Source organism: Trifolium pratense, linkage group LG4 (assembly GCF_020283565.1).
Source record: "Trifolium pratense cultivar HEN17-A07 linkage group LG4, ARS_RC_1.1, whole genome shotgun sequence".
Classification (NCBI taxonomy): domain Eukaryota; kingdom Viridiplantae; phylum Streptophyta; class Magnoliopsida; order Fabales; family Fabaceae; genus Trifolium; species Trifolium pratense.
Window position 1 is genome coordinate 43,976,117 of NC_060062.1, and position 144,179 is coordinate 44,120,295.

The 144,179-nt window shown below is 34.6% G+C and overlaps 10 protein-coding genes and 1 pseudogene across 13 annotated transcripts; 2 read left to right on the forward strand and 9 right to left on the reverse strand.

Annotated features, from left to right (window-relative positions):
• Positions 1 to 2,458: 2,458 nt before the first annotated feature.
• LOC123922728 lies at positions 2,459 to 5,301 on the reverse strand. Its single transcript, XM_045975422.1, has 3 exons — positions 3,617 to 5,301; positions 2,569 to 3,532; positions 2,459 to 2,521 (listed from the first exon to the last, which is right to left on the reverse strand). Exons 1-3 carry the CDS (start codon positions 5,299 to 5,301, stop codon positions 2,459 to 2,461), a joined length of 2,712 nt encoding a protein of 903 aa, XP_045831378.1.
• Positions 5,302 to 6,851: 1,550 nt separating this feature from the next.
• Positions 6,852 to 38,556, reverse strand: LOC123923837. Its single transcript, XM_045976580.1, has 17 exons — positions 38,491 to 38,556; positions 37,233 to 37,300; positions 36,804 to 36,996; positions 36,397 to 36,478; positions 31,516 to 32,245; positions 30,325 to 31,408; positions 29,857 to 30,132; positions 29,374 to 29,724; positions 28,789 to 29,231; positions 19,651 to 19,698; positions 18,519 to 19,522; positions 10,817 to 12,670; positions 9,410 to 9,494; positions 8,858 to 9,218; positions 8,686 to 8,760; positions 7,619 to 7,694; positions 6,852 to 7,352 (listed from the first exon to the last, which is right to left on the reverse strand). The coding sequence occupies exons 3-12, from the start codon at positions 36,945 to 36,947 to the stop codon at positions 10,821 to 10,823; spliced, it is 6,012 nt and encodes a 2,003-aa protein (XP_045832536.1). The 5' UTR covers positions 36,948 to 36,996; positions 37,233 to 37,300; positions 38,491 to 38,556; the 3' UTR covers positions 6,852 to 7,352; positions 7,619 to 7,694; positions 8,686 to 8,760; positions 8,858 to 9,218; positions 9,410 to 9,494; positions 10,817 to 10,820.
• LOC123923854 (mitogen-activated protein kinase 20) lies at positions 20,504 to 23,741 on the reverse strand. Its single transcript, XM_045976603.1, has 8 exons — positions 23,605 to 23,741; positions 22,922 to 23,330; positions 22,301 to 22,428; positions 22,125 to 22,184; positions 21,474 to 21,623; positions 21,236 to 21,391; positions 20,735 to 20,931; positions 20,504 to 20,624 (listed from the first exon to the last, which is right to left on the reverse strand). Exons 1-8 carry the CDS (start codon positions 23,629 to 23,631, stop codon positions 20,519 to 20,521), a joined length of 1,233 nt encoding a protein of 410 aa, XP_045832559.1. The 5' UTR covers positions 23,632 to 23,741; the 3' UTR covers positions 20,504 to 20,518.
• Positions 38,557 to 40,291: 1,735 nt separating the features above from the next.
• Positions 40,292 to 41,423, reverse strand: LOC123922729 (annotated as a pseudogene).
• Positions 41,424 to 43,585: 2,162 nt separating this feature from the next.
• LOC123923840 (disease resistance protein RUN1-like) lies at positions 43,586 to 48,614 on the reverse strand. 3 transcript variants are annotated; one of them, XM_045976586.1, is made up of 5 exons: positions 48,023 to 48,614; positions 46,542 to 47,643; positions 46,156 to 46,431; positions 45,286 to 46,062; positions 43,586 to 44,448 (listed from the first exon to the last, which is right to left on the reverse strand). In XM_045976586.1, exons 1-5 carry the CDS (start codon positions 48,496 to 48,498, stop codon positions 43,771 to 43,773), a joined length of 3,309 nt encoding a protein of 1,102 aa, XP_045832542.1. In that variant the 5' UTR covers positions 48,499 to 48,614; the 3' UTR covers positions 43,586 to 43,770. The 3 variants fall into 3 exon arrangements, with proteins under 3 accessions (XP_045832542.1, XP_045832543.1, XP_045832544.1); XM_045976587.1 differs by having other exon boundaries at positions 46,542 to 47,640; positions 48,023 to 48,577; XM_045976588.1 differs by having other exon boundaries at positions 46,542 to 47,621; positions 48,023 to 48,566.
• Positions 48,615 to 48,840: 226 nt separating this feature from the next.
• On the reverse strand, positions 48,841 to 63,241 carry LOC123922730. Its single transcript, XM_045975424.1, has 17 exons — positions 62,538 to 63,241; positions 60,156 to 61,257; positions 59,661 to 59,936; positions 58,775 to 59,554; positions 58,383 to 58,472; positions 58,236 to 58,298; positions 57,952 to 58,149; positions 57,789 to 57,881; positions 56,624 to 57,682; positions 55,232 to 55,755; positions 53,814 to 54,915; positions 53,138 to 53,413; positions 52,250 to 53,014; positions 50,952 to 51,824; positions 50,296 to 50,367; positions 50,114 to 50,194; positions 48,841 to 50,021 (listed from the first exon to the last, which is right to left on the reverse strand). Exons 1-17 carry the CDS (start codon positions 63,038 to 63,040, stop codon positions 48,975 to 48,977), a joined length of 8,904 nt encoding a protein of 2,967 aa, XP_045831380.1. The 5' UTR covers positions 63,041 to 63,241; the 3' UTR covers positions 48,841 to 48,974.
• A 6,317-nt stretch (positions 63,242 to 69,558) lies between these two features.
• On the forward strand, positions 69,559 to 74,348 carry LOC123923842 (disease resistance protein RPV1-like). The gene is made up of 5 exons (XM_045976589.1): positions 69,559 to 70,345; positions 70,465 to 71,572; positions 71,988 to 72,263; positions 72,378 to 73,163; positions 73,668 to 74,348. Exons 1-5 carry the CDS (start codon positions 69,879 to 69,881, stop codon positions 74,256 to 74,258), a joined length of 3,228 nt encoding a protein of 1,075 aa, XP_045832545.1. The 5' UTR covers positions 69,559 to 69,878; the 3' UTR covers positions 74,259 to 74,348.
• Positions 74,349 to 74,650: 302 nt separating this feature from the next.
• LOC123923857 (disease resistance protein RUN1-like) lies at positions 74,651 to 88,240 on the reverse strand. The gene is made up of 5 exons (XM_045976605.1): positions 87,495 to 88,240; positions 77,879 to 78,970; positions 77,141 to 77,426; positions 76,241 to 77,020; positions 74,651 to 75,412 (listed from the first exon to the last, which is right to left on the reverse strand). Exons 1-5 carry the CDS (start codon positions 87,968 to 87,970, stop codon positions 74,759 to 74,761), a joined length of 3,288 nt encoding a protein of 1,095 aa, XP_045832561.1. The 5' UTR covers positions 87,971 to 88,240; the 3' UTR covers positions 74,651 to 74,758.
• A 3,469-nt stretch (positions 88,241 to 91,709) lies between these two features.
• On the reverse strand, positions 91,710 to 109,375 carry LOC123923848 (disease resistance protein RUN1-like). Its single transcript, XM_045976594.1, has 5 exons — positions 108,826 to 109,375; positions 99,191 to 100,295; positions 93,829 to 94,104; positions 92,965 to 93,744; positions 91,710 to 92,391 (listed from the first exon to the last, which is right to left on the reverse strand). Exons 1-5 carry the CDS (start codon positions 109,299 to 109,301, stop codon positions 91,924 to 91,926), a joined length of 3,105 nt encoding a protein of 1,034 aa, XP_045832550.1. The 5' UTR covers positions 109,302 to 109,375; the 3' UTR covers positions 91,710 to 91,923.
• Positions 109,376 to 111,195: 1,820 nt separating this feature from the next.
• Positions 111,196 to 121,062, reverse strand: LOC123923853 (disease resistance protein RUN1-like). Of its 2 annotated transcripts, XM_045976602.1 has the most exons (6): positions 120,487 to 121,062; positions 119,290 to 119,380; positions 113,662 to 114,703; positions 113,142 to 113,417; positions 112,251 to 113,027; positions 111,196 to 112,038 (listed from the first exon to the last, which is right to left on the reverse strand). In XM_045976602.1, exons 1-6 carry the CDS (start codon positions 120,956 to 120,958, stop codon positions 111,466 to 111,468), a joined length of 3,231 nt encoding a protein of 1,076 aa, XP_045832558.1. In that variant the 5' UTR covers positions 120,959 to 121,062; the 3' UTR covers positions 111,196 to 111,465. The 2 variants fall into 2 exon arrangements, with proteins under 2 accessions (XP_045832558.1, XP_045832557.1); XM_045976601.1 differs by lacking the exon at positions 120,487 to 121,062 and having other exon boundaries at positions 111,196 to 112,041; positions 119,290 to 119,980.
• Positions 121,063 to 133,595: 12,533 nt separating this feature from the next.
• Positions 133,596 to 135,929, forward strand: LOC123922731 (serpin-ZX-like). Its single transcript, XM_045975425.1, has 2 exons — positions 133,596 to 134,084; positions 135,138 to 135,929. The coding sequence occupies exons 1-2, from the start codon at positions 133,596 to 133,598 to the stop codon at positions 135,927 to 135,929; spliced, it is 1,281 nt and encodes a 426-aa protein (XP_045831381.1).
• Positions 135,930 to 144,179: the final 8,250 nt, after the last annotated feature.

Here is a 144,179-nt window from a genome sequence, read left to right on the forward strand (position 1 = left end):
ACCACCAAAATAGAGTTTCAACCTTTGACCATTCACAGTCCAGGTTGCATTTGTTGCTGGATCTTCTAACACGACTGCACCATAAGGCTTCACCTCATGTATTTTGAACGGACCGGACCATTTTGATTTCAACTTCCCCGGAAATAGTTTCAACCTTGAATTGAAAAGTAAAACCATTTGACCTGGCCTGAAATTTTTGTTCAAAAGCCGCTTATCATGGTAGCTCTTCACCTTTTCTTTATACAGCTTTGATGATTCATATGCTTGGTGCCGCATTTCTTCCAACTGTTGCATCTGAATTTTTCTTTTCTCTCCGGATTGGTTCTCATCAAAGTTTAGAAATTTTAAAGCCCAATAGGCTTTATGCTCTAGTTCCACCGGAAGATGACATGACTTACCATAAACCATCTGAAAAGGTGTTAGGCCTATCGGTGATTTGAAAGCTGTCCGATATGCCCATAGTGCTTCATCTAGCTTCAGTGACCAATCTTTTCTTGAAGCGGACACTGTTTTCTCAAGAATCTTTTTTATTTCTCGGTTTGAGACTTCAGCTTGTCCATTGGTCTGTGGATGGTAAGGTGATGCAACTTTGTGCCTGACTCCATAATGTTCATGTGCTTTTGCTAATTGTGAATTGCAAAAATGCGAGCCTCCATCACTAATGAGTACACGGGGAGTTCCAAAACGAGTGAAAATGTTTTTCTTTAAAAATTTGATCACCGTTTTACCATCGGCTTTTGGTGATGCAACTGCTTCTACCCATTTTGACACATAATCAACTGCTACCAAGATATATTCATTTGAAAATGATGAAGGAAATGGCCCGACAAAGTCAATGCCCCAACAATCAAATACTTCAACAACATGCATGTTTTGAAGTGGCATTTCATTGCGCCTTGAAATTCCACCAATTCTTTGACAGTTATCACAACTCCGAGCATGTTCATAAGTGTCTTTGAACAAACTCGGCCAAAAGAACCCTGACTGCAAAACTTTTGCAGCAGTTCTTTCTCCATTATAGTGTCCTCCATATGGTGAATTATGGCAATGCCACATGATGCTTATGGCTTCCTCTTTGGTAACACATCTTCTCAACAAGTTGTCTGCTCCAATTTTAAACAAATAAGGATCATCCCAAACATATTGATTTGCTTCACGGAGGAACTTTTTCTTTTGGTGCCAATTGAGATCATCCGGTATTAATCCGGATACTTTGAAATTAGCCATATCAGCAAACCATGGCCTTTCTTGCACCATAAGCAGTTTTTCATCGGGGAATTCTTCAAGAACCTCACGTTCATGTTTGGTTACCTCAGTGTTTACAAGTCTTGATAAGTGATCAGCTACCAAGTTTTCTGTTCCCTTTTTATCTTTTATCTCAAGATCAAACTCTTGTAGTAAGAGCATCCACCGAATGAGTCTCGGCTTAGAATCAGCTTTTGTAATCAGATACTTGATAGCTGCATGGTCAGTATACACAACAATTTTTGAACCAATCAAATAAGAACGAAATTTCTCAAATGCATACACTATAGCAAGCAATTCTTTCTCGGTTGTTGCATAGTTAACTTGTGCATCATTTAATACTTTGCTTGCATAGTGTATAGCATGAAAAATTTTGTTCTTTCTTTGTCCAAGGACTGCACCAACTGCATAATCACTAGCATCACACATCAATTCAAATTCAAGTTTCCAATCGGGTGCTATGATTATGGGTGCAGTCACCAATCTTTTTTTCAATTCAGTAAAAGCAATTAAACATTCATCATCAAATGTAAAAGACGTACCTTTATTAAGCAAATTGCTTAATGGTTTGGCAATTTTTGAGAAATCCTTGATGAATCTTCGGTAGAAACCGGCATGACCTAGAAAACTTCTGATTCCTTTGACATTTACCGGAGGAGGAAGCTTTTCAATGACCTCCACCTTTGCTCTATCCACCTCAATACCTTTGGAAGAGATCTTGTGACCAAGAACAATGCCTTCGGTCACCATAAAATGACACTTCTCCCAATTAAGAACCAGGTTTGTTTCAACACACCGCTTCAGTACGGTGTCCAAATTCTTCAAGCAATGTTGGAATGATGGACCGAACACGGAGAAATCATCCATGAACACTTCGATGCATTTCTCTATCAAGTCAGAAAAAATTGCTTGCATACACCGTTGAAATGTTGCCGGTGCATTGCACAATCCGAAAGGCATTCTTCTATAAGCAAAAACACCGAAAGGACATGTGAAAGCTGTTTTTTCATGATCCTCGGGGTTGACTGAAATCTGATTGTACCCCGAATAACCATCCAAAAAGCAATAGAATTCTTGACCTGACAATCTTTCTAACATTTGATCCATGAATGGTAATGGAAAATGATCTTTTCTGGTTGCTTTGTTGAGTCTCCGGTAGTCTATACACATCCGCCAACCTGTGACTGTTCTTGACGGTATCAACTCATTTTTGTCATTTGTGATTACTGTCATCCCACCTTTCTTCGGGACCACCTGGACCGGACTCACCCAAGTACTGTCAGAAATAGGGTAAATCATGCCAGCTTCAAGCAACTTCACTACCTCCTTTCGCACCACCTCTTTCATTGTTGGATTTAATCGACGTTGAGGTTGAGCAACAGGTTTGTAATCATCTTCCATCATAATATTATGCATACAATAAGATGGACTAATACCTTTGAGATCGGATAAAGACCACCCGATTGCTTCTTTGTTTTCTTTCAGAATTTGAATCAAGCTTTTTTCTTCATCAGCTGACAATGAGTTGCTAATGATCACCGGCTTTTTTTCTTCTTCTTCAAGGAATGCATACTTGAGATGAGATGGTAATGTTTTCAACTCAAGCTTCACTTCACCCGGTCTTTCATCATTCTTAAGCTCCTCAATCTTTGCTTCTAAAGGAGTTACTTCCTTCAAAGCATCCAGCTGCTTCAGAAAACTCTCAACTTCTTCTTCTTTCTCAGGATCAAGTGCTTCAAAACTTTCAGTTAGGGCTTGTTCGAGTGATGAAGGTTGATGTGCTTGTTTCCTTACATCTAAGATGGCTTCATCAGTTGCATCTAACTTAAAACATATATCCTTCTCATTTGGATGCTTAATAGCTTCCCACAGATTGAAGCTAACTTCCTCATCTTGTACTCGAACTTTCATCACCCCGTCATCAATATCTATCATCATACGAGCTGTCTTCATAAAAGGCCTTCCAAGAATCAACGGAACATCATCATCCTCTTCAATATCCATCACCACAAAGTCAATTGGAAACATGAACTTATCAACCTTTACAAGAACATCTTCCGCCATTCCCGAAGGACGTGTGATTGATTTGTCGGCTAGCTGTAGTGTCATTCTTGTTCGGGTCACATCAAGACCACCAATCCGTTTAATTACTGATAACGGAATGAGGTTAATGCTTGACCCTAGATCAATGAGAGCTTTTCCAACATTCACATTACCAATGGTAACCGGCAACGTGACTCTTCCCGGATCTTTTTCTTTTGTCGGAAGAGTGCGTTGAATGATAGCACTGCAGCTTGCATCTAACTGGATAACTTCATCATCATCAAACTTTCTCTTTTTTGTAAGAATCTCTTTCATAAACTTTGCATACGTCGGCATCTGCTCTAAGGCCTCGGCAAATGGAATGTTTATTTGCAATCTTTTGAATATGTCGAGAAACCTTGCATATTGCCTTTCCTTGTCTTTCTTTGATGGAGCATGAGGATATGGTAAGTGTTGAACAGGTGGATTTTTCTGAATACTTTTCTCTTCTCTTGCCTTTTGTTTCTTTTTCCTCTTCTCCTCACTTACTTCTCCCTCAAACTCTTCTTTTTTTTCATTTTTTTCATTTTTTTGATTTTCAACTAAATCTCCCTCATTATTTTCTTCTACTTCCTTCTCACTTACTTCTACTCCCTCTTTTTCTTTTCTTGTCAAAACCTCCTCTTCTGTTTTGTCACCGATTCCCTTTCCTACCTCCTTACCACTTCGAGTTGTGACAGACTTACATTGCTCTTTTGGATTTGGTTCGGTATTTGCTGCAAATGATCCTCCTGGATTTTTGTTATTGGCCATTTCTTTTGCTATTTGACCAATCTGAGTTTCAAGATTTCTTAACACCGCATCATTGCCTCTTTGGTAGACTTGAGTTTCTTGCACAAACTGATTTTGTTGTTGATTCATCACATTTTGTTGTTGATTCTGTTTGGTCTGCATCTCTATGAATGATCTCAAAGCTTCTTCCAAATTTGAATTTTGAGTTTGTTGTACCGGTGGTTGACTGTAGCTTTCATATTGTCTTTGCCTATTTGCTGAGCCACCATCTTGTTTCCAACCTTGACCATAGTTTGAGTTATTTCCCCTTTGATAGCCAGCATTATTCGGATACTGACTTTGTCTTTGTTGATTTGCCATGAAGTTCACCTCTTCATGAGATGGAGGACAATGACCAGTTGGATGATTTCCGGTGCATAATTCACATGATGCTACTTGCTTTGCTTTCCCCGATCCTTCTTGAAGAGTCATCAATTTTGACATTTGTTTGGATAACTCCTCCACTGTGTTGGTAAGAAGTTTATTTTGAGCCAATACAGCATCTGACGGATCAAGTTCAAGAATCCCAGGCTTCCTTTGAGTTTTGCTGCGTTCACTTTGTCGATCACTAAGTGACATTTTCTCAATGATAGTCGTAGCATCTGCAGCACTCAATGATAAGAGAGAACCACCTGCTGTTGCATCTAAAAGGAGCTTTGAATCCTGCAAAAGACCATTTCTAAAAATATGAATTTGGGTTAGTTCATCAAATCCATGATTAGGGCATTTACGCAGCATTGCTTTGTATCGATCCCATGCTTCACATAGAGTCTCATTGGAGCCTTGAGAAAACACCGCAATTGATGTCTTTGACTCCATGAATTTATGATGTGGAAAGAACCGATCAAGAAACTTCTCTTCCAAAGTATTCCAATTTGTCATGACTTGAGCTGGTAAATCAAGGTACCAATCTTTGGCCTTTCCTATCAATGAATGTGGAAACATTCTCATGAACACCGCTTCCTCCTCCGCTTCAGGAGCACCAAGTGAACCGGCTATTTCATAGAACTTCACCAAATGATTGTATGGATCTTCATGTGATAAACCTGTAAAAGGGTTAGCATATAACAGTTGCAAGAGACCGGTTTTCATCTCCGTCTGTCTTGCACCTCTGGGAGGTCTTGCAAGATGAGCAAGCCTTCGTGGACTGTTGTGACATGGCCTCATACCGGCACCTTCGTTACGTGGCGGATCTTCAGCCATCTCTTCGGCTATTGAGGATGTTGAAGAAATAGAAGCAGAATTTTCTTCTTGCAGCCTCTTTTGTTTGGCTAATTGTTTCCTTTTCTTTCTTTGACTGTTATTCCTCCGAGCTGTTCTTTCGATTTCTGGATCAAACAGTAAATTCTCTGCAGAAATCTTTCCTCGCATAAACAGGACAACAACCTAACCAGACAAGTTAGCGTGCACAAAAGGTAACGAATAGTAACTGAAATTTAAAAAGTACAAAATTGCTTAAAACGATAGAAATTGCGATTAAACAACTAATATCAAACGCCAGTCCCCGGCAACGGCGCCATTTGATGAAAGTACAAAAGCAAGTATTTTCGTTATATCGTATCCACAGGGACTAGTGTGATATCAATTGCACATACACATATTCCATGATTCTAAGTGCGGGTTTGTTTTGATTTGGTTTCGTAACATAAAATTGCGATAAAAGTGCGTGATAAACTTTCGGATAATAAAAGGTTGTCGGAACTAGATTCATTATCTCGTTAGCATGTATCAATCAACCTCACTATATATATTTCATTTACCAATCATTATTATCACATATCACACATCGAACGTATCCGTATCCGGATTACGCCGTGAAATCTATTATATCTACCAACGTTCGATGCCTCGAATCATTAATCGACATAATAGCATTAAGATCTGATATTTGACGTGATTACTAAACTCAACATCTATGTCTAAATATTGAAGTTTAATAAGTGATTATCTTTTACTCTTGATTCAAACAATATATGTCTATGTTGTTCAAATCTTTTTAGAAATAGACAATTAAAACAAGATAACACTTATAATGATTGATAAAGAAAACACATATATTAAGATTAAATTGACTACATGTTCACAAAATAACTACATCTAATCCCAACAACAAAGGAATTTAGCTAGACATGATCAAAGTAAACTTACATGAAAAAAGGATGAAGAACATCTCTTGATTTCTCAAGTATAATGATGAATCCACCTTCAAGAACTCTTAAAACTAATATTACTTGTATCTTTTAACTATTACAAAAAACTATCTATCAGAAAATGGCTTCTGAGCTCTATTTATAGACTTTCAGGACAGAGGAGTTCGCTAAGCGAAATGACGTTCGCTGAGCGAACTAGTTACTTAAGCAAGGGGTTTCTTGACACGTAGCAAAAGGCTTGACTCATCACTTTGTTCGCCGATGCTCGCTATCTCTCGCTAACAGACCCTTCCTCCCGGGTTGTGCTCGCCATCTCTCGCTATGTTTCGCTGAGCGAACGTTGAGTTTGCTGTCCTGTTCGCTGAATCTCGCTGAAGCTCGCCATGGACCCTTTGTCCACTGGTTTAGTTCGCTGTAGCTCGCTATGGCTTCGCTGAGCGAAGGCTTCAAAACCTGCTTTTCTAGCCATTCCTAACAAAAATGCCTTGGGATCAATTCCTTTTAGATTTAATGTTTATATTTACACAAAAAGGGGTTTTAATCAAAATTTCTTCATAAAAGTATTGGTAAGTGCTCAAATTTATCAAACATTATAACTAAAATTGGGCACTTATCAGTCGGTCTCTTACATAGTGTTTCTTCAAGTACTTTGTCAAATATTTCAAATATGGCTTGGAAAAGTTACTGTCAAAGGTAACAGTATTCTTGGATTTGACAAGGGTAACAGTAGCAAAATCACCAAGAGCAAGGGCCTTAAGACTGACCTTAATCCTCTCTTGAAGAAACTTCTAAGAGAAGAAATGTCCGCAAACTAGTCTTCCACTGGCTTAGCACAATCAACTACTCATGTTGAACCCTTCCTTTTTTACCTTAGTTCTGTCTACACCACCTCGACTAATTTTTTCTCCTGTTTTGTGAATCTTATTCGAAAGACGCTAAGAGAACCTACAGCGAGGTCTGCGAATAGACAAGTCAGATTTCTGACATTGAGGAACTAAAGAATTCCATGGCACACTCAATTTTGAAAGAAGCTTCACACCTTTGAAAAATATATCTAACTTGACTACTTCATCAACCAACAGCAATTGAGACGTTATTACATGCCTGTATATGCATTGAAATGGTAAAAAACAAAGGTTAAGAAACCAAGACATTCATTCTTTTTGGATTTTTTTTTTTGACACATTCTTTAATTGGTATAAATTTCCAATATTCAATTGTCATAAATCATAAATAGTATTAAAACCAAAATCAGTATAAAAAACATCAGAAAACATAACAGTTTGTAGACAACTAACTAACTAAAACAAAACACAATAAAAATAATAGTACGTGTCTATATAGTATTTCAAAAAAGATGTGCATCTTACAAAGAGATGCAATAACAAATTATTCTTTGAGATTCCTGTAAGCAGATTCCACCGGTGAGCACAATTCATCTCCAAACTACAATTTAAAAGGAAAAGTATATTAAGATATCAAGTCAAGAACATAAATGAATGACTATTAACTACTTATTTGGTCTTTATACACAACAATTGAACAGTATATACAATTGTCAGTTCAATAACAATATTAATTGTCAGTTCAATATTAACAGAATATACAATTGGAGAAAACCAGAGGCATGGTCTAGGAAAGAATTCAATAACAATATTAACAATTGTCAGTTCATAAAAAGGACTTTTTTGTTTTACATATACCATAAGTGGATACAACCCAATGTGCTCACTACTTTGCAGGGGAACATTTGGATAGTGCACAGAACAATTCAAATTAGAAAACGAAATTTTGAAACATTGTACTTAAATTTATAATCACTATATAACTGGACTTGAGTCAAATGAAGTACCAAAATTTAGAGAAAATGCAGATATAGTGGCTGTGAGTGGAATTGTGAGACATGCAACAAAGGTAGGCAAAGCTAAGGAAAATCTCAGACCATTTTAAAGTAAGTAAAAATCATGATACAAAGTTTGGACAAAGAACACAACTTTAGCAAATATGCAGTACCATAGTATACTAACTGTATGTGAAAGATACAAACAATAGAAATGGTAAGGTAGAAAAGAGCCCCTCAAAAGAATTATCAATAATATTGACAGAGGAGGGAAAACATGCATACCTATGGAAAATGGTAAACAATCCTAATTAATTTTGTTTGACATGATCAAGGATTAAATCTATATATTTGTATTAACTAAAGTAAAAATGGAATATAAATTGGAAGAACAAAGCAGGCAGAAAATGAAACAGATGTGAAACCAAAAAATAACAACAGCCAAAAAATAAAAAGTATATGAAACTAACAAAGACGGTAGAAAATGGATGAGAAAGTAAACAAACCATGAAATGGATGAGAAAGTATACAATTTATATCTCATGAAGAACAAAATTTAACACCCACATGAAAAGTGTAGGAAAAGAGCAAACCTACAAAATTGATAAGAGATTACAACCACACAAACTCCAAAGTAAAGAGAAAAGAGCACATGACCCAAGATTGTTTACCCTGCGAACAAAAGGAACATAAACTATTGAAGAGTATATACACAAGTAGTTTTTTTAGGACCAAGTAATATCAATCAATTTTTGTTGCAGTGAAATACCTTTTAGTAGTTTTCCACCAAAATAGAGATTGCTTGTTGAGATCCTAATTAGCTTCTCGCACGAAGGGATTCTCCAGCAGCAGCTTAGATCCCACACTATTCAAAGCATATAATATCAACCCAACTGTAATCCCCAAATCAGCAGAGGCCGGATACCAAGTTTTCAAAAAAAAAAAATCCCCAAATCAGCAAAGCAACCGACAGTACTATGAAAGTCTCAATGAGCAACCACTGTTGGATTTCTGATTCATCCTTGTAAAGAAGCAATGCATTTAATTAGAGAAGTTGAAGACGGGAAACAGATGGAATTGCCGGGAAATAGTTAGTGAAGGCAGAGGAGAAGACGAAGCGAACAGGGAACCTAAATGAAGATTGAGTGGAACATATATTAACTGAGGAAACTAAAAGGGCAAAATTCACTTTCTCTCAATATAACTCTTATAAATTCCTTCTTTCTGTTGTTACATTACAATTTACGATACTATCTTTCAGGAAAATAAAAATGAATAAAAAAATCATATTCTTGTAGTTGTAGTGCAATAGAAACCTTACATCAAGAATCATGTAGAAAGCTCTGATGTACTGCTTTGTTCCGACAAAAGAATAAAAAGTGTCTCCCGCCTATGCTAACAAATAACTGCAACAAGATGATAAATCAAATCAGCAGGATAGCCCATTTAATTCCAATACTGGAGTGGATTAAGAAGAAAATCGTGTAATAAAAACTGCATAAAAATATCATTGCAGGAATGAGAAATAGAAAGGGGATAAAGAAGCCAAAAATAATCTAATTGTGATAGTAAAATGGATTTTAAAGGATTAACCAAGAAATTTCCTAATGAAAATCAGGGAACTCAAAGATTGAATGAACTCCAGTGATGAAGAGTAAATATAGTGTTAAGAAATCCCACATCGGTTGTGAGATGACATGAATATGTGTTTATCAGTGAGAGGGAAATCTTCACCTTACAAGCCGGTTTTGTAGGATTGAGTTGAGCCTAACTCTCAATTATAAGATATAGAAATATTAGAGAGTTTTCATAGGGAAAAAATAATTTTCTGAAATGTGAGTTACCTTCATTCAAGATGATTAGCCTAGCTTAGGTAGTTACAAAGTGATCCATTGGAATATTCTACAACCCTTTGCACTCACAAATGACACACATAGCAAATTACTGCAACACTAGTGTATGTACCATGGATCCATCTCCTATTCATTACAAAATTAATTAATCTAAATCAACCCAGTTTATTGGTAGAACGAGCATACATAGTCCTGAAACAGGAATGCTTGAATTATGATTGGATCTAAACTCTCAGGAGACCAGTTTGATGGTTATTTATTTTTGCATATTTAAATCTATATAATTATTTATACCCAATAGTATTAGTTCAAGTTTAAATTTCTGTCTAAAGTTTTATCAAAAAACAAGTGAATATAAAGACTAAACCCAAAGTACCTAAATAAGTGATGCGTAAAAATATGGAAATACGGAAATTTCAGAAAATCTTTAGTATCTCAATATTTCAAAAATAGATAGTTGAAATTGAAAGATGCAACAGATATACAGCAGATGAATTCTTGATTCATTCCATTGTCATTGGCCAAATCAGAAGTTCTGTTTTTTCTTTATCTTCCAGTTACACAGTTAACATAAACTGCTAATACAGAAATTTAAAAATTCACCTTCAACTCAAAAATGCAAACGAGAAAGCCTGAATAAGTGAAGGGTTAGGCAAATAAATGGTTTCATTAGCTAAAAAGGTTTCATTAGTTAAGCAAATAAATGCAATAAGCAGTAATTACTGAAGAGCCAAGGGAATCAGGTGAAGAACAGGAAAAAAAAAGAAAGTAAAATAGTGTTTCAAGGTTACAATATTGAAAGTCATTTACTTTTGAAAATTCGAAAAATAAAACAACAGAAACCAAAGAAAATCAGTTCTGTAGAGGTTATGTACCTTTCTAATGAAGAGATGATAAGATTATCATTGGCACATGACGAATTTTGGGCCAAGTTTCATCTGTTTTTGCCTGGCATTCTTCATCTAAGAGGGGACACCCAATGATTTCTAGGGTCTGTAAGTTGGTTAGACAGGGCATTCCTTCAGGCAGGGATACCAAATTTATGCAATCATACACCCTAAGATGCTGAAGCGATGAGAAGTTGCATATCCAATCTGGCAATGCCTCTAGGTCTTCGCAATTATGAAAGGTAATTGTTTGTAGAGAAGGAAGACACTTGAGGTCATCCTTAAACCAAGTTTCGATTTCCTGAAATGCTTCACAAGAAAACCAATTAATTTGAAGAAGCTGGAGAGAAGTAAGATTTTGCATCCAATCCGCTGGGATTCTTTTCACATCCAGGTTCACTCCGTCAATGTGCAAGGATTTGAGCATGGAGAGAGGAGGGAAGTCATTCAAACTTTCTAATGCTACTGTGCTCAGTGTTGCTACCAAGGTTTCAACACTACTATTGTACAATTCCAATCTGTTCTCAAGATTTGGAAAGGCAGGCATGAAAGTCAAGATCCGACATCCTATGATTGATAATTGAGAGAGACGAGGAAAGGGAGGCAAGGAGAGATTTAGTGAACAGGTAGTATTATTGAAATCGTCTCCCATCCTCCACCATCCCCTCAACTTGTCACAAAACTGCAAAGTGAGGCTCTCTAAAGATGGAAAGAATGCTGAAGTAAAATCTTGTTGTTCATAATATATGTACTCCAGTTCTTCAAGGAAACTTATATGAAGGGACTTAAGAAATGGGAGATGTTCCAACGGTGGGAGATGCTGGAGACTTCCACACAAAAAGAAAGATATTTCAACAATATTTGTGAGTGGAGAAAGCCATTTTGAAAAAACCATACCCTCATATTTCCAAATGCTTAATTTTACAAATTCAGATGGTCTCTCGTCTCTGGAGGCTTCCCAATTAGAGATGTGAAGGTGTCTTAAATTGATTAATTTTGATACAACCTCCGTAGAAAACTCAAATTTTTCCTTAGGTGTCAATATCAGTGTTTGTAACAAAACAAGACTGCTAATGGATTTGTAAAGACTTCCTAGTCCTCTACAGTGTGATAAGTTAAGATATCTTAAATGTTTCAATTTTCCAATTGAAGTAGACAACTTGCTTAAAGAACAATGTGACAGCTTCAAGACACGTAAGTGTTTGAATTTAGAAATAACCAACAATTCATCCCCATTCAATTCCTCCTCCTCGTTGGAAGACAGCAAAATCAAAGTTCGCAGTCTGCTTGCATCTAATGAGTCCAACAAATGGACTGCATTGGGCTCCAACGATACGTGTATGGGTCTTTGTACCCATATCTTTGTCTCCCTATCCAAATAACAACAATCATTTCCAACTACTTGTGTTGCAAGATCATGCATTAGATCATGCATTTTAAAACTAACTATATCACCATCTTCTCCCACTTTTGCATCTTGGAAAAATGACTTCATCAAGAAAATCTTCACAAATTCGTTACCGACATCTTCCATGAGTGTTTTTTCATCTGTGTAGTCAAGATAGCCCTGTGCCATCCAAAGTTGAATCAACAAATCCTTCTTGATTTCCCAATCCTTAGGATATAAAGCGCAATAAGCAAAACATTGTCTCAACCGAAGCGACAAACTCTGGTAACTCAATTTCAGAATTGGCATGATGCATTCTTTGTCTTCACATAATTTCCAGAAGTCGCCTTGTAAGACATTGATCCATTCCCTTTCTTCACTTTTACTCTGTAATAGGCCTCCCAGTGCTCTAATTGCTAGTGGAACTCCCCTGCACTTATTTGCAATTCTTTTACCAATTGATTCAAATTTTTTATTCACTACACTGGTATCTTTCCCAATTGTAATTTTCTTTAACATATTCCAAGATACATCTAGAGTCAAACCATTCAAAACCCAGAGGTTGCTTGCTTTTGGTATCTCTGACAAATTTTTACTGCGAGTTGTCATTAAAACCTTACTATCTTTAGAACCACACATTAGATAAGTTCTCAATTGAGTCCAATTTTCATGGCTACCATTGCAAATGTCATCCAAGACTAACAAGTACCTTTCACCGGTTAAATTTTCACGAAGTTTATGCTGTATGTATTCAAATGATAACTTAGCATCAATTTTGCTATCGATTAATGACTCCAGCATTTTTTTCACAATAGTCTTGACATCAAAGTGATTTGATGCACATACCCACATTCGCTTTTCAAAATGATTTTGCACTTCCACATCATTAAATACAAGTTGAGCAAGAGTTGTCTTGTGTTAGGACTCAAAGCCCAAATCCTAATGCTGAGTCATCATTAGCTAATGATTATAATGTGGGGGCCAGGAATTGGATAGTTTATTCTAGAAGGAGGAGAGCTGGCAAGGAAGGGTAGTTACGATGACGTATGAGAGAGAAGTTGGTGAAGAGCTGTGTACCTGCTTTCCGAAATATAAGGAGGAAGTTTGTATGGAGAGAACGGCTTTTGATTTACTGCTAAGTTGTTAGAATGGAGGCTCAAGTTTAACTTGGCCTTTAGTGAGCTTAGCTCTCAGATTAGTTATTGCTTGATTCTCATTATCCTGCATAACTTGTAACACTTCATCTTTTTCATTCAATAAAGCTCTTCTATTTTGCCCTGTTTTTGCTTATTTCCATTGTTACTTTGCTGGGTCGTAACAATTTGGTCCGACCTGCCGGATTCGATATCGGGGATCAGTGAATGCCTAAAAATACCACTCAGATTCAGTTGATCAGAGGAATGGATGCTAAGATTGCTTCGTTAGAAGCAGAGATCAGTGGAGTGAAGACTACTTTGGCCAACATGGAACAGAACCAAGCTCGACTCATCGCTTTGTTCGAAAAGAGTCTCGGGAAACCTGTCGCTGATGAAGGAGAAAAGATCGGTGAGGGATCGGTACAGCATATTTCTCGATCGAACAGTAACCACCTTGATGACGACTCGATGGCTGAGTTCCGTCGATCAGTGAAGAAGGTAGAGTTACCCGTTTTCAACGGCGAGGATCCAGCTGGGTGGATTTCGCGAGCAGAGGTATATTTTCGTGTTCAAAATACTCGATCAGAGATTAAGGTGAATCTCGCACAGTTGTGTATGGAAGGCCCAACGATCCATTTTTTCAACTCCTTGATTAATGAAAACGAAAATTTGGATTGGGAGCAACTGAAGCAGGAGTTATTGGAGAGATACGGTGGTCACGGCGATGGTGATGTGTATGAGCAATTGACAGAGCTTCGACAGAAAGGAAACGTTGATGAATATATCAATGATTTCGAATACCTTACTGCTCAGATTCCGAGGCTTCCAGATAAGCAATTTCTGGGATATTTTTTACACGGATTGAAGGAAGAGATTCGTGGTAAGGTTCGTAGCTTATCTGTAATGGGAGACTTATCTAGGTCGAAGGTGTTGCAGGTAGCACGCGCGGTGGAAAGGGAAACGAAGAAAGATGGATTCGGTTTTAATAGAAATAAACCGGGTCATGGATCTAATCGAACCGGAGTTAGCGGTTCACAGAGAGACCGGTCCGATTGGGTTTTTGTGAAGAATGGATCGGGTGATGGGTCCAAGGAAAGTGGTAATGGGCCTAAGCAAACTCGGCCCAATGTTGCTGAAAATCAAAAAAATCATTCACGCGATAGAGGGTATTCTCCGTTATCATACAACGAGATAATGGAGAGAAGGAAGAAGGGACTTTGTTTTCGGTGTGGTGGAACCAACCACCTTAAGAATCAATGCCCTGAACGGCATCTTAAGGTATTGATAGTCGACGATGAAGAAGAAGATTCAGAGGGGAAGTTATTAGCCGTGGAAGTAGAAGATGAGGAGGAAGAGGTACAGGGTGAGATGAGCTTGATGAATTTCTGTCAATTGAGTAATACAGGGAGATCGATGCCACAGGTGATTAAATTACAGGGTACAATTCAGGAGGTACCCGTTGTAATTTTGGTGGATAGTGGAGCATCTCATAATTTTATCTCACAAAATTTGGTACACAAGATGAATTTGACTGTTAACGATGATGCTGCTTTAAACATCAAATTGGGCGATGGATTTTGCTCGAAAACCAAAGGCACTTGCAGTAATCTTGAAATTGACATTAAAGGGCTGAAAGTGACTGTGGATGTGCAGTTGTTTGAGTTAGGTTGTGTGGATGTTATATTGGGAATTGAATGGCTTCGCACGTTGGGGGATATGATAGTAAATTGGAAGAAACACACCATGAGCTTTTGGCTTAACAAGGAATGGGTTACATTGAAAGGAATGGAAAGCTCTCTGAATATGATGGATACTTTGCACAGTGTCCTGTGTAAACCAAAATTGAAGAGAAGTACAGGAGGCGAAGAAGCTAAGGTTAAGGTAAGTTGTGGAGTCCTACATTCTTTAGAGGTGGAGCAGTCAAGGGAATTGGAACACTTGTTGAGTTTATATGCAGATGTGTTCCAAGACCCTAAAGGATTGCCACCAAAAAGAAATAAGGAACATGTTATTACCTTAAGAGAAGGAGCAGGGGCAATAAATGTTAGGCCCTACAGGTATCCACATCATCATAAAGATGAAATTGAAAAGCAAGTGGGTGAAATGCTACAGGCAGGAATAGTACGACCTAGTACTAGTGCTTTTTCTAGCCCTGTGTTATTAGTCAAGAAGAAGGACAATTCATGGAGGCTGTGTGTGGATTATAGAGCTTTGAATAAGGCTACTATTCCTGATAAATTTCCCATACCAGTGATTGAGGAACTGTTAGATGAGCTACATGGTGCCAGCTACTTCTCCAAATTGGACCTTAAATCCGGATACCATCAAGTCAGAGTTAGAGAAGCAGACATCCACAAAACTGCTTTTCGCACTCATGAGGGGCATTATGAGTTCTTAGTTATGCCCTTTGGATTAATGAACGCTCCTTCAACTTTTCAAAGTCTTATGAATGAGGTATTTAGATCATTATTGAGAAAATCTGTCCTTGTGTTTTTCGATGACATATTGGTCTATAGTAGGACTTGGTCTGAACATATGCAAAATCTGAAAACTGTTTTACACATTATGCAAACACATGAGCTAGTGGCTAATAGGAAAAAGTGTCAGTTTGGTAGACAATCTGTGGAGTACTTGGGTCATCTTATTACTAGTCAGGGTGTAGCTGTGGACCCTAGTAAGATAGAAAGTGTTATCCAGTGGCCAATACCCAAGAATGTTAAGGGAGTGAGGGGCTTCTTAGGACTCACAGGCTATTACAGAAAATTTATCAAGGATTATGGAAAAATAGCCAAGCCTTTAACAGACTTAACAAAGAAAGATGCTTTTATGTGGAATGAGAAAGCATTGTATGCTTTTGAAACGTTGAAAAAGTGTCTTACTACTGCTCCTGTCTTAACTTTACCAAATTTTGACAAAGAATTCATGATAGAGTGTGATGCATCAGGAGGGGGAATCGGAGCCATTCTTCTACAAGATAGCAGACCTATAGCTTACTTTAGCAAAGCTCTAGGGGTAAGAAATCTTACCAAGTCTGCCTATGAAAAGGAGTTGATGGCTGTAGTACTTTCTATACAGCATTGGAGACCTTATTTAATTGGAAGAAAATTTGTGGTGTCAACTGACCAAAAGAGTTTGAAACAGTTGTTGCAGCAAAGAATGATCTCTGCAGACCAGCAAAACTGGGCAGCTAAGTTGTTGGGATATAATTTTGATATTGTGTACAAACCCGGTAGACTCAATAGTGGAGCTGATGCTCTATCTCGAGTAAATGAAGGTGGTTTGTGTCAGATTACTAGCAGCTTGCAGTGGGTGGATGAATTGACTTTAAGATATGAGGTTCATCAAGATTCTCAGTTGAAACAAATTTTAGATGAGATTCAGAAGGATGCAGAAGCTAGACCAGGGTATGTGTATAAGAATGGGGTGTTGCTGTATGAAGGAAGATTGGTAATACCTGCCAATTCTTCTATGATTCCTATGTTGTTGACTGAGTTTCATACTACACCTCAAGGAGGTCATTCAGGATTTTACAAAACTTATAGAAGAATTGCTGCAAATGTGTATTGGATTGGTATGAAGAACACTGTACAAGATTTTGTCAAGGCTTGTGACATTTGCCAACGACAGAAGTATTTAACCACTTCCCCTGGTGGGTTATTGCAGCCCTTACCAATTCCAAATCGTATTTGGGAAGATCTTTCCATGGATTTTATAACAGGTTTACCCAAATCTAAAGGGTATGAAGCAATTTTGGTGGTTGTTGACAGATTATCAAAATATGTTCATTTTATACCTCTGAAGCATCCTTACACAGCTAAGATGGTGGCTGAGATCTTTGTGCGGGAGGTGGTGAGATTACATGGAATTCCTTTATCGATTGTTAGTGACAGGGATCCGATTTTTATGAGTAATTTTTGGAGAGAGTTATTCAAACTTCAAGGCACAAAGCTCAAGATGAGTACTGCATACCATCCTGAGACCGATGGTCAAACTGAAGTTGTTAACCGCTGTTTGGAAACTTATCTGCGATGCTTTATCACTGATCAGCCACGCACATGGGCAAACTGGATTTCATGGTCAGAATATTGGTTCAATACTAGTAACCATTCAGCTACAGGACAAACTCCTTATGAAGTGGTTTATGGGAGAACTCCTCCTGCTATTACCCGGTGGGTACAAGGTGAGACTAGAGTAGATGCAGTACAAAAGGAACTTTTAGACAGAGATGAAGCTTTGAGGCAATTAAAACACCATTTGCAGCGAGCCCAAGACAGAATGAAACAAATTGCTGACAAGAAGAGAAGTGATAGGAGTTTTACTGTTGGAGAATGGGTCTTTGTTAAGCTTAGAGCTCATAGGCAACAGTCAGTGGTCTGCAGGATCAATGCCAAGCTAGCTGCCCGATACTATGGGCCATATCCGGTGGTTGAAAGGGTAGGGGCAGTTGCTTACAAGTTAAGATTACCCGATGGTTCAAAGGTACACCCTGTATTTCATGTTTCCTTGTTAAAGAAAGCAGTAGGCAATTACAGTGAAGGCGAAGCATTGCCAGATTTGCAGGGAGAGCAAGGAGTACTCATAGAGCCTGAAACAGTGCTGGCTCATCGGTTTGTATGGGTACAGAATGAGAAAGTGGATCAGGTTCTTGTCCAGTGGAAGGGCCAGAAGTTGGAAGAAGCTACATGGGAAGATGTGATTCTCATGAGGAGCCAATTTCCAAATTTTTGTCTTGAGGACAAGACAAGTCTTTCTGGAGGGAGTATTGTTAGGACTCAAAGCCCAAATCCTAATGCTGAGTCATCATTAGCTAATGATTATAATGTGGGGGCCAGGAATTGGATAGTTTATTCTAGAAGGAGGAGAGCTGGCAAGGAAGGGTAGTTACGATGACGTATGAGAGAGAAGTTGGTGAAGAGCTGTGTACCTGCTTTCCGAAATATAAGGAGGAAGTTTGTATGGAGAGAACGGCTTTTGATTTACTGCTAAGTTGTTAGAATGGAGGCTCAAGTTTAACTTGGCCTTTAGTGAGCTTAGCTCTCAGATTAGTTATTGCTTGATTCTCATTATCCTGCATAACTTGTAACACTTCATCTTTTTCATTCAATAAAGCTCTTCTATTTTGCCCTGTTTTTGCTTATTTCCATTGTTACTTTTGCAATTCTTTTACCAATTGATTCAAATTTTTTATTCACTACACTGGTATCTTTCCCAATTGTAATTTTCTTTAACATATTCCAAGATACATCTAGAGTCAAACCATTCAAAACCCAGAGGTTGCTTGCTTTTGGTATCTCTGACAAATTTTTACTGCGAGTTGTCATTAAAACCTTACTATCTTTAGAACCACACATTAGATAAGTTCTCAATTGAGTCCAATTTTCATGGCTACCATTGCAAATGTCATCCAAGACTAACAAGTACCTTTCACCGGTTAAATTTTCACGAAGTTTATGCTGTATGTATTCAAATGATAACTTAGCATCAATTTTGCTATCGATTAATGACTCCAGCATTTTTTTCACAATAGTCTTGACATCAAAGTGATTTGATGCACATACCCACATTCGCTTTTCAAAATGATTTTGCACTTCCACATCATTAAATACAAGTTGAGCAAGAGTTGTCTTGCCTATACCTCCAATACCTCCAATGGCAATTGACGAGATATTTCCATGTGGTTGCCTCAAGAGATTTATAATCTCCTCTTTGTCATCATCTCTGCCAGTGATATCATTTTCTAACAAAAAAGAAATAGATTTGCTCCTTAAACTGTCAGTTTGCTTAACCACCGTAGCTTTTGGGCTTAATTTCAACCTATCCATTTCTTCTAGCACATCGTCAAACTTTTTTTGTATTTTTTCAATTTCAGGAGCCACTTTTTGGTGTAGAAAATTATGGCTTGATGAATGACCCCATGTCAGTTGGTTCTTATCACTTGCATCCTCTTTGTATCTCATACCTTCAATAATAAATTTATCAAGCAAGTCATCTGCAAGATGAAGCACATCCTTGAGGCTTGTTATCCAATTTTGTACAGCACAATCTTGTTCCTGTTTCTTCTGGGCATCAGGGAGCACAGCTCTTATGGATTCAACATTATTCTTAAATCTTTCCAACTCATCCATAACACTATAAATCCGTCCATGTTCACGAAAAGTTGTAGAAGCCAACCTGTCAAGAAATTTTAGTACACCAACTGTTTTCATTTTGACACTTCTCCTATAATTTAGAAAATAGATAAAATATTTGTATATGCTATATATGATAGGTATACTATTAAGAAAAGAAAATATATTCACCTGTTAAAGAGGCTTTCAGCAACAGCATATGGAATTTGCTCGACCATCCTGAAAGAGATCAAAGAAGAAAATGAGGTGGCGTCTAATATGAGTTAGTGGCAAAGCTTCACTAACGATGGGAAAGGCTTGTTTTCATAGTGTGTATATATATATATATATATAGTGTCAGGATCAAATGACACCAACTAGTTTGACACCAAATATTACATCTCTCAATAACATTTTAACCAATATAAATTTTATAAAATCCACCGTTGGATTGAAAGTTTATATCATATAGATCATATCAATAACATATCAAATGATTTTGGATTTGTCTAAAATTTTACCACAAATGATCTATATGATATAAACTTTCAATCCAACGGTGGATTTTATAAAATTTATATCGGTTAAAACGTTATTGAGAGGTGTAACATTTGGTGTCAAACTCGTTGCTGCATATGCATAATCTTGGATGAGATATGACTTGAAAATGAGTTTATAAGTGGGAGACACCCCTCACCTTATAAGCCGGTTTTGTAAGGGTTAAGTTAGGCTCAATCCAAATTCTAAAATATGATATCACGGCCTATCCAAAATTTGTTGAGCTATCTGCTATCAGATCACTCTACAGATGTCAAATCCTGGAGGGGATGAGGGTGTGTTGATTGAGAGTCCTTTATTGGATGGGATACATCATTTACCATATAAGCTGGTTTTGTAAAGGTTGATTGAGTTAGGCGAAACCCAAATTCTAAGAATTAATAGCGTTCCTATGTAAAATATAATGATAATACAACTAAATTACCCTGCACCCTTTTGTCAACAACAGTAGATCACAACAAATGACAAGTGAAATCCTATGATTTGACACTGTGTTAATAAATTACCTGGGAAGCGATGCATGTTTTCTTTCAAGTGGCACAACAGGATCACTTTTACCACCAGTTTCCTCAAGATGAGTGAACTGCTTGTCAAATTGATCAACAGCACTATAAAGAATGTGACCAATGAAAGTAAGGAGAGAGTAAGACTGCGAAAACATGTGAATAAAAAATATTTAGGGAAAAAAGACAAGTAGATGAAAATAAACCAGAAAAACCTTGGATAAAGAAAATTAGTTCTCTCTGTTCCATTTAGTTGAGGATGGTACTCTAGAATCTCATGGAAAATCAAGTCTCGGATTTCTCCCTTTGTTACTCTTCTCTTTTCAAATTCAAACTCCATTTGTGTAATGGGCTCGCAAGATGGTTCCCTTTCAATTTTCGCAAGTCCCTTGAAGTAAGGATCAGCTAATGCCTGGCAACACCCAATCATTTAAAATTATTGAACAAGATGTTAACATAATTGTATATCAAAATACTTGCTCTAGGATTTATTATACTTTATATTGTCTAAAGGAAAAAAGCATAAGCTATTAATCTCAAGAAGCGGTTAGAGTGTTGTCAATTGCAAATTGCAAAATGTTGCGGTTTGTTCAAATTCCACTAGGCCACAGTGCTATATCACTGCGAAAGCCGCTATTTGACAACACTGATCAGTTAGTTATATGACTAAAACAACTGTTAATACTACACTTAAGGAAAGAGCGCAAATAACAAACCTCTTCAGCAGTAGGCCGGTCTTTGGGATCAAAGGCGAGCAACCTCTCCAGTAGCCGTAGTGATAAAGGATCTGCATTAGGAAATTTTTGTGCAAATGGTATAGGCTGCTTTTTCCTCATACTAGTTAGGTATCTCCTTGCTTTATCATTGCGTACCTGCATACAATTCGAAGAATTTCACCTAAAAAAGCATAAGCAATACAGCTAACATTCTCTCTATAAGAGAAAAATAAATTACCCGACATATAGAATCCATTGAGGGGGTCCCGAGCAGATCTGTGATCAGATCCAACTGATGTACGACACTTTTTCCGGGAAAAAGTGGTTTTCCTATTAATACTTCAGCAAAGATGCATCCTATACTCCAAATATCAATTGCCGGCGTATACTACAGTCAACAACTTAGTGTTAGCTCACCAGCACAGAAATAAATATAACTAGTGGAGTTTTAATCAGCAACTCAGGTCATCGTTTAGCTATTGATGAGAAAGATGACAGAAACCTTGTATTGTGGATTGATATGCAATTCTACACATGAAGCTAATAATCATGTATTAGAGGCAGTTTGAATTGACTTATTTGAGCCTATCTACTGGCATAATAAGCATTTGTGAGACTGTTTGGGATAACTTATAGAAACAACTTATGACATGTTCATAAGTTGTTTTCAGCTTATTTTCATAGGTTGTCTAGCATAGATTATGAAAATTGTCCACGACTATTTTAATCTTTTATTAGAGAAAAATAATGTGCACATAAACACTTATATGATGAGCGTCTATGCTATAAGTGCTTAATTTGTTTATCCAAACAAGGTCTGTGTGTGGTATGCATATTTAAATTCCTACCCACTTATATGATTTCTGAAAGAATCTTGAAGAAACCATACCTTTGAGTAAAATGATCCACAGAGCTCGGGTGCTCTATACCACCTTGTAGCAACATAGTCCTGTAGAAGCATAATTGATAAGCAAGAAAACATCAGAACCTAGTTAGCTAAGCTTTTGCTAGAGTCACACACACAGCCGGGAAAAAAGATAGGATAATAATATTTGAATGGAATACCGTCCAAAATACAGTTGTTGGAGTGTCACTGAAAGCAACTCTAGCTAACCCAAAATCACAGATTTTAAGTTTACAGTTTGCATTGGCCAGTATATTCTTTGGCTTCAAGTCTCGATGATAGACATTTGCTGTAATAAGTATTAGATGAACCATATTCACATCAATGCTAGAAAACTCATGTCGGTAAACATAATAGAATACAAAAGGAAAACTGAACCAGAAAAATATTTTCGCAAAACCCAAAAAAGTACGGCGGAAATTTAAGAAGATCCAGGAACAAAAAAGGGAATGAATGCAACAGTTAGAGAAGATAGTATACAAAATCCTAACATTTTCATGAAGACAAATGCTGACGAACGATGCAGTTTCAAATTCAATTATGATTTATGAAAGCAACAAACATAGCATACAACCACATTAGCAACACGCCGTGGATTCAGATGAAGTGATAAGATGGTTTGGTGGTTTTCGGCAATTAACATAGGAATTTGAGAGATAAGGTGATTTAGGTTTGAATCCCACATAACATTACTAACAACTAATTAATAATATTTTCCAATAAAAAAAGTGCATTCAGATGAAATAATTGTGAATGAGTGGCGATTAGATATTGAAAAATACCAGTGTGAATATACTTCAATGCTCGAAGTAACTGATAAAGAAAAAACTGATAGTGCTCTTTTGTTAAGTCGGCATTGGCTTTAATGACTTGATGCAGATCAGATTCCAAAAGCTCAAAAACAACATAAATATCTTTGAATTCTCTGCTTGAAGGAGGCAACATAATGTGCTTAATTTCAACAATATCCGGATGTCTAAGAAGTCTGAGCAACTTTATCTCACGAAGAATACGTGCAGCGTCGGATATATGCTCAAAGATACCATGAACCTTTTTAATTGCAACTTTTTCACCAGTATGAGTATCAACAGCTGAACAAACAACACCATAACTGCCTTTCCCAATTACTTCTTGAATTTTATACCGGTTGGCATCGCCATAGTCCGAGAAAAAGTCCATCTCCAGTGATTTCTGTACAAAAGAAATTAAAGCGATTTTCACAAAGCAAAATCAGGCATGCCTAAATTTGATTGTCTTAGAATGTAGATAAATCAAGCTAAACCACTAGACAATCATAGACTCAAAGAAAAAGGATAAATTAAATTTGCAGGAACCAAACCATGTGTGTCGGCATAATTGGACTAACACAAGCAAAATAATAAACATAAGAGGCATTGTCACCAAAACATATAAAAATTCTTAAGATAAACCAATCTTCATTTCAATAGCAAAAACAACTTTTTACCTTCTCCAATTCACAGTTCCTTCTCATTCACCAAACAACTCACAAATATGTTTTTGAAATAGTCAACCATGTAGGATGCACCTAACTAATGCTTGTAAAGTACATCTCAGAAGACGTAACTAAGAAAAGAAAGAGAAAAAAACTAGTAAAAAGAATTAAAAGGGTAGATTGAGATGAAGATAAACAACCCTAACAAAAAATGCCACCTAACAAGTCAAAGGAGGAAGCGTGCAAAATTCATCAAATGATAGTATCTATAACCCAAAAAATATGCTGAAAAAAATAAGATCTTGTCAAATGCTGTTATCATCTTTCATAAGTACAAAAACGTGTGACAAACAATTATATCACGTGACAAAACAAAAAACCGACTCATTTCATAGAATTGAACGAATGAATGAATGAAAACACTATGAAGCAACCACCAATAAAAAAACAAAAATAACATTTTTTTTCTATCACAACAATTCAGTTAAATTTAACTTTTTCATAAAAGGGTACCTTGCCAACTTCATAAAATTCATAATTCACTCACAAAAGAAGAAAAAAACAAGGAAGGACTTTTGTCAAACAATTAGAGTGCTTTGAAATAGGGTTTGGAAATGAAATTGAGAACAAAAAAATCTACCTTTACTTTATGCATTTCTTAGGCAACACCAATAACAACAAAATCTTCACACAAGAAAAGTCTTATCAATTTCACACCAAATTCAACCAATCAAAGGTTACCAAATTAACCCTTTAAAGAACAAAGGATCCAAAAGAAACCCCACATGCACTCTTCTTAGAATTCTAACACCAACTGCACCAAACTGCAGAAATAGTCACAACCCACAATTTTGAATGGATAAAGCTCCAATCTTGTGATAAAAGTTCACTCATACTCTTTGTACCAAACAAGCTTATACCAAAAAGCACGTTTGTTAATGTTACAGATTATGAGGCAAAAGTGTACTGATACTGAATGATGAAAAAATTTGAGAGCTTTTTTAGGAATCAGAATGATTGTTTTGTTTGATAGATACTGATATTGGATTCTTTTTCTTTTGTTTTCTTTTTCTGAAGTTGATATGAGATTCTTAGTACTATAGTATATACTGTACACAGTAATGTGTTGTTTTATTTTCTGAAAGGGTAGGGGGCTTTTGGTCATTTCATTTTAGAAACGACAAAAATAAATAATCCAATATCCTACGGTACTATAAAAATGTGGATGTATATGTTGTTCGTTAAAAAATAAAGGATATAGTGAATAGTTTACAAGTTTTTTTTTTATAAGTTAATGTATAGTATTTGTACTGTTTGATAAAATTAGCAATTGACTTATTTTATGAGTATGAAATGACCTAAAAATGATATGTTTAATTACTATTTATTTTTTTTTAAGTATGATGGCATGGATAAAATTGGAAGAAAAAAATGATAAGCTATAAACTTATAAGCTACTTCAAATAACGTTTGAAAAATAAGCTATAAGTTAATAAAATAAGTTATAAGTTCATTAAACTTTTCTTCTATTTCAATAATATTTATTTTAAAAGAAAATAATCATTAAAATAATATTTCAATAATATTTATTTTAATTTAATATACTATTATTTTAATAAGTAAAATATCTTTTTTAAAAAAAGTATTATTGAAATAGAATAAAATTCTAATGACTTTTCTGAGTTATTCTTTTATTTATATTGGATTAATATAAATCATTCACTTTTTTTTTTCTTTTCTTTTAGATATTTTTCTTTTATTTTGTTTTGGTAATTAATCAACTATTAAACTTAAAAAAAAAAAATGAAAAATTGTTGAACCAAAAAGACACGAGAGACATTTCTAAATCTTGTTGGACTTATAAAAAATATATAGAATATAGAAACAGAAAGGAAACGAAATACTAACACCACAACATATCTTGACAATCTTGCAGTCGATTCGATGTAAGACTTCTTAAAATATACCTCGTGCCTAGTGTTATTGCACTTGGAGCGTGAATATAAATGGTGGATGACCTGATCACAAATCTAATAGCAGACGTTTCAGCCAATCGTGAAGGATGTTTACGGGTCTAACCCATCTCTATAAAACCGGTTTGTAAACTGAAAATTACCTCTTTTTTATAAACATATATCCTAACCATTCACAAATGATGTTAAACTTTTTTTAACATATTTTACTATTAAGAATCCACATCTGGTTAAAACTAATATGAACAGAATATATTATTTTTTGTCAATGAAAAAAAAAAAGAATATATATCGATGTGTGTCATCCACAATTAGAATCAACTAAACTATCCATGTGTGTTTTGTTGCATGAAAGGTTGTATATAACCTCTAATATGCAAATTTAATCCATCTCAATCAACAACTTCTAGTCGTGTGTATATATATATATATATATATATATAGGGGGCTGCTAATTTAGACCCAGTTGGGTCTAAATTAGCAAGGTGCACCTTTTGAGTTGGACAAAAATACCCATTTTTTAATTTTTTGGAAGAATAGAGCAACAGGGGCATTTCTGTAATTTTACGCAACAGTACACGCACCCCCACTTCTTTTTCCCCCCCCAGGACACGTGGCAGCGTGTTAGTGGCCAAAAGCAGCGCGCGTGCATCACACGCACCGACAGACGCGCGTGGTAGTTGCTTGATGACGCGGAGAGAGAAATTTCTGAAAAAGGCAGGCCACGTGTCATGATCTGATTGGCTGCGTTAATTTTTTTCCATTTTATACTTTAAAATCGATTATTTCGTCGTAAATTAATTTTTAATTTTTTAATTTTTATACCAAAATTCATAATTTTTTTTTCTCTACAAATAGAGACTTGGTTTGTTTGATTTGGACACCGAAAAAAAAACGCAATTTTTCACTACTTTAAACTCGATTATTTCGTCGTAAATTAATTTTTTATTTTTTATTTTTTATACCAAAATTCATAATTTTTTTTTCTCTACAAATAGAGACTTGGTTCGTTTGATTTGGACACAGAAAAAAAAAACCCAATTTTTCACTACCTTAATCTCATCAAATAACTAATAATCAACTTACTGAAACCATTTTACCAGCAAAATGGTTTCAGTTTACAACTCTCTGAAACCATTCTACCAGATAAATGGTTTCAGAAGCAAACACAATTAATAAATTACTCACTGAAACCATTCTACCAGTAAAATGGTTTCAAAATACAACTATGTGCAACCATTCTACAAGCTAAATGGTTTTAGAAGCAAATAACTAATAATCAACTTACTGAAACCATTTTACCAGGAAAATGGTTTCAGATTACAACTCTCTGAAACCATTGTACCAGATAAATGGTTTCAGAAGCAAACACAATTAATAAATTACTCACTGAAACCATTCTACCAGTAAAATGGTTTCAGAATACAACTATGTGCAACCATTCTACAAGCTAAATGGTTTTAGAAGCAAATAACTAATAATCAACTTACTGAAACCATTTTACCAGGAAAATGGTTTCAGATTACAACTCTCTGAAACCATTCTACCAGATAAATGGTTTCAGAAGCAAACACAATTAATAAATTACTCACTGAAACCATTCTACCAGTAAAATGGTTTCAGAATACAACTATGTGCAACCATTCTACAAGCTAAATGGTTTCAGAAGCAAATAACTAATAATCAACTTACTGAAACCATTCTACCAGCAAAATGGTTTCAGATTACAACTCTCTGAAACCATTCTACCAGATAAATGGTTTCAGAAGGATTTCGGTGTCCAAATCAAACGAACCAAGTCTCTATTTGTAGGAAAAAAAAATTATGAATTTTGGTATAAAAAATAAAAAATAAAAAATTAATTTACGACGAAATAATCGAGTTTAAAGTAGTGAAAAATTGCGTTTTTTTTTCGGTGTCCAAATCAAACGAACCAAGTCTCTATTTGTAGAGAAAAAAAAATTATGAATTTTGGTATAAAAAATAAAAAATAAAAAATTAATTTACGACGAAATAATCGAGTTTAAAGTAGTGAAAAATTGCGTTTTTTTTTCGGTGTCCAAATCAAACGAACCAAGTCTCTATTTGTAGAGAAAAAAAAATTATGAATTTTGGTATAAAAAATAAAAAATAAAAAATTAATTTACGACGAAATAATCGAGTTTAAAGTATAAAATGAAAAAAATCACGCAGACCCATTCATATGCTGACACGTGGCTGCCTTTTTCAAAAGCAAAATTTTCTCTCTCCAGCATATAATCTAGTGTGGCGCAGACAAGATGATCTGATAGATCAGGATGATCTGGGCTGTCTGATTGATCAGACAGTCTTAATGAGATCACATCTTGGCTGTCTGATGGAAATCAACGGTCTGTAACCATGGTCCTTCCGTACGCGCGCGATACTGGATCCACGTCTATTAATTGTTTAAGAAGGTGGGCGCGTGGTGTTATTTTTTTTTTATGTAAAATTATAGAAATGCCCCTGTTGCTCTATTCTTTCAAAAATTAAAAGAATGAGTATTTTGGTCCAACTCAAAAGGTGCACCTTGCTAACTTAGACCTAACTAGGGTCTAAGTTAGAAAACCCCATATATATATATATATATATATATATGTGGGTCATGATCAAATGACACCAACTAGATGGGTAGCTCAACTGGTTAAACTAGTTGAGCTAAGGGTTAAGGAGCAGGAGGTCCAACGTTTAAGTCCTGACAAAGGAGAAAAAAGTTTGACACCAAATGTTACACCTCTCTCAATAACGTGTTGTTAATTTACACCCACCTATAAATTAGCAATGCTCACATTTTTCTATTCGGACTAAAAACTCCATCTTCCACAATTTTAAGTCACTTTAAATTAAAGAATAGCTTTGTAATTTTCTTTTGAAACAATAGTTATCACAAAACTGTTTTTCCTTTTCCGTAAACTATTCAACAGTTCAGTCTATATTGATAGAGTGGCTTTAATAAAGGCCAAATCAGATGGATTTAATTATTGAAAATGAAATATTTTCGTTCAAACAACCAATTCTCCTAAATAAATTTTAAAATACTTTTTTTTGAAGAAGCTAACTTAGCCCACTCAAATTGGCACCAGAGAGAATCGAACCTCAGACCTCAAGAGGTGCACACTCCCAGGTCCCAAGCCAATACCAATGTACCAACCAAGTGGGTTTAAATTTTAAAATACTACTATCAAAGGCAAAACAATTTATTAACCTTCTGTTGACATCAACATTATTCACCAAAGCCCCTTTCTCATCAGATTGATTTAGAATTTCCACATGTCTTTTACATGCTTCATCCACATCCCTTTGATTATCACACCTCGAGGAACCACCTTTGGACTTGGCATCAACATCATTCTTCGAAACGTTTTTCTCATCAGCATGTTTCTCGTCAATCTTCAAACAACCAGAAAGGTTGAGAGTTATCAAAGATTTCTGCTGAAAGATCTTCTCTGAAAGATTGCCAAGACCTGTACAGTCCTTCAAATTTATCAGATGAAGATTATTGAGATCTCCAATTGATGGGTGTATCTCGGACAAACATGGACAATCCTTCATGATGAGCTTTTCAAGATTGGGTAATTTTGAAAAGTCTGGGGAGCTTTTCAAGTATCTTGAATGACTGAGATTGAGAATTTTTAGATTCACCAACACCTGCAAGAAGATAATGTTTAAAATAAAAAATAGAGAAAAATGGAAAATGAAATGGTGGAAACAATTATAATTATGAACAACTTTCATGTGATAATCCTTCGTATCCACATAGGGATACATAACCGATGCTTTTTTATCTTACTATTGAAAAGGGAACTTCTTTAATAGCTGTATTTTTTGCAATCAGTGTTGTCAAGGATTCCATCTGCTTTATGTCTTCTTCCAACTTGTCAATCTTCAAACAACCAGAAAGGATGAGAGTTTTCAAAGATTTCAGTTGATAGATCTTCTTTGGGAGATTGTTAAGACCTGTACAGTCCTTCAAATTTATCAGAAGAAGATTATTGAGATCTCCAATGGATGGGTGTATTTCGGACAAACATGGACAATCCTTCATAATGAGCTTTTCAAGATATGGCAATTTTGAAAAGTCCGGGGTGCTTTTCAAGTATCTTGAATGACTGATATTGAGAATTTTTAGATTCACCAGCACCTGCAAGAAGATAAATGTTTAAAATAAAAATTAGAGAAATGGAAAATGGAATGGTAGCAACAATTATAATTGTGATCAACTTTTAGTTTCGAAAGAAAATGTTAATATTATTCAAAAATGTTAATATTATACCTTGGTTTCATTCCATACTTGTTTAATATTGCTGTGTTTTAATTCAAACACAACTAGATTTTCTTGATGAAAGTCATCAGGTATAAAGTTGCAGGTAAATCCTTGCCAATGGACCCATTTCAGTTCTTTAGAAAGGTTCCCATAATCTCCCGTGAGGTCAACACGGTCGAGTTGTAGAAGTCTGAGTTTCTTCATCTCCTTGAAAGAATTAGTATTGAAGGAAACTCTGCCAGTTCCTTGCGACTTCAAAACCAACCCCTTTACAGTTTCTGTTCCCTACATGTGAGGAAAAAATAAAAGAAATGGGAAACCTTTTTCTTTTGCGAAACACAAAGTGATGTATAAAGCTACTACAGTATTGCAGCCTGAGCACACTTGTAAGGAACATGACAAGGCAAAATAGTTCAGAAACAAATAAAAGAGTCTTATGATTTTGATAAGAAGATGGAGGGTGGTTAAAGTTCTTACAGTATATTTTGTCAAAACATCATCTACGTCGTCATGAATCCACAATCGACTACGCTTCCCAGGTTCTTCTGTTGAACTTTTGCGAACAATTTCTCTTCCCATGTCTCTAATTAAATCATGCATTCCGAGCTTGTTATTCTTCTCAATTTTTACAAGCCTTCGCTCTATGAGGACAGCTATTCCAACATCAGCATAAAGTCCACAGCCATTTAGTATGTCTGTGACATAGTCTCTGTCCTTACCAATAAAGAAACAACATATGTCGAGAAATATATCCTTCACCATAATATCCTCTAAACCATCATAGCTTATTCTCAGCTTCTCATGCACTTGATATTTGGGAATTCTCTCTAACTTTGATAGTACACTTAACCATTCTTGTTTTGTCTTAGCAAATAAGTAAGAACCAAGGACTTCAAGAACCAGTGGTAATTCTATGCAATAAGCAATTACATTCCTTGAGAGTTCATTGAAGTCTTTTATTGGACTAGGTTGTCTAAAAGCATACCAACTGAAAAGCTCAAGGGACTCATTTTCGTCCATTTCCTCCATTATATACACATAATCAACCATAGATAACCTAAGTAGCTGTACATCTCTAGTCGTAACAATTATTACACTTCCTGGACCTAACAAATTACGATTTGCACATAGTGCTTTTAACTGATCAAATGTGGTCACATCATCAAGGACAACAAGTACCTTTTTCCCCTGAAATCTTTCACTGATCATCATTTCCCCCTCTGCAATGCTACGTATCATCATATTTGTTTTCAAAATATCAGAAAGAAGTTGTTGTTGTAAATGAATAATCCCGCTATTTTCCAATTCACAAACTTTTTTAACATTTTCTATGAAACTTGTATTCAAAAATTTGTCCTGAAGTCGGTTGTAGATGGCTTTGGCTGTGGTTGTTTTCCCCGATCCACCCATTCCCCAGATCCCTATCCAGGAAACTTTGCTAGATTGATTTACAATTAACTCAGTTACTTTTCGCACATGCAACTCCATTCCACCTGGAATTCCACGTTTTAGCTTTCTCGAAATGTCCCCAACAATTTGCTGCATTAGTTCAGCTTCAATCCTTGGATGGTAATAATAATTATAAAACACACAGAGTGAGCATACATACAAGGTCAAAAAAATATTCTTATGTTCTGAAGAAAAAGAAAATATAAAGTGTTGATTTACCTGTAATTGGTGGCATCCCAACCAATCAAACTAGCAGCTTGGGTGAGTGCACTCTTCCAACTCAACAGCGTATTTTCCCTCAATTCTCTATCTAAGTATCTATTTTCCGCAGTTGCGTGCAATTTTTTTCCAAAAGCACCCTGTTGATGAAGCACAACCGATGGATCAACGTCGTAAAACACGGGCATAACCATGTGGCCATGAGTTCTGCGGCATTTCATGATTTGTTGCAGCTCGTTAAGACACGAATTAGATTCAGTGTAGTTTTGTGAGAAAACAAGGATAGATATATGAGTGTCTTCCAACAATAGTTCTTCAAGTCCCAACCCGTGGGTTCCCTTGTGAAGATAGTTGGTGTAACTTTCGATTCCGGCTTTTGCGAGGGCAACATTGAGACGAGAAACGAAATTCTTGCTATCGTCTTTTGGACTAAAATTGATGAACACGTCGTGCGTCACTCGAGAATCAGAGGATGAAGAAAAAGAAGACCGGGAAGACGTAGAAGAAGAAAACAGAGAAGACGTAGAAGAATCCACTAATTCTTTCTTTTCTCCCTCCTTTTTGGGTTTTTCTTTCTTCTTCTCAGGCTCTTTTAATGGTCCTACGGAAACTATTTCTGCTCGACAAATTTTTCTCAATTTTTTCACCATATATACCGGATCTACTGCTCGGTCTGCTCCTATCACCGTCATTTTTTTCTCATTCATGTCCACTGAGACGGATTCCACCCCTAATTACATGTTGCAAAATAAATAAGACATGTGAAAGCCTTGAAATTGTGTTGTGTTAGTCTAAAGAAAGAGTTTAAAGATGCTAACTAGTCACGATAATGAAAGTTTATACGGAGATTCAATGAGAAACTACCACTTTTTCATTAGTTTCAAAATAACCATATATGAGTGGGGTGATGTGGCAGAAAGATAAAGAATAGCCCTTGACAAAGGATAGGTGAGTTTGGAATGGACTTTTCAATATACCTATTTTACCCTTAACTTAGTTTCACAACTTCCATAACTAATCAATTTAAAAAAATAAAAAATAAATTCAAATCATAAAAATGTGAATAAGTCGCAAATGGGTTGCCTATACATGAATGATTACCAATTTAATATTACATCTATACTATATAAAAAGAGAATACAAATATTTTTGGTGTCGATTTTTCATAATACCAACAATATCCTTATTTTTTTAGCAATAAAAATCTTTTATTAACAAATTCATCATAACATAAAACATTTTTTTGGACATAAGTTAGACACAGGCAGACGCGGAACGCGCCTGTCTGGCCCGCTAGTATATATATAATTAACACTACATTAAAAAAAAATGAAGAAAATGAGATTAAGATCTATAATCTCACTAGATGTTCCATATTCTATACTATTTGTATAAAATGAGTAGCAAATAATACTCTTTGAATCGAGCTAATTTATATTATTCCAATTCAACATTTTTATTTGTTCCAAAACAATCTTTGGGTTTATTTGTAATGTTCCAAAATAAAACTTTTGATTTATTGCGTTTATCTATATAAATAAAACTTTTGAATTTATATGTAAAAATACATTCAGCTAATGAATGGGCTTTCAATGTTGTCCAATATCCCCTCTTTTTCCAAAAATTCTTACGAATTTAGAATATTAGTCTTTCAAATTTACAAAATAACAAATCAGTCTTTTAAAAATAAAGTATATTAATTTAGTCATTCCTTCAAAATATCTTATACTTTAGAGTCAAAGTATTTTGTTACTTTATTGATGATTTTTTTTCATTATACGTGGATTTTTTTAATGAAAAATAGATCTGAGTTATTTTCTATTTTTGAGCAATTTTATCAAGAAATCAAAACTCAATTTGGCGTGTCTATTCGACTTTAAGAAGTGATAATGCTAGTGAATATTTATATACATCAGAATTTTTTTTTTTCATTTGCTAACAATCAGGCCTTTTTTTTGGCACAAAAACATGATGCTGGACTTTTTTTTCTTTTTTTCATAAAATAGTAAAACATAATCATCTCCAAAATCATTTTCAAAAGTCAAAGCCTGTATAATAATCTCCAAAATCAGTAACAGACTGTTACTATGATGCACCAGTACTCCATTTGAAGGAAAGTATCAGTACCGGGTACGGACTCGTACCAGTACCGGGTATATACCCGTACCTTAATTTATGCCCATACACATACATTAGTTTTTCTAAAATTGCCTACCCCGTACCGGTACCCGTATCCATATCCGTGCCCGCACCTAGGCAACGTAGCAGGTACTCAAAGCAAATATTGTATACCTACTCTTATACAACAGGTACATGTTCTCAAAATTTAATTTTTGTGTTTTTATTTGATACTTGCGATAGAGTTTTAAAATACAGTTTTTATTTGTTGTTTCTATTTGTAGATGATAAATAGCATAATAGATAGTGTTAATGTAATAGATAATGAATTTTGATTTGAATGAATGTCCAGTAGAAGATATTTCTCATGAGAATGATTATTCAGAAACAATTGTTGAGCATTTTGATCATGCTATTGTGGCAAACAATGTGTTAGAAGTTTGATAAAGATGCAATTTGTAGTGAGACAAATATTATTCCTTTTGTTGGTGGAAATTTTTTTTAGCGAAGAAGAAGCATTTGCCTTTTATAAGAGATATGCATTCAATTTGAAAAGGTAGATTCATCAAACAAAATGGAATTATTAGCCGGCGTGATTTTTTTTGTCATCGTGACGAGAGTGTTTCCTTGAAAATCATAGACCCATCAAAAGAACAGAGAAAAGAGAATCATCAAGGTGTGAATGTAAAGCTCATTTGCGAATTTCATTACAAAAGTCTCTTGATATATTTCCAAGTGAGTGGCGAGTTACAGTGTTTGTTGCTGAACATAACCATGGTTAGCTAACTCAATCAGAGATGCATTTTTTATCGGCTTATCTAACTATCTTGGAAGAAGATTATGGACGCATTTTCTTATTAAAAGAAGGAGGGCTTTCAGTTAGACAAATAATGCGTGTCATAGAACTAGAGAAAAATGTGAAGCATATGATTATCTTCCATTTATTGAGAAGGACATTCACAATCTTTTTTTGAAAGCCAATAAACAAATTGAATTTTGGTCTCCTTCTTATTGTTTTGTTTGGTACCAAAAATATGGTGATGTTGTATTTGATACTACATACAAGGTCAATTCTTATGAAATGTCGTTTGGGATTTTTGTGGGTATGAATGGTCATGGAAAGACCATACTTTTTGGATGTACCAAATGAAATAATGGCTACATTCTGTTTTTTTTTTGAACAAATGGCTACATTCTGTTGGTTAATGAAGATAATTTCTATGCTTACATTATTACTTAATTAAACATTTAAGTGCTTTGTTTTTGTTTTTTTGTCTCGGTGAATATGACTGAGTATTACGTTGTGATGGTAACATTTATTAGTGCTATTTTGCCTTTTGAATTGCTAATTTGTTTTGGAATTTTATATAACTTATAATTTAATTTTTGTTTTCAGTTTAAAAATAAATAAAAAAGCTTATTAAAAATATGGGGTGCGTGTATCATAATCAGCAGAACCCTTATTGTAAATATACTCTAGAATATTCTAGATTATTCTTAGCATAACATATTCCTTTTGTAATCAATATTCTTAATTGTAAAATCGACTATTATTAGAATCAAAGAAGGAAGATAAAATAGAAGTAACTTGAGACTTGTTCTAGAAGCTTTTAGTTAGAGTTTGTTGTAACTAACTTTGAACTACTTTTCCCGCCTTTTCTTTCTCTTCCACTTTGTATATAAACCATTGTATGATGCAATAACAAACTATGAGATCATTTTATCTCTTTCACAAAGTTTCTTAAGCTTTTCTTTCAATGTCAATTCATCACTTTAACAACTATATAATAGAATGTCCGTGATGCTCTTAGACACACGGTTTTCACCATATGCCTCTTGTACTCTTTATCTTTTTCCCTTTCAACACATCCGAACCAATGAAAGACCTATGTAGTATATATTGACTTAAATAGTCTTTTGCAGAGTTCATTAGATGCCAATGAGATTAGACACAAATATTTATGTAAGTCATTTGTTTGAGGTGAACCGAGTAAACCACTAAACTGGTCCGTGACTTTGTAAGACACTTTCAAATAGATCCCTGACTTTATGAATATTTCAAAAAGATCCCTCATTCTATCAAAATTATGGGGAATATTAAAAAAATGCCTTTTAATCAAGGGGAGAAACTTGATTGACCCTTGTTGCTTCAAACACCAAACTTTGACAATTAAATTAATCTAAGGACAACAACTTTATTATGTCTAAACTGTTAGATTAGTCCAATAACCGGAGTTTAACCCGAAAAGGTAGAGGATCTAGTTTGAAAATTAGGCAGATCATCATGGAAGTTCAAGGTGAGATTTAAGTAAAATGAGATAGTTCTTGTGTAGCTTTCATTATAACCAAAAATATCATTCAATTAAACAATACCACAAATATTAGAATTTTTATAGTTAGTATAAAATAATTAGAATTTAAATTTAAATTCTAAATAAACATGAGATACTTAAGATTGTGGAGATCTAAAAACCAATAGATTTTGATATCATGTTATTCTCTAATTCTTTTTGGTATATATTCTCTAATTCATTTTTTAAGAGAATAGAAGATAAATTTGTGCCTCATGAGCATAGCTCCACGGGTATGAACATCATATTATATACGTAGAGATTGGGTTTCGAACCCATGATTCCCCACTAGAGTAATTCACATAAATAGGGTGAATTTCTAGCTACTAGTTTACTTTTTTTTTTTAAAAAAAAAGGAAAAATTGTAAAGAATAACTCAAAGTGAGTGAAGAATAAAATAAAGATTTGGTACCCGAAACATTTGCAAGTGTTTTCACTGCCTTCTTCTTAACCTTGTCATCAAGCACATCTACCTTGATCACAAGCTTCTTCAACTGGAAATCAAGAACCGATTTTAATATTAATTCAAATATACCTTAATTTGAAGAAATTTAAGAAAAACAAAAATATTGAACTAGCACAAAATAAAAAAGATGGTATACACTTGAATTTGACACCAAAAGTTTTCTACCAACCAAAAAATCTATACGTGATTGGAAAACATGAAATCTAAATCAAATCTAAGACCATGATTCTAATGAAGGGGGATTGGACTGGGCCAAGCCTAATGCCATATCCATCGGTCCAATGTCACAAATCACAATCGTTGGCCTATATAAGCACCACACTATAACCTCACAAAGTATGCATAATTCTAACCTTGGCACGCACCTCAAACTCATTTTGATTTGGGAGTTGGAGTGTTTTTTGCTGATGAACCCCCCCTTTTCCATCGTCGGTCACCCCCCAGCTCAGCCCCAATGCTCGGATCATGGTTTCGAAACGGGCCCTCGGTGAATCCATCACTGTGAGTTCTCTATCTCTCTTTTATATCTTCAAATAATTCTGAGTTCTGTGCAGAACAAAGAGGAATCAAATTCATTTTATACTACATCAGATCTTTAAAATTAGAGGAAAAACAGAGGATATGAAAAGAAAAAGGGGAAGCATAAAGTTCATGGAGAATAAAAAAAGGTTATCAAAATTTTCAGCTAAAATTAAAAAGTGAATCATCATTCTATAAAAGGAATTAATAATAAATATATATAAAAAAAATAAATAATCAAACTTAGAAAGTGGGAACCATACCTTATTTTTTCCCTATGTTATGCAACTATGAGCAGATCAAACAAAGATATGTCGAATATTTGAAAGGAGGCGCTGGCTAGCATGCACAAGGCTGCTAGGTCTCCCACCATGCACAAGGCTCCTTATGCATTGGATTAAAAGTGATACATGATATTATGGTGTACTGTCAGCACTATATTATTATTTTTTTAATATTTTTTTTACTTTTTTTTAATCGGCATTTTTTTTATAACTTTTTAGTTTTCGGGGGAAGAGTTTTTATGAGACTGTTTGGTAAGACCAATAAACAAACTAATTTATAAAAGTAATAAGGGAAAATAACATATTAGTAAAAAAAAAAAAACTAATTTTACCCCGAGGAAAATAATAGCCGAGTCTTTATTAAAATAACATCGCTTTGTTCGGTAAAAATAACGAATGACTGATAAGCTAGCTGATAACTTATAGCTGATGAGTGATGACAGATAACTTATAGTTGATAAAATAAATGAAGTGTTTATAAACAAATATAATAAATGTGTTTACATTTATCATATAATAATTTTTTATCCATATAATATAATAAATATTTTGAGATGCATGGGAGGGACGATGTAAATTGCATTTTCTTCAAATTGTCGACGTGATCAAAAGTAAAACGTTTGCCTGTACCAAAAAAAAAGTTTACCAAAAAACCTGTCGAAAAAAATTATTTGCCAAATAAAATATAACGTTTTGTAAAAAAAAAAAGTATAAGTAAAACAATAAAAAAAAAAAAACAGAATGTCTGGTAGAAGTATGTCATATTCAATTATAAAAAATAATAACTATAAAGGATAAAATTGGATTTTAGATAAAGTAATAAGGGTAAAAATTGAAGAAAACGTGATAACCTATAAGCTCAAAAGCTATTTAAAATTGCATATAGAAAATATTATTAAAATAGGTTATAAGCTCATGGTAAAAAGAATATTACCAAACAACATATCTTTTAACTTATAAGATATAAGAAGTGAACTATAAATTAGTTTTTTTTATTGGTCTTGCCAAACAGTCTCATAAAGACTCTTCTTCCGAAAACCAAAAAGTAAATATATATATATATATATATATATATATTGCTGATTAAAAAAAAATAAAAAAAAATTAAAAAAATAATGATATAGTGCTGACAGTACACCATAATATCATGTACTACGTTTAATCCAATGCATAAGGTGCCTTGTGCATGGTGGGAGACCCAGGAGCCTTGTGCATGCTAGCCAGCGCCTTGAAAGGAAGGTGGTTGGAGTTTGCGGATAGAAGAAATGTGAGGCAACGAAAGAATAACAGTACATGGACGAAGTCAAGACTTCAATTATTGCGGATAGACGGACTATAATTGAAGAGCGCTTTCGTGTTGCATTTTTATAAGCCGTTTATTACAAGGTTTTTCTAAAAAAATAAATAAATAATTTATAAAAACAATTAATTTTAAAATTTAAAAATATGGCTTCTATTTGATTCAATAACTTTTATAATTTTTTTTTATAAAAAAAATAGAATCTAAAAATAAAAAAAAACAGCTACAAATGAGAAATTACTAGGACTAGCTTCTTAAATAATATATTTTTGTTCAAAGTGTTAAAAAGTGGAGATTATTTTGTAATTAAAAAAAAATAAAAAACATTTTTACATGTTGTATTCAAACAAACTAAAGATTATATTGTATAGTCCTCGACTCCCTTTGAGTTTAACTCAGTGGGTAGGGACATCGTACTATATGTGCAAGAGTCCGGGTTCGGACCCGATACACTATACTTATTCACCTTTAAGTAGGATTTTCTAGTCACTCGACTACTTAATAGAAAAAAAAATTATATTGTGTAATTAAAAAAAAACTAAAGATTATTTTATTGAAAAAAAGTGATTTTTATTACAATAAACAAACACAAAATAAATTTTATTTTTTTATAAAATCTCTAAAAATTAATCTAAAAATTATTGAATATAAAAATCACTATTTTTAACAAACAGAAAAGAATAAATTCTAAATTCATTAGTCTCTCATCGATGTAATCTCTAAACTATCTTATCTCCTAAATCTTTTTTTTTTACAACCAAGAACTGATATCATTTCATTATTCAAACTGAGTATAATATATTAGCCAAGACAATGCTGCCTTAGTTAGTATATGAGCAACATTGTTCGTTTGCCGCTTAATAAACTTAACCTTAAAATTTGGATTACATAACAATACATTATTAATACAACATATAAGAGAGCTAAACTCGGAATTACCAATATGTAAATGATGAATTGCATCCACTATGCTTTTAGAATCCGTCTCAAAGATAACATGAGACATGCCTCTTTGTACCAATATTTTCATTGCTTCTAGTAAGGCTATGGACTCTCCTTCTACAATGGAGCAACTTCCATCCATCCAAGTAGTTTCCGCTAGTACGAACCGACCCATATGATCACACAAACACCAACTCGTGCTAGTCTTTTTTATTTTGGTACATCCAACCCGTGCTAGTCTTATTGAGCTGTTTGTGGAATCCTGCATCGACATTGCAGTTAACTTGCATGATATATAGCAGGTAAATAAAATATTGCAATTATTAACTTTTAACCACATCATCATCTTTGTAATAGAGCCATTCAGTTGCTCCTCTCTAAGATGCCATCTTCAGAAAATCATATGCACTTGGCTCTTCACTATTTTCCGCATCAAGTTATTCAAGCTTCTGTTTCTACCTTAATTTCTTTGCCAATATGAAACTTAATTTTTCTCTTCTTAACCTTTAATTTCTTTCATTATAATTCAACTAGGTAATCTGGTTTATGAAATATGTCAATGCAATGGTAAAAGGTTGAAAGTAATGTATGCAAGTTCTGTCTCTATTTGTGCTGCCGTGACATTCAAAAAGATGGCGATCTTTTCTTAATATCAGTATGTGTACTGTCGTGATTTTTGCTACTAGATCAAAAATTAAAATGCTGAACAATAATGAAGATTTGCAATACTTAGTATGTCTAGTCTATGATTTGACATAGTATATTAGTTGGATTTAAGAAAAATGAATACCGCCAATGGCATGTAAAAGAAACGAAAAGGACCTAATAATGTGTTACTCAAGTAGATATTTCGTTACGGCTTTATAACCTCAAAATTGAAACAAATAATAAGCACATGATTTCCCCTTATAAGTATATACAAAACATATGTCCTTCTTTCCTCCATTAAAATATTGCAACACATGAAAGAAGGGAATCCCATTTATAACAAATGTATATCCCATATTCCAATAAAAAATTGCTCAAACATTTATCTCTATGCTGGTATCAAGCATAAACATGTACCCAAGCTTTTTGCAAGTCTTGTAAAAACACTTTTATTGAGCTTTTGTGATGGCTTCATTTTCATGCTAGGTGGTGACTGCACCTTCACTTCCGGTGACAGATTGGTTTTAACACCAGTTGATGCCTCCACTTTCACATTAGGTGATGGTTGCATGTTCACATCAGGTGATGGCTGCATGTTCACTTTGTCTGATGGCTCCATTTCCAGGTTAGTTGATGGCTCAACTTCCATAATAATCGATTGTTCAAATTTCGTAGTATTGGACTGGTCATAAATTAGATAGACAGTTGTCTCCTTAACAATCAATCCATGCCCAAAAACTACAAAAATCTCAACAATGTCACTAGGTCCTAGATTTGATGTTAAACCTTTCCAATCTTCATCATTAAAAGACATTAGTGTGTCTCCCTTGCATATTTGGATTGTGAATTTTGTGTAATTAATGATCAAGACATTAGTAAGACACTCAGCTGCTCGGTTTTCAGATGTTGATGAATAAACAACACGTAAAATTGTTCCCTTCATGTGACGATCAATATCCTCAGGAACTTGAAAATATACCGATGGTCCTTCACATGTAGGCTAACCAAGAAGGATAGCTTCATAGTTTGAATAGCATAATTACATGATTAACTAAGCATATGCTTATGATACAGGGACTAACAAACAATGTTTGGAGCAATTTTTTCCTTCCCGGTGGCAATCATGCTTCTTTCTTAGCCTATACAGGTGAAGGACCTTCAGCACCTTTTCAAGTTCCTAAGGATATTGATTGTCACATGGAGGGAATAGTCTTGCGTGTTGTTTATTCATCAACATCTGGAAACATGGCAGCTGACTGTCTTACTGGTGTCTTGATCATTAATTACACAAAGTGCACCATCCATTTTTACAAGCGAGACACGGTCATGTCCTTTAATGATGAAGATTGGAAGAATGTAGCATCAAATCTAGGACCTGGTGACAATGTGAAGATTTATGTAGCGTTCGGGCATGGATTGATCGTTAAGAAAACAACTGTTTATCTGATATCCGGCCAGCCAATTATTATGGAAGTTGATGATGCTAACATGAAAATGGAGCCATCAGAGGAAGTGAACGTGCTTCCGTACCATGAAGTGAAGGTGCAGTCACCACCTATCATGAAAATGAAGCAGTCACAAAAGCCAAATAAAAGTATATTTACAAGTCTTCCAAACAGAATGAGTGCATTTTTATGCATGAACAGTTTTTGATTGGACATGTCTTGAGCAATCGGAGAAGCACTTTGATAAACAGATTTGATCTTGACCATGCCTTTTCCATAAATGGATTTCCTTGTATCATGTTGGCAATATTTTTATGGAGGGAGGAGAGACAACCCTTCGTTTCATATATATAAAAGGGGAATGTATGTGCTTACTATTTGTTTCAATTAATTTGGTTATAAGGGGAATCAACTTGAGCGAAAATGTATACCAACTCGTGTAAGGCTTTGTGAAAAAGGTGTTGACTGTCCTGCTCATTGTGTGCTGTGTAATAGTAGGGATGAGGAGAGTATGCATGTTTTTTTTTCTCCGTTACTAGTGGTGTCTTGAACAGATGCGCTTTTGGGGCTTCTGTGGTTTCAGTTACGGATGTGGAAGCAGATATTTCCACCGCGACTTTCAAACTACTGCAACAGTTAAATGCAGCTGATTCAGCTCTGTGTGGCTGCATATTATGGAGTATTTGGAAGCAATGGAACAATAAATTTTGGGATAACACGGCGGATGAGCAGAGTTTGGTTTTTTCAAGGACTCAAGGATTAATTCAGGACTGGACAGCAGTGCACGAGGCACCTAACACCTCTGGTTCGGTACAGTAGATACATAATGATAAATGGCAGAAACCAGCTCCGGGGCAGTGGAAATGTAATATCCAGGCCTCCTTTAACTCTTGGTAATAAAGTTGGGCTCGATATGTGAATTAGGGATGAGTTTGGTAGTTTTGTTTTGGCTAAAACCGGACGGTTTACACCCATTTGTGAGCTGCATGTTGGTGAAGCACTTGGGCTGCTCTCAGCTCTCAATTGGTTCATGAGTTAAACCTGGGACCTAATATTTGAACTAGATTCGAAGAGGGTGGTGAACAGCTTTTGTTCTTCCAAACACGATGTCACAGTTCGGAGCCATCATCCAGCAATGTAAAACTGTCTTTTCAAAATTATATGTACACTCAAGTGTAGAATTTGTGCAGAGACAAACAAATGAGGATGCTCATAGTAGCTAAGGTGGCCACATCCACAACTAGTTTTCAAATTCTGGTTGATATACATGACTGTATTGAACACATATTGATTAATGAAATGCAATAAATTTATTTTCGTAAAAAAAAAAAACTCAAATTTTCTTCGCTTGAAATCTTAATTTCACATCCTATAGTGAAAGAGAATTGAGTAGAACCTTATTTGCACCACTTTTAAAATAAAGGACTAAAGTTGCTATAAAAAAATTGAGGGACCAAAATTCCACATTAGTATAATACCCAAACTAAAGGGACTAAAAGTATAATTAAGCTTAAAAACATGAGGATTCACTCATTAGTATTTCAATATAATTCAAGCTTCTGTCATCCTCAGAAAATCATATGCACTTGGCTCTCCACTATTTTCCTCATTATGTAATTCAACCTTCTGCTGCTACCTTCCTTTCTTTGCCAATATCAAATTAACTTGGTATTCCTCTTCTTCACCTATAATTTCTTTATCTTTCATTATAATTTGACTAGGCGATCTGTTTTATTGAATGTCAATGCTATGTATATGAAAGGGTTGAAAGTTAAATGTCTGAGTTATGTATCTCTATTTGTGTTGTAGTGTCATTCTCAAATATGGCAAGCTTTGCTTACTATGGATGACTCTGTAGGGGTTATATCAGTATATTTTCAGTTATAATGAAGATTTGAAATACTTAGCATGTCTAGTCTGTGATTTGACATAGTAAATTAGTTGGATTTAAGAAAAATGAATACTGCCATTGACATGTAAAAGAAACGAAAAAGACCTAAAGTTAATGTGCTCAAGTAGATATTTCGTTATGGCTTTATAACCTCATAAACAAATAGTAAGTACATGATTTCCCCTTATAAGTATACAAAACATATGTCCTTCCTTCCTCCAAGAAAGAAGAGAATCCCATCCCATTTATAACAAATGTATGTCCAATAAAAAATTGTTCAAACCTTTATCTCTATGCTGGTTTCAAGCATAGACATGCACCCAATGTTTTTGCAGATCTTGTAAAGATACTTCTATTGGACTTTGGTGGTGGCTCTATTTTCATAATAGGTGATGACTGCACCTTCACATCAGGTGACAGATCCATTTTAACACCAGTCGACGCTTCCACTTTCACTTCAGGTGATGGTTGCATGTTCACTTCAGGTGATGGCTGCATGTTCACTTCAGGTGATGGCTCCATTGCCAGGTTAGTTGATGGCTCAACTTCCATAATAATCGATTGTTCAAATTTCGTAGTATTGGACTGGTCATAAATTAGATAGACAGTTGTCTCCTTAACAATCAATCCATGCCCAAAAACTACAAAAATCTCAACATTGTCACCAGGTCCTAGATTTGATGTTAAACCTTTCCAATCTTCATCATTAAAAGACATTATTGTGTCTCCCTTGTATATTTGGATTGTGCATTTTGTGTAATTAATGATCAAAACATTAGTAAGACACTCAGCTGCTCGGTTTTCAGATGTTGATGAATAAACAACACGTAAAATTGTTCCCTTCATGTGACGATCATTATCCTCAGGAACTTGAAAATATACCGATGGTCCTTCACATGTATAGGCTAACCAAGAAGGATAGTTGCTGTCGGGAAGACAAAAACCACTACAATCATTGGTTGTTGATCCCTGTATCATAAGCATATGCTAAGTTAATTTTATAATTAACATTAGGGAATTAAATTAAGCATAAAATCTTGTGTTTATTAGTGAGTGACGCCTCTCACCTTATAAGACGGTTTTGTAGGATTAAGAGTCCGTTTGGATTAGCTTATTTTTCAGCTTATGCAATATAAATTAGGTTTTATGCTATTTTATAAGTTCCCACTAGTGAAAATTGTATTTTTATAAACTGTTTTATCATAAACTAATATACATAAAAATTTATTTATTTGCATAAATTGTTTGAATAAGCTCAAAAATAAGCTAATCCAAATGGGCCCTAAGTTAGACTAAACACAAATTTTAAGAACTACAAGCTATCTTCGAATATTTATTATTCTCTAAAGGTAATGCAGCACCGTTTTTTTCGAGTTGTCGTTTCCAAGCCAAACTTTTGAATTGATTCATAGAGATTTTCATATCTCCATCATTATTTAGTTTCTGCTTTTCTTTATTGACTTTATTCTGTTGCATTATTAATTATTGATGTTTTGACTGATTTTTCTTGTCATACTTCATACATGATATACTATAAGGTCCTTGTCTGAATGTAATTAAATACTAAAAAACAAGTGAAAATGTACATATAAGTAAAAGATTAAGAGAAATACAAACATTATAGATACAAACATTAAATAAAAGAAACAAAGACAAGAACATATGGATGCAGAACAGAGATGGAAAGTTGAAAAAGAAAATGTATCCATATATTTAGGAACCATCACTTTCAAGAAAAAAATGCAAATGAAAGATTGTCTCATGTTCTCTTAAAGATCAGGAAAGGAGAGAGGGTTGTGAAGGAACCTGTGATATGCTCTTACTAAGAGTGTTGATGACCATGTGGCAACTTCTCATTCCAATCAAAAGCGATCTCAAAGAAATGTTACTGATTTGTGATGGATGTGATGCTGTCTCAAACTTGGTAAAACTTACATCATATAGATCATCAAGAAAATTTCCTAATTCTTGAGTCAATTGAATCACCGAACGGCATTGAATCCAAACACTTCTAAGTTTTGAAAGGTTTCTAAGCATTGGTGGTTGATAGCCCATATTATTGCTCGTTACATCCAAGGAAACTAGTGACAATGAATTACCTTCAAATGGAGAAACACGGGGTAAGGAATTTCTGGTTGGTGACATCCAAGACCAAATGAGAGACGGAAAAACATCACGTGATAAACCTTCATATCCACATAGAGATATATATCCAATGCTTTTCAATCTTAGTATTGAATAGGGAACATCTTTTATAGATGTATCGTTTGCAATCAGCGTTGTCAAGTATTCCATTTGCCCTATGTCTTCTTCCAACTTGTCGATCTTTGAACAACCAGAAAGTATCAGAGTTTTCACTGATGCCAATTGATAGACCTTCCTTGGGAGATTACTAAGACTTGTACAGTCCTTCAAATTCAACAAAAGTAGATTCTTGAGATCTCCAATGGAGTGGTGTACCTCAGACAAATTTGGACAATCCTTCGCAATAAGCTTTTCTAGATTCGGTAATTTTGAAAAATCAGGTGTGTTTTTCAAGTATCTCGAATGACTGACATTGAGAATTTTTAGATTATCCAACAACTGCAAGAAGATAAATATTCAAAAGAAAATTTAGGTAGATGAGAACAAATACTACTTCCATAAACCATCGAATTTGAAACGAAAATATTATACCTTGGTTTCCTTCCACACTTGTTTGATACTGCTGTATTTTACGTCAATAGAAACAAGATTTCCCTGATCAAATTCATCTGGTATATAGTTGAAGCTAAATCCTTTCCAATGAATCCATCTCAGTTCTTTGGAGAGAAACCGATAATCTCCAACGAGGACAGCGTGATCAAGTTGTAAAAGTCTCAGTTTCTTCATCTCCTTGAAAGAATCAGTACTTAGTACAACTTTACTGTTTCTCTCCACCTTCAAAACCAATCCCTCTACGGTTTCTGTTCCCTAAATGTGAAGGAAAAAAAAAAAAAAAACAGAAAATAAGGATTCTATGATCTTGATAAGATTATGGAGGATGATAAAAAGTTTCAAATTTATTCTGAGAAAGTTCTTACAGTATGTTTTGTCAAAATATCATGCACATCCTCACGAAACCACAATCTACTACGCTTCCCCGGATCTTTTGTTGAACTTTCACGAACTATCTCTCTTCCCATGTCTCTTATTAAATCATGCATTCCGAGCTTGTTGTTCTTTTCAATTTTTACAAGACTCCGCTCTACGAGGACAGTTATTCCAATATTTGCATAAAGTCCACAACCATTTAGTATCTCTGTAACATCAGCTCTGTTCTTGCCAATAAAGAAACAACATATGTCAAGAAATATATCCTTTGATATATCATCCTTTAAACCATCATAGCTTATTCTCAGTTTCTCTTGCACTTGATCATTCGGAATTCTCTCTAATTTTGAGATTACACTTTTCCATTCTTGTTTTGTCCTCTCATATAAGTAAGAACCGAGGACTTCAAGAGCAACCGGTAATCCTCCACAATAAGCAACTACGTTTTTGGAGAGTTTGTGGAAGTCTTTCATGGGACTAGGTTGTCTAAAAGCATGCCAACTGAAAAGCTCAAGGGACTCGTGTTCGTCCATTTCCTCCATTCTACACACATAATCAACCTTAAATAAATTAAGTAGGCGTACATCTCTTGTTGTAACAATTAATATACTTCCTGGACCAAAAAATTTAGGATTTCCACATAGCGATTTTAACTGTTCAAAAGTGGTCACATCATCAAGTACAACGAGTGCCTTTTTCCCCCGGAATCTTTTTTCAATTTTAGTTGTCCCTAACGCAATGCTATGTATCTTCGTCTTTGTTTTCAGGATATCTGAAAGAAGTTGTTGTTGTAAATGAATAATCCCTCTATTTTCCTTTTCACAGACTTCTCTAACATTTTCAAGGAAACTTCTATCGGTAAATTTGAGATGAATTCGATTGTAGATAGCTTTAGCTGTGGTTGTTTTACCGGATCCGCCCATTCCCCATATCCCTATCACACACACTTTCTTTTGTTGATTTTCAATAAAGGCAGTAACTTTTTCCACACGGGGCTCTAATCCAACTGGAAATTCGGTAATAGACAAGAAGGTGCTGTCAAGTTTTGCCAAAACATCCTCAACAATTTGCTGCATCAGTTCAAATTCACTCCTTGGATGGTAATAACAATTATAAAACAGAGTGAGCACACATTGAGAAAGACTAAGTTTCTTAATCATCAGGAAAATAGTTTTTTCTTTTTTTTTTCTTATAAATTATAATAGTGAATGGAGGGAGTAAAGTCAAAATTTTTACATATAAGCTATAAGCTGTTTTCATAAACTATCCTCGAGAGCTTATGAAAATAAGCTGAAAATTTTCATAAGCTTTTTCCATCATCCCTCATAAGCTTTTTCATAAAAGTTATTATTTTAGAAAAAACCAGTGACAAACGGATTCAAGCTCAAATAAATCAATCTAAACAGACCAGAGTAAAAGAATATTCATATATTGTGGAAATCTATAAGCAAGAAAGTGTTGATTTAGCTACCTGCATTTAGTGACATCCCAACCAGACAAATTAGCAGCTTGAGTGAGTGCACTCCTCCAAATGAGCAGCTTTGGTGAGTGCAACTTAGCAGTAGCCCTCAAAGCCTTTCCAAAATCACCTTTCTGGTGGCGAACAACCGAAGGATCAACATCATAAAATACAGGAATAACCAATTGTCCATGAGTTATGTGGCACTCTATGACTTTTTGCAGCTCATTAAGACACCAACTAGATTCAGTGTAGTTTTTGGAGAAAACAAGGATAGATATACGAGACCCTTGTATTGCTCTCAATAGTTCAGGTCCAAGTTCTGTTCCCTTGTGAAGCTGGTGGTCAAGGTAAGTGTTGATTCCTGCATTTGTGAGGGCAGCATGCAGATGAGAAACAAAGCTTTGACGTGTGTCTTTCCCTCTGAAGTTGATGAACACGTCGTGTATCCATGGAGGATTGAAAGAAGAAGAAGAAGAATAACCCATTAATCTGTAGGTAAGAAGAAAAAGCACAAATGGAGAAGAAAGAGTAACAGGTTTAGTTGATTAAGTCTTTGTAATACGATTCCTTTCTTCAATTATTATTCATTTTCAAAAAGATCAATCATGAATCATAACCACACACTCATAAGCAGTCATATGCCAAAACAATATTTTTTGCTAAATTGCACTTTTGACCCCCTGACTTTTATAATAGCACTTTTGGCCCCTAACTTTACAATTCACTGTTTCCTCTTCTTTCAAGTGTATAAACAGAAGAAAAAAAGGGACATTACTAGGGGAAACATACATAAGCATGATGAAACAACTTCTTAGTGTCACACAAGATGAATGAAAAAATATATAAATGGTAATCACAGTGACAGTATCATAGTTACATACCATAAAACAAATTATAAAGTGGTTAAACAAATGATACACATAATGTCAAAAAAAAAACCAAATGATAAACATATCTAAATTCAAAAGGGAGGTGCTAATTTCATTTTGGTATAGTGCTCTTGGAGTCTCTTGTAATTCAAATTGAATTCTTGTTCTTTCTTTTCGAGGTGGGAAGTTTTCTCAAGGATTTCCACAGCTTCTGAGGATATACTTTTGATATCTTTCATAATGTCAACACTTTTTTCGTGACATTTCGAACAAGTATCTATCAAGAGAGACTTTTCTTGCTGAAGCTTATTTACTTGCTCCTTAAGTAATTGAATTTGTGTTTGTATATCCTCAATTTGAATATTTATATCTTCGATTTTATACTGGTCAGCATAAATTGATTCAGCTAATCTCTTTATTTTGTCCTTGGAAGCCTGAAGTTTAGAAATTGTGTTTTTGCGGTTCAATTCAAGCTCTTGAAGAGAATCGGCATTATCTCGACTATCATCAATGATGATTGCGGCTTCATCGAAGATTTTAGTGAACTCATCAAGACCCAAAACTTGTTTTTCAGACAGTTCATCGACCCTATCATTGAGTTCAAATAATAAACCTTTTACCTTTTCTCGACGGTTTGTGTCATTGGGCAGATAATTCAAAAGGTTACTTGAAAAAACTAGAAGTCTTAAGTCATCAAGCAGTGCATTGATCGGTACCCTCTCAGCTTGAGTAGTTTCTGCTTGTTTTGTAGATTGTGAAGTCTTTGACGAAAAACTGAGTTCACCAGAAAGGAGTTTCTCCATCATGGCTAGAGGATCCTCTTCAATAAGTTCCTTGTATTTAGAATAATCAACTAGTGAATGTTCATAAACTGATTCTTGTTTAGAAGAAACCTTTTCTACATTTTCTGTTGCACTTGGACCCTTTGAAGCGGAGGATTTACTTGTGATGCTTTCATTTACCTTCTCTTGCTTCATTCTTGGTGATGTTAGAGAAATTATTGGAGTTGATTTAGTTGAAGAACCTTTTTCAAGAACTTTTTTCTGTGGTAAGCTATTGATAAAATCAGACGGAACTTTTATGGCATCTGGTGCCTTACTCTTCAGTGAAGGTAGTGTTTGTTGAGGATTTTCAATCTCCTGATAAGTGAATAAAAATAATCAACAATAAGAAAAAACAAGTAGATCATATAATAACTACATTCTTTTTGTGTTCTTCAATTAAAACTTGCCTTTCTCAAAGAATCCGACTTTTCCTTCGATGTGATAGGGGGGACAGATGAAGCAGAATCACCATTGCTTAAGTGATCACTCTGCAAAAAATATGTTAGTAAATATGGGAATGGATGTACATAGATACATAAGAGTTCGGAAGTATAGTATGTTAGAAGCAACAAATGCTAAGTTAAAATACCTTATTCACCTTCCTAGAAGGTTTAAAAGGTTGGAGGCTTTCATATTCCTCATCAGAGTCCACCCTAATTGTCTAAACAAGAAAATATGTTGAAAATATTAGACTATAAATATTAGGCTTAATTAGTAAAATGGTCCCTTAAAGACATTTTTAGTTTCAGATTGGTCCCTTAAAGAAAAAAAGGTCCAAATAGGTCCCTTAAAGAAAAAAAAGTCCGAATAGGTCCCTTAAAGACATCTCCGTTAATCAGTTTGGTCCCTAAAAAGAGGTATAAATAGGACCAAACTGATTAACGGAGATATCTTTAAGGGACCTATTCGGACTTTTTTTTCTTTAAGGGACCTATTTGGACCTTTTTTTCTTTAAGGGACCAATCTGAAACCAAAAATGTCTCTAAGGGACCATTTTACTAATTAAGCCTAAATATTAGCATTTGTAGTTATTTTACACTATTAGTATGAGGTCCATTGAGCAAGACCGTTAGGTTTAAATTTATCGCTATTTAATCAAGTTAATTCTAGTATTGTAAACACAACTTTTGAAATAATATTCAGAATCTATTTTTCAATTCTGCAAAAATACACGAGTAAAAGGATGAAATAAATTTATGAAGAAAAATAAAGGAAATTTACATTTGATGTATTCTGTTTTAGTACCTGAGGGTCTATCCTGTAGATAACATGTTTTTCTGAACTTTCTTGATGTTCATAGTTGTTGCGCTGTACTTCCTCTTCAGCTGATGGCTCCATTTTCACATTAGGGGACACTTGTACTCCCTCGTCAGCTGATGGCTCCGTTTGCACATGAGGCGGTGGCTGTACTTCCTCTTCAGCTGATGGCTCCATTTTTACATTAGGTGACAGTTGTACGCCCTCATCGGCTGATGGCTCTGTTTGCACATGAGGCGATGGTTGTACTTCCTCTTCAGCTGATGGATCCATTTTCACATTAGGTGACACTTGTACTCCCTCATCAGATGATGGCTCCATTTGCACACGAGGCGATGGTTGTACTTCCTCTTCAGCTGATGCCTCTGATTTCACATTAGGTGATGGTTGCATTTCCACTTCCTGTAATGGCTCAATTTTTGTCTCAGTCGACCGGTCAACTTCCATAGCATTTAAAGGCTCGATTTCCATAGCATTTGAAGGGTCATATACTAGATAGACAGCCATCTCCTTAACGGTAAATCCATTCCCAATAGCTACAAAAATCTCCACATTGTCACCAACTCCTAAACTTGATATTACACCTTGCCAGTCTTCATCATTGAACGACCTTACCGTGTCTTGCTTGAAAATTTGGATAGTGAATTTGGTGTAATTAATGATCAACACACTAGCGAAACAATCGGTTGCTAGATTTTCATGTGTTGACGAATAAATAACACACAAAGTTATCCCCTTCATGCAACAATCATTAGCCTCAGGCACTTGGAAAACTACAGAAGGTCCTTTGAATGTATAGGCTAACCAAGAAGGATAATTGTCACCGTGACGAAGAGAATTACTAGAATTGTTTGTCAATTCCTGTATCAAGAACATATGTAATTCTAATTATGCTATAAAATGGACACTTCTAAAACTATAACACTTCTAAAACTCAGTAATTGTGAAAAATTATGTAGTTACCTAGTTCTTGTTTGTAGTTATCTACTAAACATTCTTTAAAAAACAAATGTCGAGCTAGTGATTTGTACTGTGTTATAAGAAGATCCAACAAAAAAGGACTAAACCCGTGTATAATAAATATAATAAACATAGAGTATAGACATTAGTAAATAAATGTAATGAAGATAAAGCTAATAAAAAATTATATGTAGAAAAAATAAGAAAAAAAGATAATGATCTAAACATTTACTTCCTTTCTTTGTTAAATGTATGACCTTAATAATTCTACATGCTCTCTTAAGTAATGATAAGTAGCAGTAAAAGTTGGAGGATAGAGAAGGAACCTGTGATAAGCTCTTCACAAGAATATCGATAACAATGTGGCAACTTCCGATTTGAATCAAAAGAGATCTCAAAGAAAGATCCAAAACTTGTGATGCATGTGATGTTCCCACTTCAGTAAGACCAGCACAATATAGATCATCAAGAAATCTTCTGAATTCTTCTTTCAGTTGAATCTCTGAGTCACATTGTACCGAAACAGTTCTAATTTTCGAACGTGATTGATAGACCAAAGCCAAATCATTACGCTCTATATCCAAGGAAACACGAGACATTGGCATGCCACCAAAAGGTGGAATATGTGGTAAGGAATTCATTGTTGGTGACAACCATGACCTAATGATAGAAGGAAAAACATCACATGATAATCCTTCATATCCACATAAGGATATATATGCAATGCTTTTTGATCTAACTAACGAAAATGGCACTTTTTTGACACCAGTATTTGCTGCAATTAGTGTTCTCAAGGATTCCATTTGCAATATATCTTCTTCCAATTTGTCAATATTTAAACAACCAGAAAGGATCAGAGTTTTTACTGATGTCAATTGATATATCTCTCTTGGGAGATTGCTAAGACTTGTACAGTCCTTCAAATTTATCAGAAGAATATTCTTGAGATCTCCAATGGACGAGTGTACCTCGGATAAACTTGGACAATCCTTCATAATGAGCTTTTCTAGGTTCGGTAATTTTGAAAAGTTAGGGGTGCTTTTCAAGTACTTAGAATGACTGAGATTTAGGATCTTCAGTCCCACAATCAACTGCATGAAAATAAATATTTTAAATAAAATTAGAAAATAAGATGCAAAATGAAAGAGTATCAAAATAACAATTCTAATTAACCTTTGATTTTAAAAGGAAAATCTCTTGTCATATATATGTACCTGCGGCTTCTTCCAAACTTGGATAAGATTGCTGTGTTTTAAGTCCATAGCAACTAGATTTTCCTGATAAAAGTTTTCTGGTATGTATTTTAAAGGAAATCCTTGCCAAGAAAGCCATTTCAGGTGCTTCGGAAAAAACTGATAGTTTCCGATGAGATCTACATGATCAAGTTGCAACAATCTCAATCTTTTCATTTTCTCAAAAGCAATGGTATCGAAGGAAACTGTACTGGTCCTTTGTGACTTCATAACCAATCCTTCGATGGCTCTTGTTCCCTGTGGTGGCACACAGACCATAAAATAAAAATGAAACCTTAATTTGTTTTTTTGGAAACTAAACATCAACGCATAAAACTGCAGCCTAAGCCAAAGCATATATAACATGAAGTGATTATGAAGACACATGAATGGAAATTTATATTAGATTTTTAAGATGGACAATATAAAAAAAACCTATGTAGAAAGCAATAGAAAGGAAGGCTTAAGGTTAAGCTGTATTCCACATAATTGATTTTTTATATTGCATCTTTAACAAAGATAAACACTTGTGAGATAATGAATCCCACTATTTTCCGCCAATTGATGGGAAAAGTACATAACATATAAAAACAAATCTTTGATGATCGTTAAGGAATACTTAAAAAAAAATCAAAACACAATGTAGAGAAATTCTTACGCTATGGTTGGTCAATACATCAACAACATCTTCATGGCACCACAACCGACTACGCTTCTCAGGCTTCTTAGTTGAACTTTCACGAACAATTTCTCTCCCCATGTCTCGTAGCAAATCATGCATTCCGAGCTTTCTATTCTTTTCAATTTTTATTAGACTTCTCTCTATCAGCACTGCTATTCCAATATCAGCATGAAACCCACAACCATTTAATATCTCCGTAACATAAGCTATATCCTTACCGATAAAGAAACAACAGACATCAAGAAATATATCCTTCTCCATACGATCCCTTAAACCATCAAAACTTATTTTTAGTTTTTCATGGATTTGATCATTGGGTATCTGTTTTAGCTTTGATAATACACTGTTCCACTCTTTTATTCTCCTGTTGAATAGGTAAGATCCAAGGACTTCAAGAGCTAATGGTAGTCCACCACAATAAGAAACTACATCTCCTGAGGGTCTAAGGGAACCTTTAGTTGGACTCTCCGCCTTAAATGCATGCCAATTGAAAAGTTTAACGGACTCTGATGAATTCAATCCCTCTACTTTATAAATAAAGTCAACTTTAGTGATATTAAGTAGACGCACATCTCTTGTTGTTATGATTATTATACTTCCCGGACCAATCCCATTCCGATTTCCGCATAGTGCATCTAACTGCTCACACGTACTCACATCATCAAGTACAATAAGTGCTCGTTTTGTGCAAAGTCGTTCATTGATCATAGCTTTTCCCCACTCAACACTATGCACCTTTATATTTCCTTTTTTGAGGATATCTGAAAGAAGTTGTTCTTGTAAATTGATTGGACCCCGATCTTTCCCCCAAACTTCTCTAATATTAGCAAGGAAGCTTTGATCTTCAAATTCATACCAAAGATTATTGTAGACAACTTTGGCAATGGTGCTTTTGCCTATCCCCCCCATTCCCCAAATCCCTGCTAAACATACTCCTCTTGTATTCTGTCTTAAAAACCGAATCATGCGTTTTGCACGCGATTCTAGTCCAACAGGATAATCTGGGATAGGTAAGTATTTTTTGTCTAGTGTTTGCAAAACTTGGGCAACAATTTTCTTCACAACCATGCTTTCATTACTGCAACAATAAATATAATATTTTTCAAAAGACAAAAAATGACATAAATAATGAAAGATTAAAAACTTCTAATCATTAACTGACATTTGACTCAATTTGCAATCAAGTCAACCCAACACCCTTAATCAAGTTCAAAAAAGTATAACTTTATACTCCCTCCGGTCCTTAATATAAGAGAGACTTTACTTTTTAGATCCGTTGAAAATCTAATGTATCTGGCCTATAATATGACCAGATACATTAGATTCATACATTAGAAAAAATAAAATTTTTCCTATATTAAGAACCCAAGGGAGTATAAAAAGAAGACATTTACCTGTAATTAGCCATATCCCAACCAGCCACATGCGAAGCATCGATGAGTGCTTCCTTTCGTGGATTTTTCTGGTGATCCACATTACGGGCACGGCTATCACTTTTATTGGTAACTTCTCCAAAAGTTTCTTTAGCATATTGACGTATAAACGAAGGGGTAACACCATAAAATACAGGAAAAACAACCTGACTCGTATTGTCGTGGCATTCCATGATTTGTACCAGTTCATCAAGACACCAATTAGAATGAACATAGTTTCCTGAGAAAACAACTATGGCTATTTGAGAACCATGAATTGCTCTGAATAATTCTGGTCCAAGCTCCTTTCCCTTTCTAAGCTCTTCATCATCAAGAAAAGTGTTGATTCCAGCATTACACAGTGCTGCATAAAGATGAGAAACAAAATTGCCACGAGTGTCGGGTCCCCTGAAACTGATGAACACGTCGTACAACCATTGGGGATTGGATGTTGAAAAAGATGAAGAAGGATTCATGGGTCTATGAATATCGATCAACCACAGGAATTGAAGTCAACGCTGACAAGATTAGATAAAATGTACAACAGAAATGTAACAGATCTGTTTGTGATTTTTTTAAGATTAAAAGATACAAGTATTTTTTTGTTTTTAAAATAAATAAATTGGACCATGTCCTGCAAGTTGCAAGTGTAGCTCAAATGGTAGCTATCAGGGACATAATTGGAGTGGTTGAGGTTCGAACCTCGGATTTCACATTTCGCCACAATTTCTCCACATTTAAATGTACGAGTCTTGCCACTAGGCTACTTGACCAAAAAAAAAAAAAAAAGTTGGACGATTGATTTTAACTTTGTTTGTTATATATATATATATATATATATATATATATATATATATATATATATATATATATTTAACGGCTAAATTACTTTGTTTGTTATATTGATTGTTTTCGTTAATTTTTCTAAAAAACGTTAACTTTACTCCCTATTAATTGTTATATTTGCGCATAAATAATTTATTTACGAGTTCATACACCTTTCTTTTAGATTTTTTCAATCAAGTAGAAGACAATTTGATGTAGTTTTTATTTTATTTTTTGTATTGCGAAATTTGAATTGTGTTTGTATAAACTAATTATATTTTTAGATTTAAGTAATTCATAAAAGAAAACAAGGGACATTACTAGGGGAAAACATAAATAAGCATAATGAAACAATTTCTTAGTGTCACACAAGATGAATGAAGAAAAATATAAACACAATACCAAAAGTTTTTCATTTAACTTAACATTGTTACAAAACTATAATTCCCAGTTACATATCACAAAGAAAAGACAAAATGGTAATCATAGTGACAGTATCATAGTTACATACTAAAGTGGTTAAACAAATTATAAACAAATCCAAATTCAAAAAGGAGGTGCTAATTTCATTTTGGTATAGTGCTCTTGGAGTCTCTTGTAATTCAAATTGAATTCTTGTTCTTTCTTTTCGAGTTGCGAAGTTTTCTCAAGGATTTCCACAGCTTCTGAGGATATACTTTTAACTTCTTTCATAATATAGACCCTTTTTTCGTGACATTTCGAACAAGTATCTTTCAAGAGAGACTTTTCTTGACGAAGCTTATTTACTTGCTGCTTAAGCAATTGAATTTGTGTCTGTATATCCTCAATTTCATGATCTATATCTTGGATTTTATTCTGGCCAGCAGCAATTGATTCAGCAAATCTCTTCATCTTGTCCTTGGAAGCCTGAAGTTTAGACATCGTGTTTTTGTGGTTCACTTCAAGCTCTTGAAGAGAATCGGCATTGTCTCGACTACCATCAATGATGATTTCGGCTTCATTGAAGATTTTAGTGAGCTCAACAAGACCCAAAACCTGTTTCTCAGACAGTTCATCGACCCTATCATCAAGTTCAAATAATAAACCTTTTACCTTTTCTCTACGGTTCATGTCGTTTGGCAGATATTTCAAAAGGTTACTTGAAAAAACTAGATGTCTCAAGTCATCAAGCAGGGTATTGATTGGTTCCCTCTCAACTTGAGTAGCTTCTGCTTGTTTTGTAGATTGTGAAGTCTTTGACGAAAAACTGAGTTCACCAGAAAGTAGTTTCTCCATCATGGCTAGAGGGTCCTCTTCAATAAGTTCCTTGTATTTAGAATAATCAACTGGTGAATACTCAGAAACAGATTCTTGTTTACAAGAAACCTTTTCTACATTTTCTGTAGCACTTGGACCCTTGGAAGTGGAGGATTTGCATTTACTAGTGATGCTTTCATTTACCTTCTCTTGCTTAACTGTTTGTGATGATAAAGAAATTACGAGGGTTGAAGCATCTTTTTCAAGAATATTTTCCTGAGGTAATGTGTTGATAAAACCAGAGGGGACTTTTATGGTGTCTGGTTCCTTATTCTTCACTGGAGGTAATACTTGTTGAGGATTTTCAATCTTCTGAAAATGAATAATCAACTATAAGCAAAACGAATTAGGAGACCTTATAACTAAATTAATTTGTCTTGCTTAATAAAAACTTTTAGAATCACACACACACAAACAAACATGCATGCGCACATACCTTTGAGGAATCCAAAGAAAACTCAGGAATTTGGAATTTAGGCTGAGTTTTCTTTTTCTCTTGATTAACATTAACAACTTTAGGGGAATCCTGCTTTAAAATGGTAAAAGAATGAGAATGATGAAGTTAAGAGGAGGAAGCAGTCAAAAGAATAAACAAGTACCTTCATTGGATTTTTAAAGGATGATTTTGTTTCCTCATAACTATTAACAGAATCTTCTGCCACTCTTTTCATTTGAGATTTTCTACTTCTTCCATCAGGAGCTTTTGATCTCCTTTCTTTTGAGTGCTTAATTTTTAGTTTCTTAAATGTTGGGGTAAGAATATCTCCCAAGTCTTCCCACTCTTTCTCATTTGAATACTAGATACATAAGAGTTCAGAAAGTAAAGTTAGAAGCGATGAATGCTAGTGTCTTTGCCAGAATACGTTAAAAGTACCTTATTTACCTTCCTAGAACGTTTCAAAGGTGGGAGGCTTTCATAGTCTTCATCAGAGTCCACCCGAATTCTCTAAATAAGAAAATACATGTGTAAGATGAAATGAAGTAATGACGAAAGTAATGGAAATCACCTTTGATGGTTTCTATTTAGTACCTGAGAGTCTATCCTGTGGTTAACTTGTTTTTCTGAAATTTCTTGAAGTATATATTTGTTGTGAACTTTAGACAATTCCCCTGACATTGTCTATATAAAATGTATTATTTCAAAGAAGGGTTCAAAAAAGGAAATCAAATTGAAGTGCTTATGAATTTCAGTGCAGTCCTTCAAAAACTAGTTTCTTTGATGACTTCATTATTGTAAATTTGTAATCATCATCCCAATTCTATTTGTGTTTTTTTTCAAGGATAATAATATATACTAGGGTACTTTCATCTCTTTAGGGACTTTGGGCTTTTAAGACAACAGTGAAATGCAAATGGAAAATAATTTCATGTTCTCTTAACTAATAATAAAGATCAGAAAAGGCGAAATGATAAAGAAGGAACCTGTGATATGCTCTCGCCAAGAGTATTATTGATCTTTCCGTGGCAACTGCTCATTTTCATCAAAAGTGATCTCAATGAATAACTCGAGCTTTGTGATTCATGTGATGTGTCTTCCAACACAGTAAAATTTACATTGTATAAATCATCAAGAAATGTTCTTAATTCTTGAGTTACTTGAAAGTACAAGCGGTAGTGAACCCAAAATCGTCCAAGTTTTGAAAGGCTGCTAGGATTAGGTGATAGATATCCCGAATTATCGCTCTCAAAAACCAACGAAGCTAGAGACAATGACACGCTTCCAAATGGCGAAATATAGAGTAGGGAATTCATGGTTGGTGCCATCCAAGACCTAATGAGAGAAGGAAAAACATTGCGCGATGATCCTTCAAAACCACATAGGGATATATAAACAATGCTTTTTGATCTAACTATCGAAAAAGGCACTTGTTTGACCCCAGTATTTGTTGCAACTAGAGTTGTCAAGGATTCCATTTGCACTATATCTTCTTCCAATTTGTCAATTTTTGAACAACCAGAAAGAATGAAAGTTTTCAATGATTTCAATTGATAGATCTTCCTTGGAAGATTTCTAAGACCTGTACAGTCCTTCAAATTTATCAAAAGAACATTCTTAAGATCTCCAATGGAATGGTGTATCTTGGACAAACTTGGACAATCTTTCATAATGAGCTTTTCTAGATTTGGTAATTTCGAAAAGTCAGGGGTGATTTCCAAGTACTTGGAATGACTGAGATTGAGAATTTTTAGCTTATCCATCAACTGCAAGAAGATAAATATTTAAAACAAAAATCAGTAAATAAAAATGGTGGCAACAATTACTACTGTCATCAACTTTTTGTTTCAGAAGAAAATGATAGTATCACACCATGGTTTCTTTCCACACTCGTTTAATATAACTGTATCTTAAGTCAACAACAACTAGATTTCCTTGATAAAATTCACCGGGCATATAGTCTCCTGTATATCCCTGCCAATGGAGCCATCTCACTTCTTTAGAAATATACCCAAAATCTCCAGTAAGATCAACATGATCAAGTTGTAAAAGTCTTAGTTTCTTCATCTCCTTGAAAGAATCAGCACTGAAGCAAACTTCGCCGGTGCTTTGGGACTTCAAAACCAATCCTTCTACAGTTTCGGTTCCCTGTATGTCAAGAAAAATTATAGATAAGCAAGGTGAAATATTTTTATTTTCTAGTAGAAGCTGATACATAAATCTGCAGAGTCATATGATCATACATTCAACAGTTTTCAGGAAATATTTATAAGTGCAAAAAAAATTCAGGAACAGTTAGTCATATGATCTTTATAAGAATTTGAAGGATGATCAAAGTTTGAAATTTTATAAAGGGAAAGTACTTACGGTATTTTTTGTCAAAACATCATGTACATCCCCGCGAAACCACAATCGACTACGCTTCCCAGGCACTCTTGCTGAACTTACGCGAACAATTTCTCTTCCCATGTCGCGTAGCAAATCATGCATTCCAAGCTTGTTATTCTTTCCAACTTTTACGAGGCTTCTTTCTATGAGAACAGGTATTCCAATGTTAGCATAAAGTCCACAACCATTCAGTATTTCTGTAACATAGGCTATGTCCTTGCCAATAAAGAAACAACATATGTCAAGAAATATATCCTTTTCTGTATCATCCTCTAAACCATCATAGCTTATTCTCAGTTTCTCCTGTACTTGATCATTGGGAATTCTCCCTAATTTTGACAGTACACCTTTCCATTCTTGTTTCGTCCTCTCATATAGGTAAGATCCAAGGACTTCAAGAGCAAGTGGTAATCCTCCAGAGTAAGCAACTACATTTTTGGATAGTTTGTTGAAGTCTGCACTTGGTATCGGTTGTCTAAAAGCATGCCAACTGAAAAGTTCAAGTGACTCCTTTTTATCCATTTCTGTCATTGTACAGACATAGTCAGCACTAAGTAAATTAAGTAGGCGTCCATCTCTTGTAGTAACAATTAATACACTTCCCGAACCAAACAACTTAGGATTTCCGCACAGGGCTTTTAATTGCTCAGTCGTGGTCACATCATCAAGTACAACAAGTGCCCTTTTTCCTTTAAGCCTATTCTCAATCAGAATTGGCCCAAATGCAATGCTATGTATCCTCTCTTTTGTTTTGAGGACATCTGAGAGAAGCTGTTCTTGTAAATGAATAATGCCTCTATTATCCTTTTCGCTGACTTCTCTGACATTTTCTATGAAACTTCTATCCACAAATTTGCGATGGATTCGATTGTAGATAGCCTTGGCTGTGGTTGTTTTTCCGGATCCTCCCATTCCCCGTATTCCTATCATACAAACTTTGCTTGATTGCTTTTCAATAAACTGAATCATTTGTTCCACACGAGATTCCAATCCAACTGGATATTCAGTAATAGACAAGAATGTCTTTTGTATTTTTGTCAAAACGTCCTCAACAATTTGCTGCATTAGTTCATCTTCATTCCTTCAAAAATAAAATTTATAAAACACACAAAATGAACATCAATTATGAAAGAAAAAAAAATGAGCATCAATTATGAAAGATTAAAGCTCAAAAAACATGGAGTGAATCTTGAATTTATTCCTGCAAAATTGTTGGGATCAGACAATTTAGCCTTAAAATTAGCAATGCTTCAATTACATTAGTCCTTTTGTATGTATCAATTGTTCTGAAAAAGGACTAATGTGATTGGAAATATTCGACCATTTTGTATTTCTTTTTGTTTCATAAACAAGTTGTCTCGCCTTAGGCGTTTCAAAAAAAGTTGCCTCATCTTAGGATTAAATTGATGATTCACTCGGGAAAAATATAGTTCTATCTATCTTATTCTAAAAAAGTTGTCTCTAATGGCATGTGGAAGAATTTCAGACCTATGTTACCTGCAATTTTTTCCACATTCATACGATCTCGTGCATAATCTTTACTATAATTCGTCTCTTTCACAAAATAGATTGTGAATTTCTTATCGTTATTAATATTATAATTATATAGTTCTTGTAGTTAATATACTACTAAAATTTGCTATTTAAGGACTGACTCGGTGACCAAAATAATTCAGTCTCCCTAGCAACTGATTTTTTATCTGCAAAATGTGACTACCGGACAGAACAGTACAAGACAGAACTACACATGACAAATTTTGTCTTGTACCATATTTGGTGGACAAAAGGTTATTTTGGTATTTTAGAAAACTTGTGCAGAGGACAAAAAGTTATCTCTTGGTTCAGTGGGGGACAAAAATCTATGTTTTTGTCTGGTCCCTTAACCCCTAGTTTGTTTGGTCCCAGGAAGATTTTTCAAATCAAACACATTATAGCTGAAGTTGTCATGTCCAGTCCTTTATTTTTTTATTAGATAAAACACACCCTAAATGATTTTGTGATTGATTTAGAGACCAATTTGACAATTTGTCTCTAAATTGATGGGTAGGGCTCTGTTTGCCAACACCACATTTTGACTTTATAGTTTAGCTTATTTTTACTATATTCTTTCTCCCAATTTGACCCTTGACATCTTATTTGAAAAAAAATAAAATTAATTAAACATATCTTTTTTATGTCATTCGAACCACTAATTTTATTAAATACTATAAATTTAATCAAATATCTTATTCGCTATAGCTAAAAGCTATCTTATAAGTTATTCGCTATAAGCTCATCTGCTATAAGCGAGCTTCTCAACTATCCGCTATTTTTTTTTTTACAAAACATAGCTTAAATTAGAAGTGATATTGCAGTTTTTACCTGCAATTGGTAAGATCCCAACCAGACAAATTTGAAGCTTGAGTGAGTGCAATTTTCCATCTAGACAACACATATTCAACAGCTTCCCCTTCAGAGTATCTCTTTTCTGCAGTAGATCTCAAAGCATTTCCATAAGCACCTTTCTGATGACGAACAACGGAAGGATCAACATCATAGAAAATAGGCAAAACAATCTGACCATAATTTCTTCGACATTTCATGATTTTTTCAAGTTCGTTAAGACACCAACTAGATTCAGTATATGTTTTGGAGAAAACAACAATCGAAATGTGAGAGTCTTCTATTGCTTGAAGAAGTTCTGATTCTAGCTCTGTTCCTTTGTCAAGCTGATAGTCAACAAAAGTGTTGATTCCAGCATTTGAGAGTGATGCATGAAGATGTGAAACGAATTTGCTGCGTGTGTCTTCTCCTCTGAAGTTGAGGAACACGTCGTAGAGCCATTGATGATTGGGGAATGATGATGATGACGACGACGACGACATTGATTTGAAATTGAAGTCAAAGTTTAGAAGAATATGCAAAATTTGCAGAAATGCAATGAAACTTGCATTGGAACCAAGAGATCATTTATTACTTTGTCCAATCCGCGTTAATTTGGAATAAATTTTTCTGTTTTGTTTCTTTGTCCCGCCGCCACACGTTTGAACAGTCTTCACTCACTGATATATCACTTTTGGTTCAATCCGCGTTAATTTGGAATTCAATCAATTACTAGAACTTCGACCCGTGCGGTACACGGGTTTAATCTGTTTAATTCGTAAAACGGTGAGAACTGGACAGAATAGTACATAACAAGATAATACAGGATAGAACAAAACTGTTACGGAGAGATAGAGTGATAATATTTTTATAATCGAAAATAAAATAAATATTTTCGTATTTTTTATAGTTCTACTGTGGATAAAAAGTTGTCTTGTGTTCAGTGGGGAATGATGATGATGACGACGACATTGATTCGACATTGATTTGAAATTGAAGTCAAAGTTTAGAAGAAAATGCAAAATTTGCAGAAATGCAATGAAACTCGCATTGGAGCCAAGAGATCATTTACTACTTTGGCCCAATCCGCTTTAATTTGGAATTAATCAATCATACCACATACTACAGTATGAATTTTTCTGTTTTGTTTCTTCCTCTCGCCGCCACGTTTGAACAATCTTCAATGCCAAAATAATTGGGCCATTTGACAACTTCATATATTAATAGTAGTTTAATACTGACAAGAGTAGGAATAGTCAAAATAATTGGAGTCACATGCAGTCACCTATCATGCCATGGATTTAGATTCTCGGAAATTACCGAATACGTGGAGTCATGTAGTCACAACTTTCTGATTGTCTGAATAGTCTAAAATTTTAAGACCGAAACTTTACATTTTATAAAATCAAAATGTTTCTTTATTATGGATCATCCTATCAAGATTAAATGTTCAGGAATTCATAACTGTACGACTCCACGCGAATCATGTCATTAGTGCTCATGATCACCATTGATTACTTTATTACATTGTTTAATAGTATGTTGGTATTTAGCATGTGTAATAAATTAAAACAGATTTGCTTATAAAAAAAATAAAATAAGATTGTGGGAAAGATTTAAGATGAGTAAAAATATAAACAATCATAACAATAAAAATAAAGATAATAATGACAACTGAAATAAGTTGAGAAGATGGTTAGGTTATTTCGAAAGGTAACTTGATGTTATATTCCCTTGTAATTTTTTATTTTTTTGGGTCTACGACGAAGTAAAAGATTGAACTCATGACATCTAACATACTGATATCAGTGGGATATAGAAGCAACACAAACAAACTTCACGCAGCAAGAAAGAACATAGGAAGAGAGAATTGTTTTAACACTACTATTATGATTTAGAAACTTATTATATAACAATGCTTGATACATGCCTTTATATAGGCTTTTAATTCTTAACCATTAAGCTAACAATCTACTACCTATTAAGCTAACAATGAGGCAAACGGTAGAGAGGTGATGGCGGTGCCTCTTTCATTTTCTTGAGGTCCAATAGAAAACTTTCTTAGTGGCCAAGCATATGTTTCAAGTAGCTTCTCAATGTAACCAAAATATAGTATTAGGTGCTCACGCATACTAATAATACTCTATTCAATTTTTTTTGAACAAGTCAAAATGAGACTTATATATATTAATAAAACCAAGTAATCCCTTCAGTAAGAAAAAAAAAAAAACCAAGTAATCCCCTCAGCACAAGATGTATTGAAGGAGATTATGGAAGATTACAAGAGTCATAAATAGAGAGTCAAAAAGTAAATCATACAAGGCCCAAACAAAGTAAATAACTAGACCACCAACTAAGGTAGTTTAGGGCTAAAATACTACTCGTCGCCTTCAACCACCTATAGGAAAAAATCTTGATCTTGTCCAACATGTGATGTAATGAGTGTGTTGAACCTCAGAACAATCTATAGGTTCTTTCGTTCCACACAACCCACACGCAAACTAGCCAAATGAGTTGCATAAAAGAACATCGCGCTCGAGTCACATGACCAAAGAGAGCCAAATGTGTTCCAGAAGAGGAATAACTGTTGGGCTGATTCTACCGCTCCGCATCCAGACACACAATGATGAGATTCCGGTGATAAAATGCCTTGTGAAACCAGGTTTGCTTTTGTGGGTAACCTGTCTCGCATGAGGCGCCACGCGAATATGAAAACCTTCGAGGAAACCTAAATGTGCCATATGAGATCTTCCGCAACGTCGAGAGTAACCGAAACTTGTGCACGTTAATTCGCTGAAGCTAAGAAAACAATTTCTCCCCTAATTCCGTCACAACCTCACGATCAATATTCATATTATCACCAGTGTTGGTTGATTAATTATCTCAGATCGAGTCTTAAAATCTAGGGATGACAATGGGTGCTCATGTGTGCGGGTAGGACTGTCAAAACGGGATGTCCGGTCGGGTTTCGTCGGGCCGGGCTAAAAAGCCCGGATAAAAAACGAGCTACTAAAATTATTGCCTGAGCCAGGCCTGGTACGGGTTGTCGGGCCGACCAGGTTTATTTTTTTATTTTTAATTTTACTTTTAGTATTCAAACTCAACATTATAAATAAGATCAATAATTCTCGCGAGCCCTATTTTTACTCATCCGTTATCTACAAGTTTCTCGTGCACCATATTTTTACTCACCTGCTACATACGAGTTTCTCGCGCGCTCTATTTTTACTCATCCGCTACTTACGAGTTTCTCGTGCGCTCTAATTTTACTCTTCCGCTACGTACGACTTTCTCGCGCACCCTATTTTTACTCATCCTCCGCTACCTACGAGTTTCTCGGGTGCCCTATTTTTACTCATCTGCTAGTTAAGTAGTAAAAATGAGAAATTTGAGAAAAAACACCAAGTAGCGGATGATATTTGAGAAACTTGTAGGACGGCAAAAGAAACTCTTATAATACAAACTAAATTCAAATCATCTAAAACAAATTCTTTATATTTTTTTAAATTTTTTTATTATAATTTATTCAGGCTTGCGGGTCGACCCGTGGCCCATTCGGGCTAGCCCTTATTTTAATCGGACTTTATCGGGCCGGCTAAAAAGCCCGGAAACAATTCGGGCTAGGATTTTCATGGCCCAAGCCCGGGAAAAAATCGGACTTGGCGGGCCGGTCCATTCGGGCTAGCCCATTTTGACAGCTCTAGGTGTGGGTTTGATACTACCCAAACCCACACCCGAAATCACCACTCAAACCCAAAGGTTGTTCGGGTGGCAAAATAAAACTCACATCCACACCCGTTGGATTCAAGTTTTTTCACCCAAACTCAAACCCGCAACAAGAACACGCATAATTAATTACCAGCTCAAACCCGACCCGAATTCTATTTGATAAAATGCAAAATGTAGCATAGTTTGGTATTATAGTTCGGAAATGTCAAAATAGTAATAACATAGTTTGCAAATGACAATACAATAATAACATAGTTTGGTAACATAGTCTTCAAAATAGACTTTCAAGAAATTAAATTACAATTAAAATTAAGGTCTTCCAAGGAAATTCAAACACAAGCATTCCAAAATAGAGTTTCAATAAATTAAATTACAATTAAAATTAAGTTCTTTCAAGAAAAAGGAGGTTGTGTCGTGTGTGAAGAAATGAGTGAAAAACCCTAATTTTATACGTATATATACATAGAGTTAATTATGTAATTTAACATATATTCGGGGGAGTGTTCGGGTTTCGGGTGTGGGTTTGATACTACCCACACCCATATTTCCGGGTGTCACCTGAACCCAAACTCAAACTCAGTCAACTCGAGTTTCGCCCGTTGACTTGAGTTTGGGTTCGAGTGGGTCTATCGGGTTTAAGTTTTCCTGCCATTCCTATTAAAAGTTATGTCACTAGTCAATTAATTCTTGTGAACAATTCATAAATATGTCTACCTATGAATATAACATGAAACATGCATAAAGATAATTAAATGAATAATAACGAATATAATCAACTTTCTGTCACCAGAATAACAACAACCATCAATCAAAGTCAAACAACCTTCCTTTGAAATCAAATCAAATTTTAAAATGGTCCAAGAGTTGGTGAATATTATTCCTTCTCCATTCCTTACTAGTCCCACACCCGTGCGATGCACAGGTGTTATGTGGTATTTGATATTATGATGTTGAAAAATTATTCGTATAAATTGTAACAATAAGTGTTGTGAAAATGAAAATAATAATAATAATAATAATAATAATAATAATAATAATAATAATAATAATAAAAGTGATGTACTTATCACTTCCTCCAAACAATATATTTTCAACCTTATATGTTGATCCTTCTTCAACCAATTTTTTTATCTTTGAAACCAAACTCTTTCCCAAAGTAGCAAGAATCTTATCACACTGGATGATCAAAGTAAAAAAAGGGAAAAAGTCAATAATAATGAAAAAACATCAATAGAGATTTTGTGAAAATGTGATAAGTATATAAAGATAGTACATCACCTTTTCATCAACAAACGATATATTCATAGACGTAATCTTCTTCAAAAAAAATATTCATAGACGTAACCTCAGTTTGGTTTGTATTTGTCTGTTACATTCCACACATGAACAATTCGAACTTTCAACTTTAGATTTGCTTTTCCAGCTACTATAGCAGATACATGAGGGTAGATAGGAGCTATGGTTTGAAAGAGTGATTTTTTTTAATTAAAAACCAAACTCAATAGAAATGTATGCATGGATAAAGAAGTAACTGTTATACTTATTATATATACATATATGTATAGAGAATGAGTAGGGACCATCAAAATTGAATGAAATATGATAATGATAATGGTTATATATTTCAATCTCATAACCTAACTTTTTGCATAACATTCACTTTTCTCTACAATTATAATGTAATTAAGTCAATAATGTATATACTCTTCGTATTTTTCTGTGTGACTAAATTATAAACTCTTTGTTGTTTCTATGAAAAAAATAGAGATGAGATCTTGTGACATCAACTTTTGGATAATTGGAGAAACATAATTCTTTATTATTTATTATGAGATTGATATAATATAAAAAAAAATAGAGATGAGAATGATATAATATAAGGAAGTGATGTGACATTATTGTGTGATTTAATTGGATGTAAGTGGGTGATGTGGATTAGGGTTAAGATGGATAGTAGGAGAACTATCTAGGAATTATATATATAGATTATAAACCTCTATTGACTTTTTTCACGCATGGTAAGAAAAATTGATAGTGTAATTAATGTGTACTTTTTATGTATTATAATTATTAAATTGTTTTTGGTGAAAAAATATATTTGTAGTTGACTTTTCAAATTTCAATGCAAAGTAAGGTTATGTTTAAAAAATTAATAATAAATGTGTCTAAAAATTTTAAATGAGACTTATAATTAAGAAGAAACCTTAGAAGATCTCTCCCATACATTTTCATCGAGTGAAATGTCACTCTTACATTTAACTAACATTACATTCTTAATTTTTTTTTTATTTAAAAAATGAGTGGTTGAGATGTGGACTAAACCTCCTCCAATGAAAATTAAATAGGAGAGATATTTGAATTTAGGCTTAAATACATTTTTTTTTTATGGATTTGGATTCTCTAAAGTTATAATTTTCTACATTTCTTATTTTTACAAAACTTTAGGGTATTTTTTTCTTTACAAAACACATAAATGCATTCTTTACATTTAAAAATCATACATTCACTCATATTTAGTGTAAATACTCTTTCTGGTCATAGTTATAAGCAAAAAAACTTCAAATTTTGGTCATTATTATAAACAAAAATTAACTACTTTTAAACTAGTTAATATTACTATTCCTAATATACTCTTATTTAATTATATTTTTTTTAGGCATTTATTTCATTTTTACACTTTCACATTTTTCAAAAGGGGTAATATAGTAAACTTAACTCATGTTTTCCATTAATTAAATCAAGAAAATTAAGCACACTCTTAACTAAATTTCTCAAACACCGCGTAAACAGTTTTTTCCTAAACACCGCGTATAAACATTTTAATGATATCATTTATTTTTTAGTAAACATTATGTTGATAAATTTGATTAAAAAATGCCGAAAATGTGTACTGGTGTGGTAGTGTTAGCAAGAACCAGAATGTTTTAAGTTCCAAAACATGGAAGTAGGAACGAGTTACTACTAAACAATGGTTTTTTGGCACTAGGTTATTTTGGCATTTTTATGCGTAAAATAATCCAGTAAAAAATGAAGTAGTATCGACCGAAGACAAGCGCGTTCAGTTGCAAAAGGCAAATTATTGTTTGAGTGAGAATAGTCTTTGTATTTGACTGGGTCTCGTATACTAAATAGACAGCCGCCTCTTTAATTTAGTGTGACAATGAGTATTAAAACTTTGGATCATGCTAACTAAGGCCCCCGGAGCACTAGTTAAGCAACTAAAAAGAAAAAAATTGCATTGAAAAAACAAAAATTTAAACTTTTAAATGCTGACTTCACAAGTTTTCAAGATAATATTACTATCTTTAGTTACCTTAACTAGTGCCCCGGAAGCACCGGTTAACATTTTCCTAAAACTTTAACCAACATTCCTGTTTTAAAACTGAGACAAAAGTTTACTGATTTACTAGATCACTAGTGATGGTGATCTACATTTTTAATTTATTTACTTACTTTATAGTCAACCTGAGTAGTAAACTCAACAAACATATAGTACCAAAGATGTTTTGAATTTTGATAGTATCTCATATATCATATTAGTCTTTGTTTGTTCAGCATTTGTGCTTTGTCTTGTAATAATCGTTGACTTAGATTGAAATTTTGATCCAAACAATGTCTTCCTCCTCAGATCATCCATGGATCTATGACGTGTTCATAAGTTTCAGAGGAAAAGATACTCGTCAGACCTTTGTTTCTCATCTCTATGCTGGACTCTCAAACGCGGGAATCCACACTTTTCTTGACGATGAGAAGCTTAGAAAAGGAAATAAGCTGGGAGCAGAACTAGAGAGAGCAATAGAAGGGTCTAAGATATCTATTGTGGTTCTCTCACCGAACTATGCAGGATCTAGCTGGTGTCTTAACGAACTGGTACACATCATGGACTGCCAAAAAACTTATGGCCAGCTGGTTTTACCCGTATTTTACTATGTTGACCCGACGTTTGTCCGTAAGCAGACTGGTGAATTTGGAAAAATCTTGCAAGTTACAGCAAGAAAAAAAGAAGTTTGCATGTCCAAGTGGAGGACGGCACTCAATGATGTTGCAAATCTAGCCGGTTGGGATTCCAAGACTATCAGGTAAATCGATCAATACTTATTCAAGAACATGAAGCTAATTATTAATGTTGAGTTGAGATTATTTCATAATTTATGCTTATTCTTTGTGTTTATAACTATTATTATTATTGTTACCAAAGGAATGACGGTGAACTGGTGAAGAAAATTGTTAAGGACATTTTGAAAGAAATTAATGTCATGACATCGATGTCAATTACTAAATTTCCGGTTGGATTGGAATCCCGGGTACAAAAAGTGACCAATTTTATTGATGATCAATCAAGCAAAGCCTGTATGATAGGGATATGGGGAATGGGTGGATCCGGAAAAACAACTATGGCCAAAGCTATCTACAATCAAATCCATTTTAAATTCAAGGGCAGAACAAGTTTCGTTGAAAGTATTAGAGAAGTTTGTGATAATAATAATAGAGGGATTATTCATTTACAAGAACAACTTCTTTCAGATCTCCTCCAAATAAAACAGAAGATTCACAGCATTGCGTTGGGGATAACTAAGATTGAGTCAAGACTTCGGGGGCAAAAGGCTTTGGTCGTACTTGATGATGTGACCAAGTCTGAACAATTGAAAGCCCTGTGTGCAAATCCTAAGATGTTTGGTTCTCAAAGTGTATTGATTATTACAACTAGAGATCTACGCCTTCTCAATTCACTTGGTGCTGACCATGTCTTCACAATGACGGAAATGGACAAAATACAGTCCCTTGAACTTTTCAGTTGGCATGCTTTTCGACAACCAAATCCTAGAGAAGATTTTACAAAACTCTCTAGAAAAGTAGTTGCTTATTGTGGAGGATTACCACTGGCTCTTGAAGTCCTTGGATCTTATTTATCTGAGAGAACAAAACAAGAATGGAAAAGTGCACTGTCAAAATTAGAGAAAATTCCCAATGATCAAGTGCAAGAGAAACTGAGAATTAGCTACGATTGTTTAGAAGATCATACAGAAAAGGATATATTTCTTGACATATGTTGTTTCTTCATTGGAAAGAATAGAGCTGATGTTACGGCGATACTTAATGGTTGTGGACTTCATGCGGATATTGGAATAGCTGTCCTCATAGAGCGCAGCCTTGTAAAAGTTGAAAAGAATAACAAGCTTTGGATGCATGATTTGCTACGAGACATGGGAAGAGCAATTGTTGGTGAAAGTTCAGCAAAAGAGCCTGCAAAGCATAGCCGACTGTGGTTTCGTGAGGATGTGCTGGATGTTTTGTCAAAAAATACTGTAAGAACTTTTTGAGATTATAACACTCTTTGTTTGTTTCTTTTCACTAATTGTTGGCTGAAATGGTTTGGATGCATGGTTTGCATTCTCATGTCTATTACAAATATGCTTAGGCTGTTGCATCTCTGCTGTTATATACATATATGCATTACTTTGTAGCTATGAAGTATTAACATAAACATGGACACCAAACACAACATCTTACATTAACATGTCGACATTGGTAATAAATTTTAAAAAATAAAATATAATTGAATATAATCACATGTGTCAGCATTGTCTGACACCCCAGTGATTGTTGGATACAAGACACACCCTCAATATGAAGTGTCTGTGCTACCTAGCTTTCTAGTAATCAAGGGAAATGATAAACATTTGCCCTTAATTTTCTCAGATTTCTCTACTTCACATGCAGGGAACAGAAACGGTTGAGGGATTGATTTTGAAGTTGCAAAGAACAGGAAAAGTTAGCTTCAGTACTAATGCTTTCCAGGAGATGAAAAAACTGAGGCTTTTAAAATTTGATTGTGTTGACCTTATCGGAGATTATGGGTTAATTTCCAAACAACTGAGATGGGTTGATTGGCAACGGTTCACCTTCAAATTTATACCGAATGACTTTGATCAAGGAAATCTAGTTGTTTTAGAATTAAAATATAGCAATGTTAGACAAGTTTGGCAGGAGACCAAGGTATAATAACATATGCCTTTAAACTCAAAGGATGGTGACAATAAGATCTGTTGCCACCTTTTCATTTCTCATTTTCAACTCTTATTTTTCTTCTAAAACATTATTTTGTTGCAGATGTTGGAGAAGCTAAAAATTCTCAATCTCAGTCATTCCAGGCACTTGAAAAGCACCCCTGACTTTTCAAAAATACCGAATCTAGAAAAGTTAATTATGGAGGATTGCCAAAGTTTGTCAGAGATACACCCGTCCATCGGAGATCTCAAGAACCTCCTTCTGATAAATTTGAGGGACTGTACAAGTCTTGACAATCTCCCGAGAGAGGTGTATCGATTGATATCAGTGAAAACTCTCATTCTTTCTGGTTGTTCAAAGATTGACAAATTGGAAGAAGATATAGTGCAAATGGAATCCTTGACAACTCTAATTGCAGCAAATACTGGTGTCAAACAAGTACCATTTTCAATAGTAAGATTACAAAGCATTGGATATATATCTCTATGTGGATATGAAGGATTATCGCGTGATATTTTTCCTTCTCTCATTCAGTCATGGATGTCTCCAGCCAAAAATTTCCTACCCCATATTTCTGCATTTGGAGGAAATTCATTGTCTCTAGTTTCCTTGGATATAGTAGAGAGTAATAATATGAGCTCTCAAATTCAAACGCCAACGATTACCATCCTTTCAAAACTTAGAAGTGTTTTGGTTCAATGCCACTCAGAGATTCAACTGACACAAGAATTTAAAAAATTTGTTGATGATCTATATGATGTGAATTTAACTGCGTCGGAAACAACATCACATGGACCACAAATCTCAAATCTTTCTTTGAGATCACTTTTGTTTGGAATGGGAAGTTCCCAAATAGTCATCAACACTATTAGGAACAGCTTATCACAGGTTCCTTCTTTATCCTCTCAACTTTACTCATTTATTAGTATTAAGAGAACATGGAATGAACTTTTCTATTTTTTTCAAATTAAATAAAATAGCAGATAAACTAATATAAGCTAGATATAAACCTGTGCTTGCGTGGAGGCAGAGGGGATAGTAATTTTTTATCTTTTAATGAATTAGAATGTGATATTTTAAATGCTGGTAATGTTGAAAATTAAAAGGTCCCAGGCTTTGAGAAATGATATTTACGATAAACTAACATTGAGAATAAAGGTTCAAAAGTAAGAAATTGAGCATCGGAGGAGCTAAATTTTCGACAATACTATGCATTTATGAGAAGTTTCATGTTTTGTATAGAAAATAATAGAAGTGAAGTAACATTAGTCTGTGTATGTGGTACACTAGTTTGACAAAATAACTGGCAGAAAATGTCTATTTTGCATAGCATAATTAGAATTACATAAATAAATAACTACTATAAGCATATGTTCATGAATCATGATACAGGGATTGAGAACCAATTCTAGTGATTCTTTCCTTCCGGGTGACAATTATCCTTCTTGGCTAGCTTATAAATGCGAAGGACCTTCGGTACTTTTCCAAGTGCCTGAGGATAGTGATTGTGGTATGAAGGGAATAGCTTTATGTGTTCTTTATTCATCAGCACTTGAAAACCTGGCAATTGAATGCTTCATTAGTGTCTTCATCATTAATTACGCAAAATTCACTATCCAAATATACAAGCAAGATACAATAATGTCATTTAATGATGAAGATTGGCAAGGCGTAGTATCAAATTTAGGAGTTGGTGACAATGTGGAGATCTTTGTAGCTATTGGGCATGGATTGACGGTTAAGGAAACCGCTGTCTATCTAATAAATGATCAGTCAAATGATATGGGAATTGAGCCATCTACAAATGCAAAAATGGAGCCATTACATGAAGTGAAAGTGCAGCCATCACCTAAAATAGAACCATCACTTATTGCGAAGAATGAGCCATTAGCGAAGAAAAATAGAAAAATCTTTATAAGATTTAGAAAGACAATGAGAGAATGTTTATGCTTGAACCAGAATAGAGATTGCAACAATTTTTGATTGGACAGACCTATATTGTCCTAATACATTGCATGTGTTTTGTAATATTATTCTGGGATAGAGGATAAGACAATGCTTATGTTTTATATACACAGATGGGATCTATGTGGTGTTGTTTGTTTCAACTTTCAATTAATGTAGTTCTGAAGTTTTTTTCAATTAGTGTTGTTGAAAATATATAGAATCTTCTTTATATTTATTGTATGGGATTATGATATATAGATGTATCGTCTCATGTCATATAAATCGAGATAATATTTCATATATTTATTGACTTCAGTCGGTGTGTGATGCTAAAAAACTGTTGGATTGAACGCATGACATGGGATTTTTTGTGGATGACATTCAAGACCAAAGGAGAGAAGAAAATCAGGATCCTGCGATCAATCAAATTAATGCCAAAGCTTTTTCCATTCTCCCTCCCTGAAAAATATTACAAACACATAAAAGGGATTTCCATATTACACAATAGTCATGCCCAATAAAAAATTGCTGAGGTTTCAATTCTGGTTCAAGCATAAACATTCTCCCACTCTCTTAGCAAATCTTGTAAAGATTTTTCTATCTGTGTTCGGGAATTGTTCATTCTCTACAACAAGTGATGGTTCCATTTTCACATCAGGTGATGACTGTACTTCCACTTCAGCTGATGGCGCCGTTTTCACATTAGGTGATGGTTGTACTTTCACTTCAGTTGATGGCTCCATTTGCACATCAGTTGATGGGACAACTTTCATAGTATTTGATTGCTCAATTTCCATAGCATTTGACTGGTCATATACTAGATAGACAGCCGTCTCCTTAACAGTAAATCCATGCCCAATAGCTACAAAAATCTCCAAGTTATCACCAACTCCTAAATTTGATATTATACCTTGCCAATCTTCACCATTGAATGACCTTACCGTGTCTTGCTTGTAAATCTGGATAGTGAATTTTGTGTAATTAATGATCAAGAGACTAGGGAGACATTCAGTTGTTAGGTTTTCATGTGTTGATGAATAAATAACACATAAAGTTATTCCCTTCATGGATAAATCACAGTTCTCGGGCACTTGAAGAGGTACTGAAGGTCCTTCACATTTATAGGCTAACCATGAGGGATAATTGTCGCCCGGAAGAAACGAATCTCTAGAATCGTAATCTGACAATCCCTGGATCATGAACATATGCTTAGTTATTTATACAATTCTAATTATGATGTGAAAATGGACATTTAGTGCTGTAGTGTCAAAATAGTGTACCACGCAAAAAAATATATACACAGAAACTGATCTAAAGAAAACAAACAAGCAATAAAGTTCTGTTCATATAGTTCATTTCCGCTTTCGTACAATTCGGCTTTACAGTACAACTGTAACAGATATATGTTTGTCTACAAAGTCTCTCACGGTTCTAGGATCTTAACAATCTAAACAAAAGATTTTTCACTAACTAGCTCAGGTTGCGGATTACTGCTAATTTTATTTCCTTCTTATAGAGTGTCTGATAAATATATAAGGCCTAGTATCAACATCTTAAAAATACAATCATTTTATGCCTTCCAGCTACTTTCTATTCAAACATTAGGAATAGTTTGTTTTCAATTATGTAGACTAATTTGTCTCCTTTTCATACACAGTCAATTCTAGAAAGTAATCACTTCTTCATGGATTCAACTAATGTAGAGGGTAAAAAAACAACATATAAATACACTTTTAAAACTCAGTATTTGTGAAATATTATCTAGTTACCTAATTCTAGTTAGATTGTATTTATAAACTAAAAATACTTAAAAAAAACAATTGTTGAACTAGTGATTCTTGTTCAACTATCCTTTTAAAGTTAAGCATGTCTCATGTGTATATTAAGCGTCTGACCTTATCATTTATATCTGTTTCTGATTTTACCATTTGAAGGAAAACATTGCTATTGGAAAGTAATTCTATGTTCTTTTTAAGTAATTATATATATCAGTAAAGGTGGGAGGATAGAGAAGGAACCTGTGATAAGTTCTTCCCAAGAATATCAATGAACATGTGGCAACTTCCGATCCCAAACAAAAGGGATCTCAAGGAAAGATCCGAAATTTGTGAGGCATGTGATGCTCCCACTTCAGTAAGACCTGCACCATATAGATCATCAAGAAATCTTCTTAATTCTTGTTTTAGTTGAATCTCTGAGTCACATTGTACCGAAACACTTCTAAGTTTTGAACCGCTGCCAAGTAATGGTGATTGATAGACCAAACCCATATTTCCACTATCTACATTCAAGGAAACAAGAGACGTTGACATGCCACCAAAAGGGGGAATATGTGCTAAGGAATTCATTGTTGGTGACATCCAAGATCTAATGATAGAAGGAAAAATATCACGTGATAATCCTTCATATCCACATAGGGATATATATCTAATGTTTTTTGATCTAACTATCGAAACTGGAACTTGTTTGACACCAGTATCTTTTGCAATTAGAGTTGTCAAGGATTCCATTTTCCCTATATCTTCTTCCAATTTGTCAATCTTTGAACAACCAGAAAGGATCAGAGTTTGAACTGATGCCAAGTTATATATCTCTATAGGAAGATTGCCAAGACTTGTACAATCCTTCAAATTTATCAGAAGAATATTCTTGAGAACTCCAATGGACGAGTGTACTTCAGACAAACTTTGACAATCCTTCATAATGAGTTTTTCTAGGTTTGGTAATTTTGAAAAGTCTGGGGTGTTTGTCAAGTACATTGAATGACTAAGATTTAGGATCTTCAGTCCCTCTAGCAACTACAAGAAAATAAATGTTTTAAATAAAGATTAGAGAATAAGATGCAAAACGAAACAGTGGCAAAATAACTATTCCCATTAACCATTGGTTTTAAAAAGAAAATCACTTGACATATGTACCTGAGGCTTCTTCCAAACTTTTGTAAGATTATTGTGTCTCAAGTCCATAGCAACAAGATTTTTCTGATATAAGTTTTCCGGTGTGTATTTTAAAGGAAATCCGTGCCAAGACAGCCATCTCAGGTGCTTCGGAAAACACTCATAATCTCCGTTGAGTTGTACATGATCAAGTTGCAACAACCTCAATCTCTTCATTTTCTCAAAAGCAATTGTATCGAAGCAAACGCTACTGGTCCTTTGAAACTTCATTACCAATCCTTCAATGGCTTTTGTCCCTGTGACAGAAAGACCATAAAATAAAAAGGAAACTTAAATTTGTTGTTTAGAAACTAAAGAGCAACACATAAAGCTGCAGGTTAACCCATTCATATTTAAAATGACATGATTCTCATGAACAAACTTTTCCAAAAACATGAGTTGTTACACGAAGACACGTGAATGGGAAATTATATTAGATTTTTAACATGGAAAATATAATAGCCTATGTACAAAACAATAGAAAGGAATGCCGAAGGCTAAGTTGTATATAGGAGAAGAGACACACACAAATGGTTTTTGATATTGCATCTATAACAAAGACAAACATGTGTAAGATGATGAATCCCACTATTTTCAGCCAATTGACGGGGAAAGTAAAACGAAAAAAATTAAAAAACATGGATTTTTATCTTCAATGTTCGTGAAAGTTGATAACAAAAAAACAAAAAACGATGTAGAGAAATTCTTACAGTATGGTCGGTCAATACATCAACTACATCTTCATGACACCACAATCGACTACGCTTCTCAGGCTCCTCAGGTGAACTTTCACGAACAATTTCTCTTCCCATGTCTCGTAGCAAATCATGCATTCCAAGCTTATTATTCTTTTCAACTTTTATGAGGCTTCTCTCTATCAGCACTGTTAAGCCAATATCAGCATGAAGTCCACAACCATTTAGTATCTGTGTAACATAAGCTCTATCCTCACCGATAAAGAAACAACAGATATCAAGAAATATATCCTTCTCCATACGATCCCTTAAACCATTGAAGCTTATTTTTAGTTTATCGTGTATTTGATTATTGGGTATCTTTTTTAGCTTTGATAATACACTGTGCCACTCTTGTTTTCTTCTCATGAATAAGTAAGATCCAAGGACTTCAAGAGCTAGTGGTAGTCCGCCACAATAGGCAACTACATCTCTTGAGAGAATAAGGAAGCCTTTTGTTGGACTTGCCTCCCTAAAAGCATGCCAACTAAGAAGCTCAAGGGACTCATCTAGATCCAATCCATCGGCTTCATAAATAAAGTCAACTCCAAGAATATCTAGTAGACGAACATCTCTTGTTGTGATGATTATTATACTATCCGGACCAATCCCATTTCTATTTCCGCACAGTGCACTGAATTGCTCAAACTCACTAACATCATCAAGTACAACAAGTGCCCGTTTTGTGCAAAGTCGTTCCTTGATCATAGCTTTTCCCCACTCAAGACTATGCACCTTTATCCTTCTTGTTTTGAGGATATCTGAAAGAAGTTGTTCTTGTAAACCGATTCGGCCGCTATCTTTCTCCCAAACTTCTCTAATATTAGCAAGGAAGCTTTGTTCTTCAAATTCATAACAAAGATTATTGTAGACAGCTTTGGCAATGGTGCTTTTGCCAATCCCCCCCATTCCCCAAATCCCTAATAAACGAACTCCTCTTGTATTTTGTCTTAAAAACTGAATCAACTGTTCCGTGTGGGATTCCAGTCCAACTGGAAAATCTGGGATAGTTAAGTGTCTTTTTTCAAGTTTTTTCACAACTTGGTCAACAATTTCCTTCACAACACTGTTTTCATTACTGCAACAATAAATATTTTTCAAATGAAGTCATAAATAAAGAAAGATTAGAAGATGTAACCAAAAAAAATAGAAAAAAAGAAGAAAAGAAAGATTAGAAGCTTAAAAAATAGTACTCCAGATCATTAAAGGACATTTACTCAATTTCCAATCAAGTCAACTCAACACACCCTTAATATATCAAGTTCAAGTAATCTGTATGTATAGCACAAAGCCATGGACAGTATTATAAATCGCTGAATAAAATGAATAAATCATCAAATCAGTCTCTAATTATGTAGGGCACTCTCAAATAAATCGCTGATTTCATGAGTATTTCAAAAAAGTTAACCACTAAATTGATAATAAGTGGATAAACATATGGACTAAATTGATAATTAATTAAGTTGTTATTAAAAATTAGAAACTTAATTTATAATCAGTGGTTAATACCAAAAAAAAAAGTAAAATATAAAGAACAATTTGTTACTCTAAATAAAATATAACCAAAACATAATAGATATGACATATATTATACCTGTAATTTTTCATATCCCAACCAGAAAATAGGAAGCACTCTTTAGTGCTTCCTTTTGTCGATCTTCTCCTGTTTGGCGCTGGTATATCTTTTTAAAAGTTTCCTCTGCCGTATATTTTCGCTACATTTCATGACTTGTACAAGTTCATCAAGATACCAATTAGAATGAACGTAGTTAGGGGAGAAAACAACAATGGATATCTGAGAACCTTGTATTGCTCGCAATAATTCTGGTCCAAGCTTTTTTCCCTTTCTAAGCTCCTCGTCATCAAGAAAAGTGTTGATTCCAGTATTAGAGAGTGCTGCATTGAGATGAGAAACGAAATTGCCACGACCCACGAGTGTCTTTCCCCCTTGAAACTGATGAACACGTCGTATAACCATTGGGGATTGGATGTTGAAGTTGACGAAGAAGGAGGCATGGATATGGATCTGTTACGAGACAAGAAAATGGGTGATTACAATACAAGGGACTAACTACTGACTCTGGATATCGATCAATCATTTATAGTCAATAGTCAAAAAGCTCATCCAGCTCTGAAAAAGGTCCCACAATTTGAGTAAACAACCATTTTAGTCGCCGAAAGAGTCGCCCGCTGTCCTAATAGTCCCTGAATCATCAAAAAACATTTAAAAGCCCATGAATTTAACTTCCGTTAGTCATAGTAGTCCTTGACGTTAAGTTTTGTCACTAAACCGTTTATTGTTGCTGAGTTGGAGACTTTGTTGACTATGCTGACTATGACATGTAATTTGTCTTTCAAAAACTTATGTCACGTAGTCACTGACCAAATTGAAGGTAAACTAGACAAAAAAGAAAGATGAACGTTGAGGGACTAAAATGACGACAAATGTGAACGTTGAGGGACTAGAACGACCAAAGTGAAGGTAAACTTGATATTGTCTTTCTTTTTTCTTTTTCAATATGTGATTCTTTCATCCTAAGGATTTCAATGGAGGTAGTGGTGTTCTTCACTTCAAGATTAGGAGTATATAGGCTAGAACTTCACCTAATCACCTTGACCTTCCTTTTTATTTCTAAGAATCTCAACAATGGTGATAGGAACTTGTTCCTTCTATTTGGGCTAGAAATGAGTTTTGTAGATAACTTATGTCTTATGTTGTGTTTGAATACATTCCGGCGACAGGTGGTGCCATGGCGGCGGAGCTCCGATCAATAGGAAGGGTAGTGACAAAAGATGAGCTTTCAGATTGCCTTTAGATGTACATTTAATCTTGCAAACATGGTTCTTGATGCAATTGATGATCTTTTTGCTGCAAATGCAATGATAGATGGGAAGAATTCAACATTGATGTGGTATAAGATTCCAAAGCTTTATCTGACAGGTTTATCGCTTGCAAACCTGCGTTCTTGTTATAGGAACAGCGCTTGTTATTCCTTCCCGCTTTCGACTGCGTTAGCTGGTATCAGAGTTTCTCCTTAACTTGAACAGCCATGAGAGATCAACCAATAACCAGGGCAGACCTTAAGGGATTTACCACGGCCCTAACTGCTTTGAATGTATAAATACAGGCGTTAGCAATTCAATTGAACAACAACGCCAAAAACATCACCATCAACAACTTTCGACAACATCATAGGGGTAAAGGTCACGTTGCTTCTAAACTCACAATGGCTAAGTTTGAAGCAAAGGAAGATGAGGTAAAAGAATGTACTGAAATCAATTTGTTTGTTGAGAATGGTCATGAGACACTATTTTTACGGCCAAAACAACAAACATGAATACTGATTTGCCTGAAAACGAGAATGAGAACCATGAAATGCAGAAAACCGGTGATAATGAAGAGTTAAACTCAATAAAATTTGTTGTTGATATTGAAGCCGGTGTTACTACAAAGAATAAATCCTACACACGTATTGTTGATATTGAAGCTGTTGCAACGGGTTTAAACTTGACGCCGAATGCTAACAACATGTGCACAACTTACTCATCAAAGGATTCACAGTTACACTCACCTTTTTCATCAACTAAGCATAATGAAAAAGAAGAACTATGATGATGAAGGCAACCGGTCTATCGTGCCAATGCAGACCGCAAGATCAAGGGTAACTCAAGGTTGAGCCCTTATTTTTAGAAGCTTAGAACGTGCAACAAAATAGAGGGAGTTGTATCTCAAGTTAGAGGAGTAGGGATGTCAATTTGACTCATGTCCAATGGGTACCCACAAAAAATACCAAAAAAGGGTAGGGTAAAAACCCGCATTTTGGGTATGAGCACGGGTACCTTAGTACCCACCCCGCCCCATACCCATATGATATATATATATATAGAAAATAGAACACTATTACACATTTTTAATAAAAATGTTTTTTTTATAACATAATGCAAACACAATGTGAATATATCAACAAAGATATGAACTTTTAGTATGAGATTAGCAATAATTTTGTTTATAATTTTCATGAGTCAACATTAAAATCTTTAAATTTTTTTGGATTTTATTAAAATAATATGATAGTTTATAATTGATCAATCTTTTTTTTAGCAAAAATACGAATAACAGGTACCGGTACCTAAGTACCCATAGAGCATGAGTACAGGTACAAAAGTTGTTACCCACGCGGGTATGGGGATGGGTACTATAGTACCCTACCAATTGTCATCCATGTAGAGCTGTCAAAACAGGCGGCCCGACCCATTTCGGGCCAACCCGGTCGGGGTTCGGGCTTCGTCGTGTCGGACTAAAAAGCCCGGATAAAAAACGGGCTATCAAAATTAGTGCCCGAACTCGGCCCGTATTATTTTTTATTTTACTTTTAGTGCTCAAACTCAATATTATAAATATGATTAATAATTCTCGCGCGTCCTATTTTTACTCATCCGCTACTTATATTATATTATACTCCTATATTATATATATATATATATATATATATATATATATATATATATAATAATAATAATAATAATAATAATAATAATAATAATTCTCGCGTGCCGTATTTTTATTCATCAGCTATTTACAAGTTTCTCGCGCGCCCTATTTTTACTCATCTACTACCTACGAGTTTCTCGCACGCCCTATTTTTACTCATCCGCTACCTTCGAGTTTTTCGCGCCATATTTTTACTCACCCGCTACTTATACGAGTTGGTCAAGCGTCGTATTTTTACTCATCCGCTATCTATGATTTTCTCGCGCGCCTTATTTTTAGTCATCCGCTACTTATGAGTTTCTCGCGCGCCCTATTTTTACTCATCCGCTACTTACAAGTTTCACTAGTGGAAAAAACACTTTATAGAAAACTTCTTAGGTCAGTTAGCGTCGCCACGTGACTTAAGAACACGCGCGGTGGCAATTCCGTAAATAAGTTCAACCTTTTTAGGTCGGTTGTGGTTTCAACTGACTTAATAGAGAATAAAAAAATAATATCAAATCGGTTGTCGTTTAACAGACTTAAGAAACCTTCTTTGTTAAGCCAGACTTCCCTCACCTGTCCTAAGAAGTATATTTATTTTTGACAAATTAAATTATAATGTGTGGCACACGGGAATCGAACCCAGTCCCTTAATATTAAAAAAAGATTTTTTTTTTTTGTCAAAGAAAAATCCCAATTTTTTTTAAAATAAAAAAAACAAAACTAACAATGTTAAAAATTAATAAATACGATGAATCAAAAACAAAAAAGAAAGAAATTAACGATACATAGAAAGTTTCTAGAAACAAACTGAACCCTTCTTCTTCGTGGAAGTTCAATACACAACAATCTTCTTCTTCTTCTTCTTCACTGCAATTCATCACCTTTTTCACTGCACCTTCATCACATTTGAACCCTTCATCACCTTCGAAATTGGTAAAGCTTGAAACCCTAACTTTCATAGAAATTAAACTGCTTCACTCAAACTTGAAAGAATGAACCGTTCCCTTCGCTGCAAACCTGGGGGTCCTGCTCCTCTAAGCGGGGACAATTCAAGAAGAATTAAGAGACGAACCATTCCCTTCACTCATTCATGTATGTAAACTTTAAACCCTAACTTTTTATTTTATTTGTAGTGAGTTTTCAATTTGTGTGTTTTTTTTGTTGAACATTTCAATTTCTGTTGTTATTTCTATGTTTTTTTTTTTATCATTATTATCATTATTAGACCAAAGAAATAGGATAACTTATGATACAGACCAAATTGTTCATATCCTTAGATGCATATTAGGTGTTTGATAATTTCCTAAGTGGTGTTATGTGAATCTTTTCCTGAGAGCATCCGTCGCAACGATTTCTTCACTGCAAACGATTGACTTCTTCACTGCACTGCACCTTCGTCAAAATTGAACTCTCCGAACCATATTCGTAAAACTTGAACCCACCTTCACCGCTCAAAATTGAACCCTTCACTACAATCTCAGAACATCGAACACCTCACTGCCCAGAAATTGAACTCCTTCACCGAAAATTCAAACCCTTCACTACAAATTTAAAACCCTAACTTTCATAGTCATCCTCTACGTAAGAGTTTCTCGCGCACCCTATCTTTACTCATCCTCTACGTAAGAGTTTCTCGCGCACCCTATTTTTACTCATCCGCTATCTATGAGTTTCTCGGGTGCCCTATGTTTACTCACCCGCGACTTAAGTAGTGAAAATGAGAAATTTGAGGAAAAAAACCATCCGCTACATAAGTAGCGAATGATATTTGAGAAACTCGTAGGGCGGCAAAAGAAACTCTGATAGTACAAACTAAGTTCAAATCATCCAAAACAAATTATTTATATTATTTTTAATTATAATTTATTCGGGCTTGCGGGCCGCCCGCGGCCCATTCTGGCTTTATTGGGCCGGGCTAAAAAACCCGAAAACAATTCGAGATAAGATTTTTAAGGCCCAAGCCCGAAAAAAAATCGGGTTTGGCGGGCCGGCCCGTTCGGGCTAGCCCATTTTGACAGCTTTACATCCGTATAGAGGAGAAAAATCGAGCTCTTAAAGAAGAAAAGAGTCGGGATGAGGCAAGACTAAAGGAAGAGCAAAAAGTAGCAATCAAGCAAACAATAAAGAATTTGATTACTAAAGCAAAACTTTTTCATTCAATAAAATTATAGAGATTTTTCCCAAGTTTAGTGAATTTCAAATTAATTACTCTTTCTAGTGGATTCCAGAGCTTTATCTGACAGGTTTGTCGCTTGCAAACATGTGTTCTTGTTATAGGATTGACGCTTACTATTCCTCTCGCTTCCGACCGCATCATAAACTTAATTTAAAACTTGTTGTAATATGTACAAAATTTATATTGGAACAAAATTTCTTTATATGTACTCCCTCCGTACCACAATATATGTCACTTTGGGAAAAAAATTTGTACCACAATATATGTCGTTTTATATTACCAATGAAGCATTTAATGTTATTTTTCCTATTATACCCTTAACTATTTATTACTCTCTCTTCTTTTAATTCTTCAATTTATTTTTTCCATATCATAAATGAAGGACAATTTTGTAAATCAACTCATAATCTCTCTTTTACATACAATATTTATTAACTTTCTGTGTAAAAGTGTCAAAACGACATATATTATAATACGGAGAGAGTACAAAATTTCCCAATGTTGAATATACTGTGGGTATTATATTAGAGCAACTCCAGTGGCTATATTTCTTGCAGAGTCGAGAGAGTATTTTGCAAAAAATTTGTTGGAGTCTGCCGGGTGTAAAATGTTACTTCTTTGACGTATTGGAGTAATGTGTAAATAAAATATGCTTTTAAGTTAACATGTTAAGTGCTATGCTTTTAAGTTAACATGTTAAGTGCTAATAAAATAAGGAAAATGTTAAATAGTGCACCCGGTGCACTAGTTAAACACATAAATAAGGAAATTTTGTCTTAAAACTCGTGCATTCAATGCATTGAAAGTGTAAAAAGTTGTTTTTTTTTGTTTTGTTTACAATGAGCTAGGGATCGATCCCATGACCTATAACATACTACCCAAACCTCTCACCACTAGACCAAACCTAGTGGCTTTAAAAAGTTGTTTTTATCAACATTAAAAGTACTCCCTCCGTCCCAAATTATAAGGGAAAATAAAAAAATCACACTTATTAAGAAAAAGTAAAACATGAGAATTTGAAGTATGTTTTTGTGGGTTTTCCTTGGAATAAGTTGCATAGGAAGATGTAAAAACAATTTTTATTGGTTGTTGTTTATTGAGAAAATGAGAGAGAGAAGAAATTAAATGCAATTTGCATTTAATTTTATGAAAATAAGGAAAAAAACATTCTTGAAAATGATTTTTCTCTTATAATTTGGGACAAAAAAAATGGGCTTTTTTCCCTTATAATTTGGGACGGAGGGAGTATATTTTATTTCTATTTTTGGTATGTTTAACAAGTGCACCGGATGCACGGTTTAACATGACCCATAAAATAATGTATGAATAAAACATTAATATGTAAGGTAAAATGGTAGGACTCGTTATGAGGATTTTAGAGTTGTCCTGTTGGAGTAAAAAATAAGTGGGTTGTTTTAAGATGATGTTGTTTTAACGAGATCTACAAAATACTCTTGAGCGGAGTTTACCATTGGAGATACTATTAGGCAGGGCGGGTCCGATACATGTTGAGGCCTAAAGCGAAAATTTAATTGAGGCCTTTTAAAAAAAATATTTAACCACGTGACCATAATTTTGTGACATTCCATGATATGCACCAGTTCGTTAAGACACAGACACCAGCTAGATTCTACATAGTGCTGCATAGAGATGAGAAACGAACTTGGTACGAGTATCTTTCCCTCTCTGAAATTGATGAACATGTCGTATATCCGGGGATATCTCCGAGTTTTTGGAGGCTATGTGCAAATGCAAAAGTGGCCCCATAATAAAAAAAACTACCATCGATTTAAATCGCAAATAACATATAAAAAAAAAAAATCATTCTTGAAATTAACATAAAAAGATTCATAGTTAATAATAACAACAAAATAGCTACTTAAAACAAATTATTCTTCTAGTATTTTTTGAAGTAAATTCATCAATGAAATCTTCATATTGTATGTCATCCAAGAGATTAAAGAATAGGCGCAATCTTAGGGTCACAAATGACAGGGTCTAGAGAATTAAAAAATACCAAGCCAACTTCTGTCAAAAAAATAAATACCAAGCCAACTCAATGTACCAAAGCTCTAGAGTATGAAGAAAAACCACCACTACACAAAATTATGCTTAACCACCACTACTAACTAATTAAGGTGAGCTTAACAGGGATTTACACCTCCAAAGCGCAAGAACAAACAAAGAATAAAACAATCTATGAAACCAGCACAGCAGGACTGCGTGACAAAGTGACACTCAATAACAACAATTCTTTTCTGTAACAACTCAAGTAATATTGAATTTCTATAACAATTATTAACAACTCAATAACAATTTGTTTCTATAACAACTCAGGTTGTTATTGAGTTTCTATGACAAAATAACGACTCAATGAACTCAGCCCTTCAAACAAACAACACAACACCACTAAAATAGTAAAATTGTAAATAACAAACTCATCTCTATCACAAATTCATCCTCAAATTGTGATTCATCCTCAACAATTTGCTGCATTAGTTCACATTCACTGCTTCGATGGTATAACAATTATAAAACAGAGTGAGCACATATTGGGAAAGACTAAACCTTGTTTGGATATACAACTAAATTGAGCACTTATATTATAATCACTTATCATATAAGGCTTATGTATAAGCTAAAAACTGTTTTTATAAACTATTCTGGAGAGCTTATGAAAATAAGCTGAAAACTTTCATAAACTAGTCTCACAAGTCACAAGTGCTTATGTCACTTGTTTCAGATTCTCATTTTTCTAAAAAGTTGTAAAATATAGATGCAGTACTCTTAAAGGTAAGTAATTTCAAAAGAAAAAAAATACAGTATAACAAACGGGTTCAAAGTTCAAACTCAAATAAATCAATCAAAACAGACCTATGTCAAGACATATTCATATATTGTGGAAATATATATAAGAAGCAAGAAAGTAGAAAGTGTTGATTTAGCTACCTGCATTTGGTGACATCCCAACCAGACAAATTAGCAGCTTGAGTGAGTGCACTCTTCCAAATGACCAGCTTTGGTGAGTGCAACTTAGCAGTAGCCCTCAAAGCCATTCCAAAATCACCTTTCTGGTGGCGCACAACCGAAGGGTCAACATCATAAAATACAGGGATAACTAATTGTCGATGAGTCATGTGGCACTCCATGACGTTTTGCAGCTCATTAAGACACCAACTAGATTCAGTGTAGTTTTTGGAGAAAACAAGGATAGATATACGAGACCCTTGTATTGCTCTACATAGTTCTGGTCCAAGCTCTGTTCCCTTGTGAAGCTGGTGGTCGAGGTATGTGTTGATTCCTGCATTTGTAAGGGCGGCATCCAGATGAGAAACAAAGCTTTGGCGCGTGTCTTTCCCTCTGAAGTTGATGAACACGTCGTGTATCCATGGAGGATTGAAAGAAGAAGAAGAATAATAACCCATTAATCTGTGTAGAGTTTATGACAGTTAAGGAAGGTAAGAAGAAAAAGCACAAATGGAGAAGAAAGAGTAACAGGTTTAGTTGAATATGTAACCACGTTAGTTAATTATCATTCATTTTCAACAAGATCAATCATGAATCAGAACCACACACTCATAAGCAATCATGTGCCCAAACAAAAGTTTTTTTTTAAAAAAAATAATTGTACTAATTAACAAATATTCCACCATTTTCTTTATGTACTTGGACGAAATGATAACCATGCACAATTGTGAGGTCCTTGATTCAAAATTGGGTGGAGATGTTTCCCCATGATAATATTGATATTTTCCTGTTGAGTTAAAGACTTGTGGACACAATTTTACAATTTTAAATGTTTTTTTTTCTTTCTTCATCGAATCTAGAATCAAATGATTAACGGATTTAAATATCTACCACTTGTGCCGTATGTTATTGATAATTTTTTATATGTTTTTTTTTTTAACTTAATTTTTTATATGTTTTATTTGTTCCAATTTTGTATATATTTCATTTCACACTTCACACGGAGTATACCTAGATTAATTATGGGGTTTGCTAATTTAGACCCACCTAAAAAACATGAATGTCTAAATTAGCAATGTCCACCTTTTCTATTATGACTTAAAATCCCCTTCTTCCACTATTTCAAATAAGTTTAAAGTAAAGGGCAATTTTGGAGTTTTATAAATAAAACAGCAAAACATGTTTTATCCTTCCTTAAAATTCTCAAACAACATTTTCCAATCTTACTTTATCATTGAACTGTTTTTCTTTTTCCTTAAAACCCAAAACCCATATAACAGAGAAATTACTGAGAAATAATTGAATTTAAAACCCAAAACCCAACTAAATACTCAAGGACACAAACATTAATCGGTAATTTAAAACCCATAACCCAATTAAATACAAATCAACTTATGTAATCTTACATGATAAAGCAACTAAATAAAAATCAAGAGCCCAATCATAGATAATGACTCAATTTCAGTAGCAGAGCGTTTCATGCAATTAGGGAGAATGGAAGCAACTAACCTCTTTGCAATCTTCCATGAGAAATTAGGGAGAAATCAGAAGACGCAGTGGTAATTGGAGAAAATCAGAAGACGAAATCGAAACCTGCGGAGTGTGTTTTGGTAATTGGTATTGTTATGTTTTTTATTATTCTTTAAATTAATTAATTAAATGAAAGATAATTACCCTTCAATTTATAATAGTTTTTTTTTTTTTTGACTAACTAGCGGGCCAGGCAGGCACGCTCCGCGCCTGCCTGTGTCTAACTTATGTACCAAAAAAAAAAGATACGCCTTATGTTATGGTGAGTTTGTTAATAAAAGATTTTTGTTGCTACTAAAAAAAAGCAAGGGTAATATTGGTATTATGAAAATTTTACCCCAAAACTCATGTATTCTTTTTATATATTATAGTATATAATAGATATAGATGAAAAAACCATAAAAAAAAAAAAAGGAAGTTAAGGGCAATTATGGAATAATTAAAAAACCATAAAGAAAATTAAGGGCAAAATGGACAAAAAAAAAATCCAGCCCAAACTCCCTTATCCCCTTTATATATTGTTATAGATTTAGGGGATTTATTTGATTGAGATTTCAATTGATTTCAAAAGACTTTTTTATGTTAAAAAATTTCATTCATCGGAGGCGGAGGACGGCGGCGACACCAGAATTTCCGGTGGGGAGGCGGCGGTGGTCCGGTGGCCGGACGGCGGAGCTCCGGGGAGCAGCCACCAACCACCACTATTATTAAATTAATAATAAATATATTATTTAATTTTTAATATATTATAAAAATATATATATTTAATTTTAAACTAATTAAAAATCTGTTTTTAATGTTAAAAACTACAGTTTTTTTATAAAAAAAAATCGGTATTTTAATTTTAATATATTAAATCATTTTTAAATTAAAAAAAAATTTCAAAAAAAAAAATTTATAACACATTTTTGCAAAGAAATAACTTTAAAAAAAATACATTTATGTATTATCTAAAAAAGAAAAATACATTTATGTAAAGAATTGTTTTTTTATTTTTAACAATTGCAACCACTAGTCAAAAAAAACAATTTCAACCACTTTCAATTTGGTGATAAATGAAAATTAATTAACAATTCCAACTTTTTATTTTTATTTTGACGGATCAACTTTTTATTTTTGATTTTTTTAATTGTTTGTTTTTTTTTTATTTTTGTTTATCCATTTGATCCAAAATTAATATAATTAATGATCCAAAAATTTTAAAAGTAAGGTGGATGGATCCAATCCAATCCATTAACTAAATGGATGGATTTGATCCAATCCATTAACTAATTTTTTTACTAATGGATGGATTGGATGAATCCATTAGTGAATGAATTGGATGGATAATGGATAAATGGATTTTTTTGACACTCGTAGTTGAGAGTTGAAGATAATGCATATGTTACAAGTCCAGTGATGCAAGGCAAGGAGCATATCACAGTAGCAGACATCATAAACCATGCTAATCAAAACTGAAAATGGGATATTATAGAAGGCATGCTAAACAATAGAGACAAAGAGGAAATAAAAAATATGACAGTAGGCCAAGGGGAGGAGGACAAACGCATATGGAGATTCACAAGCAACGGTAATTATACGGTTAAGTCGGCATACAGGTTTGCAATGAATACTTTAATTGATAATGAAGAGTATAAAATTTCGGGTTAGTACTAAAAATATTGAGAATGCCGCAAAGAATAAAAATATTTCTGTGGAGGATAGTTAGAGGGTGCTTACCTACAAGAGATCGACTCCAAACAAGAGGGGTAAGATGCACCGATATGTGTCCATTGCGTGTCTGCATATGAAAATGAATGACACTTATTTGTGAGTTGGAATCAGGCGAAGGAGGTGTGGCAGCAAGCTGGTATGTGGGATTTAATTAACAGGCTGGCCGAAACAGTAACAAACATTAGAGCTTTCATCTTCACTGCACTAATAACATTATACAATATGCGAAAATGCAACTTTGTGATGCTACTTTGGAAAGATAATGATAATCTCTGGTGAGGATGGCATGATCAAGTTCAAGTTGCAAAAGTTTCAGTTTCTTCATCTCCTTGAAAGAATCAGTACTAATTAAGGGAATTCTACTGGTTCTTTGCACCTTCAAAACCAATCCCTCTACAATTTTTGTTCCCTACATGTGAAAATAAAAAACATAGAACAATAAGGGTTAACCTTTTTTGTTCGTTTGCTAGAAAATGATACAATAAATTTGCAGAGTTGCAGCTCATGCACACTTGTAACGTGCATGACATAGCAAATACACTAAAATTACGAACCCAAGAATTTTCACTCATTAAGTTTAAGAGAAAAACGATTTTAAAACAAGGATTCTATGATCTTGATAAGATTATGAAGGATCGGGGCTGGCGTCCTGTGTTCGGCGTGACACCCAGTGCTGGATTCAGCCTGATGATGTGTCCCGTGTGACCCGTCTTGGATGTGTCATTGGGCTTCGATCTTTTCTGTTTCTAACTGATGACGCATTTCTTGAACTCGATCATGTGTTTTCATGTAATCCTGGTACACTCTTTCTAGGAATTCCAAACATTCCTCAATTTGTTGTTGTGTTTGTACCATAAACAGGATTGTATGGTGCTACTGATACCAATGTTAGAGGCAGAATATACAAGGGATAAATAGGAATACGAGTGAATATGAATTCTGCACACTTTATTCATAGCCTGCCAGTTATTTACTACATAGGGCAGTTACCCAAATTACAAACTGCTATACATTTATAGAAACTATAATACAAAGACAGAAACTAACATAAATAGCCACTCCTCTAGGTATTAGAGAGCTAGTCTCTCCCAAACCAAACCAAATAACAACCGGATGTCTATTATGAGTCATCCTTATTTTATTTACATACTAATAAGTACAATTGGGCCTAATTTAATTTCCGCCTGCACCTGACATATACATATCTAATAGGTGGCTTATTAACAACAGATGGTTGCACTTCCATATCATTTGACTGTTCATATATTAGATAGACAGTCGTCTCCTTAACAGCAAACCCGTGCCCAATAGCTATAAAAATCTCCACATTGTCACCAGCTCCTAAATTTGATAATACACTTTGCCAATCTTCATCATTAAACGACATTACTATGTCTCGCTTGTAAATCTGGATAGTGAATTTTGTGTAATTAATGATTAAAACACTAGGGAGACATTCATTTGCCAAGTTTTCATGTGTTGATGAATAAAAAACACATAAAGTTATTCCTTTCATGCAACGATCACTATCCTCAGGCACTTGAAAAAGTACCGAAGGTCCTTCACATTTATAGGCTAACCAAGAACAATAATTGTCACCCAGAAGGAAAGAATCAATAGAATTGGTTGTCATTCCCTGTATCATAAACATATGCTTAGTTATTTATGCAATCCTAATTATGTTATGCAAATGGACAATTTCTGCAATTTATTGTGTTAAAATAATGTACTAAGAAAAATATAACCAAGGAAACTGATGGAATGAAAACAGGCAACATAGTTCCTTTCCACTCAATATTTGTAAAACTCAATATTTGTAAAAAATTATCTAGTTACCTAATATATCATTCACATCATAATTTTATCATCCTGTTCCTCTTTCTCCTTCTATATCTAAAGGACTAAACCCGTGTATAACTTTAATATTTATTCAACTATCCTTTCAAAGTTAATCATGTGTTATGCGTATGAATAAGCTAAAAAAATGTAATAAAGATGAAGTTAGAAGAAAAAGAATTATAAAAGGACAAAAAAAAGAGTATATAATGATCTAAATATTTACTTTATTTCTATGTTATTTATAATAGTTTTCTGGATATATATATACTTCAATAAATTTATATATTTAGGAATCATTTACCATTTTAAGAAAATGGAAATGGAAAGTAATTTTATGTTCTCTTAAGTAGTGGGAAGATAGAGAAGGAACCTGTGATAAGCTCTTCCCAAGATTATCGATAACAATGTCACAACTTCCAATTCGAATCAAAAGAGATCTCAAGGAAAGAACCAAAATTTGTGATGCATGTGATGTTCCCGCTTCATTAAGACCTGCACCATATAGATCATCAAGAAATCTTTTGAATTCTTGTTTCAGTTGACTCTCTGAGTCACATTGTATCGAAATACTTCTAAGTTTTGAACCGCTGCCAAGTAATGGTGATTGATAGACCAAACCCAAACTTCTACTATCTACGTTCAAGGAAACAAGAGACGTTGACATGCCACCAAACGGAGGAATATGTGCTAAGGAATTCATTGTTGGTGACATCCAAGATCTAATGATAGAAGGAAAAACATCACGTGATAATCCTTCATATCCACACAGGGATATATATCTAATGCTTTTTGATCTAACTATCGAAACCGGCACTTGTTTGACACCAGTATTTTTTGCAGCTATAGTTGTCAAGGATTTCATTTTCCCTATATCTTCTTCCAATTTGTCAATATTTGAACAACCAGAAAGGATCAGAATTTTCACTGATGCCAATTGATATATCTCTGTAGGGAGATTGCCAAGACTTGTACAGTCCTTCAAATTTATCAGAAGAATATTCTTGAGATCTCCAATAGACGAGTGTACCTCAGACAAACTTTGACAATCCTTCATAATGAGCTTTTCTAGGTTCGGTAATTTTGAAAAATCAGGGGTGCTTTTCAAGTGCTTAGAATGACTAAGATTGAGAATTTTTAGCTTCTGCAACAACTGCACAAAAATAATTGTTTCAAAAGAAAAATTAGAGAGGAAAATGGGGAATGAAAAAGATGGCAATACTATTATAATTTATACCTTGTTTTCCTTCCAAACCTGTTCAACATTGCTATATTTTAATTCAAAAACAATGAGATTTCCCAAATCAAAGTCATTAGGTATATAGTTGAAGGTAGATCGTTGCCAATTGACCCATCTAAGTTGTTTGGAAAGATACCCAAAATCCCCAGTGAGGTCAACACAATCAAGTTGTAAAAGTCTTAGTTTCTTCATCTTTTTGAAAGAATTAGTACTGAAACAAAATTTGTCAATTCTTTGTGACTTCAAAATCAATCCTTCTATAGTTTCTGTTCCCTGCATGTGAGTAAAAAAGCTGAGAAAAAGAATGGAAAATGTTTTTCATTTGCTTTGCTTGATATAAAGTAGTTGAAAATGACAGCTAGCATTATTTTCTGATTAAATTAGGATTTAATGATTATAATCACGTCTTTATTGATTGTATAGTTTATTTCCTAGAATAGGATTGTACTCTGTGTATATATACATCTTATGCATATGGAATAAAAAAAAACTATTCAGCTAATTTCAATTTGGCATCAGAGCGCAAAAAAAAAAAAAAAAAAAAAAATATTCCGCTGCTATCTCTCTGTCTCTGAACCCTAGCCACCTTCCTCTTCTCCTCTCCTTTACATTCTTTTCAGTTTCTATACCATGTCTGGAACAGAGATTCATAAAACTGTGGAGAATACTTCCAACACCAAGACATCGTCCATGACACCGTCGACGGTGACCGTTCACGAAACTTCCTCCCCACCAGTTTCTATAAAATTGGATGGGGCTAACTATCGGATCTGGTCCCAAATCATGGAGATGCATATTGCTGGAAGAAAAAAAAAAGGGATACATCAATGGAAGGAAGGCTGCTCCAGCAGAGAGCGACCCTAAGTATGATGACTGGGAGTCCGAAGATGCGCTCGTCAAGGGTTGGCTCATAAATTCCATGACAGACAAACTGATGACACACTTCGTCCAATGTGGGACGGCTAAAGATGTCTGGGATGCTGTCAAAAGGAGCTATCTTGATGTCTCAGATTCTTCACAAGTCTATGAACTAATGAAGAAGTCTTTTCAATCCCGTCAAGAAGGTCGTCCACTTTCAGAATATTACAATGAGCTTAATTCAATTTTTCTAGAACTTGATTATCGCAGACCCAATGATATGTCATGTCCAAATGATGTTGAAAAATTGAGGAAACGCACTGCTGACGATCGAGTTTATGTCTTTCTCGCTGGCCTTGATCACAGCCTGGATCACATTAGTAGCCGAATCTTAGCAGCTACTCCTTTGCCAAGTCTTGAAGAAGTCTATTCACAAGTCCGTCGTGAAGAGCAGAGACAACTCACCATGGGAATAGAAGATCGATCAGAAGTATCAGCCCTAGTTGTCCATAAGAACAACTCTCAGGAAACAACTGCTTCTCGGTCTTCTAACTCACTCTCTCGTTTCTGCAATTATTGCAACAAAAATACTCACACTGAGGATATTTGCTGGAAGAAACATGGTTATCCGGAGTGGTACAAACTCAAGCAAGCTGAAAGGAAAAGTAAAAAATCTGCACAGGTTGCTTCGATAGATAATCCAACTTCTGTTTTTCATGTAACTCGGGCATCTCCAAAGGAAGGTAATTCTGGTTTTGCTTTCATTTCTGCTGCTACTAACACTTGGGTTATTGATTCAGGGGCAACTGATCACATGACTAGTTATTCTTCTGTGATTGACTCACTAATTCCTTCACCTATTAAGTCTGTCCAGGTTGCTAATGGGACTCCTATGCCGATCTCTGGATCTGGAAATGTCTCACTTTCTTCCTCACTTCCCTTATCCTCAGTTTTACTTGCACCTAACCTCTCTAACAATCTTCTATCCATTAGCAAAATTACCAAAAATCTTAATTGTTCTGTAACCTTTCATTCTTCACATTGTGTATTTCAGGACAATCTTACGAAGATGACGATTGGTGTTGGTAAGGAGAGAGGGGGTCTATATTACTTGGAAGAAACCAGATCAAGTTCTTCAAGTGACACAGAAGTCATCTGAGAGATTGAAGCTTCTCTTATGGCATTGTCGATTGGGTCATCCATCATTTTTTTACTTAGAACGTTTGTTCCCTCAGTTGTTCAAAAACGTTCACGTTTCTAGTTTAAAATGTGAACATTGCATTTATGCTAAAAATCATCGTGTACCTTTCAAAATAAGTATTAATAAAAGTCCATTTCCTTTTACCCGTGTCTTTACAGATGTTTGGGGTCCTTTTTCTACTCCTTCAACCTTGGGTTATAGATATTTTGTGTCTTTTATTGATGATTGTACCAGAGTGAGTTGGGTATATTTGCTAAAATCTAAACATGAAGTTTTAGATGTTATTCCAAAATTTTCAAAAATGATAGTAACTCAATTCAACACTCAGGTTAAAGTATTTCATTCTGACAATGGTCGTGAGTTTAAAAATCAGTCTCTTGCTAAGTTTTTTGAAGAAAATGGAATTTTGCACCAGACATCATGCACTTATACACCACAACAGAACGGTACAGCAGAGCGTAAAAACCGACACATTCTTGAGGTGGCTCGGGCATTATGCTTTGCTATGCATGTTCCTAAACGTTTTTGGGCTGATGCAGTCATGACCGCTATTTTTCTAATAAACCGAATGCCTGCACGTGCTATTGACTATCAAACACCTTTCCGAATGTTTTCTCAATTTTACTCTATTCCTTCCGCCTTAAACATTTGTCCTAGAGTTTTTGGTTGTGTTTGCTATATTCATGTTCACTCACACCAGAGGGATAAGCTTGATCCTCGTGCTCTAAAATGTGTCTTTCTTGGTTATTCATCCTCTCAAAAGGGATATAAATGCTACCATCCTCCCACCATGAAATATTTTGTTACCATGGATGTCCAATTTTGTGAACGCGAGTCTTATTTCAGTGGAGACGTGTCTCTAAGTCCACTTCAAGGAGAAATTGACAGCAAAGAGGAAGACAAACTATGGCTAGATGAGAAGAAATTTTGGAACTCAGGTAGTCAAGGGGATCCCATAAAGGACACAGTTGATGGTCAGGGGGAGCCCTTGGGAGATATAATTGATGGCCAAGAGGAGCCAGTTGTACATGACATAGTTGATAGTCAAGGGGAACTTGACGAAGAGCTAATTGATGATTTAGAGAAGTTTACAAATTCCCCAGAACCTATAACAACTGAGCTTGAAACTAGTGAAGAGGAAAGGCCAAATAGTCTTTTTAAGAAGTGTTATACAAGGAAGAATAAGGCTGCTCATCCGAATGCCCCTCTCAATGATACAAATACCCCTCTCGATGATACTACTACACCAACGGATGACTCTTCTGAGACTAATCTTGAGGTACATTCTTCTTTGCCCATCTTGTCTTCAGAAATTTCTATTTTAGGTTCACAGGTTAGAAACCAAGATAGGAGATATCCTTCTCGTGACCGTAGACCACCTGAGAGGTTTGGTTTTTTTCCTGAAAATTCTGGTTCTTCAAACTGTGTCTATCCCATTTCTGATTATGTCTCATACCATCGTTTGTCAAAAACTCACCTTTCTTTTGCCTTTCAATTATCATCTATGTCTATTCCTAGTCATTTTCAGGAAGCCCTTGAAAATCCTAAGTGGAAATCTGCTATGGTAGACGAAATGAAGGCTCTTCAGAAGAACTCTACTTGGGAGATGGTCGAGCTTCCGAAAGACAAGAAGACAGTTGGATGTAAGTGGGTTTTCTCAGTTAAGTACAAGTCAGATGGTACAATTGACAGGTACAAGGCCAGATTGGTTGCTAAGGGATATACCCAAACTTACGGAATAGACTACCAAGAAACCTTTGCTCCTGTGGCAAAAATGAGCACTGTTAGAGTCATACTCTCTCTCGCGGTTAATCTAGATTGGCCATTGAGACAACTAGATGTGAAGAATGCCTTTCTACACGGCGATCTCTTGGAAGAGGTATATATGGATCCTCCTCCTGGATTTACACCAAAAGGAGGTAAGGTTTGCAAATTGAAGAAGGCGTTATATGGATTGAAACAATCACCAAGAGCATGGTTTGGGAGATTTAGTCATTCGATGAAGAAGTATGGGTTCAAGCAAGCTATGGCTGACCACACTCTGTTTTACAAAAGAGTTGGTACTGATATTACCCTTCTTATTGTCTATGTTGATGATATGATTGTCACAGGTAGTAACCTCCATGAGATAGGGGAGCTTCGAGACTATTTGGCCAAGGAATTTGAAATGAAGGACTTGGGAGATTTGAAATACTTCCTTGGCATTGAAGTATCTCGTTCTAAGCAAGAACTTTTCCTCTCACAACGGAAGTATACATTAGATCTCTTGGCTGAAACAGGTAACTCGGCTTGTCAACCAGTGGATACACCCATTGAGGTGAATCATGGCTTGAGTATCTATCCAGATCAAATTCCAACAAATAAAGAGAGATATCAAAGAATGGTTGGAAAGTTGATCTATTTGACTCACACAAGACCCGATATATCATATGCGGTCAGTGTTGTGAGTCAATTTATGCATAATCCTAGTGAGCAACACATGAGTGCAGTGAATCGTATCTTGGCCTATCTTAAGTCTTCACCGGGAAAAGGCATACTGTTCTCAAGACATGGTCATTTGGACATTGTTGGTTACACTGATTCAGACTTTGCAGGGTCTAAATTGGATAGAAAATCTACATCAGGTTATTTGTCATTTGTTGGAGGAAATTTAGTTACTTGGAGAAGCAAGAAACAGAAGGTAGTGTCATTATCCAGTGCAGAAGCTGAATATCGTGCTCTTCACCATGCAACTACAGAGCTTACATGGCTTAATATTCTCCTAACTGAACTGGGGTTCGGTTCAGAGAAACCGATGACACTTTTTTGTGATAATACAGCAGCTATTGAGATTGCAAATAATCCAGTGCAACATGATCGAACTAAGCATGTTGAACTGGACAGGAACTACATCAAGGATAACTTGGACACCGGCAAGATAAAGGTTCCTTACATTAAAAGTGCAGATCAGCTAGCTGATATGATGACTCATGCTGTTCCTAGCAGTCCATTTCATTCAGTTTTATCCAAGTTGGGCATGTCTGATATCTATGCACCAACTTGAGGGGGAGAGTTGAAAATGACAGCTAGCATTATTTTCTGATTAAATTAGGATTTAATGATTATAATCACGTCTTTATTGATTGTATAGTTTATTTCCTAGAATAGGATTGTACTCTGTGTATATATACATCTTATGCATATGGAATAAAAAAAAACTATTCAGCTAATTTCAATTAAAGTAATACATAAAACAATAGAGGTACAGCCCAAACACATTTGCATAAATCTGAGAATGTAAGATAAACAAAGAGTTCTTACAGTATATTTTGTCAAAACTTCCACCACATCATCTGGAAACCACAATCGACTATGCTTTTCGGGTTCTTTTGGTGAACTTTCTCCAACAATTGCTCTTCCAATGTCCCGTAGCAAATCATGAATTTGAAGCTTGTTATTCTTCTTTTCAACTTTTACGAGGCTCCGCTCTATGAGTACAGCTATTCCAATATCAGCATAAAACCCACAATCATTAAGTATCTCTGTAACATCAGCTCTGTTCTTTCCAATGAAGAAACAACATATGTCAAGAAATATATCCTTTAATGTATAATCTTCTAAACCATCGTAGCTGATTCTCAGTTTCTGTTGCACTTGATCGTTGGGAATTTTCTCTAATTTTAATAGCGCACTTCTCCATTCTTGTTCCGTCCTCCCAGTTAAGTAAGATCCAAGGACTTCAAGTGCCAGAGGTAATCCTCCGCAATAAGCAACTACATTTCTAGAGAGGTCACTAAAATCTTCTCTAGGACTTGGTTGTCGAAAAGCATGCCAACTGAAAAGTTCTAGGGATTGGTTTTCGTCCATTTCTGTCATGGTGAAGACGTGTTTAACACCAAGTGAATTGAGAAGGCGTGCATCTCTAGTTGTAATAATCATTACACTTCCTGAACGAAACAACTTAGGATTTGGACACAGGGCTTCTAATTGCTCAGACTTGGTCACATCATCGAGTACGATAAAAGCCTTTTTTCCCCGAAGTGTTTTCTCGATCTTAGTTTTCCCCAATTCAATGCTATGTATCTTCTCATTTGTTTTCAAAACATCAGAAAGAAGTTGTTGTTGTATATGAATAATCCCTCTACTATCATTTTCACAAATCTCTCGAATATTTCCAATGAAACTTGTTCTACCCTCGAAGTTACGATGGATTCGATTGTAGATAGCTTTGGCTGTGGTTGTTTTGCCAGATCCCCCCATTCCCCATATCCCCACCATACAAACTTTGTTAGATTGATCAATAAAGTCAGTCACTTTTTGCACATGGGATTCCAATCCAACTGGAAATTCGGTAATAGACAAGAATGTGTTGTCTAGTTTTGCCAAAACATCTTCAACAATTTGCTTCACTAGTTCAGATTCATTCCTTAAATGTAATAATTATAGAACATACAAAATTAGCATTATGAAATAATATTGAAGTTAGATATCAAATGTGACATTGGTCACAAAAAAGTGTGACATTAGGTAAAGGAAAATTTTTCTAAACAAATAAAAGAATATAGGGGATAGTTTGAGTTTTCTTTATTTGCAAAAATAAAAGAATATAGAAAAAAGTCCCCCCAATATTCCCAATTATGAATGCAAATTGACATCATAAGTGTTACCTTCTTTTGTACTACTCTCTCCGTTCTTGTTTAAGTATCGCTTTTGATCACTTCACAACTTTGATCACTAATATCTTTGTTGGTGTTTTTATGTTGGCCTCATTTTGCTAAAACAAATATTCAAGCAAGATGTTGGATAGAATGTTTCAACATTGGATACAACATTCATGCTTCAACATTGGATACCACATCCAGTGCGCTCTGTTTTCGCGAATGATATATTTTTGCGTAAGATCTTTGAAAGATTTGATTGAAGATTTAATCCACGCCTTTTAATTTGTGTGCCAACACACAGGTGTTTCCAGAATCTTCAGTAAGCGATTTATGTGTTATTAGTTCCTCAATATTAAGAGATAAAAGATTTAAATTCTAAATATGGAATCCACAATAAATGTTCGTTTGTGATAAGGAGCGTTGTCACGCATAATTATTAATGGATCTCGTGATCAAGTTTTGCCTGCTAATCAGATCTTCAAGTTAAGGAAACAAAACCTTTTAATTGAAGATTATTTCTTGAAGGAACCATTAATCATGCTGTGCTATTGAAGTCTAATTGAAGACCTAGCCTGAGCTCGTAAAGGTTATTTAAAGAAGGTTGACACCATTGTTCAAGTCACTGAAGCCGAAATTGAGTTTTACAAAGCGTGTGTTTAGGGTTTTAGTATTGTTAATTGTGTTCCTCTTCTTGTATTACCTTGATGCAAGATTAAGGACTGTGTGTTACTGTGTTGTAATATCTCTGGAGCTTCTAAGCAAGGAGATAGTGTGTATGAACCATTCCTAAGCTTTGAAGTACGGAATTGGTGGATGTTTTAAGAAGTGTGTCTTCATCTGTAAACTGTAACGTGTACGATCACAGTGGCTGTGATTAAGAGGAGTTGAGCGGAGGTTCTCATACCTAGGTGTGACTTAGGTAGAATATAGCACGGGTGGTGATTAGGTGAGAAGTCATAAACGGGGCGTTTATTGAGGGCTTTGAACTAATACTATCATAGTGGATTCACTCCTGGATTGGTATCCCCCAGAGTAGGCTGTTATGCTGAACTGGGTTAACAAATAACTGTGTTATTCTGTTTCGTGCATTTTATATTTCCTTATTTTTCATCTAGTTCAGTGTTGAACACAGTGTTGGATCATCGGATCAAACATACAGTGTTGGAGCATCGTGTTCAACATCGTGTTACTAGTGTGCCAGAATTTCAATTGGCATCAGAGCAGGCACCCTGTTCTGGATTTAGGGTGAGCTCCAGGGAAAATACTTTCTGGTGAAATGGACAAGGAAGGAGGAACAATTTCCAGACCGCCCCTACTGATAGGGCCTGAGAACTATGACTACTGGAAAGCTAAGATGATGGTTTTTCTTAAATCCATTGATAGCAGAACATGGAAAGCTGTAGAAAATGGCTGGGAACCCCCAGTGGTCATTGATAAGGATGGAAAGAAAACCAGTGAAATCAAGCCTACAAAAGACTATTCTAAAGACGAGGATGACTTAGCTCTAGGAAACTCAAAAGCCTTAAATGCCATATTCAATGGGGTGGACATCAACATGTTCAGACTTGTCAAACGATGCACTGTGGCTAAACATGCGTGGGAGATACTTAGGAAAGCACATGAAGGAACCAACAAGGTAAAGTTGTCCAAACTTCAGATGCTTCGCACAAACTTTGAAAATCTGAGTATGAAGGAAGAAGAGACTATTCATGATTTTCACATGAATATTTTAGAATTTGCAAATTCATTTGATGCCTTGGGAGAACCCATATCAGATGAAAAGCTTGTGAGCAAAATTCTCAGATCTCTACCTAAGAGGTTTGACATGAAAGTGACAGCAATTGAAGAATCTCAAGATCTGGTCAACATTCAAGTGGATGAACTAATAGGCTCACTTCAAACCTATGAGTTAGGCATGAATCAAAGAAAAGAAAAGAAAAATAAAAGTTTAGCCTTTGCCTCCAACAGTAGAGAAGATGAAGAATCAGATTTGGAGAGTGATGAAAGTTTGTCAGAAGAAATGGTCTTGCTAGGAAGTCAATTCAACAGAATCATGAAAAGAATGGACAAAAAGTCTAAGTTCAATGTGCCAAGCATCAAGCTCGACATCAACAAACAGACCAATGATCAAAGAAGGGCTAAAAGTGATGAGAAAACCAGTCAGTCAGAAGGGGTCCAGTGTCATGAATGTGAAGGATATGGACACATCAAAGCTGAATGTCCTACCTTTCTGAAGAGACAAAAGAAAAGTCTGGCTATCACTTGGTCAGATGAGGATGACTCAGAGGAGGAAACTGAAAGTGGATCTGCAAAACATGTCAATGCGCTGACAGGTCTGTGTGAGTCTGATGCTGAATCATGTGATGAAACATCCTATGAAGAACTGGTTGCCACCTATAAGGATCTTTTCATCAGGAGTAATGAAGTTTGCAAGGCATTGGAAAGACAAAAGAAGGTTAACTGTCAACTACAGGCTGAGAAGAATGACTATCTTACAAGAATTGATGCTCTCAACAAAGAGATTGAAAAACTAAATGTTGACTTGGAGCATGCTAGAAGACAAGTCAGAGTTTATGGATCAGGAGAAGAAAAATTCCAAGCAATGCTATTGAAACAAAGTGCAGGAAAGAAACCAATTGGCTTTGACTATGAGATTGTTGATCAACAAATGGGATACAACAAAGCTACAATCAGTACTCCCATTGAGAAGACTTTTCCTGTCAGTGCTGGCTTTTTACCACCACATCCTCCCACACACCAGGGAACTGACACTTGGTTAAAACCCAAACCTAAGCCTCCTGCACAGACTGGATCGATGCCTCAACATCCTCCTCCACATCGGAATAATTGGTCAAGACCTAAATCTAGGAGAAGGAACTGGAGATGTCACTATTGTGGTAAGAAAGGGCACATAAGGCCTTATTGCTATAAATTGTATGGTTACCCAAAGAATTTCCGGTCACCTGCACCAAAGCCAGAAAATGTGAAGACTAAGAAAGAGTGGAAAGAAAAGGAGAATGATGTATGTCTGATAGCTCACACATCACTACGAGCATCATCTAGACAAGATTGGTACTTTGACAGTGGATGTTCAAGACACATGACTGGAGTGGAAGGATATCTTGCCAACTTAAAATCCTATGCCACAAGTTATGTAACCTTTGGTGATGGAGCTAAGGGAGAGATAAAAGGAATTGGGAATCTAATCAACAATGGATTGCCAAATCTAGATAATGTTCTATTGGTGAAAGGCCTTACAACTAATCTAATCAGCATTAGTCAGTTGTGTGATCAAGGCATGAAAGTAAACTTCACAAAGTCAGAATGTCTTGTTACAAATGAAGAAGGAAGACTCTTGATGAAGGGTGTGATGTCAAAGGACAACTGCTACTTATGGGTCTCTGAAGAAGAAAACCACTTGTCCACTTGTCTCTTAAGCAAAGAGGATAAAGTGAAGTCGTGGCATCAAGAAATTGGTCACTTACATCTGAGAGGTTTGAAGAAGGTCATAGCAGAAGAAGCAATCAGGGGGAATCCAAAGCTCAAGATTGAGGAAGGAACTATATGTGGTGAGTGCCAAATAGGCAAGCAAACCATGGTGGCACATCCGAGGCTCCAACATTCGATTACATCTAGTGCACTTAAACTATTACACATAGATCTGATGGGACCTATGCACACTGAAAGTCTTGGTGGTAAAAGGTATGCTTTTGCTTTGGAAGATAATTTTTCTAGATTCACTTGGATAGATTTCCTTAGAGAAAAATCAGACAGCTTTGAAACTTTTAGAAACCTATGCTTACAACTTCAAAGAGAAAAAGAGGTTGTTATTGTAAGAATAAGAAGTGATCATGGCAAAGAATTTGAGAATGCAAAATTCTTTGATTTATGTGCATCAGAAGGAATTTTTCTTGGATACTCCACAAACAGCAGAGCTTACAGAGTTTATAACTCTAGAACTAAAGTTACCATGGAATCAATCAATGTGGTAGTTGATGATGCACCATCAACCAAAACAGCAGATGTTGAATCATCCATTCAACAGTCATATGATATTGTATTTGATGAAGTTTCAGGTTCTAACAATGAATCTACTAATCCTAAATCAGAACCTGCCCGTGTCAACAAAGTCCTATTTATCAGGGATTTAGCTGAAGAAAATATTGTGAAGCTTGATCATGTTGCTATTGAAGAACAGGTGGCTGACATATTCAGTAAAGCATTGGATGTTGTTGAGTTTGAAAGGCTAAGGGGCAAATTAAGAATTTGCCTGCATAAGGAATTATAGCAGTTAAGGAGTTTTGAGCGTGCAACCACATTTTTCACTTCGCTCCCACCAGTGATGCACGCTAATTCCGGGCAATCATATCAAAATTGCCATAACTGTGTCATAACATGCAATCAACTCTCTTTCACCTACTGTCCCACTGATTGTGCTCTGTTTGAAGTTCAATTCAATCAAAAACTATTTTATTTCAATCAGATCACCATGTCAAACTCTGATAATACTATTGATGCTACTGTACAACCATTTGTAGTTGTGAATGATCATGTGGCTCCATCTGATAAGTCCATCTCTGATTCTGTTGTTGAGCTTGTTACTTTTTCTATCAAGGAGAACATTACTACCCTTGATGTTGCACGGGATGTTGGAACATCCTCTGTCCAGCCTAATCCAAATGCTGCCACTATCACTGAGTCTTTTGGTGATAGCTGTGATTTTGAGGCTGCTACTAAAGATGAATTGCAGGACAAAGAAAAGAATGATATTCCTGCTGATTCTATTGAAGACTCTAAAACAGAGGAAAGTATAGAGAAAGTTGTCTCTCTTGGTGATAAAGATACTGAGTCTGAAAAGATAGTAGATGAAGAACAAGAGATGATTGATCTTGATGAGGTTGACTTCTTGGATGAACCTCAGCCAAAGACTGTTCATGGGAGATTGGAACAATGTTTTCTTATGCCCTTGTCATATTGTGCAAACAAGGGGAAATGTCTATTTTGTGAATGTTGACTATGTGTTTGTTGTGATGGAGGTAGTAGATATGCTTTTTACAACCTCTAGTTAGCTGGATGAAAATAAGCTGTAGTTTGAGCGAATGATTCATGCTCTGAAGCTTGAAGAAGCTGCATTAGAAGCAACTGACGCAGGTGTTGATGAGAATCTGAGTGTTGGTGCAGGTGGTGATAATGAGGAAGAAGACTCTGAGGTTGAAGATGAGGGAAATGATTCCCCAAGACAGTGCCTCTGTGTAATGTTTCCTTTTGGATTTATTTTCCATGTGTGGACTATGATCTAAATTTAAGCACCTTGTGTGCATCTGGACTGTGATATTCTGCACTGTGTCTCTGGTTTTTCTGCTACTTCTATGAAGACCCTATTTTGTCTAAAAAAGGGGGAGTAGTTGGTAGTTAGTGGTGTGCAGTATGTTGATGTGCTATCTGATGTTGCAACATCTGATATGTGTCGTAGTACTTATGGTTGCTCTGCAAGAATTAAGCGGGAGTAAGTTCTGATATGCATGTGGTACTCGGATACCTTGTTCTGATATGCACTTGTTTAGGGGGAGTAAAAATGTTTGATTAAATTTTTGCTCATCTCTGATATTGAGGGGGAGTAGTATTATTTAGTGAGCATGATGTGCTGACAGATGCTCTAACATCTGGTGTGGGCACGCTAGCAGTATGTGATGTATAGTATCTGATGTATATGCTCTGCATATGTTCTGAATGTGCTCTGCATGAGTGGTGTGATGTTTTGATACTCTATTATGCATGTCTTGAAGGGGAGTAGTTATCTGATGTTTTATGATGTGGTGCTTAATGTTGAGACATTTGCCCTTCCTGTTGTGGAGTGGAGTATATGTTATGTATAGCTATGCTGCTGCATTTCTGTATGTGAAGTAATGCTTCTGCTATTACAAGACTACGGGTTGCTAGATACTAATATATGGATATGTTATGCTCTGATACTCTGCACTATGGATTTCTGTGATACTCTTCGTGCATGAAGCTTCTGTTTGGCATATTTTGTGACTAAAAAGGGGGAGAGTTAGTAAGTGTGCCTGATGTACTGCTGATTGTCTACAGAATCTGTGAAGAGTAGTGTTATGAGTTGTGGGTTGCCTTCTGTGGCGCAATGTTAGATGTTCTAATCGGTGTTGAATCATGCTCTGTTGAAAATGAACATCTTGCTTCCTGAGAGTTTATTTCTCTCAGCCATGAGGGAATTTATTTTTCCCCGGTGATTCTTTTTATGAGAATATTTTTCACTCCATTGGCGTTTTCCTGTGAGGCAAGTTGTGTTCACTATTCCGCTGTTGCATGCCTCTGTTATTCTTGTGCGATACAACTATTCTTATTTGCTATTTTCATCTGAGAAGTTCTATTGAAAACTGCATTTGAAGATGTTCTACTTTACTTCATGACTGTGTGCTTATGTTGATTTGAAGAAAGGTAGGTGATGTATCTCTCTAGATTGGTTGAAATGATCTTAAGTTGTTTTAGCCAAAAATTGCCAAAGGGGGAGATTGTTGGTGTTTTTATGTTGGCCTCATTTTGCTAAAACAAATATTCAAGCAAGATGTTGGATAGAATGTTTCAACATTGGATACAACATTCATGCTTCAACATTGGATACCACATCCAGTGCGCTCTGTTTTCGCGAATGATATATTTTTGCGTAAGATCTTTGAAAGATTTGATTGAAGATTTAATCCACGCCTTTTAATTTGTGTGCCAACACACAGGTGTTTCCAGAATCTTCAGTAAGCGATTTATGTGTTATTAGTTCCTCAATATTAAGAGATAAAAGATTTAAATTCTAAATATGGAATCCACAATAAATGTTCGTTTGTGATAAGGAGCGTTGTCACGCATAATTATTAATGGATCTCGTGATCAAGTTTTGCCTGCTAATCAGATCTTCAAGTTAAGGAAACAAAACCTTTTAATTGAAGATTATTTCTTGAAGGAACCATTAATCATGCTGTGCTATTGAAGTCTAATTGAAGACCTAGCCTGAGCTCGTAAAGGTTATTTAAAGAAGGTTGACACCATTGTTCAAGTCACTGAAGCCGAAATTGAGTTTTACAAAGCGTGTGTTTAGGGTTTTAGTATTGTTAATTGTGTTCCTCTTCTTGTATTACCTTGATGCAAGATTAAGGACTGTGTGTTACTGTGTTGTAATATCTCTGGAGCTTCTAAGCAAGGAGATAGTGTGTATGAACCATTCCTAAGCTTTGAAGTACGGAATTGGTGGATGTTTTAAGAAGTGTGTCTTCATCTGTAAACTGTAACGTGTACGATCACAGTGGCTGTGATTAAGAGGAGTTGAGCGGAGGTTCTCATACCTAGGTGTGACTTAGGTAGAATATAGCACGGGTGGTGATTAGGTGAGAAGTCATAAACGGGGCGTTTATTGAGGGCTTTGAACTAATACTATCATAGTGGATTCACTCCTGGATTGGTATCCCCCAGAGTAGGCTGTTATGCTGAACTGGGTTAACAAATAACTGTGTTATTCTGTTTCGTGCATTTTATATTTCCTTATTTTTCATCTAGTTCAGTGTTGAACACAGTGTTGGATCATCGGATCAAACATACAGTGTTGGAGCATCGTGTTCAACATCGTGTTACTAGTGTGCCAGAATTTCAATCTTTAATTATTTATTATAAAAAATTATGAAAATTTTATATGTTCAAAATATTCGTCGAGACAAATTGAACCATATATCTTGTTTGCTAACATTTGGTTTTATATATTAATAAAAATTTATGGTCAAAGTAAATTATGTGAATAGTCACACAGTGCACATTGGTCAGAAACGACACATAAGAAAGAATGGAGGGAGTATTATTTACAAACTTAGGCTATGTTTGGTAAAAAATAGCGGAAAACAGATCAGATAGCTTATAGCAAATAGCTTATAAGCCGGCCTTTAGCTATAGTGAATAAGTAAGTTGATTGAATTCTTAGTGTTTAGTAAAATTAACGGTTGAACTAACTTATAAGTATCAAATAACATAAAAAAGATATGTTTAATTAATATTTCATTTTTTTTTCAAGTAAGATGAAAACGGGTAAAATTGAAAGAAAAAATGACATGACAAGCTATAAGCTCATAAGCTACTTAAAATAGCGTTTCAAAAATAAACTTTAAGCTATTTTTGGAAGACTGTTCCAAACAGGTCCTTTTTAGCCAAACAAACTTATAAGTTATAAGCTATAAGCTATAAACTAGCTTATGTGTCTTCGCCTTAAACTTTTGCAAGAAAATAAAAAGTTAGTGATACCTGAACTTGTTGGCATCCCAGCCGGATAGATTTGCAGCTTTAATCAGTGCATTCCTCCAGTTGGACAATAGATCTGTTCTCAAGTATTGTTTGTTAGCATTTGCTTCTAAAGCTTTTCCAAAATCACCATTCTGATAACGGACAACTGATGGGTCAACATCATAAAACAGAGGTACAACAACTTGATTATGAATACTGTGGCATTCCATAATTTTTACAAGTTCAGAAAGACACCAACTAGATTCAGTATATCCTTTGGAGAAAACAATAACAGAAATACGAGACAATTCTATTGCGTCCAATATTTCTGGCAATTCATCTCCCATTTTAAGGTTCATGTCGTCAAGAAAAGTGTTGATTCCTGCATTTGATAGTGCTGCATAGAGATGAGAAATCAATCTGTCCCGAGTATCCTCCCCTCGGAAATTTAAGAACACGTCGTGGATGTATGAAGGATGATCGGAGGAAGATGACATCTTTTTTTTTTTATCAAAGTCAACGACTACAAGATAGGTACAAATGCAGAACAAAGAGTAGTGTTATTGTCATACTTCCCTTCAGAATCCGTCCTAAAATATAAGCAAAAAAAGTCAACAAAAGTTAATGTATTTGAACTAAATTTTAAACTAAATTCATCAACTTTTATTGACCACTTTTTGCTTATATTTTTCGGACGGAGTGAGTAGTTAATAAGTTATTGGTATTAGATAAGGAAATTTACTTTTGCCTCATTTCTCGCGTGGTATACAAAATTATCAAAATATTTTTGTCCGCTATTTAAGTAGTAGATTATGTCTACTATTTAGCAGAGAACTAATAAAAATCTTGAATTTTATGTAGGGTAGTTTTACTCAAAATTTCTCATTTTTATAACGCCCGCTGCTTAAGTAGCGAAAAAATAAAATTGAAAAAAAATCAATTAAACACAAATAAGACTTTGGATCTGGCGCCGCTGGTGTGTGTTTGATGCTGTGTGGGATTGTCTTTCTTCGATACGAGATTCTCTGACCGCTTACAAATCTGTTGAGATTTGCAGGATTCTTTTTTGAATCTCTAATGGTTTCCAAATCTGTTGAGATTTGCAGGTTTTTTTGTATCTGGTTGACCTCTTCTGCGTCGGTATTGACTGTTTTGGTGATGGACTGCGAGTTGTGACTTATCTGCCTATGTTTTCATTCTACCGTTGCCCTATCAATTTTTGGCTCCCGAAACTACTGTTTGGATTTTGATGGGCCGATCACTTTTGATGATTCGAGATCGGGAGTTAGAGTCTAGCAGCATCTTTATGGGCTGAGTTGGTGGTCTTCTTTGGTGGTCTGGATGCTGAGAAGTGTCATTCTAAGAATGAGATTAGAAGTGAATCTCTTGTTTGGTTTTGGCTTTATTTATTGATGTTCCGCACTTTGTAGTCCCACTTTTCCCGGTCTTTGTTCGTCTTGTGCAGAGACCGGTTATTAATAATAATATATTTGCTGTCACTCCATCTCCCTCATGTTCAACTATGCACGCTGCGATTTCATCAAAGGTTCTCGAACGAATCAAATTTGAATATATATCTTGAACAAATCATACCAATGTCACGTCTAACTTAACAGGTCGCTTCGTACTAATGAGAGAAAATAGAGAACACGTTTCTCACATGGCCGTCGTTTCAAAGTTTCATTCCTCTATAAGAGCCTTCTGCTCTGCTGGCCTTGGCGGATCTCCTGGTGGCGTCGCGATAATATAAGAGTGTCATATCCAGAAATACCACCTCATATATAACCTGGTGCAATGAGCAATAGATACAGATCCGGATAGCTCGCTGTGCAGAAGTCAAGACCCGATCCAAGAATTGGGCATGGTGTTGGTCAACCTGTTGTTGAGTTTTCATGGGACGAGCAGAGATTGTTGGATGCCGAGGAATGGTTTGCACATAACCAAACTGACACATGGACAGGTACCAGACCATGGTCCGTCCACATCTAATCCAGTTGGAGTAGAAGTTGCTCTCTTCGAGTAGGTGTATAGTGCTTTGCATAGCAAAACAGATACACATCATGGGGGCAGGATCGATCAACACCATGCCACGTTATGTGTTCTTTATTCATGAACACATGAAAACTTGGCAACTGAATGTCTCCCTAGTTTTTGATCATTAATTACACAAAATTTACTATCCAGATTTACAAGCAAGACATAGTAATGTCGTTTATTGATGAAGATTGGCAAAGTGTATTATCAAATTTAGGAGTTGGCGACAACATGTGGAGATTTTTATAGCTATTGGGCATGTGTTTGCAGTTAAGGAGATGGCTGTATATCTAATATATGACCAGTCAAATGATATGGAAGTGCAACCATCACCTGATGTGAAAATGGAACCATCACTTGCAGTAAGGATTCTGATTTTATTCAACATTCCACGATGTCACACTGATAACACCTTACTAAACTACAAGACTTACCCATTAATTTAATAACATCTTGTATTAAGAGTTCAGAACGACGCTAATTGAAACAAAAAATAACGTCTATGTATATTAAATAGTACAATTAGTCAGTCCTCATTCTCAGAAAAATGTTGCAAAACACATACAGCAAAGGAATACCATATTAGAACAAAGGTATGCCAAATCAAAATTTGTTAAAACCTCTACTTCAGTTCAAGCACAAACACTGTCTAGTTCTCTTTGCAAGTCTTGTAAAGATATCTTTATTTGGCTTTGGTGATGGTTCCTTTTTCGCATTCGGTGATAGCTCTATTTTCACATCAGGAGATTGCTGCAAGTTATCTTCCTGTGATGGCTCCATTTCCATGTTAACTGTTGGCTCAGTTTCAATATTAACTGAATGGCCATATATTAGATAGGCAGCTGTGGCCTTAACAATCAGTCCACGACCGAAAGCTACAAAAATCTCCACATTGTCACCAGGCTCTAAATTTGATGTTAAACCCTTCCAATCCTCATCGTTAAAAGACATAACTGTGTCTCGCTTGTATATGATGGTGCATTTTGTGTAATTAATAATCAAGACACTGGTGAGATATTTAGCTGCCATGTTTTCAGATGTTGATGAATAAACAACACATAAGATTATTCCTTTCATGCCACAATCACTATCCTCGGGAACTTGAAATAGTACGGAAGATCCTTCACCTTTATAAGCTAACCAAGAAGGATAATTGTCACCCGGAAGACAGAAGTTACTAGAACAATTTGTTATCAATCCCTGCTATTACAATGAACCTTTTGTTAGTGTCAATCAAAATTTTAAAATGTGAATATGTTTTAAGAAATACCAGCTCGGTATAAAGATGAATATAAACTACTAGGAAGCTAAATGAAAAGAAAACTGCTATAGTTTTGACTTAGTCATCCTAATTCACTCATCGTGTTCTCTTAAATAATAGTAATAATAAAGTGAGGAGACAGAGAAAGAACCTGTGATATGCTCTTGCCAAGAGTGTCGATGACTAGTTCGAAACTTCCCATTCCCATCAAAAGTGATTTAAAAGACGGATTTGAGATTTGAGGTCTATGTGATGTTGTTTCCAACTCAATAAAATTTACATTGTATAGATCATCAACAATTTTTCTTAATTCTTGAGTTAGTTGAATCTCTGAGTGGCAATGAACCCAAACACTTCGAAGTTTTGAAAGGTTTCTAAGCATCGTTGATTTATAGCCCATATTATTACTCCTTACATCCAACGAAACTAGTGACAATGAACTTCCCTCGAATGGGGATGTACAGGGTAGGGGGTTCATAGTTGGTGTCATCCAAGACCTAATAAGAGAAGGAAAAACATCATGCGATAATCCTTCATATCCACATAGGGATATAAATCCAATACTTTCTAATCTTAGTATTGAATAGGGAACTTCTTTTACAGATGTATCTTTTGCAATCAGTGTTGTCAAGGATTCCATCTGCTCCATGTCTTCTTCCAACTTGTCAATATTAGAACAACCAGAAAGTACAAGAGTTTTCAAAGATTTCAATTGATAAACCTCCCTTGGGAGATTGCTAAGACTTGTACAGTCCTTCAAATTCAACAGAAGTAGATTCTTGAGATCTCCAATGGAATGGTGTATCTCAGATAAACTTGGACAATTCTTCATAATAAGCTTTTCTAGATTCGGTAATTTTGAAAAATCAGGTGTGTTTTTCAAGTATCTAGAATGACTGACATTAAGAATTTTTAGTTTATCCAACAACTGCAACAAGATAAATGTTCAAATGAAAAATTAGAGATGGAACTAGAAAATAAAAAGATCGGAACAATAATGCTACTGTCATAAACCCTCGAGTTTGAAAAGAAAATATTATACCTTGGTTTCCCTCCACAGTTGTTTGATACTACTGTATTTTACATCAATAACAACTAGATTTCCTTGATAAAAGTCATCGGGTATATAGTTGAAGGTAAATCCTTGCCAATGAATCCATCTCAGTTCTCTGGAAAGATACCGATAATCTCCAGTGAGGACGGCTTGATCTAGTTGCAAAAGTCTCAATTTCTTCATATCCTTGAAACAATCGGCACTTAAATGAATTCTACAAGTTCTTTCCACCTTCAAAACCAATCCCTCTACAGTTTCTGTACCCTACATGTGAAGGAAAAAAAAGAACATAGAACAGTAAGGATAAGCCTTTTATGTTTTCTTGCTAGAAAATGATACAATAAACAATTTCTTCATATCCTTGAAACAATCGGCACGTAAATGAATTTTTAGCCATTATTTATAAGAGCACACTATTAAAAAAAAATAAATTCTATGGTCTTGATATATGATTGTAGAGGAATGAGGATGATCAAAAGTTTCAAATTTATTCTGAGAAAGTTCTTACAGTATGTTTTGTCAAAACATCGTGTACATCCTCACGAAACCACAATCTACTATGCTTCCCAAGCTTTCTTGGTGAACTTTGACGAACAATTTCTCTTCCCATGTCTCTTATTAAATCATGCATTCCTAGCTTGTTATTCTTTTCAATTTTGACAAGGCTCCGCTCTACAAGGACTGTTATTCCAATATCTGCATAAAGTCCACAACCATTTAGTATCTGTGTAACATCGGCTCTGTCCTTGTTGATAAAGAAACAACATATGTCAAGAAATATATCCTTTTCCATATCATCCTTTAAACCATCATAACTTATTCTCAATTTCTCTTGCACTTGATCATTGGGAATTTTCTTTAGTTTTGAGAGTACACTCATCCATTCTTCTTTTGTCCTCTCAAATAAGAAAGAACCAAGTACTTCAAGAGCAACTGGTAATCCTCCACAATAAGCAACTACGTTCCTTGAGAGTTCATGAAACTCTTCGATTGGACTAGGCTGTCTAAAAGCATGCCAACAGAAAAGCTCAAGGGACTCGTTTCCGTCCATTTCCTTCATTGTACACACATAATCAACCTTGAATAAATTAAGTAGGTGTACATCTCTAGTAGTAACAATTAACACACTTCCCGGACAAAACAGTTTAGGATTTCCACATAATGATTTTAACTGTTCAAATGTGGTCACATCATCAAGTACAATGAGTGCCTTTTTCCCACGAAACCTTTTCTCTATCTTTGTTGTTCCTAACGCGATGCTATGTATCTTCTCCTTTGTGTTCAGGATATCTGAAAGAAGTTGTTGTTGTAAATGAATAATCCCTCTATTTTCCTTTTCACATACTTCTCTAACATTTTCAACAAAACTTCTGTCGACAAATTTTTGATGAATTCGATTGTAGATAGCTTTAGCTAGGGTTGTTTTTCCGGATCCTCCCATTCCCCATATCCCTATCATGCAAACGTTTTTTGATTGATTTTCAATAAAATCAGTCACTTTTCGCACACGGGGTTCCAAACCAGCTGGAAATTTGGTAATAGACAAGAATGTTATAAGAGAATGAATAAAGTTGTATATTGAATTACTTTTGAGAGTTTACAAGAGGTGTATATATACACAAGTATAGTAACCTAATTGGAGTAAATTAAGGAACAAATATCTCCAACAACTGAGGTGATTGACTCTATAGACTTTATACAAATCCAAAATAATAATGATAATGATTAAATACTAATTATGATTGATATCCTCCCGCAAGTTGGGCGACCTGGAAGAAAGATGCAACTTGGATAGTAGAAACTCGAACCGAGGGCGAAGCAGAGGCTTGGTGAGAATGTCAGCAAGCTGGTCGTTGGTAGAGACGAAGGAAACACGAAAACGGCCACGTTGAACGTTTTCACGGACAAAGTGATAAGCTAAGGCTATGTGCTTCATTCTGGAGTGGAAGACAGGATTAGCACTCAGATGTGTAGCACCAAGATTGTCGCAGTAGATGACAGGACCAGCTGTAGGAGTGTGACCAAGTTCAGTGAACAAAGAGAGTACCCAAAGGAGTTCACTGGCCGTGTCGGCCAAGGCTTTATACTCAGCTTCAGTGGATGATCGAGCAACCGAGCGTTGCTTGCGAGAACTCCAAGAGATGGGGGTGTCGCCAAGATAGAGCAGGTAACCAGTGGTAGAGATATAATCATCTTTGTCACCCGCCCAGTCCGCATCTGAGTACGCATGAAAGGTCAGGGGAGCAGTCGCGGAGATGAAAATGCCTTTGTCGCAAGAGCCGGCCAGATAGCGAAGTAGGCGCTTGAGAGCCAACCAGTGCATGGTGCTCGGGTTCTGCATGAACTGAGCAAGTTTGTTGGTCGCGAAGGCAATGTCTGGTCGAGTAAGACTCAAGTATTGGAGACTTCCAACTAGTGCTCGGTATTCAGTCGGGGAGGGCAAGGGATCACCAGAGTTTTTGAGCAGCGGAGGAGTTGCAGTTATTGGAGTGGACGCTGGTTTAGCTTCTGTCATGCCCGACTTTTGAAGGAGATCAGTGATGTATTTCCGTTGTGAAAGAAACATGCCCGCAGCGGAAGGAATGACTTCAACACCCAGGAAATAATTGAGATAGCCAAGATCTTTCAATGAGAAACGGGCAGCAAGTGTAGCAATGAGACGAGATAATTCTGTCGAGGAGCTCCCCGTAACAATGATGTCGTCGACATAGACGAGCAAGTATAGTGTCGCGCGTGGTGTCCGCTGAATGAACAAAGAAGCATCGGCGGTGGAATTGACGAAGCCAATGGAGAGCAGGAATACACGAAGTTCCATATACCAAGCGCGAGGAGCTTGCTTTAACCCGTAGAGCGCCTTCTTTAGGCGACAAACATGATCAGGGAAGCTTTTGTTAACAAAGCCAGGTGGTTGAGCCATGTAGACCTCCTCGTTGAGCGTCCCTTGAAGAAAGGCATTGTTAACATCAAGCTGGCGGACGGACCATCCTTGTCGAACTGCCAAGGCGAGGATGATCCGAATTGTCACTGGTTTGACGACGGGGCTAAATGTTTCTGTGTAGTCACAACCAGGGCGTTGATGGAAACCTTTAGCGACCAATCGAGCCTTGTACCTATCAATGGACCCATCTGGATTTCTCTTGATGCGAAAGACCCACTTACAACCAACCAAATTCTGAGCAGAGGAACGACCAACGAGTTCCCAGGTGTTGTTGCGATGTAGGGCATCAAATTCAGCCAACATGGCGGAACGCCAGTCCGGATCACGAAGGGCTTGGGTAATAGTACCAGGTTCCATCGGGGATGAGGGACGGACATGGAGGTTGAGTTTGTGGATGGGTTTGACGATGTTGTTTTTGGACCGGGTGATGATCCCACCGCCATGAGGTTCAGTGGTCGTTGTGGGGGGAGAGGTCGTTTGTGGTTGTGGGAGCAATGTTGGCTGTATGGAGGAAGGGGGGTCATTACTGGTCATTTCATTGCTCGTTGTATTTGAGGACGAGGATTGGGATGTGGTCGGGGAGGAAATGCCAGACGGGAAGGGAGGCTCAACAAGTGAGGTATCCGGGGATGTGGGGTTGGTGCTCGCAGTAGGTGGAGCGATGGTCGGCAAGACGGGCAGTTGGAGTGGACCAGTCTGTGAGGTCGTGGACGTGGTCGGTTGGGCCACCAGTGAACGGAAAGGGAATTCAGTTTCGACGAACTTGACATGGCGAGAGGTGTAAATCCGTCCAGTTGAAGGATCGAGGCATAGATATGCATGTTGATCAGCTGAGTAACCTACAAAAACACACATAGTAGACTTTGGAGCAAGTTTATGGTTAGCATAAGGTTTAATCCAAGGAAAACACAGACATCCAAAACATTTTAATTTATGATAATCCGGACTAATGCGGAGGAGTTGAGAGTAAGGTGATTGGTGCCCGAGGATTGGGGTAGGGAGACGGTTAATGAGGTAGGCTGCAGTGGTCATGGCGTGAGGCCAGTAGGTGAGGGGAAGGCCAGCGTGGTGAAGGAGGGAGAGACCGGTTTCGGCAATGTGCCGATTCCGCCGTTCAGAGATGCCATTGTGTTCGGGTGTATGAGGGGGAGTGGTGTGGTCACTTATGCCATGAGTACTTAGAAAGGAACGAAGACCAATGTATTCGCCACCATTGTCAGTGTATAGGACTTTTATTTTGTGTTGGTAGAAGTTTTCAACTAGTGTTTTAAATTTGGGAAAAATAGATTGCACATCAGATTTTAGTTTCATGGGATATAGCCATATATAGCGAGTATAATGATCAACAAACAAACAATAGTAACGAAGACCATCAATAGATAAAACAGGGGAAGTCCATACATCAGAAAAAATTATTTCTAATGGATAAGTAGATGTAAGAGTAGATTCATGAAAAGGAAGTTTATGACTTTTATTAATTTGGCATGAATTACAATCTGATTGCGGAAATTTATTTGAACCTAAAGAAAAATGCTGCTGAATAAATTTAAAGATGGAAGTTGAAGGGTGTCCAAGCTTGTGATGCCAGGAAGCAGAGGATTCCACTTGGACGGTGTGGGCGGAAGGTGAGGTCGTGGGCAACAGATAAAGTCCATTCACACATGAGCCTTTATGGGTTGTTTGGCGTGTCTGCAAGTCCATGACATAAAAAGAGTTTGGTAAGAAAACAACGGCAGGGTTAGTTTGTTTGGTGAGTTGAGAGACAGAAATGATTTGTTGTTTCATGGAGGGAACATAAAGAGCATTAGACAAGGATAAATCATTAATTAAAAGTGTTCCAGAGTGAGAGATGTTTAAACCTGAACCATTCCCCATGAAGAGGGAGTCGGGGCCAGTGTATGGATGGTGAAGTGCCAAATTTGTAAGGTCGTTGGTCACATGATGTGTTGCTCCACTGTCGAGCAGGAAACCAGGCGAGGATGTGCCAGCAGTAGCGGTGTGGGCCTGGGCCTGGCCAGTGGTGCTCGGATAAGAACGAGGAGGTGCGGGGATACTGGGGTGTTGGGTCCGAAAGAGTTGGCAGTCAGCGAGGACATGTCCCTTGGTGTTGCACCATTGACATCGACCAAGGAATGGTTTGCGATCACCTGGGCGTTGGTTGGTCGGTGCAGGTGCTTGACTTGGTCGAGGCTTGTTGTTGGTCGACCTTGCTTGAGCGTGCAGCGCAGTAACAGGAGCAGGTGATTGGCGTTGAGCAGCAGCAAGAGAGAGTTCCTGGATGAGGAGCTTTTCGAGGAGATCATCAAAGGTGATTGGAGTGTCCCTTGCGTTGACCCCATCAATGACTGCTCGGTAACCGTCATCAAGGCCGCGCAAAACATGGTCGGTCATGTCCTCGACGGAGACAGCAGATCCGAGAGAGGCGAGGAGATCAGCAGTTTGCTTCAGAGAGTGCATGTAGGTCGTGATGGATTGAGTACCTTTCGAGGCCATCCGAAGACGTTCCTTGAGTTGTTTAAGGTGACTGCGGGAGGCTTTGGCATAGGTGTTCTTGAGAAGCTCCCAGAGGTCGTGCGAGGTCTTCGTCTGGGACACCAAGGAGGCCACCTCGTCGGAAAGAGTGGTGAGGATGGCACCATAGATGAGGCGATCCTGGCGACGCCATGTTTGAAAAGCAGGGTTTGGTGATGTTACCGGAGGCGTTGCGGTGGTGGTGATCGTTGCTGTCGGCGCAGGGAACGATCCATCAGTGTATTTGAGTAGATCAAAACCATCAAGGAAGGCTTCTACCTGGAGTTTCCAATTGAGGTAATTGGTAGGGAGAAGCTTGGTGACACCGCTGAGGGTGATACACGCAAAGGGTTTGGAGGGTTCATAGGGGTTAGCTATGGAGCGAGAGCCATCGGAAGTCATGGGAGGCAAAGGGTGACGGCAAACGGAGAAAAAATGGCGTTTTCTGGTTTAACAGGGTAGGGCTGGAACGTTACGCTCTGATACCATATAAGAGAATGAATAAAGTTGTATATTGCATTACTTTTGAGAGTTTACAAGAGGTGTATATATACACAAGTATAGTAACCTAATTGGAGTAAATTAAGGAACAAATATCTCCAACAACTGAGGTGATTGACTCTATAGACTTTATACAAATCCAAAATAATAATGATAATGATTAAATACTAATTATGATTGATAAATGTGTTGTCTAGTTTTGCCAAAACATCTTCAACAATTTGCTGCAATAGTTCCCCTTCACTCCTTGAATTGTAATAGTTATAAAACACAAGTGAACATACATTAGGATAGACTACAACTTTGTTGGGATAAACATCTTAATTAAGGGCTTATAGCATAAAGTCTTAACATATAAGTGTCTATGTATAAGTTATTTTCTGTAACAAAAGTTAAAATAAGGTCAAACTCTTTTCATATGAGCTATAAGTTGTTTTCACAAACTATCCTAGAGAACATATGAAAATAAGTTGAACACAACTTATGAACATGTAATAAGTTGTTTCCACCAAATCTCCCAAACATTCTCACAAGTGCATGTCCTAGTAGATAAATCTCAAATAAGTTAATCCAAACAGACCCAGATAAAAAAATATTGTGGAAAAAAAAGAAAAGCACGAAAGTAAAAAGTGTTGAAACAAACTATCTTAGAAAACATATGAAGATAAGCTGAATATAGCTTATGAACATGTAATAAGTTGTTTCCATCAGCTCTCCTAAACAGTCTCACAAGTGTGTGTGCCAAGTAGATAATTTCAAATAAGTCAATCCAAATAGACCCATTCAAAAATTATTCAAAAATTATTGTGGAAAAAAAGAAGCAAGAAAGTAAAAATTGTTTACTTAGCTACCTGCTATTAGAGACATCCCAACCAGATAAGTTGTTGGATATTTTCCAAAATATATTTGAAAGGTTGTAATGGTTAATTTGAAATTCAAATTTACATTTTTGAAATCCTTTCAAAGGTTGTGTCCCTTCATCATTTGACATAAGTTTCTCTATAAATAGAGACACTTAGGAGACAGAAAATACATAAGAGAAATCATGAATTTCATGAGTCAATTCTGTCAAAATTATTTCTAAATTATTTCTTCATTTCTCTAGTGCACAAGGGTCATTGAAGAAACTTTATTCCGTAAAATGTCGTTGATCGATATGCTTGATGTGTATGTGCAATGCATGTCAAGGTTTCCAAAGTATCCTAAAGGGGATTCGCCGGTTAACCCTTTTGCATCCAGTTTATGGTGGGGGTGAATCGAACCTAAAGTTTAGTGTGTGATACACACGCTTTGGAATTTGTGCAATATGTTCATCATGTCGTTCATCATCTTCTTCTAGTTCGAGTATTTGCAGCAGTCCCCAACAAATGTTCTAACATAAGTTAGCAGCTTGGGTGAGTGCAGTTCTCCAATTTGACAGCACATATTCCATCCTCTCTCTTCCTTTGCGAGAGTATATTCTTTTTGCAGTAGCTCTCAACTTTTGTCCAAAACCACCCTTCTGATGGCGCACAACCGTTGGATCAACATCATAAAACACAGGGACAACAACCTGGCCATGAGTTCTATGACATTCCATGACTTTTTCGAGCTCTTGAAGACACCAACTAGATTGAGTGTAGTTTTTGGAGAAAACAAGGATAGATATATGAGACTTTTCTATTTTGCTCTTAATAGCTGTGGTCCAAGCTAGCTCAGTTCCCTTGTGAAGCTGTTGATCAATGTAAGTGTTGATTCCGGCATTTGTGAGGGTAGCATCGAGATGAGAAATGAAAGTCTTACGCGTGTCTTTCCCTCTGAAGTTGATGAACACATCGTAGATCCATTGAGGGTTGGAGGATGAAGAAGAAGACATTGATTTGTTTCAACTGGGAGACAGGAATTAAAAGTCAACGCTAACAAGTAACAAGAACAGACACAAAATGCAGTCACGCGTTTGTTTGTGTTAACAGTTTAAGGATTCGGAACACCCTTTTGTTTTGTCTTTTGTTTTTGAAGTATTCAAATAAAAATTACAAATAGATAATAGAATTAAAGTGCAAATATTTAGTACTAAAATATTATTACAACGCTAATTTATTTGCTTGTACTCTAGGATTTGATTGTGGATTGAATCTCGAACACGATCCATCTTCGATGAAGAGGATATATTTAAAACCTTTGATTGATCCAAGTCAGTTGATCTCTGATAATCATCATGGTGAATGACTGTGTTTTCATCTTCATAAAGATCGAAATCAGTATCTTGTGGACAATCTAGAACACTCTTTAGTGTATCTTGAGTTTACGGTGAAAAATTGATTTTGAGTAAAGTGATTTTGTAAACTTGATTCTTTTTTTTTTTTTTAAATTAATTTTGTATTATATATATATATATCAAAAATAATTACACATTAATGAAATATAAACGGACAACAAGCTGCGCCACTAATGTCAAAATTAATTTTACTAGAAGTGGAACCTACATCACTTCTTTTGGTTGAATAGTTTTTTTTTTGCAATAGAGAAGACTTTGACTAACACCATGAACTAACCACTCATATGTATCCAAACATAGAACGTTTCATCTGCTAAAAAATAAGGGACTGAATAGGAAAACTATTGTTGTACTGTGTTTGATTTTAAAATTGTTTCTAGTTTTGGACAAACTGAGGGCAAAGAGATATGACAAAACTGAAATTATTGTTCCCCACAGAATCATGAGACAACTTTTTGTCCTCTGCACAAGTTGTCTAAAATACCAAAATAACATTGTGTCCACCAAACATCGTATAACACAAAGTTTGTTCAATACGTTAAACGTTTCTGTCTTGTTCTGTCCTATTCCGTCAAGTACTTATATTTTTGTAGATCAAACGGATCCATAAAAGTTTAATTTTTTTTTTATTATAATCACTATTTTTTAAAGGCAAATGCTAACGAGTACCTCCGAGACACTATCTAAGACCTTATATCGTAAATTTTTTATAGAATTTTTATGAGAATGCGTACATTCAACGCATTAAAAATTGTAATATTTATTTTTTTGAATAAAAAATTTCTTTAAATAGAATGTTTAATGAGTGTCCGCGTGTTAAAGTTCAGAGAGAAACACAAAGTGACGGCTAGGTTTCAATAATATTGAATGACATTATTACTTAACAAAATAAAGATTACAAGACAATTTATAATAATTCCTAATGGACTACTAGACATATAAAGTCCAATACTTAAAACCTTAATAATACTATTATCTAACACTTCCCCTCAAACTCACGATGCATTATTAACAGAATCATCGAGAGTTTGTTAAAAAAAACGAAAATCATATTAACTCTAACTAAATAATTTATTTCTAATACTACCTCTCAAGCTCAAAGCTTACTAAGCTTTGAACTTGTCACAAAATCAACCCTGAAAATAAAACTAAATTAACTAATAGCCTCAGATTCAACTTCAGATTTTGGATTTCAGATTTCGGATTTCGGCTCAGATTTTGGATTTTGGATTTCAACTTCAGATTTCGGAGATTCAAATTGTGAGTATTCCCTTACCGGATTCAAATATATATTCAGATTGTGAGTATTCCCTCACCGGATTCAGATTGTGGGTATTCCCCCACCATATTCAAATGTGAGTATTCCACCGGATTCAAAGTTTCAAATTGTGAGTATTCCCTCACCGGATTCAAATTGTAAATATTCTCTCACCGGATTCAAAGTTTCAGATTGTGAGTATTCCCTCACCAGACAGACAGATTGCGAGCTTTCGCTTACCAGACAGACAAATTGTGAGTACTATCTTAACTCACCAGAAAGAACCAAACAAAACTAGCCATAACAAAACAAACCAAACCGCAAGAAACTATAATCTAAACGAAACATAACCAAATGAAACAAAACCAACACTAGTGGAAAAAAACACTTATTAAATCACACATTTTAAATCTGATGTCATCCACCTGATTTAACCACATGAAAATTGTGGACACGGAAGGGAAATTTGCAAGAGAATTACAATTAAGTCAGTTAACCTGATTTAAAAAGAATTTTATAATAATTAAATCATTCTTAGTGTATACAAATAAGGATTACAATACAATTTATAATAATTACTAATGAACTACTTCCAATACTATTATGACACTCCTTAGCAAGAACATTCTTTAAAAGTTTCTCTCATATGTAAGCCAACTTGGCTAACCTGGAGCTTTGGATCCATCTAAGAGGTCATTTAATTCTTAAAAGTATGTCAAAATTTATTATTTGGCTTAAAATCTTTGATAGTTTTAGTATATACATACATCACTGAAATAATAGTGTTCATCTGCATCACATTCACAATAGAATTCCATTTCCATGTACTGGTAATACAAGGTCGACGACAAATTTTAGCCACCAATAATAATAATAATAATATAAGGGTAATGCTAAATAGTAAATAGTATCTCAGAACATTTATTAAGCATATTAAAAATATAAATAAAAAATAAAATTAATGTTTGTAAAGTAACTTTTTACATTTTTAAGGTGTTAAATGCAAGTTCTAATAGAATTTCCTTATTAATAAATTTAACTAATGCCCAGGATACATCCTGTTTAACATTTTCCTAATAATAATAGCAAAAATGAAAAATAAGAACAATCCATGTATAAAAAGGATGGAAACACACAACGAACGAGTCACACATTCAGAATCAAGAAGCAAATGACTCAATTCACCAAATAAGCATTCATACTGAAATAGACATGCCTCCGAATATGTAATATTGAATACACTAAAATCATTGAATTTGTACTAAATTTAGAATAAAATACACACCGTACTAAGACGGAAAATTAGAACAAATATCGTATCAAGACGGAAAATCAAAACAAACAACTCTAAAATAATGGAGAAGAAAACTCAAACAACAAAACCTAAATATATGTGAAAATAACTTATATAAATAAAAGGAAATAAAAACAATCAAGCGAGGTGATTTTAGATCTAAATTGATCTTAAATTACATCTCTTTAATTAATAGATGAGCAAGAAGAAGAGCAAATAAAAAATTAGAGTTTTGAGTGGCGGCTATAAAAAAAAAAAAAAACTTTAGAGGCATTGCCTTGGCCGAGTGGAATTTGAGTTATGTTGCTAATATGTCTCAACTTTGATCCCCATGAGTACAATTTTCATTTAAACATAAAACTGTATTCGTTAAATGCGGTTTCAACCGATTTGACCGTTGAACCGAACGGTTCACACCGAGTTTCTCCATTTTGTTCGTAAATTAGTCCAATGAGTCGCTAACTCCTCTGATTTTCAGTCCGACCGACCAATCTAGTTAGAGTTTTAAAACACCGATAGTAAAATCATATCATAATGTGTATAATTTTTATATGGGTCTTATTGATGAGTGTTCCAAGATTTCTTTTAAAGATTTTATTTTAAGAAATTATTTATTCAAAATTAAACATTTTAATTTGCAATACATTGACTTCACATATATTTATTATTTAAAATTCTTAAAAAGTGATTTAGAGATGCTGGTTAACATTTTTCTTTTCATTTTAATTTTTTTTTTCACCTATGCTTCAAATTTAATATTGACATAGATGTGTGGGAACTAGTTTTGAAAGAATAAATCTTCAATGTGATAGTACTATAATTTACCATGAAACGTCATTGTTTCTTAACAACTGAACACAATGAATTATAAAGTTGAAAACTCTAGTACCGTGGAATTAAATTGGATACCAACGTCACGTAAAATTTAATGTTGTATTATATTTTTATATTAATTAATATTAAAATAAATTTTAATTTTAAATATATTTTATCTACAGAATAATATACCTAGCTAAATATCATGTACTCCCTCCGTCTTATATTATAACAAAAAAAATTATTTTCATATTTATTAAGAAAAGTCAAATATGATAAGAATAAATTACATAAATAAAATTGTATGCAATATACTCTCATGACTAATATATTTGATGTGACTAAATACATTAATTATATAATGAAACTAGAAATAAATTTTGGTTATAATTTATCATAGAGGAAATACTATTTATTCCTTTAATTTTATTCAATCACCTAGCTAGCTCGCCAACCTTAAACCACGATCATAAAAAAAAAAAATCACATGTTAATAATATTTAACACCATGATTTTCAATTACTTATACCACACATGGTTTTCAACTACTTATACCACAATTTTGTAAAAAAAAATTTTCTTAAGCAAACCCAAATTTAATTAGTTGATAAGTCTTACCTCACCTGATAATGCTGATGTTATTATGTAAATAATGTCTTTACCTACATTTGAACTGCGACCTCTCAATGTGTGCGAGTTTCAGTGATTTGTCACTTTCACTACGTACAAAAAAAAAAAAAAAAATTAAGTGCCCTGAAAACCTTAATTAAAGTCACCCTAAATTTTAAATACAAAAAAAAAAAAAGATGCCAAATTTAATTCATTCACTCTTCATATAAGGATATTAATATTTCTCTATAAATTAGAGTTATTTGAAGCAAGTTTCATTCCATGCAAAACAATATATATCAATAAGAAGAAGAAAAAAAAATACTCATTCATATATAAACATTATGGAAAAAGTCACTGCTTCCCTTGTTCAAGTTCTCCTTATTGTGACAATATTTGTAAATGGTTATAATGTTGAGGGTGCATCAAGAGGTAATCAACTAAAGAAAGATGATGACATTTACAAATCTCAAAAGTTTGATAAATGTATATTGTGTAATGATTGTTTGACTTTGTTTCTCATGTGCTCGGTTTATACTTACCTTATTCCTTTGTTTAATGAAAAATGTACTCTTAACAATCACTCAAGTAATTACATTGCACTTAATAGCAGTGATGCTCCTTAAGCTGAATGTAGTCTTCCATGATCATTGATCATTTGTGTGGCCATGGCTTGTGTGTGTTACATTTATATATCTATATTCTATCTATCTACAATAATAATGTCTTGTGAGTAAGAGTGTTATAACTCACAATAATAATAATCTTCTTAAGTATGTCTTGTCTAGGATAAATATGTATTATTTTTCTGCTTTGAAATTTTTATTATTGAGTATGTTATAATGGTCATAAATAAAAGTAAGGTGTGCTTCAATAAAAATTATCGAAATCTCACGAACTGGTAGGTAAAGGTTTTGGTGTGTACTTCTGGTACTTTCTTTGATTTACTGAATTTTCTTTTGTACTTTTTTCATTTTTATATTTATATATATTTTATTTGCCATTAAAATAAAGAACTGTTATGTAAGCAAATCATACACCATATGATCCAATAAAGTTATAATTGTTTCTATTTTATTTGAAGTAAATTCAGAATCATTTGAAGTTCTTTTATGCAGAACCATATTTCAACAATTACTCAATAACAATAGAGGATGAGCTACCCCAAACTAGTGCACAAAGTTTAGAATATATGTATTTCATTTCGATAAAAAAATTATTCTAACAATTTTATAGCATCACACATTGTTTAGTTAAGAAATCATGAGGTTCACAATAGTGACGAATGGAACTTCTTGAATGATAGTATACAAAGACATAGATATTCACACATGATCTTTGCAACTTTCTTAAAGATTTTATTTTCATTTGGCTTTGGTAATGGCTCATTCTTGACATCAGGTGATGGTTGGCAATGGCAGACAGAGTTGTTGAATCATAATCCTACTTGCTATACATAAGTTTTTTTTTTTTTTTTAAATCGGGTATCTCTACGCGCAACTGCAGAGACTAATCCCTCAAATCTTGTGGGATCCAAATGGGTGGCATACATAGGTTTAAGTCTTAGACAGTTCTACATTTGTATAGTTTGACGTTACTTCTGAAACAATTTTTTAAATTTAATTAGTAAAAGATTGTTGGAACAAGTTTAAGATTTGGAGGGAACTTGGTAAGAAATAAATATAAATTTTGAACTAATGTGTTAGACTCAGGACTAGGAGTGAATATAAAAAAGTTTGTTTATTATACCATTATTATACCAGTTTATTTTTTATTTTTTATTTTTTTATTTTATTTTAAATAATATTGGGGGAAGGAAATATTTTACACGAGTTTGTTTTGGGTCTTCACAATGTACGAGATTTACCATATTTAACCCCTTTCTTTGGATCAAACTCCAATTTACTCCTTTAACATTTCGTTTAACTTGAATCTTCGGATAAAAACAAAATCAAATAAAAATATATATTATTAAAAGATTAATTGGATGTACATCCTCTTTAATCTTTGAGTTTTTAGAAGAAAAGTAGTGACAACTTGTTCATTTTAAATTTCTTTTTTCACCACCAATATTCGATCCACTGTACCGTCTAATCTGGTTCGAGAATCAATTCTAGGATCAAGTGGTTACAACTCCCTCCCTATTGTAGTTGCAGGGAATCAAATTCAGCGTCAATCATCACTAAACCAACTAACGATATAAATCACTTTTTAGGATGCCAAAAATACCATTTTTAGAGGAAAAATATGGATGGAACCAAAATTGCAACAAATATAAAAATAGAAAAATAGAGGGACAAAAAAAGTTCAAATTTAAAATAAAAGGACCAAAAGTGGATCTTTGTACATCTTGTACTCTATCCCTTATCTAATATATATTCCTAGTTTAGCCTCTTAAAAAAACAAAAAAGGGACAAAAAGTACAATTAAGCTTAATTAACATTTTAAAGTTAACAATATTCTACACAATTAATTAGAGATAACCATTTTTCAACGGATGTAGTATTGGTGAATAAAAGGAGGGGTGTATTATATGTATTGGCGAATAAAAGGAGGGGTGTATTATATGTAGGGGCCGAAGTTCAAATCTTGGATACTCCACTAATTTCTCTTAAAAGTAGAATTTGTAGCTGCTAATTAAACTACCTGACAAAAAAAAATTAAAAGGATGGGTTCGTCCACAAATTCTAACTCAATTAACAGTTGTGCGCGCTACGCCGAATGTCATGACCGGAGTTGAACTCTAATCCAACCCGGAAATTAGTGATTTACCCATTCAGTCCAATGTTATAATGAGTAGTTATTTTACTTGACCCAATCCACAATATCCTATGTGGTTCGAATTTTGGTTTTGACCAAACCCGACCCAAACCGGTCCACGTACACCCATATCTATAACCAACTAAATATTATGTATATCAAAAATTTATCAATTATAAATTGCAGCTGATGTAGATTTTTCAATGAATTTCTCTTTACACGATATATACACATGGGTTCTCGATACAAGTTCTTCAACTGTCTCAATTACACCGTCATATGAACACAAAAAGAATCCACGTGGGTGCGGTGTGAGATCATGGAGGCATGCATATATTCCTTCGTCCATATGACAATGCATAATTAATGGTCCAACATTCACCATCCTAAATTTTCATTTGTTAACAATTTATTTTACAAATGATAGGATAATGACTTTTGGACCTTCGCAATGTGTATGTATTTCGGTGGTATTTATCACTTTCTCTATAGACAAAAAAAAAAAAATTTAATTCATTCACTTTTTATTTAACGAAAATAATATTTCTCTATAAATTGCAGTGATTTAAATTCAGTTTCATTCCATGCAAAACAATATTGATAAGAAGAAGAAAAAATACTCATTCTCATTCATATATACATAAATTATGGGGAAAATCACTGCTTCCCTTATTCTAGTTCTCCTTATTGTGACAATATTTCTAAATGGTTATAATATTGAGGGTGCAACAAGAGGTACTCAATTAAAGAAATATGATGATATTTACAAATCTCAAAAGTCTAAGTTATGTATAGACTGTACGTTTGATTGTGTATAATTTGTGTGTGCTTCATCCTTTCCTTCGGCCTTGGCATGATAAGTATATTGTTCTCCTGATGATGATGATCACACAAGTAATTACATTGCACCTAATAGCAGTAGTACTGAACCTTCTCAACTTGAAAGTGGTCTTCCATGATCATTTGTGTGGCTATAACTTGTGTGTGTTATATTTATATTTCTATATTCTATGTATCTTCAATAATAATGTTTGTGTGAGCAAGAGAGTTATAATATCAAAATTTTATAGTTGAATAATCTTTATGTGCAGGGCCTCTTCTTGGGTTTGTCTTGTTGAGAATAGATATATTTTATTTTTGTACTATGAGTTTTGTATTATGGTGGTGGTATGTTATTATGGTTATAAATAATAAAAGTAAGAGGTGTTTGTTTCGAAAAGAATACGTCATTTTAGAAATTTCAGATAGTCCACACAATTAAAAACATAACGGAAGAATATTTAATTTTGTTTGGAACATTAATAAAGTTTTGAGATGTGAAGGATCATCAGAAATAAGAAATTCCTGAAGTATGTGAAGGATGAGAAATAACAAATATGCTCTTCTATAATTGTCTCTACAACATTTCAATAAAGAGATGGCCTTCATTCCTATCATGTGTTATGTTTTTCACAAGGTGACTACTTCTCTACCCTCACATAAATTGAGGGTAGTTGCCCTATGCTGATGTGGCACCAATAAAATTTATCCACGTGTATTTAAGTCAAAAATAATTAATTTTTTACCATAAATTATTTTGACTTCTTTTATTTTCAATTAATTATATTTTATGTTACTAGTTTTCTTTAATTATATTTTAGACTATGTGTAAATATAATTAGAATTAATTTGATCATTGAATGCTTGTTTCTAAACATTATATATTCATTCTAAAATATCAATGTTATTAGTGATTTTTTTCTTAAATTGCCCCTAAAAAAATCATTTTTTACAGCAATACCCCTGTTTTAAAAAATATTTCCGTAATACCCCTCTTTTGGGACAAAAACTGGCAAGCTGCAGGTCCCCACTGATGGCGGAACCGACAGTGTCGCCATGTGCAGGTAATGGCGGAAATGGCAGTTCCGCCATTGACCAAAGAATTTGGTTTTTGTTTTTTTCCTTTATATCCAAAAAGGAAGAAGACATTTAAGCCGTCTGATGAAGATCAGCGGCTGTGATGAAAGGCTTATGGTGCAGCTGCAGTGGACCTACGCGCGTAGGATCAGCAGGTATAAATTCTCCTAATCCTCAAATAATATCATTTTTCTTCTCACTTTCTCTCTCTTCTTCTCTCGGCTCTCTCTCTTCTCTCATCTCACTCAAGAACATTCATGTTGTTCTTCATGAACACATGAATGCCGGCGGCGGACCACCGCCTGGGCCAGATTCCGGCGTCCTTAGCCACCGCGACGTCCGGTTTCCGGCGGTTTCACCACCGTGCCGGATACCTAAAATCACCCAAAAAATCCCAAATTAAACCCAAAAAATCCAAAATCCTTTTTTAAACACTTTTAACCAGTTTTAAACACAAATCAAACCCCAAAACAATTAAATCAAAGTAAACATATTAAAACCCCAAAAATTAAATGTTGTTGTTCTATTACCTCTTTTGTGTTTCTAATTCTTCTTTTTCTGGCTCTGTTCATTAGATTTTTTTTTTGTTATGGGCTGAAGGGGGAGAAAAATTGAAAGAACAACACAGAATCAGTTGTGCCTCCCCGTCGACCAAAATTCAATCACCACCATAAATCATAACCAAATGAAAAAATCAAAGAGGCAGAGAACCAAAATCTGAAAGTAGGGAAGATAGAACAAAGAAACAGGAAAAAAAAAAAGGAAAGGTAATAAACAGATCAAAACTTTTGGGTTTTAATTTGTTTTATTTCGATTTGTGTTTTTGAGGCTTGATTTGAGATCAGAGTTTTAGATCAGAGTTTAATATTAACATTTAAAAAAAATAAAATACAAAACGCCATTTTCAGGCCAGAAAATGAAAAAAAAAAAAAAAAAATGTTGGTCAATGGCAGAACTGCCATTTCCGCCATTACCTGCACATGGCGACACTGTCGGTTCCGCCATCAGTGGGGACCTGCAGCTTGCCAGTTTTTGTCCCAAAAGAGGGGTATTACGGAAATATTTTTTAAAACAGGGGTATTGCTGTAAAAAACGATTTTTTTAGGGGCAATTGAAAAAAAAATCCGTTATTAGTAAAAAAAAATCATTGTTGTAGGCTCGAAAAAATAAATATATATCAATGTTAGTTTAAATAAAAATAATAAGAGAACAAAAAAAACAAAGAAAAAAAAACTAATATCTCTAATTTAAATATACAATTCCACTTGTACATTTATTAAATGAAATCAAATAATGCTTCAAAAAAAATCAAATCAAATCATTTATGCTATTCCGGTGTAAATACTCCCTCCGTTTCAAATTACTTGTCGTTTAAGAAAAAAAATTGTTAACTATCTAAGTCACTCATGTAAATTCCAAATATTTAGGAGTAGTCGAAACGGTAAAAGATTTATATATTTGGAAAATTAAAGTTTGTTTTTTTAAGTTTTCAAAAAAAAATGTTTGTTTTTTTAAAAAATTGGTACATAACATATTAAATTTATTGGAAAGATATTAAGCTTATTGGTGAATTAAAATAAGGTATAATAGGAAATTAAGTGCAAAAATACACTTTCTTAATTTTATTTTTTTCTAAAACGGCAAGTAATTTGAAACAGAGGGAGTATATAATATTTATTTTTTCAATCTCTTTAAATCATTGCATAGATTAACGTTGGTTGACATGATGTCGATCTTAGAAAAAAAGAGGGGATAAAAATTAGGTTAAGTAATTAGGTTTAGGTTTGCGACAATGGTCCGACCTTTCTTTTAGTTCATATGAACTATTTATATTTTTACTTGTGATCAATAGTTAAACCCTAAACCCTAAACAAGTTCAAGAGTTAGTTCGTCTTCTTATAATAGTCGAACCTTTTCATTTTGATCGGATAAATTTCAGGTAGACCGCACTTGTGATCGGGCGAGCTCCCGTGTGTATGTTTTCCGACAATGGTCCGACCTTTCTTTTAGTTCAGATGAACTATTTATATTTTTACTTCTAAACAAGTTCAAGAATTAGTTCGTCTTCCTAATTTTCTCCTAATTTCGTTTTGTCTTCTCTAAACTATTTTGTTTTCAATTTTTTCCCGATATGAACGACCAAAGAAAACAAAAACAAAATGACGATGAATAGGAATCACATTCTATGACATAACAGGAAAAAATAAGGGAAAAAAAACAGGAAAAAATACGCTAAAAAACATAACATCTAAGAAATTGAAAATCACAAGTTTTAGAATCTTGAAGAAATCCGGTAGATCGGTGGCGAAGGCTGCAGTAAAGATTGACATCGGATAACACAAAAGTGGATGAGCCGTAGAATGCTAACATGACGGTGGTGGAGGCTGCGGCAGAGATTGAAAGCATTAAGAAGAAGAAGAAAGTTTTTTGACAATAAGAAGAATTTTTTTTTTTTTTTACGCGAAGAAGAAAGTTGTTTGAGACGTAATACAATTTGAAGAAGAAGCAAACAAATCAAAAGTAATTAGGTCCAAAATATAAATTCATAGAATATAATACATAAAATATAATTAATTGAAAATAAAAGTAGTCAAAATAATTTATGATAAAAAATTAATTATGTTTGACTTAAATAAATGTAGATGAATTTCATTGGTGCCACATCATCATAGGGCACCTACCCTCAATTTATGTGAGGGTTAATTAGAAAAAACCTTTTCACAATTCTGATAACTTGTGGTATTTAATGCAAAAGTATATGCAAAAGACAGTTTTTTTTGAAAACTTGGTATCCGGTCCTAGGACCGACTAATCCAAGGGGACCAATCTCACCGTCCACTTGCGGGGACCTTATTTAAAGGCAGAGTTTTTTTTTGCTCTGTATGGACTTAGCCCACCGAAATTGGCACAAGTGGGAATCGAACCTGAGACCTTGAGAGGAGCATACTCCAAGGGCCCAAGCCAACACCACTCGACCAACCCCAAGTGGGTTGTTTTATACTGAATACTGAATAATTATTGTACTATAGAAATCAAGCAGAATTACACCATTGTATCATTTTTTCAAGTTTGTTTCTAAAATATTTTTTAAAAAATATATATATAGCATAATCACGATGTCAATTTTTAATTGGGAAACAGGATGAACAAGACTTAGTGTACAATACCTAAGTTTTGTCCTTTTAAAAATCCACAAAATCTTTCGAAATCTTGATAATTTGTGCCATAATCCGATCAAAATCCAAATTAAAAAAATCATGATGGTAAAAAAAGTCTTAAAAGTCGGGACAATTCTTATACAATCTTTTAAAATCTTCAAGATTTTTTTTAATAGAATTGTTTCTTAAAATCTCAATTCAACACACCCTTAAATTGATTTATTGTAAAAAAAAAAAAGAAAAAAAAAAACTATATAGATTTGTTTCTCTCTTCATTAAAATTTTATTCTGACTTGGGCCTAAAGTTTCGGTACATATTCTGAACCCTAAAAAGAAGTTCATGCTATATTACTATTACTATTTAAAGTGTTCCTTGTGCCGTTCTATTCTGTTTACATCTTTGCTTAATTTTTTAAGTTGTTGTATTTTGCAATTTATAGAAGAATGGATCTCCAGCATCAATCAAGCAAAAAACGGAAAAGAGTGAATTCAAAATCAAGCACCAACCAAACAAAGAAGAATGTTTCACTCGAAACAACTACGGATTTCCTCCACGCATCAAGCACCAACCAAAGAAACGTTTCCCTAACCATGGCCGAACATATCTTCGCTAACAAATCCAACGAGAAAAACATTGTATTTTCTCCACTCTCGCTACAAGTTATTCTTAGCATCATCGCTGCTGGCTCTGAGGGTCGCACACACCAACAACTTCTTGACTTTCTCCGTTTTGAATCCGTAGATCGTCTCAATTCCTTCTTCTCTCAACTCGTTTCCGTCATACTCAAAGACGCTGCTCCTATTGGCGGACCTCGCCTCTCTTCTACCAATGGCGTGTGGGTGGAAAAAACCCTTTCTCTTCAACCTTCCTTCAAACAAATTGTGTCTTCTGATTATGAGGCCACTTTGGCTTCCGTTGATTTCATAAACAAGGTATGTATACTTTGTATATCTCCTTCTTTTCACTGCAAAGCATGTCCTACATTTGTTTCATTTCATGTTTAATAATTTTAAGCTTAGTTAGTGTTTCATGTTTAATAAATTGATGATATATTTAATGGTTAGATATACTCCTTCCGTCCTAAATTATTAGGGGAAAAACAAAAAATCACAATTATTAAGAAAATCAAAAATATTTTCTTTTGAAGCAAAAGAAAAACAAAAACATATTAATTTGGAGCATGTGTTTTGTATTTTCCTTAAAATAAGTTTTAAGGGAAGATGTACAAATAATTTTTATTAATAATATGTGTGTTTGTATTTTCCTTGAAATAAGTTTCATGGGAAGATGCACAAATAATTTTCATTAATAATATGTGTGTTTGTATTTTTCTTGAAATAAGTTTCATGTGAAGATGTACAAATAATTTTCATTGATATATTATAGCTTATTGATAAAAGTGGAGATAGATAAAATTATATACAATTTACATTTAATTTTATGAGAATAAATAAACCCGGCTCAACAAATTAAATCTTAGCAAATGCACCGTACTTTCAAGGAACATGGAATGAGAAGTTCAATGTTTTGACAACCTTTGTGCATGTATATTCTGTTCATCACTAATAAGTATGAATATATTTTGTGGTATGAATTATCTAAGTATTTTTATCGTACAACTTCATGATTTTTTTTTTAATGGGAAATTGTTAGTATATTAATTGTTATGTTTGTTTTTTATACCTGATTAAGACTTGAACCTTATACCTCCAACGTTTTAACTTTTAACTAGTTCAACCAATTGAACTACTCATCTCATCCTTGTAACTTCATGACTTTAATCACTACCAAAATTTTAATTTGATTTGACAAATACTACTTTCATGTCTTTGCTCTTTAGTGTTTTCTAACATCCAACCAATTATTTGCAACATACGTAGTATATATGTGAAAATTAGACAGACAAAAAGTTATTAACTTCTTATATTAAAAAAATTCAATTGAGCTATGTGTAACTAACCTTTCAATTTTATATGGTTTTAAAGGCTATTGAAGTGACTAAAGAAGTGAATATGTGGGTTGAAAAAGAGACAAATGGCCTTATTAAAAACATTCTTCCTCTAGGGTTAGTCAACAACTCAAGCAAGCTCATCTTTGCAAATGCACTGTACTTTAAAGGAACATGGAAAGAGGAGTTTGAAGCTTCGAAAACGAAACGCAATAAATTTCACCTTTTGAATGGCAAGTCAGTCAAGGTTCCCTTCATGACCAGCAAGAAGCAACAATTTATCGGTGTTTCCGATGATTTTAAAGTTCTTCGTCTTCCTTATGCGCAAGGAAAAGATAAGCGTCAATTCTCTATGTACATTTTTCTTCCAAATGAAAAAAAAGGCTTGCCAACTTTGGTTAAGAAGGTAGCTTCTAATCCTGAGTTACTAAACTGCAAGCTTCCTTTCAAAAAAGTGAAAGTAGGCGACTTCAGAATTCCTAAATTCAAGTTTTCATTTGAGTTTGAAGCTACTAATACGATGAAGAAGTTAGGTGTGCTTTTACCTTTCTCTGCCGGAGGTTTGACGAAAATTGTCGACTCTCCTACGACGAGTCAAATGCTTTATGTTTCTAACATAATTCACAAGTCTTTCATTGAAGTAAATGAGAAAGGAACAGAAGCTGCGGCAGCCACTGTTGCTATTGTGAAGTCTAAGTGTGCGTCTATTTCAACTAAACTACTAGACTTTGTAGCTGATCATCCTTTCTTATTTTTAATTAGAGAAGATTCGACCGGAACAATTCTCTTCATGGGACAAATGCTTAATCCTCTTGTTAATGGATCCTGACTTTGACTTTCCCTGCAGAAATCAATTCCATCACACACACACACAGATAAAGAGGGAAACTCATTCGTAATAGGAAATTATCTTAGTGGTTGTTGTTCTTTTGAGTTTGATTAAGTTTTGATAGGATATTTTAATTGATGTTATATTTTTCATTATTATTTAGGTCTTAAATTAGTAATAAACAAATGTTTTTACATTATTATGTGAATTTTGTCCTTTTACAATTAGTTTTTTTCCTTTGGATAAAACCTTATACATCATATAAATATAACATATTTTCTAACACATTTTTTAAACCGTTCTATTTAATAACTAAAATTCAGGTTCCACCATTTAAATATCATTTTTACCATGTGGCATCTTAGGAGTGGTTATGGTGCATAAGCTTTTTCCTTATGCACCATACATAAATAATGAAAATTGCTTAACGAACCCCTCAAATTGCTTAGCGCCCCCCATATACTTAGCACACCCCAGATTTTCTCGTGCACCCCCAATTTTTTCTTACGTACCCCCCAAATTTTCTCGCGCACAATTTATAAAGATTGTTGCTACATCTATATTTTTGACAATAAATTGATTTTCGTTGAAAAAATATTGTTGCCAAAACTGCATAATTATTTAACATCGGCAAAAATGCGGGTAACGGGTACGGGTATGGGTACTTAGGTGCCCATAGGGTATGGGCACAGGTACAAAGGTTGTTACCCATGCAGGGTTTGGGGACGAGTATATGTATTTTTTCAAACTGCGGGTATGAGGATAAGTACTATAGTACTCTACTCATACTCTACCCATTGTCATGCCTAATCAAGAGGATATTGACGTGTACAATTAAATGATATAAGTTATACATGGTTCTATATTTATTTAATATTTTGTTTCATATTTATTTTACTAATGATATTATGAGAAATTTTTTTGTAATTTATATGAGGCTTATTTTTTTTACACATATATTAATATAAGGCTTATATTTTTACTCATATAATAATACAAGGGACTATTTTTTTTTTTTTGTTAATTAATATGGGGACTACTATTCGGTTCAAACTTTAAAAAGTAAATTTTCACTTGAAGTGTTGTCTACTTAAACTTTGGTTAGTCTCTTCTACTTCAAATTCTATTGTGTAATATTTTTTGAGTTTAATGAAGATGCACTGACAGTGTAAAATAATTTTACACTATCATGTAATAAAAAATTGTCAATTTGACATGTCATATCAACAAAATGGGGTGAAGTGACGGAAAACATGGTTGTTATTGGTTGACAATATAAAATTATTTTACACCTTTAGTGCATACTCATTTTTCTCATATTTTTCATGTCGTTTTCGTTTTCTTTTAAATTATGATTTTTTTTTTCAGTTTTCTTATGAACTTAAATCAAGCGAGTTTTAAAATCGGACTAAACCGGTTGGTCCGATCAGTTGAACGGTGTCTATGTCCGATCCATATCGGGTTGAAAACTGATATACTACAAAATTTTAAAATTGGAAAAATCGAAGAAAAAAATCGCCGTTTCGATTTACGTCCCTTAGTTTTAATCTATTTCTTTTTGTCTTAATAAAATTTTAGCATAAAATTAAACAAAAAAAAATAGCATAAAAAAAATTAATTTCAAAATAAAGAATAATAATATATAAATCACACAATAATTGTTAAATTTGTAAAAATCAATTAGGCCTTTCTAGCCCGTGCTTGGGAGTAATTACCGATAGAAAATCAAGTTTTTGGCCAATGTAAGACCTCTATAAACAACATAAAGTTTCGCAAGCATCATGTCAAACGACTCACGAATGAAGCCAGAAAAGTCCGGTAAGTAAAAATATAAATTGTATCTGATAAGACCCTCATAACTAGCTCTAATCGGGGAACCTAAACAACTACAGTCAACGTTGAGGACCACCAAGAGAAGTTTTCATTGTTCCATTTGATGAACCTGTACCAACGTGATTAGAGGAGAAAAAAGACGTGAAAATCTCGACCAAGCTCTGGATGTTGAAGGATAGCTGATTTAAGGACAAGATTCATTGTTTAAATAAATTAAATTATGATATCTCTATACACCAAACACCAGCCGAGAAGGAATTAACTTGGGGACACATGGAGCCAACCTTGAGCCAATCATGTGCGTCAATTATAGAGAAGAAAGTTCAGTCATTGAATTCAATGTGGTGCCAAAGGTTTATAGAGAATGTATAGTCCTGAACACAATGAAGGAAAGTCGTTTCCTGGAGGCCACATCGAGTAAAAATAGAGGAAGTGTCCAACTTCCGATGATTGAGTAAGGATAAAGTAAGAACCGAATTATGTCAGGCTAACCGTAAGAAAAAAATGATATTCGCATGTAACTAATTTACTTTAAATAAAATGCAGAAAGTCAAAAGTTTAGAAATAAAAAGATGATCTTCGAATGTAACTACTCTACTTTATTTTATGTGCGCAGCAAATTTGAATTGTGTTAAATTGTTTTTGTAATAAAAATAAATTTAAATGTATATTGGTCTTCATATTTTCATAAAAGTAAAATTTAGATCCCTTATTAAAAAAAATGATTTTTTGGGCTTATTTGTTTTTTCCAAAATTTTAGTCATTATTTAATTATTGACATTTTAATTTTTGAAGTAGCAAAATTTGTTACACATATTTTTAAAGACAAAAAAATTTGGTGACTTATTAAACATACATATATTAGTGTAATTTATCATTTTTTGTGTTAGATAATTATAAAATTTAAAATATTAAAATCTTAATTTTTATAGTCACTTTTTAACCCGTGCTTGGCACGGGTCCGGATACTAGTTACACATATATGAAAACAAAAGGAATCCACGTAGGTGTGGTGTGAGATCCTGAGGCATGCATGCAGACCATTGTTGACAAGTGATAATAAATGAATAATGAATAATTGATGGCCTTAAAGTCATCATCTTAATTTTTCTCAAACATAGTCATTCAATTTTCATTTTGAGAAAATCAATAGTTCCCTATAAAGAGGAGTGATTTGAAGCCACTTTTAATCCATGCAAAACAATATCTATAAGAAGAAGGAAAAAGAAAAACTCATTCATATATATACACTATATGGAAAAAGCCACTGCTTCACTTGTTCTAGGTATCATTGTTGTGGTAACGTTTTTGAATGGTTGTAATGTTGAGGGTGCCGGAAAAAGTAATCAAAAGATGAAAAATGATGGTATTTACAAACCTCAAAAGTTTGGAAGAACGTGTATAGATTGTTTGATTTTGCAAAAAATGTGCTCATTTAATCCTTACCTTTGGAAAATGTATTATGAATTTTGTACTTAAATCATCACACAAGTACCAATATCACACCAAATAGTAGTGATGTTCCTCAACCTAAAAGTGGTATTTTTCCATAAGTTTATGTCTCTATGATCATAGAAGATCACTTTTCATGTTATGAATTATATGTATGATCAAACTTTTATAGCTAAACAACCTTTATGGGTAAGGCATGACCTCTTCTTGAATTTATGTCTTATTCAGAATAGATATATTTTATTTTGTACTTTGAATTTTGTATTATAGTAATGGTGGCATGTTATTACGATTATAGAATTTATGTCTTGTTAAGGGATGTTTGTCAAGTACATTGATTTGAATAACTTAGATATAGAATTTTCACTCTTTAGTCTCTCTGGGAAACTCTACTTGTCCTTTGATATTTCAAAACCCGCCATTGGATACTTCTTTCGTTGTCATTAAAAAAATTACACGGTTAACAAACACCGCCTTGAAACTGTATTCATCTTCCTCTCTGTGAATGGATTTTTTCTCTGCCATTTATCTTCAATTATGGCAACTCACCGCCATGAATTCCTCACACCCACCATTGGATATTTTCATTCATCTCACAAAAACTCCCACCGCCATGAATAAGTCAATCCATCCACTATAAGAACTCATCTTTGTCATGTTTGCTACATTAAAAATTTAACAATAAGTTTGCCGAAAAAATAATATTTTGAACAATATAAAGTCTTTCAACAATAAATTAAAAAAAAATCATAAATAATTGAGTAAAAAAAAGCAAAATAAAAATGCTCTAGTATTGACCTTAGCCAACAAAATTATTTGTTAGCACCTCCGTATCCAACTTGATATCCATCCTATCAAAATTAACCATCAATTATAGAAAAATGGGAAAAACGGGGTTTTGAAGCATCATTATATAAGGAATGAATTTAACAATTATGATATGCACTGAGACTGCAGTTCTGTATATATAATAGAACATAACTTTGTATATGTTATATATATCCGATTAATTTAGTTTTTAATTATTTTTACAACTTAATTTGTATATACCCAACAATCAATCCAACAAATAAGTGAAATACGAAGATTTTTTAGTTTTTCTTCTTGTGTTTTTTAAAATTTTATTGAGAAGATATTTTTTTTTATTCTTTTTTTTTAAAATCTTTTTTTAGAAAGATTCAATTAAATCTCTCTAATTAAATGACACCTAAGCAATATTTATGAGAATGAACAAGAAAGCTAATCTCGCTATATATATATATAATAGAGATATCCTCCAATCATTACTATTTTTACGACAACAATTAATATTTTTTAAAAACAATTAAATTAAAGTCGCATTCACTCTCTTTAATTATTATATTTTTCTTAAATCGTACGTGCGAAATGATCAAACATATAATTTAATTTGAATCAGAGACAATAATAGCTAATGTAGAGTTTCATGAAATCATAGAATTTACGGATTCTAACATTCTCTAACAATTCTTTGTCAAGGCTCAACCTTTCTTCTCCTTTTCTTGATAGCCGCCGCCCACCTTAATCTAGTTTTTTTTTTCTTCTTGATCTATCAAGGAGGGGTGATTTTAGGGTCAATTTTTGACCCAAAATCACCCCTCATAATTATTTTTCCTTTTCTTTTTTATTTAAATAAGTGATCTTCAGTCTTCACATTGATCAAATTTTTCTTTTGTGTTTTCTTTTTTGTGATTTCGCCGTCTGAGTGCGGCGTTGTGTTGTTCGTCGTCTTGTGCGACGTTTTTGTTGTCCCGTATTGTGCGGTGTTCATTTGATTTCTATTGAAAAGACCGGCTTCAGTCAATTACAGATTCAACCAATGATTTGGGCTTCAACGCTGCAGATCCGGAGGCATGGATACTTCGGTGACTTTAACTTTATCATATTATTTGTAGTAGGCATTTTGCCGTTGTATGCTATTAACTCGGATGCTGTGAGTTTTGTTCGCAGATTCATCCTTTACGTTTTTAGCGATGTTAATTATGTGGTTGTATTTGATGTAATCTATCAATTTGAATGAATGAATATCATTTTTTTTTTATTGTCAAAAAAAAAAATAGCTAATGTAGATTTTTTGGAACAATTTCTCATGGCACGTTACGTTACACGGGTTCTCGATACAAGTTCTTCAACTGTCTCAATTATACTACCATATGAAAACAAACAAAAATCCAGGTGGGTGTGGTATGGGGGTCTTAGAGGCATGCAGACCTTAGTCCATATGACAAGTGGTGACAAATGCATAATTAATGGCCCAAAAAATAACAAGTCAATAACTTTGTAAAAATAATTTTCCTCATGCAGAGCCATATTTGATTCGTTCATAAGTCATATATCAACTGACAATGCCGATATTTTAAGCTCGATACCTTCATTTACATTCGAACCCAAAACCTCGCAACGTGTATTTGTTTCAGTGGTATATATTTTACACTTCATCTACCGATAAAAAAACCAAATTTAAAGAAATTAATATTTGTCTATAAATTGGAGTGGTTTGAAGCCAGTTTCATTCCATGCAAAACAATATTCATAAGAAGGAAAAAAAATACTCATTCATATATACATACACTATGGGAAAATCCATTGTTTCACTTGTTCTAGTTCTCCTTGTTGTGGCAATATTTTTGAATGGTTATAATGTTGAGGGTGCAGCAAGAGGTAATCCACTGAAGAAAGATGACATTTACAAATCTCAAAAGTTTGGAAAGTGTGTAGATTGTTTGATTTTCTATAAAGTGTGTTTGGATAATACTTACCTTTGGCCTTTGTATCATACATTTTGTACTCCTAATGTTCTCACAAGTAATTACATTGCTTCTAGTGAGGCTCCTCAACCTGAAAGTGGTCTTCTTCCATGATCACTTATCATTTGTGTAGCCATAGCTTGTATGTGTTATATTCATATAACATAAAAAAAAATTAGCTAAATAACCTTTATGGGCAGGGCAGGGCCTCTTGCATTGGGTTTATGTCTTGTTAAGGATATATTTTATTTGTGCTATGAAATTTGTACTATGGTAATGATGGTATGTTATTATGGTTATAAATAAAAGTATAAGTTATGTTTGTTGAGTATACTTATATTTAGGATCTTCACTCTTAAGTCCCTCTAAGAAACTCAACTTATCCTTTGCAATATCAAAATCAATCCTTAAATGACTTTTGTTTCCTATGACACAAAGAGAGACCATAGAGCTGCAGGGTAAGCTCGGTCTTTTTTTTTTTTTTGAACGACAAAATATTATAATAACTGGTCTCTGCACAAGATGAATAGAGGTTGGGGTAAACGGAATTACAAAACAAATAGTTTAGTTGTATGAAGACACAAATAGTTTTTTAGATTCCAAAATCATCAAAAAATTATTTAATTATCTAAGTTATGAATCTTTGTAGAAAATTGTACAATTAGTGTATTAGAAATTCAAATTGTCAACTTTTTCAATATATAATTTCTTTGTTTAGAATTTGAATCCATAAACAATGCTCTTAGACGATCCAGGACACAATATGGTGGAGTGTTTCACCAATTTAGCACCAAGTTAAATCGGCACTCATATTATGTAGTAGAAATTTTTTGGCTTATAAAGAAGGGTTTTTAAAAAAGTTTTTTAATTAAGGGTAAATAGGCTTTTACCCCCTGCAAAATAGGTCTGTTTTGCGTTACCCCCTGTAAATTTTTTTTTTGTGATTACCCCCTGTAAAATGAAGATTCCATTATTTACCCCCCTCAGTCGACAACATGGATGTTGACTGGACAAAATTGATGACGTGTGATGCATGTGTGGCTTTTCATTCATTTTTTATTAAAGTTTTTGTGCCACGTAGATAAATAACTTAATATAATTATTAATTTTTCAAAAAGAAAAAGAAATTAAGAAAATTGTTAATAGAATTTATTTATAAACATTCTTGTTCTTAATCTTCTCGGTGTAATCACAAATCAAATCTCACACAATCAACAAAATCTTCTTACCCAAATTTCTCTCAAATTTCACATCTTATTAACAACCCTAAATTATTTCTCTTCTATAACCACAACTATACGATACAAAACTAAGCCAAAGTAACAAAAAATTTAAACTTTCCAAAGAGTGATGAAGATTTGGGTTTGAAGATGATGAATAAGTAAGTGATGAAGATTTAGGTGTTGAGTATATTGGTGTGTTGATTGATTTTCTTTTCCTAGAGAGGAGATAACTTTTGTTGTTGTTGATTTTTTTGGAGAGAAAAATGAAATTATAACAATATTGAAGAAAATGAACCTTCAACCCTAATTACTATCGTTTTTTCTCTTTTTTTCAGTTTTTTTAATTAAAAAAATAATAATTATGCATTCATTAATGAATTGACAATAAAAAAATAAATATAAAATAAATTAATTCCACTTGTACGTGCCACGTCATCAATTTTGTCCAGTCAGCATCCATGTTATCGACTGAGGGGGGTAAATGATGAAATCTTCATTTTACGGGGGGTAATCACAAAAAAAAAATTGCAAGGGGTAACGTAAAACTGACCTATTTTGCAGGGGGGTAAAACCCTATTTACCCTTTAATTAATTTGCGGATTCCTCTTACTGCCTCTATCCATTATTATAATTAAGACATCTGTCCTCTTGAACTTAGCTCAGTTGGCAGGAACATCACATAGAGGCTTTAGTTCGAACCATGAACATCCCACATGAAATTTCTAATAACTAATGTACCAAACAGAATATTGGGGTACCATTTGCCTAAGTCCAACATGTCTAATTGGGTACCATTTGAAAACATTAGTATTTACAGGGATGACAATTTAACTCATACCCAGAGGATATTCGCAAAAATTACCCACAATGGGTAGGATAAAAACCCGCATTTTGAGTACGGGTATGGGTAATTACCCACAAAAATGAATGGGTGCGGGTACGGATACCTTAGTACCCACCCTGCCCGATACCCACAT

Bases quoted from the DNA above. Each gene is read 5' to 3' on its own strand.
- LOC123923853 (XM_045976602.1), bottom strand. From the start codon at position 120,958: ATGTCTTCTTCTTCATCCTCCAACCCTCAATGGATCTACGATGTGTTC. The intron at 114,704-119,289 runs ATTTATCAATCA...TTCTCTTATAAC, and splicing joins TTGGCAAAACTAGACAACAC to ATTCTTGTCTATTACCAAAT. The intron at 113,418-113,661 runs GTAAGAACTTTC...CTTCACATGTAG, and splicing joins ATGTTTTGACAAAACATACT to GGTACAGAAACTGTAGAGGG.
- LOC123922730 (XM_045975424.1), bottom strand. From the start codon at position 63,040: ATGTCGTCGTCGTCGTCATCATCATCATTCCCCAATCATCAATGGCTC. The intron at 57,882-57,951 runs GTACTTGTTTAT...ACCATTTTAAAG, and splicing joins CCTTTAAAAATCCAATGAAG to CAGGATTCCCCTAAAGTTGT. The intron at 50,195-50,295 runs GTATTTTAACTT...TATTTTTTGCAG, and splicing joins CTTCTAGGAAGGTGAATAAG to AGTGATCACTTAAGCAATGG.
- LOC123923854 (XM_045976603.1), bottom strand. From the start codon at position 23,631: ATGAGAAGGAACTGTGAATTGGAGAAG. The intron at 22,429-22,921 runs GTATTTTTCAAT...TACTTATTACAG, and splicing joins ATTGAAGTATATTCACACTG to CAAATGTCTATCATCGAGAC. The intron at 20,625-20,734 runs GTTTTTCTGGTT...CATTCTTTATAG, and splicing joins ACTAATTTTCTTTATCCAAG to TGCTGTTGATCAATTTGACA.
- LOC123923857 (XM_045976605.1), bottom strand. From the start codon at position 87,970: ATGGGTTATTATTCTTCTTCTTCTTTCAATCCTCCATGGATACACGAC. The intron at 78,971-87,494 runs GTAGCTAAATCA...TTATTGTTGCAG, and splicing joins TGGGATGTCACCAAATGCAG to TAATGAAAACAGTGTTGTGA. The intron at 77,021-77,140 runs GTACATATGTCA...ATTTTCTTGTAG, and splicing joins AAGTTTGGAAGAAGCCTCAG to TTGCTAGAGGGACTGAAGAT.
- LOC123922728 (XM_045975422.1), bottom strand. From the start codon at position 5,301: ATGGCTGAAGATCCGCCACGTAACGAAGGTGCCGGTATGAGGCCATGT. The intron at 3,533-3,616 runs GTATGCAAAGTT...TGCAAGCTGCAG, and splicing joins GCCTTAGAGCAGATGCCGAC to TGCTATCATTCAACGCACTC. The intron at 2,522-2,568 runs GTAGTGAAGTTG...TATTTCTGACAG, and splicing joins AAGAGGTGGTGCGAAAGGAG to TACTTGGGTGAGTCCGGTCC.
- LOC123923848 (XM_045976594.1), bottom strand. From the start codon at position 109,301: ATGTCATCTTCCTCCGATCATCCTTCATACATCCACGACGTGTTCTTA. The intron at 94,105-99,190 runs GTAAGAACTCTT...ACTCACATGCAG, and splicing joins AAGTTTTGACAAAATATACT to GGAACAGAAACTATAGAAGG. The intron at 92,392-92,964 runs GTTCCTTCTCTA...TTTATGATACAG, and splicing joins TTGGGAAGAGCTTATCACAG to GGAATGACAACCAATTCTAT.
- LOC123923840 (XM_045976586.1), bottom strand. From the start codon at position 48,498: ATGGGTTATTCTTCTTCTTCTTCTTTCAATCCTCCATGGATACACGAC. The intron at 46,063-46,155 runs GTATAATATTTT...ATCTTCTTGCAG, and splicing joins AAGTGTGGAAGGAAACCAAG to TTGTTGGATAATCTAAAAAT. The intron at 44,449-45,285 runs GTTCCTTCACAA...CTTATGATACAG, and splicing joins TTAGTAAGAGCATATCACAG to GGATCAACAACCAATGATTG.
- LOC123923837 (XM_045976580.1), bottom strand. From the start codon at position 36,947: ATGGATTCACCGAGGGCCCGTTTCGAAACCATGATCCGAGCATTGGGG. The intron at 32,246-36,396 runs GTACCAAATCTT...ACATGTAATTAG, and splicing joins AACACTTGCAAATGTTTCGG to GGGTGGAATCCGTCTCAGTG. The intron at 29,232-29,373 runs GTAAGATAAAAA...ATCTTCTTGCAG, and splicing joins AAGAAGTTCCCTTTTCAATA to GTGTTGGTGAATCTAAAAAT.
- LOC123923842 (XM_045976589.1), top strand. From the start codon at position 69,879: ATGTCTTCCTCCTCAGATCATCCATGGATCTATGACGTGTTCATAAGT. The intron at 71,573-71,987 runs GTAAGAACTTTT...CTTCACATGCAG, and splicing joins ATGTTTTGTCAAAAAATACT to GGAACAGAAACGGTTGAGGG. The intron at 72,264-72,377 runs GTATAATAACAT...ATTTTGTTGCAG, and splicing joins AAGTTTGGCAGGAGACCAAG to ATGTTGGAGAAGCTAAAAAT.
- LOC123922731 (XM_045975425.1), top strand. From the start codon at position 133,596: ATGGATCTCCAGCATCAATCAAGCAAAAAACGGAAAAGAGTGAATTCA. The intron at 134,085-135,137 runs GTATGTATACTT...ATGGTTTTAAAG, and splicing joins CCGTTGATTTCATAAACAAG to GCTATTGAAGTGACTAAAGA.